The sequence below is a fragment of the Dermacentor andersoni genome, chromosome 10, assembly GCF_023375885.2.
Source record: "Dermacentor andersoni chromosome 10, qqDerAnde1_hic_scaffold, whole genome shotgun sequence".
Classification (NCBI taxonomy): Eukaryota; Metazoa; Arthropoda; class Arachnida; order Ixodida; family Ixodidae; genus Dermacentor; species Dermacentor andersoni.
The window spans coordinates 106246921-106384971 of record NC_092823.1 but is presented as its reverse complement, the minus strand read 5'-3'; the positions used below and the strand labels follow the sequence as shown (position 1 = coordinate 106384971).

At 47.1% G+C, this 138051-nt stretch overlaps 1 long non-coding RNA gene across 1 annotated transcript; it reads right to left on the bottom strand.

The window, feature by feature from the left end:
- Positions 1–31486: 31486 nt before the first annotated feature.
- LOC129387933 (uncharacterized) lies at positions 31487–137774 on the bottom strand. The gene is made up of 3 exons (XR_008615085.2): positions 137481–137774; positions 133124–133301; positions 31487–32104 (listed from the first exon to the last, which is right to left on the bottom strand). It is a non-coding gene; the product is annotated as an uncharacterized lncRNA (long non-coding RNA).
- Between the last annotated feature and the right edge of the window lie 277 nt (positions 137775–138051).

Below are 138051 nucleotides of genomic sequence, written 5' to 3'. Positions count from 1 at the left end.
CTTCACATAGTGGAATGGCTGCCGAACTTTTTGGGGTTTTTTCTTTCAGTACAGCCATTTACACCACGTTTTTGTAGCTTCCTGCAGTTCCAGCGTAACAGCTCCACCCTGTTGCGGCTTTGTAGAGTGTGCGTGATTTTACGACTCGCTTATGGCCCGGCCCGACTGCTCAAACGCGCACGCGTTTGCCGCCACGTTTGTGGTGGTTGCCTGCCTCATTGCTCAGGCGGTACTCATGCGAGATTTTCCTGAGCCATCGCTCTGAATTGCTGATTTTGCTTTCTTGGTTATTGTGTTTGTTGTAGTCCGCCTTGGTGTGGCCGTTTTGTTCCTGCCCGTACTTTCTCGGTACATGTCACTGTCCTCTGACCTTCAATGTTCTGCGCGGCTTTCTTTGAGTCGATGCACGGCATGGCTTTCTTTCGAATCTTGCCATTACTGTGATTAGCATACTTTCTTGCCTAATTTAGCCGTTTTGAGCCTCCCTCTCTTCTGTGTGTCGTGATTAATTTCTTTGCCCAATTAACCGGTTCTCTGCCTCTCTTTTGTATATTACTGTCATTAATTCATTTGCCTAATTAAGCAGTTCCGTGCCTCCCTCTTCGTTCTGTTATTGTGATTTGCAGGATTAGCGTCAGCATTCTTTAGCGTCGACATTCCAGGCGGGCCGATGCCACAGATAGGGCAGGCTATGGTGCAGTGTTGCTAATTTTCGAATATATTGGCACTAATTATTACCGTAAGATCAATTTGATCTGCTTAGCAACTAATTTTCCTTTCTGATGGGCGCCGGTGAAGCAGCATCCTAGACGCGTCGCGGCGCGTACTCCCAAATGAACTTGCTTAATTTCCCAAATGTGTGCCGTAAGTCGGCTTTGCCTCATTGTGCCCCTATCCGCAGCGGTGCACCCTTTACAGGCACATTGTGCCATACGTTTAAGGGGAAGCGAGTCCTTGGTACAAAATATCGATTTTTTTCTTTTGCGTTTTTTGATACTGCATCATTTTAGGTTAAATATGAGTATGCGCCATATTCTTTTGAATGAATGAATGAATGAATGTTTATTTCATCTTGAATACACTTTCAAGAAAGGTGCAGGGGCAAAAGGCGCACAGCGCCTGACAGGGGCCCCTGTACCCCCAATATAAGTTGTTATTATACATTATTTAGTGGTAGTTGATTGGCAGTGAGCGGACACACACAGCGTTACATATTTTAACACATTATGCACGAGTTTACACAAACTGAGAACAGAAATAACATAAATTTTTGGGTTACAGTTTGTTTACTAATATAGATAATAATATATAGTGCACAGCCAATAACGTAAAGGGTATACAGGTAAATTACCATAGTACACTAAAGTGCAGCATATAAACCATGAACATGTACGTATCCACGTAAAACAGAAAAACAGGAAAAAAAAGCGGGTTATAATATACTTATGTAGCAATAATCACTCTCTCAAACACTGTGTTAGTAAAAATTCCTTCACATGGTTTTTGAAGGCGTTTCTTGCCATACTGAAATCAATGTTATCTTCTAGCTTATTTAGGATTGTTAGTACTTGGTACCTGGTTGTTTGTTTACCATACTTCGTCCTTGTGTTTAGGGTCCGTTTTCTTTTTAGTCTCATATCGTAAGGACCTTCATTAATGTTTTCGCGTATATAGAGTGCATTTTTATATATATACTGCAGTAGTTTAAAATCGTAAACGTCGTTAGCTTTAAGCATTCGGTATTTAAAAAATAATGGTAATGTGCTTAGTTCATGACATGGTCCCTGATAGTTTTCGTAAATGCGCAATATTTTCTTTTGTAGAATAATGAGCCTGTTGTAGTTAGCTTTTGTTGTGGTACCCCATACCAATACGCCGTACGATAATCTGGAGTAGAACAGTGAAGTATATAGATTTTGTTTCAGCCAAATAGGTATTAAGTGTGCAATTTTATACAAGCATCCAACAGATCGGGAGAGTTCGGTAGCTAAATTATTAATGTGTACATTCCATGAAAGGTGCTCTTGGAACCAAACACCAAGAAACTTTTGCTCTTTAACCCTGGTTATCTGTTGCCCTTCAAAAGTTAAAACTATTTCTCTACTTAGTGGTTTGTTAAGTGCACGAAATATTATGTACTTTGTTTTTGTTGTGTTAAGCTGCAGGCTATTTTCCCGGAGCCAAGCCGCGAGGGATGCAAGGTAAGTGTTGGCCCGTCTTTCTAAATCTGTTAAATCTGTGGAATTAAAAAAGATATTAGTATCATCGGCATACATAATAAGTTCAGGAGAGTTGGGTATAGCTACAATGTCATTAATGTAAACAAGAAATAAAAACGGTCCTAATATTGACCCCTGTGGAACGCCTTGCGTTAACTTTAGCTGTGATGATGTGGCGTCTTTTATTTGCACGATCTGATAGCGGTCACTTAAGTAGTTTTTAACGAGCTCTAATACAACTCCCCGCACACCATATCTAGACAATTTGTGCAGTAAGATATCGTATTTTATTGAATCAAATGCTTTCTTTATGTCGAGAAATAGACCAAGTGTTAACTTTTTACTGTCAATGTTAGTAAGTATGCTATCTTTAATATAGCACAACGCCTCTTCGGTTGATCTATTTTTTTGAAATCCATATTGGCTACTAGACAAGATTTTGTGTTTGTCAAAAAAAGAAATTAGCCGTTGGTTAATCACACTTTCAAAGATTTTGGACAAAATGGGGAGCACCGATATCGGTCGGTAATTTGATAAATTATTTCTATCACCTCCTTTAAATATAGCTCTTACTCGTGCTATCTTAAGTTTATGTGGGAAAACACCGGTTGTTAGCATGAGATTAATAATGTGAGCAATTGTCCCCGAAACAAAGCGAGATATTTGTTTTAATTCTTTGGAGCCAATTTCGTCAATTCCAGGGGCGACGTTATTTTTCAGCAGCCTTATGGACGCTTCCACTTCGGTAGGAGATGTTGGTTGCATGAATATTGTTTGTTCTAACATGGGTATAGCTGTAATATTAGTCTCACAATCAGTGGCATTAGGCTCTTCATAACATCCTGCATTTATGAAGTGGGCATTCATTGAGTTAGCCAGATCCTGACCACAAGTAGTTCTACCATTTATAGTCATTTCCTTTATATCACCAAACTGTTTTTTTCTATTTGTTAATGCATTTACCATTTCCCACACCTTCTTAGGGTTGTCATAAATGTTCTCAAATTTTGCTGTGTAGTAATTATTTTTAGCTTTTCTTAAATCATTGTTCAGAGAATTTCGGACTTTTTTGTATCTACGAAACACTTCAGGATCTCGGCAGCCAAGGAATTCGTGGTATAATTTATTCTTATCCTTTATACGTTGGTATAGATTTTTGTTTATCCAAGGTTTTCTGTATTTTTTATTTTTACGCACCACGATTCTCTTGAATGGAAATGCTTTATCAAAACAGCTATAGACCATGTGAAAAAACATATCATATGCAATGTCGACATCGCTCTGCTCTAATATAACGCTCCAGTCCTGCTCTTGAACTAGGTTTACGAATGCCTCGCGTGAGCTATCACTGAAGTTTCGTAGAAATGATACCTGCTCATCAGCCTCATATTTATATCGAGTAGTTAGAAGAAAGAGTGGCAGATGGTCGCTAATGTCGGAAGAAAAAACACCCGGTTTTATATAATCTGCACTGAGGTTTGTTATACAGACATCCAATAACGTAGCACTGTGTGTTGTGATTCTAGTGGGTATATCTATATAATTTTGACAGGAATACGTTGACAACAAGGTCGTAAATTCTCTAGAGTACGGGTCTGAGGATTTCAGGTCAATATTTATGTCGCCCATAATGACAAATGTGCCCCTACTGAAAGCATTGTCACATAACAGTGTCTCAAAGAAATGAAGAAAATTTTCTTTTTTTCCTAACGGTGGCCTATAAACAACTACTGTTAGTATCTTGCCAACGAGTAAGGCTAAACATTCCACATCATCATTCATGACGGATAGGTGGGGCAGCTTCTCACGTCTAAGTGTGTCCTTAAAATATATAGCAAGGCCCCCTCCCTTCCTTACGCTACGGCACAAATGCTCAGAATGGTACCCAGGTAGACACGGTACTTCATTTCCGTGAATCCAAGTCTCTGTGAACATTATCACGTCAAATGATACAGTACAGGAGCCTAGAAAGTGGTTTATGTCATCAACTTTATTGCTGATGCTCCTGCTATTGATATGCAGAAAGCAAAAATTATTTTTGGAGAGAGAGAATTTAGAATTAAAAGCATCAATCGTGTAATAATTAATCTCCTCTTCTAGCACGGCCATGGCAAGAATGAGGGCCAAAAATGTTCAGATGACGCTACGCTCGAACGTAAGCCACTATGAATGCGCAGCCGTATCAGCAGATATCTTACTCAGATCTGCTTGTGTGGCGACACGGATTACAGGCGAGCCTTCATCCCTTCTTGCCAAAATTTTCCCGCCATTTGTCCAGACAAATTTCCAGTTTGCAGCTTTCTTTTTTTGGATTGCGGCTGAAAGCAGCGCCTTATTAGCTTGCGTGAGATTCTCGTTTACGTAAACAGGCGTCTTCGCCGTACTTCCAAGCACTGAACTGTCTATCCTTTGTTTTCTGCATTTAGACAAGAACGCGTTGCGTTTGCTCCGTCGCACAAAACGAGCAATAATGCTCTGTGCACCCTGCTGCGAGCCACGTACCCAGTGACACGTATCAAGATCGGCTTCTTCGACAATTTCACCCACGCTCTTCCCAATTTTTTTTATTGTGTTCACTGGATCTTCTCCCGACAGTGCTCCTTTTATTTCTACATTATTGAGGCGCTGGTATTGTTCCAGTTCTTCACACTTCTGAACGAGCCTTTCGTTTTCCGCTTTCAGTGCGCTATTTTGGTTTACAATGTCATGCATTTCCTTCCGGAGCTGTTTTATGTCATCTGCTATGCCTTTTACGTCACTGCAAATGTCCGTACAGAAGGATACGCTGTCCTTCAGTTCCCTCATATCTGATCTGTAGTCTCGTTTAAAAATGTCAAATGCTCTCACTAATTCCCGGAGGTCTTTTATATCCAATGCATCTTTTTCAGAATCGCCACCGGCGTCTTTTGCAACTCTCTTTGCCATCGCAAACACTCTTACAAAACACTTTTACAGACAGTTTTACAGACACTTTGCGCTAAGCTCGGCAGCAGTGCGCAGAAGGCAAATAACACCAAAAGATGTTTGTGAAACAAATGTCTCACCTGTAAGGCAAAGCAAGATCCCTTAACTTGCGCGTCTTTCGAGGCACCGCTGCCGAGCTTAGACAAGCAATCAATAACAGCAGAGGAGGCAGCAGCGGCAGTGGCTTTTGGCACAATCCAGTTTAACTTTGAGTAGTATTGCACTAACCTGCAACAGAAGCAGTTTCGCCGTTAGCGATGTAGACACGTTGCTGCCGCCGCTGCCAAGTAGCCGAACGGTCCAAGTGCTCGCGTTTTATCTTGTGCGGGCTTCCAGTTGGCGCCTGCGCAGATTGTCTCAGGGCTTACGGCAGCGCGCTGGCGGCAGATTGCGCAGACAGTAGCACGCCTGGCATTCGATGATCAAGCTCGGTGGTGATGGCTTCAAGAATGGCGTAGGATCCCAGCAGCAGAACTGTCCGATTTCCAGATTCCCGGTCGCAGGAGGCCTCAGGAAGGTGAAGTACGATCTGCAACAGAAGCAGTTTCGCCGTTAGCGATGTAGACACAAAATACTTATTCCATTTTATTAGTCGCGTCGACAGGAAAGTCCGCATGGCCCTTTAAGTCTTCATTTGGCTATGTAACTGTCATCAAAGTAACTTCTGTTAGAAGTTCTCGTTTTGATTTTGCAACTTTCTGCATGCAGGGCATCTTACATTCATCATTGAGGCCTCTGTAGCTCTCGTGCACTTTCGTTTGTTTATGGTGGAACGTGCTCTTAAGAAATAACTCGCGATATTGAAATAACAGCTATCGTCACTGGTTTTAATGCGATTAGCATTCTTTGCATACTTCAAGCAGTTTTTAGCCTGTCTGTCTGTCTGTCTGTCTGTCTGTCTGTCTGTCTGTCTGTCTGTCTGTCTGTCTGTCTGTCTGTCTGTCTGTCTGTCTGTCTGTCTGTCTGTCTGTCTGTCTGTCTGTCTGTCTGTCTGTCTGTCTGTCTGTCTGTCTGTCTGTCTGTCTGTCTGTCTGTCTGTCTGTCTGTCTGTCTGTCTGTCTGTCTGTCTGTCTGTCTGTCTGTCTGTCTGTCTGTCTGTCTGTCTGTCTGTCTGTCTGTCTGTCTGTGTCTCGTCTGCCAGCTTTTGCCGTTATGCATGTAATCATGGTCGCGATTGCCGTCATGGTATTTCCATCGCCGCCATTCAAGCTTTGTGATGTGACACGTCTTGCCGTCGTCGTCGCTCCTACGCCGACACGACGGCCCAAGTTGCTTAACATCATGGGACACTAGTTAGGCGCTTGTGGGCGTGCTGCAGTCGTGGCCGTTGCGTTGTCGTCATTAAAGCTTTCTCATGCGATTCTCATCAAGCCGTCGTCTTCACGCCATCGTCATCACACCGTCGTCGTCATGCAGTTGTCATACGTTCATTGGGACAACACCGTCATCCGTCGTTGTCCCGCTATCGTGATACACGTTTCACGGTCGAGTCATCGTCACGCCTTTCTCGTCACACGCTCGTCATCATCCCATTGTCCTCACACCACTGCAATGCCAGCGTCGACACCACGTCATTATGCAGCTGTCGTCGTGCATTCGTCGTCGTACCGTCGTCGTGATGCCGTTGTAGTCGTTCTGACGTCATTATAACTTCGACTTCCAAGTTGCATCATGCCATCGTCCTAACGCTATCGTCACACTATTGTCGTAAAACCATTGTCTTCACACTCGTTTAGCGTCATCACTTGTGTACTATCATTCTGTTGTCCTCATGTCGTCATCGTCGCAGCGCCTTTGTTGTTCAATATAGAAGGCAAGCCACACGCGACAAGTGCAGTGATTATGTTCTGCATAGCTAGAATTTTCCCCCCACAGCGGTTAGAAATCGAGAAATGGAAGTCTATGGGAACGACGAACGTATTGACTCGCTTTTCGAGACGAAAACAGTCACTGCCATAAAACTTAGGCGGTTATCGTAATTATTAGGCAGTTATCGTTATTCTTTCGCGTTGTCTTGATGCTGCATCTCTTTAGGTTTTTAGTTATTAGTTATTATTTAGTTATCTCGTTTTAGTAGTCGCGTCGACCGCAACGGGATGCCCCTTTCGTTAGCTCGATTTGGTTATGAAGCGGTCATCATGAACAACAAGCTTCAGCGTAACAAAAGTTGTCGTTTTGAACTTACGACTTTCAGGAAGCAGCGTATATTACATTCATTATAGGGAGGTCTCTGTAGCTCTGGTACGCTGCTCATTTGTTTCTGGAGGCACGTGCGCCTCATACAATTTCTCTCTATCGAGGTAAACGTTATTGTCACTATATCTAAAGGGGATTGCATTCTTTGCATACTTCAGACCATTTTGAGTCGATCCGTCTTATGAGTGCGGCCGTCCGCCAGTCCACGCCATAGTCCGTCTTTCCATCTGTTCATCACTGTGCCCGTATTTGTCTTTGTCTGTCCGTCTTTTCCGTCATTCTTCCTGTCTGTACGCATGTCCGTCCCCCCGTGTCTCTGTCCGTCTCTTTGTGCGTCTCTTTGTCCGCGTGTCTATCCTGTCTGACCGTCTATACGCCCGTGCGTATATTCCTGTCTAGTTTGTCCAACTTTCTGTCCGTCTCTCCGTATGTCCGCCTGTCAATCTTTCTGTCCATCTCTCCGTGTGTCCGCCTTTCCGTCTATCTGTCCTGTCCGGCTGTCAGTGTGTCTTGTCCGTCTGTATGTCACTCAGTCTGTTCTGTCGGCTTGTTTGTCTTTGTCTGTATGACTGTATGGCCCTCAGTTCGTGTCTGTCTCAGTCTATCTGTCCGTCTGTTCGTCCGCCCATCACTTTTTCTGTTTGTTTGCCTTGTCTGTCTGTATGTCTGACTGACTGTCTGTCGGTGTCCTTCGTCCGTCTGTCCATCTGTGTGTTTGTTTGTCTATGTTTATCTGTTCCTGGTCCGTCCGTTTGCCTGTCTTTGCCGTCCATCTGTTTGTCGGTGCTTCTGTCTGTCCACATGTATGTGCGTCTGTTCATGTCAGTCCGTTTGTCAGTCTAGTACAGCTGTATATCTGTTTGTCTTGTCCCTCTGTCTGTCTCCGTCCGTCTGTCCTTTGGTCCTATGAATGTGTTTTTTGTTTGTCCGTATGTGTCTGTCCTGTCCATCTGTGTGTTTGTTTGTCTATGTTTATCTGTTCCTGGTCCGTCCGTTTGTCTGTCTTTTCCGTCCATCTGTTTGTCGGTGCTTCTGTCTGTCCACATGTATGTGCGTCTGTTCATGTTAGTCCGTTTGTCAGTCTAGTACAGCTGTATATCTGTTTGTCTTGTCCCTCTGTCTGTCTCCGTCCGTCTGTCATTTGGTCCTATGAATGTGTTTTTTGTTTGTCTGTATGTGTGTCCTGTCCATCTTTGTCAATCTGTCTGTCTTTTCCGTCCGTCCGTTTGTATGTGTCTTTTCCATCCATCTGTCTGTACTTTTGTCTGTCCGTATGTATGTACGTCTATTTGGTCTGTCAGTCGTTTGTCTGTCTTGTCCGTCTGTATATCTGTCCTGTCCGTCCTTTGTCATTCTGACCTGTCCGTACACATGTCCGTCTGCCCGTCTGTTTGTATATCCGTCTGTATGTTCGTATGTCTGCTTTTCCGTCTATCTGTCCTGTTGATCTGTTAGTGTATCTTGTTCATATGTATGTCATTCAGTCTGTTCTGTCGGTCTGTTTTTTTCTCTATGGCTGCCTGGCCCTCAGTTCGTCTTCTGTCTTTGTCCATCTGTCCGTCTGTTCGTCCGCCCATCACTCTTTCTGTTTGTTTGTCTTGTCTGTCTGTATGTCTGACTGTCAGTGTCCTTCCGTCCGTCTGTCCATCTGTGTGACTGTGTTTATCCGTTTCCGGCCCGTCCGTTAGTCTTTTCTGACCATCTGTTTGTCGGTACTTCTGTCTGTCCACATGTATGTACGTCTATTCGGTCTGTCAGTCCCTTTGTTAGTCTTGTCCATCGGTTTATCTGTTTGTCTTGTCCCTCTGTGTGTCTCCGTCCGTCTGTCTGTATTTTCGTCCATGTGCTTGTGCGTCTATCTGTCGGTACATCTGTGAGTACGCATGTATGTATGTATGTATGTATGTATGTATGTATGTATGTATGTATGTATGTATGTATCAGTCCGTATGTCCTTATATCTGTCTGTTCTGTCCATGTCCGTGCATTCCCATGCAACTTACTCGGTTGTCCTTATACATCTCCCTGCACAGCTTCTCAAAATCGTCGTCTATGGCCTCGTGCTGTGAGAATATCCCACAGCAATTCTCTGTCTACGTTGTCGTAGGCTTCGTTAACATCCACAAATTCTGTCTATTAAGGTCTGGTCTTGGGCCATAAATTTTTTTTGCGCTTCATTAGTAGAAAAGTATCATAGTCGTGGTGTCTGCCTTGCCGGCCCCCATTCTGTAGTGCCCCCAATACATTTTTCCTCACCCACTTCGACAACTCCAATTTTGCGGCTTGCATTGCTATCCGTTTTGCCACTGACGTCATTATAACTGGTATTTAGGCGCTCAATTTATTTTAACCGCATTTGCCCTTATAGATAAGTTTTATCTTTCGCACCACCGAATCGGAATCTTGTTTTTAGCCTCTGTAGTCTACGGTACCAGTCAGCTGTACCTTGCTCTTTGGATCCAGCTCTTTAATTAGCTGTACTGGAATTTCATCTGGTTCTGCTGCCTTGTTCTTAAGGGCTTGTTAAATTAAAACGCTTGTTAAATTTCACTGCAAGTTCGCGTATGCTTCACCGCGCAACATTGAAGTACTGAGGCGAAGCTGACTTGAAAACCGGCATTATGCAACGCGTTGTGTTTCCCGAGGTTCAAAGCCCCTGAGAATTCCCGGTTTTCCCGGTTGGTAGATAACCTGAGCTGCATGATCGCGCGCTCGAATACGGTAGAAAACGATATTACTTTCAATGTCGGCGCGCGCGGCTCCACGACTCGCTCCCAGGTCTTGCCCTTTGACAACACTCGCTTGGAATTCTGGGTCAAAGTGCTGTTCCGGGAAGAGACCGTACCCCCCACCAGGAAAGAATCTTGCAATCTGTAACTTCAGTGTATTATATTCTGCAATGACATTCTACCGCACCGATTTTTCCAAGTGGGCTTCACCCCGGCTTTTACAGGCGGCCTCTTCCAATAACTCAAAAATTTTCTGCTCGGAGCCCAAATTTGTCTGCGTCAATTTATTGCAAAATTGAACTCAATTTGATGCAAACTGATGAAATATTTAGTGAAATGCAATCAAATTCAAGCATCATGTACATAACACGAAACGGTTTTTGAAGCCCAGTTTCGATATGACTATAATGATCTCACTGGAGTGATTAGTGATTCCTGTCACGAGACCCCATTCGCGCAGTGTATTTTTTTTCTCCAAGGACATGACGCATATCAAACGACTGGGGTCTGAAAGCCCTGCTTGGATATGAGCATTACAAGTTCACATGACGAAGTCATTAGTGAATGTGGTCATCTGACCACCTTCTGACATGTTGCCCTATTTTTGTGCCTTGGCTTGATGCATATCAAACGAAATGGTTTTCCTAGCCTACTTTCTCAAAACTAGTTTACGCCCTTTGGGCTGTATTTTGTTCGCAAACAGTTATCGTAATCTGTCTTGCCCGCATTTCCTTTCTTTAACGCTGTGAGCCCGGTACTTCCTTGTCACGAACGGCTTGCGCGTTATCAGCTTGACACAGCATTCTCGACAAGAAAGTAGCGAGCGCGGAGTTTTCAAGAGAGGAAACGCAAGCAAGGCAGATGACGATTGTTTAGGGACAAGGTAAGCCCACCAAAGGGTGGGGACTTTTTAGAGTGTAGTCTGGCTATCACTAAATGAGTTCATGTGGGATGATCACTAGTGATTATGGTCACGTGACCAAAGTTCTATAAAGTGCACTGCTCTACCTAAGGATGATGTATATCAAACGAAATGGTTTTTGAAGCCCTGCTCCGCTACCATGATGACGTCACAGGACCAAGTCACTAGTAAATAGTGAGGCACGATCATCGTAAAGAGCGCTGGAAACTTTATACAGGCATGACGTATATCAAATAACGCGGATGTGGAAGCTTTCTTCGAATATTAGGCGTGGCGTGTTAACAGCCTAGGCACAATCGATTCAGGTGACGTGACCACCTTCTGACAAGCTGTCCGATTTTGTAGCCTGGCTTCATGCATATCAAACGGAATGGTTTTTGTAGCTTTCTGGCTATCGCTAAATGAGTTCGCATGGGACGATCACTAGTGATTATGGTTAAGTCACCAAAGTTCAGTCGAGTGCACTGCTCTTCTCTACAGGGATGATGTATATCAAACGAAATGATTTTTGACGAAGCCCTGCTCCGCTACCACCATGATGCGGTTACATGACCGCAAGTCACTAGTACACGGTGACACACGACCTTCGTAAAGAGCGCTGGAAATTTTATATAGGCATGATGCATATCAAACGACGCGGATGTAGAAGCTTTCTTCGAATATTAGGCGTGGCGAGTTAACACAGCTTAGGCGCAGTCGATTCAGGTCATGTGACCACCTTCTGACAAGCCGCCCTATTTTGTAGCCTGGCTTCATGCATATCAAATGATATGGTTTTTATAGCTTTCCGGCTATCGATCAATGAGTTCGCATGGAACGATCACTAGTGATTATGGTCACGTGACCAAAGTTCAGTTGAGTGCACTGCTCTTCTACCCAGGGATGATGCATATCAAACGAAATGGTTTTTGAAGCCCTGCTCCACTACCACCATGAGGTCACATGACTAAGTCACTAGGACATAGTGACACACGACCATCGTAAAGAGCGCTGGAAACGTATATAGACATGACGCATATCAAACGACGTGGATGTAGAAGCTTTCTAAATATCAGCGTGTCGAGTTAACACGGCCTAGGCACAAATGATTCAGCACACGTGACCACCTTCTGGCAAGCTGCCCTATTTTGTAGCCTGGCTTCATGCATATCAAAGGAAATGGTTTTTTGTAGCTCACTCTGGCTATCACTACATTGCGGCTACGTCATGTCACTAGTGACTTTATCACGTGACCGTCTTAGAAAGCATTGCACTTGTTTGTATCCTGCATATGAAACGAAATTGTGTAGGGAGGCCGGTTCGGCTATCACTGTTATGACCTCACGTGAGGTAAAAACTAGTGACTATGATAAAGTTGTCACATTGCAACTGAGTGCACCATTCTTTTGCCCATGATGCGTCTCAAACGAAACTGCTTGTAAAGCCCTGGTGGGCTATTATTATATTGAGCTCACATGACGCAATCACTAGTGGTTAGTGTTATGTGACCATGGCAGCATGATGCACTCCTTTTCTTTTCAGTCTTGATACACATTAATCTGAATGGTTTTTAAAGCCCTGTTCAATTAGCCCTGCAATGAGCTCACATGCGGAAAGGTTGGCTACTGGAGCTATGCGCTAGCAGGTCTAAACGTAGTGCACTCTTCTATCCACGTATTAAAGATAGCAGACCAGATGGTCCTTAATTCTCTTGGGCTATCATTACATAAAGCTCACTTTGCAAATTCGCCAGCCTTTGTCTGCTCACTTTACGTGGTTTAACGTCTCAAACCCGACTCGGGATATGAGGGACACCGTAGAGGAGGCTTCCGGAATATATAGACCACGTGGGATCCTTTGACATGCACTGACATCGCACTGTAAACGGGCCTCTAGCAGAAATGCAACCGCTGCCGTCGGGATCGAACTCGCGTCTTTTCATGCCACCAGCCGAACACCGTAACCATTGAGCCACCGCGGCGGCGCAGGTTCGCTAGCGATTCCAGTAGCGCGACCATGTTCGATAGTAGTGCATCCTTTTAGTGACTCCGAAATCCGTGACTGCGCCACTGGCCGCAGTCATGGATTTCGCCGGGGTTTGTCCGAAGCCACAGCGGAGCACGGAGCTAGTGTTCCAGAAGGCTGGGTAGAAGGATGGGAGCCGCTTGGGGGAAAATGCGGTGGGCCGCGCCTTGCGCTGCCGTCGAATACCGGAGGAGAAGTGCTGGCCGTCTGCTTCACCGCATGGCTGCACTGAGCACGTTTCAGCCCTGCCGTTGAAAAAGAGGGGGCGATTTCAGCTCGTTGGAGTATTGGGGGCTAAGAAAGGCAGAAAGAGTATGCCTGAGGAAATGCAAAAGTACACAAAATACAACAAAACGGGGAGTGATCGCCTGTCGCATGCGGACATTGTACAAATTGCCGGGCGCGAAGGCGCAGCTTTAACTGGACATTCCGAGGAAGCATAGAGAATGAAAACCCATCGACCGCAAGACAACTAAGTGAGCCCTATATCTCCCGGTGGCTACGTACCCCCTAACGCCAAACTCGCACCTTCGGGGATTCTCGACTCCTACCAGGAGTTGCGGAGGGCCCACCTCGTGAACCAATACACGCGGCTCGTGCAGACGGCCCCCGGGCGCCGCCTGCTCAGCCGTTTATACATCCAACACAATTGTACTCCAGAGAAGGTGAAGCGCATCCCGAATCTGTGGCATCATATGCTCTAGGTCTCTCCGCTACCCCGTAACACCTGCACGCACGAAAGCAGAGAACCGCGGGCTTGAGCGCATGAAAGACAACATGGCTGCCGACCCGGTGTAGCAGACGTGGCAGGGCCGTCTCCGACGGGATTTTACACGGCCGCTATCGTTCACCTGGAAAAGCACGTTGATGGACTCTCCTTCCGAACCTAAATTCAGCGCGAGCTGTGGAAATAGTGATAGGGCTTGCTGCTGCGGACCCCAGTTTGAGAATAATCATCATGGACTCCCGTAAAGCATGTGATGATTGCCTGGCGGGGAAGATCGATCTTCCCCTTAGCCAGTCAAATTCTAAGACGGGCTGCCACTGATCCAACACCGAAACGTATCATTTGGGCTCCTGGCCCACCAGGGCTTACGAGGTGATGAGGCCGTTGACGCGGCTGCCCGAGCGCTTACCCACCGGGCTCCTCACACCGTATCGCCTGGCTCGGAGGCAAACCAACCGCTGCTGCGGTTCAGGGAAATCGTAACACAGTGGTAACAGCTTTTTCCGGGCTCTTACAAAGGGGCTGAGTAAGGCGTAAGAGCGAACATTAAGGTGCCTGCAGACGTGCACGCTTCTCTATCTTGCAATCATCAAACATTTCGATCCCAACACGGATAGGTAGTTAGGATAGATAGGTGGATAGTATAGGTGGATAGACTGCTAAAGGTGAAGTGGTCACAACTACATAGTTATACCCTGAGGGTTTTTCCTCAGTCTATATTTTTGGAGTGCCAATCTAGGGATAAAACGTTGACTTCGGTTGGCATCCATGCGGTACAGTGTGTGTTGTGGTCTCTAGAATATTGCCAATAGAGATTTTTAGTTATAGTCCCTAGAATATTGCCAATAGAGAGTTTTAGTAAAGGGGCCCCAAAGAGCTTTGCAGGTGTTGGCGTTGGGGCACGCAGGAGTGAAGAGGTTTAGAATAGGACTTTGCCGGCCCCGACACCGTTGAAAGTCAGGGAGCGGTCAAGATACAGAGACAGAGAAGCTTCTGGTACCAGGCCAGCGTAGTAAATACCAATGACAACGAGCACATGATGACCACAAGCAACAGTAGACGTTTACCGAAGTGTGTCATGTATTCCACGTCTGCAATAAATGCCAACTCTGAGCAGACGGCTGTTACAGACGGCCGCGTTATGCACCGACATCCGGCTCACATCATATAGATATTTAAAAAGTTTTTACACAATATGTATTCGTTCTTTTCTTCAAGGTGATAAATGGCTGCGGCATAGCTAGGCTAGGCCCGGTTATGCAAGCGAAAGCTTGTTATACTTAGTTATGCTGTTTGCTAAGCCGGGTTAGGCTCATATGGACAACCATATGTTTTGCATTGTTTGCATCGTTTATTCACGGTTTGGTTTTGATGACGGCAAATACTGTTCGATGGCTCGTGAAGTAGTTTGTCGCCGTTTGAATCTTGGCCACACTCTAAAAAAAGTCTACGACATTTGGGGCTTATTTTGTCCCACAACAATAATAGTCATCTGCTTTGCTTGCGTTTCCTCTCTTTAAAACTCGGCGCTACTACTTTCCTGTCGAGAATACTGTGTCAAGCTGATAACGCGCAAGCCGCTCGTGACTGGAAAGTACCGGGCTCGCAGCGTTAAAGAAAGGAAATGGGGACAAGACAGATGACAATTATTGTTTGGGCACAAAATACAACTCAGGGTGTAAACTTTTTCAAAGGGCAAGTCGAGCCCAACGACTCTCTTTGGAACACCAGGGCCGCTATCTTGTACATGTTCGAAAAGCCGACGTTCGATTTCGCCTCGCGCGACTGTTGTGTTTATGTCTGGATAAATAGCGCGCGTTAGTATCGGGCTCTTGTAGGATTTGGTTTGTAGTTGTCGCCACTGGACAGCTTGCGATCTAGTGAGTTGTGGATGGGATGGTGGATAAGTGCATCTTTGCATCTCGTAATGGTTGGTGATGTCGTTGAACCTGATCATTGTCTTCCCATTCCCATACTTCGGAGGGCCCTGTCGAGGGGTCTACATTCGTCGCACCTCGGAAAGTCAGTCCCCGAGCTACGTTGTGTACCGCCGTGTTAGGGTTGCCCTCTCCCTTTGAGTCGGGGGTGTGGGCTGGTATCCATAGGATTTGGACGCACCTGTCTTCCCTTGTTGGTTTGCCTTTTATTTTTTTTATTTTTTATTTACAGAATACTGCAGGCCAACTTGTGACCCAGGCAGGAGGGAATTCGTTCATACAGTAATGCAATTATATACGTTCAAAGAAAAGAAGTGCATGTGAAATATGAAATACATTGAATCACATGAGGTAAATTTAAGGATGAGTATGTTTAGCGCCTCAGCTGATATCCGGCCGTTCGCGAAGTTGCGTAGTGCCGTCTGGGAATCGCTGATTATACAGTGTGCGTTGGTTTGTGCTATGGCTAACGCTATAGCCTCTTCCTCCGCCGTTTCGATGCGTGTCGTGTTTATAGTCCAGCTTGTGCAGCATTGTCTGTCGTCGTTAAGTACTGCTGCGACAAAGCTGCGTTTGTGTTTGTAACGTGCAGCGTCTACAAAGACTGCATCCTTGTTCCTTCCGTAGTTCTTCGCCATGTTCTTTGCCCTGCTTTTTCTCCTGCCCTCGTGGTGCACTGTATGCATATTCTTGGGTAAGGGGGGTACCGTGACTTTGGCCCTTATTTCCTTGGTATGTCCCGTTTGTCTCCGTGTTGTGTGTGGTAGCGGATTCCTAATTTATCTAGGATCTGTCTGCCCGCCGTCGTCTTGAAGAGGCGTTCGTATTGCGCTATACGCTGCCCTTCTATTAGCCCCTCTAGCGTGCTGTGCAGTCCCAGCTCTAGGAGTTTCGCCGTGCTCGTGCTTAGCATGAGTCCAATCGCTTGTTTATATATCTTCCTAATCAGGCCGTCTCGCTTTTTCTCTTGTGCGGTGCCCCATCTGTGGTATGCCGGTACATAAGTGATCTGACTTATGACGAACGCCTGGATGATTCTCATGACGCTTGCTACTTTCATTCCCTCGTGCCTGTTGGTGATTCTCTTGATCAATCGCATCGTCTGAGAAACTTTGGCTTCGATTTTGCGAGTAGTTTCTCTGTTGGTGCCCTTGGCTTCTATGATCATTCCCAACGCCCTTATCTTCTCGACTTTGGGTATGGGTTGTCCATCTTGCATCATGAGTTGTACGTCTTTGTAGGTTTGGGAAGTCTCCCCTTTAGCGTTGGTCTGTACAGCAACAGCTCAGATTTTTCGGCCGAGCATGTTAGACCGGTGCTTCTAGGTATTTCTAGACTGCAGCCCTTGTTTGGCCTCCCACATGTGCGAGAGCCTGCTGTCGCTTTTAGCTGAGCCTCTTGTGGGATAACCTTCATTGATTTGGAGATGTCTTCCTTTAGGTTGGCTGTACACTGGTCAATGTCTGTAATGGTTTCTATGTTCCTCTCTTCCCTTATTTTCCTGAATTTCACCCAATCAACTAATTTGAGGTGATTACCGGTCCGTTTGTTGGGGCCTCCATTGAGCTGGATTTCGAATATGGTGTGGTCGCTGCCCAGGTCTTCCAGTGTATTTAGCCATATTATGGATTGTATATTCTTCGCGAAGGTTAGGTCTGCTGTGGAGTCGTCACAGACGCTGTTGTCTTGCCTTGTGGGCGCTGCTGGGTCCGTGACGAGGGTTAGACCTTCCCTTTTGGAGTCGAGTCATAGATTTTTGCCTTTGGTGTGCATGTACTTGTACCCCCACGTGGTGTGGGCGGCGTTAAAGTCTCCGCCTATTATCACCTTCCGGTCACCTGCTATGTTGAGCGTGCGTTTGAATAGTGTTAAGAATCTGTGCCTCTTGAATTTTGGACTGCTGTATACGTTTAGATTAAATATACTATTATTTGTCTTCCTTGATGGTATAATTTCAGTTAGTATGTTGTCTATGTCTGTGACTCGTGTATCATGTTGTACAACCGTATGGTCTCTTCTGACTAGGGCGGTAAGGGCCTTGGCTTCTCCTACGGCATTGCCTATGGATTCTGGCATTGCCCTGGCAGTCTGGCGAGACCATTCGTTTCTTGTAGAATTATTACGTCTGGCTTGTCTTTTGTTTTTAGGTACTGATACAGATTTGATTTTTTATTTCGGTAATTTCTGTAATTCCATTGCCATATATGGTATATCTGCTTTTTCTTTGCCTGGCCATGATTATGCTGGGATATTAGAGGCCGTCGGGTCTGGCATCGACGGCCTGAGCAATAAGGAAGACTTGGGAGTTGCCTGGACTGTTTCTATTTCCTTTGGATGGGCTACAGCGTCCATTCTTTCTTCTGACCTCGTTACTGTTGCGTTTATATTCTCAAGATGTTACTGTACGGGTCGTAGTTGTGCGACTATGCTGACCGTGGCCGCCTTAATTGATTCTTCCATCTGGCTCATGCGCTCTTCTATCTTTTTCTCAAGTCTGGGTTCAAATTCTTCTAGATGTTCCTTTCTTATCCTTGCGGTTTTAGTTTTCTTTGGTTTGGTCCCGTTGTTCTCAATAATCTCTGCGGTCTTGCGTTTAAGTTGTGGAGTATCGCTGTTTTCTTCCAAGTTCACATTCTCGCTCTCCATTGTGTTGAACTTTCGCTCTGTTTTCGTTTTTGAACTTGGTGTTTGTGAACTTCTTTTAATCTCTTATTCTCCTCACTCAATACTGCCATTTGTTGTTTCATTGCTGCAACGACTTGTTTTAGCTGTGTCAGCTCTTCCTCTAATTTATGATTAGCTACAGCCTCCGCCTCCGCGGGATTCCCCTTGACCCAGCTTGGCCCAGCTCACCGTTGGCGTTGTGCATCCAGAACTCAGGGGTTCCTTGGCCTTGGACCTGGATCTGCTCGACCTGGTTGTGGACCTCGACCTGCCTCTGCTCCTGCTACGCCCTTCTTTCGAAGGTTTTGAAGGGGGTTCCGGCCGATTCTTCAGGATGCTTAGGCCATGCGGCTCATTTTGCGTCGTGTAGTTTTCTTCTTTGTCTCTTTAAATTTTTTCCCAGCGACGTTTCTTCATCAGGGAGAGGGGATCTTGTATCTTGCCTTGCATTCTTGATCTGCTGTAGCGTGATCCATGTCGCATAGCTGACACTTAGCCTTGCATTCATGGTTTTCGGGAGGGTCCGCCAACCCGCATCTTCGGCAAATCTTGTCGTCGGGGTTAGGACACACGTCCGTTCTGTGTCCTGATCGTCCGCATTGGTAGCACATGTCCAGTTGTTTCTTGTATAGCGTGCACCGCAACAAAGCAGCACCATATCTCACGTAGTTTGGGACCTTGTATCCATCGAACAGTGCAATCACATTTGTTGTGTTGCCCATTCTCTTGGCGGCGATTGCCGCAGGATTTCTTGGAGTTATTACTTTTCTCACGATGTCTTGTGCGCTGTCTTTCAGTCCTATGTCGCGGATCGGTCCTTTGAATGTATTGTCCGGGGCCGCTTCGTAAGCGCTGGCTTCATATTCCTGGGTATTCGTCCCGATGCACACGATCTTCTTGTGCTCGTCGGTGTGCTCTTCTGTGGGAGTACTGATCACTGTTATGTTCTGTTTATAGTTGATGCATATCGTGTCTTGGTCTTGTGCCTCTTCGGTTAGGCTGGCCGCCTTGACGATGCTTCGGACAATGTGGGTGCTCGTGTAGTCGGAGACTCGAAAACCGCCCCTTGGCCTTACTATTATCTTGTAATCCTCCTTGGGTAGATACGGCATTCTGCTCGCCTTGGTGATCTGTCGTATACGCCGCTCTATGTGTTTCTTGCCGTCTCCCGTTGATGGGGTGGCACGTGTTGTAGCTGTGGTGTTGATTCCTTGCCTTTACGTCGTATAACTGGACGCCAGCCTGTGCTATCCTCGTAGTCTTCCTGCGTAACTTCTCCTTCGACCGGTACTTCCATCTTGCTAAAATTCCTGCCCGCTCTTCCAGTCTTTGTCAGCTTTAGTCTCTCCACTTGGTTGACGTTGTGCGCTTCCACGGGCGCTTCCCACGTGTTCGGAACTCCCATTTTGAGTAGTTTCGCTGTGGACGTGGAGGGGGACAAGCCCAAGGCAATTTCGTAGGATTTTCTGATGAGGACGTTTACTTTGCCTCGTTGACTGTTCTTCATGTCAACGTATGGGGTCCCGTAGGTGACGATGCTCGTGAGCAGCGCTTGTATTATTCTCGTGCAGTCTTCCTCCTTAAGTCCGTGCCTTTTGCTCGTCACTATTTCTATAAGGTGGGTTATTTGTTGCATTGTTATCTGAATTTTTCCGACTCTGCTCCCCCGGCCCCGTCCTCTTGAATCAGTAGTCCGAGGATGCGGAGCCTCGTTACCTGCGGAATCATGATGCCTCCCGCCTTTACTTCCGGGTCTGGTATATGCTGCGGTTGTCGGCCTCTTGTGCGCTTTCTTAGCACCGAGAGCTGACTTTTCTGGTGCGCACGTCAGTCCACATGTTTCCAGGTACCTCTCCGTTGTGTCAACCGCTTCTTGCAGAGCGTCTTGCTGTTTACCTGTCGACCCTCCCGTAGTCCAGATGGTGAGGTCGTCAGCATATATTGCGTGACCAATCCCTTCTATTTGTTTCAGTTGTTTGGGTAGCTAGCTCATCGCTAGATTGAATAGCATCGGCGAAATGACGGAGCCTTGTGGCGTTCCCTCTCGCGGTATGTCGAATTTCTCAGAGCGTAAGTTGCCTATCCCCACTGTGGCTGTCCGTTCCTTCAGGAAAGCTTTGATGTAATTATATATATTTTTACCGCAGTTATACATGTTGAGGTGTTGCAGTATGGCTTCGTGTGACACGTTGTCGAAAGCCCCTTTCACGTCAAGTGCGAGGATGGCTCTTTTGCTGTGCGTGTCCAGTTTGTCGATGACTTTTTCTTTGATCTGCAGTAACACCTCTTGTGTGGACAGGTGAGCTCTAAATCCGAACATGGTGTTTGGGACGTGTCCGTTGTCTTCGAGATGTTCGATCGTGCGGTTGTGCACCATGTGCTCATACAGTTTTGCAGCACACGAGGTGAGGGATATCGGTCGAAAGTTCTGCACGCTGATGGGCTTGTTGGGTTTAGGTATCATGGTTACCTCGGCGTGTTTCCTTTCCGGTGGTATTTTACCGTGTTCCAAGCACTCGATGATGTATTTTAAGAGTGCCTCTACAGAGGGCCCGTCAAGGTTCCGGAGTGTCTTGTTGGTTATTCTGTCGTATCCCGGCGCCGTGTTGCGGGTGAGCTTGCTCAAGGCCCTCTGGGTTTCTGCTTCTGTGAAGGGCCGATCCAGTTCTATATTTGGTTTGCCTCGATACTCGTCAAAGTGCGAATCTACAGTTCCGCTCTGTACCGAGGAACTTCTCCTTCACTTCTTTGATGATGTCTTACTCTTTCCCCGGGTGGTTGTGTATAAGTCTCTGCACTTTCTGTTTTGCGGCGTTCTTGTTCTCCTTCTTTGATAGGAGTGTCTTGAGTACCGCCCAAGTGCGCTTGCTGCTTAAGGTCCCTTGAAGCTTGTTACATGTTTCGCGCCAGTTCTGCTTTTCAAGTTGTTCAGAGTACTCTTGCGTTTCCTTGATTAGCTTAGAGATTCGAATTTTGAGTTTCCGGTTGCACTTGTTACGCTGCCAGCGTTTCGCGAGACCCCTCCGCGCCTCCCACAGGTGGAGTAAGTGGGTGTCGACCCTTGCTCAGCTTCTTCACCTCTCGCATTTGCTTGTCTAGATCCTTTAGGTGATCCTTTGGTGGGCTGTACACGTTCAACACAAAGAGGCTTTCCTGCTGTTTTTTCTAGGGTACGATTTCGACGAGGGTGTGTTCGATGCGGTCTTGGATGTCGTGTCGTTGAGCGTTGATGGCCTTAGGATTGCTGTCCTCGTTTTACCGTCAGTGGCGTGAGTGAGGTAACCACTGACTTCGAAGTCTCCAGCTTCGGTTTCTTGTAAGGCTATAATATGTGGGTCAAACTGCGCGCAGAATTGTACAAGGTTGCTTCTCTTACTTCGGATAGAATGACATTCCATTGCCAAATTTTAGCCGTGGGTGTTGCTTGTAGTCATCTTTCTCTTTAGTTAGCCTCGCAATCTTGTTCGCTTAGGGTCTGCATTATCTTGGCCTCTCTCGCAGGGTACTTAGCTTTCTTGCGAGCATTATCTCTTCTAGCATGTGGATGCGTTGACTGAAACTTCGGATTGTGTCATTTTGGTCTGTAGAGTCTGAATCTGGTTCTCTATTTCGCTCTTGAGAGACTGGAACCCAGTCTGTACCATCTGTGTTACCGTGGTTTGCATAACCTGCGCTACTGTGTTTCCACCATGGCGGTCACGTTGGCGTCGATGATGTCTTCAAGTGTCTTGAGGTCGTTCTGGGTTATCACCGCTTAGTTCGACAGTGTTGATGGCTCTGGTCGTGTTGGTGACGATGGTTGCGATTGCTGGGTCTGTTCTCTCCGTAGTTCTTTTACTCGAAACAGGTATTCGGCTGTTTTTCTGTGCTGGCTTCCTTCTCTTGTGTCTTCTTCTTTTTGCTGCTCTAGCTCTCGCTTCAATTCATCGCTCTGTCTTCGGAGAATCATTATCGTGTCTTCGTATCTCGAGTGTCTTGGGTTTGAACGCCATTATTTTCCCTCGACGTCTGATTGTGCCCTGTGACGACGTTGGCCCAGCTTACCTTGCGCTGGGTGTTGTCGTGTTCCACACCCGTTGCCGTTGTCCGGAAAACGCTCTGTTTTCTTTCCCTCGATCTCGATCCCGACTTGGATCTGGATATTTTTGTCTACTCGGTCTCATTCGGTGAATGTGGCAATGGTGACATAGTCATCATGTGCTCGTTGTCATTGGTAGTTACTACGCTGGCCTGGTACCAGAAGCTTCTCTGTATCTTGACCGCTCCCCCACTCTCAACGGTGTCGGGGCCGGCAAAGTGCTATTCCAAACTCTTCACTCCTGCGTCCCCAATGCTAACACCTGCAAAGCTCTTTGGGGCCCCTTTACTAAAACTCTATTGGCAATATTCTAGGGACCATAACCCAGAATGTACCGCATGGATGCCAACCGAAGTGAACATTTTATCCCTAGATTGGCCCTCCAAAAATATAGACTGAGGAGAAATCCCCAGGGTATAACTATGTAGTTGTGAACACTTCACCTTTAGCAGTCTATCCGTGTTAGGATCGAAATGTTTGATGATTGCAAGACAGAGTAGCGTGCATGTCTGCAGGCGCCTTAAGGTTCGCTCCTACGCCTTACTCAGCCCCTTTGTAGGAGCCAGGAAAAAGCGGTTGGTGCCACTGTGTTATGATTTCCCATAACCGCAGCAACAGTTGGTTTGCCACCGAGCCAGGCGATACGGGGTGAGGAGGAGCCCGGTGGGTAAGCGCTCGGGCAGCCGCGTCAACGGCATCATCACCTCGTAAGCCCTGGTGGGCCAGGAGCCCAAATGATAACGTTTCGGTGTTGGATCAGTGGCAGCCCGTCTTAGAATTTGACTGGCTAAGGGGAAGATCTTCCCCGCCAGGCAATCATCACATGCTTTATGGGAGTCCATGATGATGATTCTCAAACTGGGGTCCGCAACAGCAAGCCCTATCACTACTTCCACAGCTCGCGCTGAATTTAGGTTCGGAAGGACAGTCCATCAACGTGCTTTTCCAAGTGAACGACAGCGGCCGTGTGAAATCCCGTGGGTGACGGCCCTGCTACGTCTGCTACGCCGGGTCGGCAGCCATGTTGTCTTTCAGGGGCCCAAGCCCGCGGTTGTCTGCTCTCGTGCGTGTCGGTGTTACGGGATAGCGGAGAGACCTAGAGCACATGATGCCACAGATTCGGGATGCGCTTCACCTTCTCTGGAGTACAATCGTATTGGATGTGTAAACGGTTGAGCAGGCGGCGCCCGGGGGCCGTCTGCACGAGCCGCGTATATTGGTTCACGAGGTGGGCCTCCCGCAACTCCTGGTAGGAGTCGAGAACCCCCGAAGGCTCGAGTTTGACGTTAGAGGTACCGGAAGATATAGGGCTCGCTTAGTTGTCTTGCGGTTGATGGGTTTCCATTCTCTATGCTTCCTCAGGATGTCCAGTTAAAGCTGCGTCCTCGCGGCCGGCAATTTGTACAATGTCCGCATGTGACAGGCGATCACTCCCCGTTTTGTCGTATTTTGTGTACTTTTGCATTTCCCCAGGCACACTTTTTCTGCCTTTCTTAGCCCCCACTACTCCAACGAGCTGAAATCGCCCCCTCTTTTTCAACGGCAGGGCTGAAGCGTGCTCAGTGCAGCCATGCGGTGAAGCAGACGGCCAGCATTTCTCCTCCGGTATTCGACGGCAACGCAAGGTGTGGCCCACCGCATTTTCCCCCAAGCGGCGCCCATCGAAACGCGCCGCACTCTGGATACTACCCAGCCTTCTGGAACACTAGCGCCGTGCTCCGCTCCGGCTTCGGACAAACCCCGGCGAAATCCATGACTGCGGCCAGTGGCGCAGTCACGGATTTCGGAGTCACTAAAAGGATGCACTACTATCGAACATGGTCGCGCTACTGGAATCGCTTGCGAACCTGCGCCGCCGCGGTGGCTCAATGGCAACGGTGTTCGGCTGGTGGCATGAAAAGACGCGAGTTCGATCCCGATGGCAGCGGTTGCATTTCTGCTAGAGGCCCGTTTACAGTGCGATGTCAGTGCATGTCAAAGGATCCCACGTGGTCTATATATTCCGGAGCCCTCCTCTACGGTGTCCCTCATATCCTGAGTCGGGTTTGAGACGTTAAACCACGTAAAGTAAGCAGACAAAGGCTGGCGAATTTGCAAAGTGAGCTTTATGTAATGATAGCCCAAGATAATTAAGGACCACCTGGTCTGCTATCTTTAATACGTGGATAGAAGAGTGCACTACGTTTAGACATGCTATCGCATAACTCCAGTAGCCAACCTTTCCGCATGTGAGCTCATTGCAGGGCTAATTGAACAGGGCTTTAAAAACCATTCAGATTTATGTGTATCAAGACTGAAAAGACAAGGAGTGCATCATGCCGTCATGGTCACATAACACTAACCACATTCGATTGCGTCATGTGAGCTCAATATAGTAATAGCTGACCAGGGCTTTACAAGCAGTTTCGTTTGAGATGCATCATGGCCTGGGCAAAAGAATGGTGCACTCAGTTGCAATGTGACAACTTTATTATCATAGTCACTAGTTTTTACCTCATGTGAGGTCATAACAGTGATAGCTGAACCAGCCTCCCTACACAATTTCGTTTATATGCAGGATACAAACAAGTAAAATGCTTTCGAAGGCGGTCACGTGATAAGTCACTACTGACATGATGTAGCCGCATTGTAGTGATAGCCAGACTGAGCTACAAAAACCATTTCTTTATATGCATGAAGGCAGAGTACAGGGTAGCGTGTCCGAAGGTGGTCACGTGACGTGAAGCACTAGTGACTAGGCCGCGTGAACTCGTCACGCTGATATTTGGAGAGCTACGTCCGCGCCGTTTGATATGCGTCATGCCTATATGGAGAGTTTCCAGTGCTCTTTATGATGGTCGTGCATCACAATTCACTAGTGAGTTGGTCATGGGACCTGATCATGGTAGTAGCAGAGCACGGCTTCAAAAGCCATTTCGTTTGCTATGCATCATCCCCGAGTAGAAGAGCAGTGCACCCTACTGAACTTTGATCCCGTGCCCATAATCACTAGTGATCCCATGTGGACTCGTTTAGGGATAGCCACACTGAGCTTTAAAAATCATTTCGTTTGATATACATGAAGGCAGCGTACAAAATAGGACAGCAAGTCAGGTGTTCACGTGACCTGAATCACGTTCGCCTATGCCGTGAGAACTCGTCACGCTGATATTTGAGGACAGCTTCTAAGTCCGCGTCGTTAGATATGCGCCACGCCAATATAGTTTGCAGCGCTATTTATGATGGTCGTGCGTCACTATTCACTGGTTACCTGGTCATGTGACCTCATCATGGTGGTAGCAAAGCAGGGCTTCAAAAACCATTTCGTTTGATATGCGTCATGACGAGGTAGAAGAGCAGTGCACTCGACTGAACTTTGGTCACGTGACCATAATCACTAGTGATCATACCATGTGAACTCATTTAATGATAGGCAGACTGAGCCGCGAAAACCATTTCGTTTGACATGCATGAAGCCACGGTACAAAATAGGGCAGCCTGTCAGAAGGTGGTCATGTGACCAGAATCACTAGTGAATCTGTCATGTGAACTTGTGCTCCTAGCTAAGCAGGGCTTTCAGACCCGTCTGATATGCGTCATGTCTTCGGAGAAAAAAAGGTGCTCTGCGCGAATGTGCTCTCGTTACTGGAATCACTAGCGACTCCATGTCAGATATTGTAGTCATAGCGAAACTAGGCTTCAAAAACCATTTCGTGTTATGTGCATGACGCTCGAGTGTGATTGCGTTTCACTACATATTTAATCGGCTTGCATCCGTTCAATTTTGCAATAAATTGACGCAGACAAATTTTGGCCTCGGAGCACAAACTGTTTAAGCTACCGAAAGAAGCCGCCTGTAATAGCCGGGGTGAAACACACTTTGTCAAATCGGTGCGGTAGTGCGTCATCGCCGAATATAATGCACTGGAGTGACAGATTCGAAGCTTTTTTTTTCCTGATGGGGGGGGGGGGGGGTACGGTCGCTTCTCGGAACAGCACTTTTTCCCAGAATTCCTAGCGAGTGTTGTCAAAGGACAAGCCAGGGAGCGAGCTCCGGTTGGTGCTCGGACTTTGCAACTCACATTGAACGCTATTTGTAGATCCGTTATGTCAGCCTGTTCCCAAGTCGTGCAGTCGCGCGTGCAGACAACGAAATTGTAATTTTCTACCGTATTCCAGCGCGTGATCATGCAGCATGATCACGCGCTGGAATACGGTAGAAAATGACATACTTTCGTAAGGGTATCTACCAACCGGGAATTTTCAGGTGATTTGAATAGTCTGAAAATCCCTAGGGGAAACTCAGGGAATTTGTACTTCTATCAGGGAAGATTAGATGTAATATTTTTTTAACGTTAACGAAAGTCGCGCTAATGTTGGCTCCAGTAACAAGAGCAATCGCAACAAATCGTATTTGACGCCGTGTCGTCGGCTGGAAGAGTTTCCAGAGTACAGTCAACGACCAATGTTCCAGACGCCCGATTTTTCTGACATTCCCGATAATTCGCACGGCTTCGCGGCACCACAACGTACCCCATAGAGTCAGTGTATAAGAACTCGTGAAGTTTCGGACGCGAGAACCCTTCGCCGTCAGATTTTCCGGACTTGCCGTGACCGCCGGTCTGAAACGGCATTAAAGCCATTGCCATCGCCCCCATTTCGATTACCTTACCGCTTCGAACCGGCGCTCTCGCACACACATCTGTCAGCTGACCGCCGCAGCGCTAGGCCTAGCTGCTTCGACGTTCGCTATTAAGCTCCTTGCCGTTCCGTGCCTTTCATTGAAAGAATTCGCCACTGTCAGCAATGGCACTGACACCAGCCTTTGTGGTCCTCGTGATTTGCTTCGGAGCTCGGAATGCACGGCGCTTTGCATAATGCCGGCTTCCGGAAGTTATCGTCGCCTCAATACATAAATGTTACGTGGTGAAGCATACGCGAAAGTATTGCGGTGAAGCATAAGCGTGGGAAGGGGCAATTTTCATGGGACACGGCATGTATTCCTTAATTGTGAGAACTACATAGCGGGGCACACGCGCCACGACCACCTCTGCCTGTGCGTGCATCGAGGACGGTAACGGCGCCTACTGCTAAATCAAGGTAGACGAGAGCACGCGTCGAACATTCACCTCCGTTGGCTGATACAAACACGGAATGGCCTTTGCTGCCCTCTGGGCCCATGACCTGCCAGTGGGCCCTAGTGGTCCTCTGCGCCATGAAGCCAAGAATGATAGGGCCAATGAAACCGGTGACACTACGGGCAAGCATGGAGATGGACAGAATGAGAAAGAAAGCGTCCAGGAAAGGCCGAAGTCGATGCGGGTCATTCTCGTAGTCTCCAGAATCCGGCCGCTAAAAGTGCCGTGCAGGTGGTCGGCCATGCTGGAGCCGCTTACCGTAGCTCTTTACATACTGTAAAGCTTTTTTTTTTGCGCTTGTGCTGCTCACGTAGGGGAGGCCACACACCAGCTTTGTCTTAGCGCCTTTATCTTTAGGTTCGTTTGAATTGGAGACTATAGACTAGATACGGAACCCGATAGTGGCCTCATGGATAAGATTTCTGAATATTATTATCAAAATTTTGAACTTTCTTTCACTGTTGTGCATCCCTCTTTCTATGTCATCATCCCTCATAACACCTTTATGTCCCCGTTCCCCCTCCCCCTGTGTAGGGTTAGCAGGCTAGAGCGCGTTAGCTCAGGCCGACCTCTACTTCTTTCAAATAAATTATCTGGGTTATACACGCGTGCACCCGCCATCTCCTGTCGCAGTACGAGCACAGATATGCCTATGAAGCGTAGTGGCAGGCTTTCAGAGCTTTATTCGGGCCTCTCACAAGGTCTGGCCATTTTGAGCTGACAAGCGTCGTGCATACTATGCCAATAACGATCGTGTCTACGCCTGCTAAGTATTACATCGCTACGTGCTACGGGAAAAGCTAAAATTTCAAACCGAACGCCGTCGCGGGCGCCGCGCTCCCAGCCGTAGAGTCGACGGGTATCGCACGCCACGCACATCGCACTGCTGTGACGTTACTCGTGGTGACACGCGACTTCGATAATTATTCAAGGCAACATCTGTAATTTGTGCAGTCTGTTGCTTCAATAGACGAATTAAAAGTTTTTGAAAAATAATAAAATACAAACCGAATGTCCGCTTGTTCTTGTATTACTTCGCACCGCAGCAAGAGTTGTATTCCGCTTCATCTGCTTGTTCCCACGTCATGCAGTCGCGCGCGCTGACACTGCAACTGTGCCATTCACTACCGTGTTCCAGCGCGCGATCATTCTGCGATACGCTTGCGTCTGCCTCAGTATTCGCGTAGCACTGGCTTATGCCGCTGGTCAGGTGTCCTCGTGCACAGCGCCCAAAATCGTGAGCTGCGCGAAACGAGACAAACGTAACAGCTCGCACGCGACGCCGTCAGCGCAAGTGCCCCGCGCAGCAAACAAGCGAGGAAAAAAAAAAAGGCGGCGCCCGTGACATATGAGTCACGTGATCTTGGAACTCGGGCCCGTGACGTATGCGTCACGCGATCCTCGAGCTTCGGCATGGGAGAACGCAGGGAAGGAATTTCGCTTGTGGAGGCTAGACGCGGGGCGAGTGGAGAGACTCTTCTCTCTTGGCAGTGGCCCTCGCCTCCGGAACTCATGGGTGCGCGGCACTGAAACATTTCCATTTCGGCTAGGAATGAACCAATTGGAAAAATTCTTGCGCCAGAATGCTCCTTAGAGGGCACGTAAAAAGTTCCCGCGTACAACTGAAAATTACTATATGGCTTGGGGACGGGCTCGTTATGGGCAGTAAAAGACGTGCATTTCGGACGTTTTCGCGGCCCCTAGGGAATCCGAAAAATCGGACATTAACTGTACAAATAAAAGGATGCTTCAAATGGTCCGTGAGGCGAACGCGTGGCGGAAGGACGAGAACAGAAACTACTTGCACATTAGTGAATGAACCGGAAAGGAAACATGCCGCCGATTGTTTGAAGGAGCTCGAGCTCAAAAAACAGTGCACTGATGCCGAGACGCAGGTGTCCCTTATCCAAACCAAAACAAACGCTTTAAAGCAGTGAAACAACACTAAGGCGTTGCGCGCAAGCTGAGAGCATGTCAGCGCAGGTGAAGTTGACTTATCAACTTTTCAGCGATAATCTCACTTCTGACAAAGTTCAGGCCTCATACCATTGAGCTCGCCATCAGTTGATAGAAATAGCTCATATTCGAAAATATTTGCTTCTCTATGCATCTCCTCTTTATTCATATTTGAGAATGTCCGACTCGATTTGAAATGGTTTTTACCAATTTTTTAAAAGTTATTTTATTTGCTATGCATCTTATAAAAGAAACACTAGTCCTTACTATTCAAACTGGGTGAAGTCACTTTTTTATTTCTTTAACATGCTTACTAGAGAGTGGCAGCATCGGGTGACATGGTGTCAACCAGTCTTGACATAAAGTGAAGTTCTGTGTCACTCAGAGAATTTTGCAGAGGCACTCGAGGAAAACCTGGAAAACTAGGGGAATTTGGAAATGTCTGCGTGGTAGACACCCTGGGTTTTATCCTCAGAATCCCTTTAAAGTGAATATGCTTTGCTGCCTCACTGACTACAATTTGCAAAATGCAATGCTTGTAGTAAGGCAATTAGTTCAAATCCTAATGAGTAATTTGTTAACTAGTCCATTCTTTGATTTCTCATGCTAGTGATTCGGCCTCTTCCGAGTAGACCAGCTCAAGAATTGGGCGATGTGTCTCAGGATGTTTTAAAAAAAATTGTGTGAAGCTTTCGCAGGAACACTTGGTTCGCTACTGATTTATAAGCCACTCGACCTAAGTGAGACTTCGTCCCATCTGAAATTTAAATGGGACATAAAGTTCTATTGTGTTTCAAATCTACTAGTTTGGTGAAGTGATCTCGATGCCCCAAGGCAGGACAGAGTGGTAGTCAGTCACAGCTGTCTAGAGCTGCCTGTGCGCTTGCAGAAGTCTGCCGCAGGCACCCGGATGTAGATATCTTCTGGACAACTGAACTGCTGAGCTGCGTTCCTTGGTTTCTGGCGCGACTAATGAATCCAAGAATCGGCTGCATAATATTTGGTATGCCGCCTAGGAGAACAAAGAGCGCATTCGCGTTGCGTTCTCCTGCGCAGCGAGTTTCCTTTGACATTATGTTGTCCCCCAATCCACATAGAGGATACGCTTTGCTCGTAGCTGTTGGCATCGCGAAATATCGACCGCCAAGGCCTAAGCATGATCACATTGCAAGTGATGTCCTCGCACATGTACCTTCGACATAAATGAATAAGATAGTGAAGTAGTGCTTATAGGTTCTTGTTTCACTTGGGTTATTCGGGGTACACTACAGTGTGCTTGAGCTAAGCCGGCCCAAGCTTTCAATCAATCAGGCTAACAATGACCGTGTTTCACCGTCATTGTTCCTTGATATTAGAAGAGATCACTCTGCTGATTGAGGCAGAGCATATCGACGTACTTGGTGAGTTTTGCATTAGCAAGCCATCAATAGCATTGTCTCCCAAGGAGTTAGATTTCCTGCGTAAGCGGTGACAATTTGTTCTGGTCATGAATATGGTTCGATAGTGTGATTTTCATAGCGCATGTCTCGGTGCTTCCATGTGATCTATGAACTTCTGTGTACTTTGCTTGGCATTGATGGTATATAACTTATCAACAGTCTGGTTTTGAGAATAATCGTTGCTAGTGGCACTGTGTGTTGTCTTTTTTATGTGCCACCTAGTGTCCGTGTCATGTTTCGCTCTGCATGACAAGTATTCCTGTAACATGTGCACTGGGTGTCAGTTTCATATACACAAATACATTTGATACAGCAGGTGAAGAAAAGAAAAAAAAAAATATCAGACCAGGCGCGCCCTCGTTGCTTCATTTGTAGAAATCTCTGCATCAAGTTCTTCAAATGCCTCTATGTCATCGAACAGTTTTTGGGCCACATCCCTTGCGGAGCCACCTGTCAAAGGGCCACTCCATTGCTGCTGTGTAATGACATCAAGTTGGCACCTTTGGTGTTCAACCCTCATTAAAATTGTGTGCAACATGTTCAAAACTTTGTTCAATATCTACAAAGATTGAGGTAACAATAAAAATAGATTTATAAAAAATGTGAATCTGCAGTTTACCAACATATCCGAAGAAAAATGTATGTAATTGTTTGACGTAATGGCTCTGCGGAAACTTGCAAGGTGGAGAGAGTTAAGTAATAATCGGACATCCACCCGTTCGTAGCAATTGCTACAAGGAAACCCACAAGGGTTCCTTTGTAGCAATTGCTACGAACGGTTGGATGTCCGATTTCCCCTTTATTACGTAATCGTTGTATTCTGCTAGCACTACTCTATGGAGCTAGAACTTTGGTAACTAAGTGACTTGAAAAGAAGCCAACCATGCAATCAGCAATGAAACAAAATGTTTGTGGGACAATTCGGTTAGGTAAAAGGTAAACAAATGATATTCTAGCTTAGAATAAGGACAAGGGAAACTGGAGAGGTTCTCTCATGTATCTAATGGGTAGACCAAATAAATGGTGATCTATGAGAGTAACAGTAGGCGGTTGAGGGCAGACAGTGATGAGATAAAAAAATCCGCAGGCATAGGTCAGGCTTGGCAGGTGGAGCATCGAGTCAATTTGAGATGTGAGGTAGAGGCCATCCACCTGTAATAGACAAGGCAAGCTGACAACGAAAACTCAGATGATGCACACATTATTGTCTATTTGACATTAACAGCAAAAATACATGTGCACAAAAGTTAATTTTTCTCCAGGGTGTCGCACTGAACTGTCACATGTCTAGTTCAGGTGAAAAAACCAACAGCGGACTGCATTCATTAACCTGTGTATCATTCCATTTCAGAAATTTTTGGACAGCTTAGTGTCTGGCTTGGAACTACTAAAATGGCTGCCTAAAGACATGGAGCGCAGCCAGTTGGAAAAAAATGGCCTCCGACACAACAGTTAGCTGGTGGAACTAGCTGAGCACATCATTCTTGTTCAGTGTAACATCCATATCTTCTGCACGTCTGTTAGCAGTACAATGATGCTATCTAACCGCTGCCGTATTATGGCATACGTTTTGCATACGTAATTCGTGAGATCGGCATTGTTTGTCATTTCTCAACCTCGCTGCAACGATGTCGGGAACTCTACTCACAAAGATTTTCGCGCATGCCTGGATGATAGTTTTGTAACAAGTGATAATCATATTCACATATCTATGGGTTTGGGTTTCTTTTAGAGCATCGTGTTAACAGCAACTCTTATGAAAGGCGAAGCTGTGCAGCCTTTAGCTTTAGCCTCCAAATGTAATCGACTTAGACTCATTACTGCTTCTGCTGCTTTTTCTTATAGTTGTAAATTCACATCGTTCAAATGGACCTTACAAGTCTATAGAGTATAGTTGCATCTTGTGGGGTAAATTATTTATTGTGTGTTTGGCCACATACTCGATGAAACCAGAGCATATTCTGGGTTTTCTCATGCCCAAACTGCCATACGATAACGAGGCAGCGCATAGTGCGGTAGGCATGACCCTTTGGCATGTGCTGGACGAAACCAGAGCAGATTCCGGCTTTTCACGTGCCAGAACTACCGGTCGATAATCAGTCGCAGAGTCGTGGGACAGCTCTCATGTTTGCGAACGTGCTCGTTGGCTAGTGGTTCTCACGTACAATTAAAGCTTTCCCTAGCATGCAACATTGCATCAAATCTACAGCTGCCATGATTGCGCTCGGTTGTCCTTGCTAAGTATTGACATGGCTAGCTGAGGTGACTGAAACACCTGCACCCTCCTGTCATTAACCTGTGTGTCGTTATATTTCAGAAATTTCTCGGCTCAGCTTGGCTGCTGTATCGGAGCTACTAAAATGGCCACCAAAGAAAAGGGAGCGCACCAAGAAAAAAAAGTGTCTTCTGACACAACGGTTTGGCAGTGGAATTGCATGGGCATGTTATTCAGATCTGCATGTTTATTAGATATATAGTGGCGCTGTCTTACCACTGACGAATCGCAGAATACGTATTTATAGATATTTCGCGAGATCGGCATTATTCGGCATTTTTCCGTGCAACGATGTCGGGAGCTCTGCTCACGCAGATTTTCGCAGTTGCCTGGATGACAGTTTTGTGGTAAGTGGTAATTATATTCACATATCTTTGGGTTTGGGTTTCTTTTAGAGTGTACCGTGTTAACAGCTACTCTTATGAAAGGCGAAGCTGTGCAGCCTTTAGCTTTATGCTCCAAATGTAATCGACTTAAAGACTCATTACTGCGTCTGCTGCTTATAGTTGTAAATTCACATTGTTCAAATGGACCTTACAAGTCTGTAGAGTATAGTTGCATCTTGTGGGGTATATTAGTGTGTTTGGCCACGTACTCGATGAAACCAGAGCATATTCTGGGTTTTCTCGTGCCCAAACTGTCATACGATAACGAGGCAGCGCATAGTGCGTAGGCATGACCCTTTGGCATGTGCTGGACAAAACCAGAGCAGATTCTTGGCTTTTACATGCCGAAACCACAATTTGGTAATGAGGAACACCGTGCTAACCTTCATGCTCTGGCACGTGCTGGACAAAACCAGAACAGATTCTGGCTTTTCACATGCCAGAACTACCGGTCGATAATCAGTCGCAGAGTCGTGGGACAGCTGTCATGTTTGCGAACGTGCTCGTTTACTAGTGGTTCTAACGTACAATGAGAGCCTTCCCTAGCATGCAACATTGCATCAAATCAACGGCTGCCATGATTGCACTCGGTTGTCCTTGCTAAGTATTGACATGGCTAGCTGAGGTGACTGAAATACCTGCACCCTCCTGTCACTAACCTGTGTTTCATTCAATTTCAGAAATTTCTCGGCAGAGCTTGGCTGCTGGCTCCCACCTACTAAAACGACCGCCAAAGAAAAGGGAGTGCAGCAAGACGGAAAAGGTGGCTTCTGACACAACGGTTTGGCAGTGGAATTGCGTGGGCACGTCATTCAGATCTTCTTCACGTTTATTAGCAATATAGTGGCGCTGTCTAACCGCTGACGCACCGAAGCACACGTTTTTATAAATATTTCGTGAGGTCGGCATTATTCGGCATTTCTCCGTGCAACGATGTCGGGAACTCTGCTCGCGCAGATTTTCGCGCATGCCCGGGTGACGGTTCTGTGGTAAGTGGTAATTATATTCACATATCTTTAGGTTTGGGTTTCTTTTAGAGTGTACCTTGTTAACAGCTACTGTTATGAAAGGCGAAGCTGTGCAGCCTTTAGCTTTATGCTCCAAATGTAATCGACTTGAAGACTCATTACTGCGTCTGCTGCTTATAGCTGTAAATTCACATTGTTCAAATGGACCTTGCAAGTGTGTAGAGTATAGTTGCATCTTGTGGAGTAAATTATTGTGTGTTTGGCCACGTACTCGATCAAACAAGACCATATTCTGGGTTTTCTGACTTTTCTGGTGCGCACATCAGTCCACATGCTTCCATGCACCTCTCCGTTGTGTCAACCGCTTCTTGCAGAGCGTGTTGCTGTTTACCTGTCGACCCTCCCGTAGTCCAGATGGTGAGGTCGTCAGTATATTGCGTGACCAATCCCTTCTATTTGTTTCAAATGTTTGGGTAGCGAGCTCATCGCTACATTAAATAGCATCGGCGAAATGACGGAGCCTTGTGGCGTTCCCTTTCGCGGTATGTCGAATTTATCAGAGCGTAAGTTGCCTATCCCCACTGTGGCTGTCCCTTCCTTCAGGAAAGCTTTGATGTAATTATATATATTTTTACCGCAGTTATATATGCTGAGGTGTTGCAGTATGGCTTCGTGTGACACGTTGTCGAAAGCCCCTTTCATGTCAAGTGCGAGGATGGCTCTTTTGCTGTGCGTGTCCAGTTTGTCCATGACTTTTTCTTTGATCTGCAGTAACACCTCTTGCGTGGACAGGTGAGCTCTAAATCCGAACATGGTGTTTGGGACGTGTCCGTTGTCTTCGAGATGTTCGATCGTGCGGTTGTGCACCATGCGCTCATAGAGTTTTCCAGCACACGAGGTGAGGGATATCGGTCGAAGGTTCTGCACGCTGATGGGCTTGTTGGGTTTAGGTATCATGGTTACCTCGGCGTGTTTGCATTCCGGTGGTATTTTACCGTGTTCCAAGCACTCTATGATGTATTTGAAGAGTGCCTCTACAGAGGGTCCCGGGTTGGTCAGGGTTCCGGAGTGTCTTTTTGTTTATTCTGTCCTATCCCGGCGCCGTGTTGCGGGTGAGCTTGCTCAAGGCCCGCTGGGTTTCTGCTTCTGTGAAGGGCCGATTAAGTTCTATATTTGGTTTGCCTCGATACTCGTCAAAGTGCGAATCTTCAGTTATGTTCCGCTCTGTACCGAGGAACTTCTCCTTCACTTCTTTGATGATGTCTTACTCTTTCCCCGGGTGGTTGTGTATAAGTCTCTGCACTTTCTGTTTTGCGGCGTTCTTGTTCTCCTTCTTTGATAGGAGTGTCTTGAGTACCACCCAAGTGCGCTTGCTGCTTAAGGTCCCTTGAAGCTTGTGACATGTTTTGCGCCAGTTCTGCTTTTCAAGTTGTTCAGAGTACTCTTGCGTTTCCTTGATCAGCTTAGAGATTCGAATTTTGAGTTTCCGGTTGCATTTGTTACGCTGCCAGCGTCTTGCGAGTCCCCTGCGCGCCTCCCACAGGTGGAGTAAGTGGGGGTCGACCACGGGGGTGACTTGTGACAGCTGGATTGTTTTCGCATGCTTCTCGGCTCTTTCCACGACTCCTCTGATCCATATTTCTATGTCGTCTATCGTCGCTATAATGGCACTCTCGAAAGGCCTGCCAGTCGTGATCTTGGCTCTTTCAATCTTCATCGTCGCTTTGTGGTGCGGGATGATCGTTTGCACTATATAATGGTTGCTACCCAGATTCTCCTCCGTGCAGCTCCACTCATACTGCTCGAGTCTGTGTACGTATGTGAGATCGGGGCTGGTGTTTCTAGATGCACTGTTGCCGATGTGCCTGGGTGTGTACGGGTCGTTGAGTAGCGTGAGGAGGTGTTGTTGGGCTACGTTGTGTACACCTCCTTTTTTCGTTGAGGCTGCATATCCCCAGGCCGCATGGGGAGCCAACGACTATCAGTCCGTTACCCATGCTCAGCTTCTTCCCTTCTCGCATTAGCTTGTCTAGATCCTTTAGGTGGTCCTTTATCGGGCTGTACATGTTTAACACAAAGAGGCTTTGCTGCTGTTTTTTCTCGGGTACGATTTCGACGAGGGTGCGGTCTTTGCGGTGTTGGATGTCGTGTTGCTGAGCGTTAATGGCCTTCTTGGTCAGGGTTGCTGTCCTCGTCTTACCGCCGGTGACGTTAGTGAGGTAACCACTGACCTTGAAGTCTTCAGCTTCGGTTTCTTGTAAGGCCATAATGCCTGGTTTAAGCTGCGTGCAGAATTGTACAAGGTTGCTTCTCTTACTTCGGATAGAATGACAGTTCCATTGCCAAATTTTGAGCCGTGGGTGTTGCTTGCAGTCATCTTTCTCTTTAGATAGCCTCGCCATCTTGTTCGCTTAGGGTCTGGTCTGCATGATCCTGGATTCTCTCGCAGGGTACTTATGCTTCTTGTGAGTATCGTCTCTTCTAGCATGTGGATGCGTTGACTGAAACTTTCTCCCGATTGAGTCATTTTGTTCTGTAGGGCCTGAATCTGGTTGTCCATTTCGCTCTTGAGAGATTGGAACCCAGTCTGTATCATCTGGGTTATCGTGTTTTGCATAATCTGTGTTACCGTGAACATTGTAGTTTTTATCATGGCGGTCACGCTGGCGTTGATGCGGTCTTCAAGTGTCTTCAGGTCGTTCTGGGTTATCACTGCTTGGTTCAACAGTGTTGCTGGCTTTGGTTGTGTTGCTGAGGATGGTGGTGGTGGGGATGAAGGTCGCGGTAGTGGTGCTTGCGATTGCTGGCCCTTTTCTATCCGTAGTTGTTCTATTTCTCGCATGAGGTATTCGAGCTGTTTTTCAGTGCTAGCTTCCTTCTCTTGTGTCTTCATCTTTTGCTGTTCTAGCTCTCGCTTCAATTCATCGTTCTGTCTTCGTAGAATCATTATCGTGTCCTCGTACCTCGAGTGTATTGTGGTTTGAACGGCATTATTTTCCCTCGACGTTTGATTGTGCCCCGTGACGACGTTGGCCCAGCTTACCTTGCGCTGGGTGTTGTCGTGTTCCACGCCCGTTGCCGGTATCCGGGGGACGCTCTGTTCTCTTTCCCTCGATCTCGATCCCGACTTGGATCTGAATCTTTTTATCTGTTCGGTCTCATTCGGTGACTGTGGCGATGATGACATGGTCATCATGTGCTCGTTGTCGTTGGTAGTTACTACGCTGGCCTGGTACCAGAATCTTCTCTGTCTCGATCTTGACCGCTCCCCGACTCTCAACGGTGGCGGGACCGGTTTCAGCTACCTTCGACAGTCTCTACTCGCCGTTTCATGGGACATTCCGCAGAGCTTACATTTCGGCTCGCATTGGTGGTTGTTTGGATCAGCGTTGTGTTCTCCGCAGTTGTCACATAGTTCGTCGTTTGCATTAGGGCAGACGTCTGTGTGTGTCCTATATCCCCGCAAGATCTGCAGTACTGGACTGACTTTCTGTAGCGTCTCCAGCGCGTGAGCGTACGTCCAACTTTCACCTAGGCCGGCACATGCGGGCCCTCGGAAGGTGATCACTACCGACGTCGATCTTCCCAGCATTCTAGCGTAGAAGATTTTGCAATTGTTGGTCGTTGCTAGTAGATCTAGCTGCTCGTCGGTGGCGCCTTCCTCTATTCCGTGAACAACACCACGTACAGGGCCCGGAATTGGCTTCAGGTACGGTGTGACTTCGTATGTTGCGTGTCCTATTTCGATGCATCTTATTGCAGTCTTCTTCGGTACTTGCCAGAATTAAGTTTTGTTGCCAATGTGTCTATAGGATCACTTTGGCGTAGAGCTCCTGGGGTGTGACGCCGCATGCTTGGGCTAATCCTCTTGCTATCACTCCGCCTTTCCGGTTTGATACTTTCACACCAGCTTTAGGTCTGTACACAATCTTGTAATGGTTTTCTGGTAGCGGTCGAGTCATTGGCCAACGAGGACGTGGCTTGCTTGCGTTGGTTTGGCCCCATGGCTTTTGAGGAGCTTGTTGTCGTTTTCCATCATTTGTGTTCTGCCCCTTGCTGTGTTCGTATGAGAACTCCTTCTACGTATTCGGCGTTGCAACGGATTCTTTCTTCTGATGTCGCGCTTGTAGCATCACCCATGGTCCGGTCTTGCATAGTGTTCTTCCGCTCTTGCTGTCGAACGTCGGCTCCGTGTCGTTCATCTCTGCTTCATTATTTGTTGTTCCTGCTATGGAGCTCGTTCGGTCAACTTCCATAGCCCTTGGTTGCGGCTACGTTTGACGAGAGAAAAAACGTTAAAAAGTCGTTGTCGGGCGGCCCGGCGTGCACGTGGATCTCGAGGCGCGTGGCCCCGGGCAGCGGGATCGGCAATCGTGGGTAGGCTTAGCTGGGCACGGCCGTCGCCTTGCAAGTTTCAGGAATCGTACTTACCTGAAGAATAAACTCACGTCGGTGTGCGTGGTCTGTCTGAGTGGCGTTTCTTGAGGTGAGTCGAATGCTGTGGACAGTCAGGCGTTGCGAGGGGGCGTTCCGCAGTAATTCCGAGCTCAATCGGGAGCACATGTATAGCAAGTCTGCTCGGTTGGCCCTCTTCTTCTCCCAACCAGAGCAGATTCTGGGTTTTCTCGTGCCAGAACTACCGAACGATAATCAGCCGCAGTGTCGTGGGACAGCCCTGATGTTTGCGAACGTGCTCGTTTACTAGTGGTTCTCACGTACAATTAAAGCCTTCCCTAGCATGCAACATTGCATCAAATCAACGGCTGCCATGACTGCGCTCGGTTGTCCTTGCTAAGTATTAACATGGCTAGCTGAGGTGACTGAAACACCTGCACCCTCCTGTCACTAACCTGTGTTTCGTTCAATTTCAGAAATTTCTCGGCTGAGCTTGGCTGCTGGCTCCCACCTACTAAAATGACCGCCAAAGAAAAGGGAGTGCAGCAAGACGGAAAAGGTGGCTTCTGACACAACGGTTTGGCAGTGGAATTGCGTGGGCACGTTATTCAGATCTTCTGCACGTTTATTAGCAATATAGTGGCGCTGTCTAACTGCTGACGCACCGAAGCACACGTCTCTATCAATATTTCGCGAGGTCGGCGTTATTCAGGATTTCTCCGTGCAACGATCTCGGGAGCTCTGCTCGCGCAGATTTTCGCGCATCCCTGGATGACGGTTCTGTGGTAAGTGGTAATTCTATTCACATATCTTTGGGTTTGGGTTTCTTTTAGAGTGTACCGTGTTCACAGCTACCCTTATGAAAGGCGAAGCTGCGCAGCCTTTAGCTTTATGCTACAAAAGTAATCGACTTAAAGACTCATTACTGCGTCTGCTGCTTATAGTTGTAAATTCACATTGTTCAAATGGACCTTACAAGTCTGTAGGGTATAGTTGCACTTTGTGGTGTAAATTATTTCTTGTGTGTTTGGCCACGTATTCGATGAAACCAGAGCATATTCTGGGTTTTCTCGTGCCCAAACTGTCACACGATAACGAGGCAGCGCATAGTGCGGTAGGCATGACCCTTTGGCATGTGCTGGACGAACCCAGAGCAGATTCTGGGCTTTTACATGCCGAAAGCACAATTTGGTAATGAGGAACACCGTGCTAACCTTCATGTTCTGGCACGTGCTGGACAAAACCAGAACAGATTCTGGCTCTTCACGTGCCAGAACTACCGGTCGATAATCAGTCGCAGAGTCGTGGGACAACCCTCATGTTTGCGAACGCGCTCGTTTACTAGTGGTTCTCACGTACAATTAAAGCCTTCCCTAGCATGCAACATTGCATCAAATCAACGGCTGCCATGATTGCGCTCGGTTGTCCTTGCTAAGTATTAACACGGCTAGCTGAGGTGACTGAAACACCTGCACCCTCCTGTCACTAACCTGTGTCTCGTTCAATTTCAGAAATTTCTCGGCTGAGCTTGGCTGCTGGCTCCCACCTACTAAAACGACCGCCAAAGAAAAGGAAGTGCAGCAAGACGGAAAAGGTGGCTTCTGACACAACGGTTTGGCAGTGGAATTGCGTGGGCTCGTTATTCAGATCTTCTGCACGTTTATTAGCAATAGAGTGGCGCTGTCTAACCGCTGACGCGCCGAAGCATACGTTTTTATATACATTTCGCGAGGTCGGCACTATTTGGCATTTCTCCGTGCAACGATGTCGGGAGCTCTGCTCGCGCAGATTTTCGCGCATCCCTGGATGACGGTTCTGTGGTAAGTGGTAATTATATTCACATATCTTTTGGTTTGGGTTTCTTTTAGAGTGTACCGTGTTAACAGCTACCCTTATGAAAGGCGAAGCTGCGCAGCCTTTAGCTTTATGCTCCAAATGTAATCGACTTAAAGACTCATTACTGCGTCTGCTGCTTACAGTTGTAAATTCACATTGTTCAAATCGACCTTACAAGTCTGTAGAGTATAGTTGCACCTTTTGGTGTAAATTATTTCTTGTGTGTTTGGCCACGTACTCGATGAAACCAGAGCATATTCTGGGTTTTCTCGTGCCCAAACTGTCATACGATAACGAGGCAGCGCATCGTGCAGTAGGCATGACCCTTTGGCATGTGCTGGACGAACCCAGAGCAGATTCTGGGCTTTTACATGCCGAAACCACAATTTGGTAATGAGGAACACCGTGCTAACCTTCATGTTCTGGCACGTGCTGGACAAAACCAGAACGGATTCTGGCTTTTCACGTGCCAGAACTACCGGTCGATAATCAGTCGCAGAGTCGTGGGACAGCCCTCATGTTTGCGAACGTGCTCATTTACTAGTGGTTCTGACGTACAATTAAAGCCTTCCCTAGCATGCAACATTGCATCAAATCAACGGCTGCCATGATTGCGCTCGGTTGTCCATGCTAAGTATTGACATGGCTAGCTGAGGTGACTGAAACACCTGCACCCTCCTGTCACTAACGTGTGTTTCGTTCAATTTCAGAAATTTCTCGGCTGAGCTTGGCTGCTGGCTCCCACCTACTAAAATGACCGCCAAAGAAAAGGGAGTGCAGCAAGACGGGAAAGGTGGCTTCTGACGCAACGGTTTGGCAGTGGAATTGCGTGGGCACGTCATTCAGATCTTCTGCACATTTATTAGCAATAGAGTGGCGCTGTCTAACCGCTGACGCGCCGAAGCATACGTTTTTATATACATTTCGCGAGGTCGGCACTATTTGGCATTTCTCCGTGCAACGATGTCGGGAGCTCTGATCGCGCAGATTTTCGCGCATCCCTGGATGACGGTTCTGTGGTAAGTGGTAATTATATTCACATATCTTTGGGTTTGGGTTCCTTTTAGAGTTTACAGTGTTCACAGCTACCCTTATGAAAGACGAAGCTGCGCAGCCTTTAGCTTTATGCTACAACAGTAATCGACTTAAAGACTCATTACTGCGTCTGCTGCTTATAGTTGTAAATTCACATTGTTCAAATGGACCTTACAAGTCTGTAGAGTATAGTTGCACCTTGTGGTGTAAATTATTTCTTGTGTGTTTGGCCACGTACTCGATGAAACCAGAGCATATTCTGGGTTTTCTCGTGCCCAAACTGTGATACGATAACGAGGCAGCGCATAGTGCGGTAGGCATGACCCTTTGGCATGTGCTGCACGAACCCTGATCAGATTCTGGGCTTTTACATGCCGAAACCACAATTTGGTAATGAGGAACACCGTGCTAACCTTCATGTTCTGGCACGTGCTGGACACAACCAGAACAGATTCTGGCTTTTCAAGTGCCAGAACTACCGGTCGATAATCAGTCGCAGAGTCGTGGGACAGCCCTCATGTTTGCGAACGTGCTCATTTACTAGTGGTTCTCACGTACAATTAAAGCCTTCCCTAGCATGCAACCTTGCATCAAATCAACGGCTGCCATGATTACGCTCGGTTGTCCATGCTAAGTATTGACATGGCTAGCTGAGGTGACTGAAACACCTGCACCCTCCTGTCACTAACCTGTGTTTCGTTCAATTTCAGAAATTTCTCGGCTGAGCTTGGCTGCTGGCTCCCACCATCTAAAATGACCGCCAAAGAAAAGGGAGTGCAGCAAGACGGAAATGGTGGCTTCTGACACAACGGTTCGGCAGTGCAATTGCGTGGGCACGTCATTCAGATCTTCTGCACGTTTATTAGCAATATAGTGGCGCTGTCTAACCGCTGACGCACCGAAGCATACGTTTTTATATGCATTTCGCGAGGTCGGCGTTATTCGACATTTCTCCGTGCAACGATGTCGGGAGCTCTGCTCGCGCAGATTTTCGCGCATCCCTGGATGACGGTTCTGTGGTAAGTGGTAATTATATTCACATATCTTTTGGTTTGGGTTTCTTTTAGAGTGTACCGTGTTAACAGCTACCCTTATGAAAGGCGAAGCTGCGCAGCCTTTAGCTTTATGCTCCAAATGTAACCGACTTAAAGACTCATTACTGCGTCTGCTGCTTACAGTTGTAAATTCACATTGTTCAAATCGACCTTACAAGTCTGTAGAGTATAGTTGCACCTTGTGGTGTAAATTATTTCTTGTGTGTTTGGTCACGTACTCGATGAAACCAGAGCATATTCTGGGTTTTCTCGTGCCCAAACTGTCATACGATAACGAGGCAGCGCATAGTGCGGTAGGCATGACCCTTTGGCATGTGCTGGACGAACCCAGAGCAGATTCTGGGCTTTTACATGCCGAAACCACAATTTGGTAATGAGGAACACCGTGCTAACCTTCATGTTTTGGCACGTGCTGGACAAAACCAGAACAGATTCTGGCTTTTCACGTGCCAGAACTACCGGTCGATAATCAGTCGCAAAGTCGTGGGACAGCCCTCATGTTTGCGAACGTGCTCGTTTACTAGTGGTTCTCACGTACAATTAAAGCCTTTCCTAGCATGCAACATTGCATCAAATGAAAGGCTGCCATGATTGCGCTCGGTTGTCCTTGCTTAGTACTGACATAACTAGCTGAGGTGATGAAACACCTGCACCCTCCAGTCACTAACCTGTGTTTCGTTCAATTTCAGAAATTTCTCGGCTGAGCTTGGCTGCTGGCTCCCACCTACTAAAATGACCGCCAAAGAAAAGGGAGTGCAGCAAGACGGGAAAGGTGGCTTCTGACGCAACGGTTTGGCAGTGGAATTGCGTGGGCACGTCATTCAGATCTTCTGCACGTTTATTAGCAATAGAGTGGCGCTGTCTAACCGCTGACGCGCCGAAGCATACGTTTTTATATACATTTCGCGAGGTCGGCACTATTTGGCATTTCTCCGTGCAACGATGTCGGGAGCTCTGCTCGCGCAGATTTTCGAGCATCCCTGGATGACGGTTCTGTGGTAAGTGGTAATTATATTCACATATCTTTTGGTTTGGGTTTCTTTTAGAGTGTACCGTGTTAACAGCTACCCTTATGAAAGGCGAAGCTGCGCAGCCTTTAGCTTTATGCTCCAAATGTAATCGACTTAAAGACTCATTACTGCGTCTGCTGCTTACAGTTGTAAATTCACATTGTTCAAATCGACCTTACAAGTCTGTAGAGTATAGTTGCACCTTTTGGTGTAAATTATTTCTTGTCTGTTTGGCCACGTACTCGATGAAACCAGAGCATATTCTGGGTTTTCTCGTGCCCAAACTGTCATACGATAACGAGGCAGCGCATCGTGCAGTAGGCATGACCCTTTGGCATGTGCTGGACGAACCCAGAGCAGATTCTGGGCTTTTACATGCCGAAACCACAATTTGGTAATGAGGAACACCGTGCTAACCTTCATGTTCTGGCACGTGCTGGACAAAACCAGAACGGATTCTGGCTTTTCACGTGCCAGAACTACCGGTCGATAATCAGTCGCAGAGTCGTGGGACAGCCCTCATGTTTGCGAACGTGCTCATTTACTAGTGGTTCTGACGTACAATTAAAGCCTTCCCTAGCATGCAACATTGCATCAAATCAACGGCTGCCATGATTGCGCTCGGTTGTCCATGCTAAGTATTGACATGGCTAGCTGAGGTGACTGAAACACCTGCACCCTCCTGTCACTAACGTGTGTTTCGTTCAATTTCAGAAATTTCTCGGCTGAGCTTGGCTGCTGGCTCCCACCTACTAAAATGACCGCCAAAGAAAAGGGAGTGCAGCAAGACGGGAAAGGTGGCTTCTGACGCAACGGTTTGGCAGTGGAATTGCGTGGGCACGTCATTCAGATCTTCTGCACGTTTATTAGCAATATAGTGGCGCTGTCTAACCGCTGACGCACCGAAGCACGCGTCTTTATAAATATTTCGCGAGGTCGGCATTATTCGGCATTTCTCCGTGCAACGATGTCGGGAGCTCTGCTTGCGCAGATTTTCGCGCATCCCTGGATGACGGTTCTGTGGTAAGTGGTAATTATATTCACATATCTTTGGGTTTGTGTTCCTTTTAGAGTGTACCGTGTTCACAGCTACCCTTATGAAAAGCGAAGCTGCGCAGCCTTTAGCTTTATGCTACAAAAGTAATCGACTTAAAGACTCATTACTGCGTCTGCTGCTCATAGTTGTAAATTCACATTGTTCAAATGGACCTTACAAGTCTGTAGAGTATAGTTGCACCTTGTGGTGTAAATTATTTCTTGTGTGTTTGGTCACGTACTCGATGAAACCAGAGCATATTCTGGGTTTTCTCGTGCCCAAACTGTCATACGATAACGAGGCAGCGCATAGTGCGGTAGGCATGACCCTTTGGCATGTGCTGGACGAACCCAGAGCAGATTCTGGGCTTTTACATGCCGAAACCACAATTTGGTAATGAGGAACACCGTGCTAACCTTCATGTTCTGGCACGTGCTGGACAAAACCAGAACAGATTCTGGCTTTTCACGTGCCAGAACTACCGGTCGATAATCAGTCGCAAAGTCGTGGGACAGCCCTCATGTTTGCGAACGTGCTCGTTTACTAGTGGTTCTCACGTACAATTAAAGCCTTTCCTAGCATGCAACATTGCATCAAATGAAAGGCTGCCATGATTGCGCTCGGTTGTCCTTGCTTAGTACTGACATAACTAGCTGAGGTGATGAAACACCTGCACCCTCCAGTCACTAACCTGTGTTTCGTTCAATTTCAGAAATTTCTCGGCTGAGCTTGGCTGCTGGCTCCCACCTACTAAAATGACCGCCAAAGAAAAGGGAGTGCAGCAAGACGGAAAAGGTGGCTTCTGACACAACGGTTTGGCAGTGGAATTGTGTGGGCACGTCATTCAGATCTTCTGCACGTTTATTAGCAATATAGTTGCGCTGTCTAACCGCTGACGCACCGAAGCACACGTCTTTATAAATATTTCGCGAGGTCGTCGTTATTCGGCATTTCTCCGTGCAACGATGTCGGGAGCTCTGCTCGCGCAGATTTTCGTGCATCCCTGGATGACGGTTCTGTGGTAAGTGGCAATTATATTCACACACCTTTGGGTTTGGGTTTTTTTTAGAGTGTACCGTGTTAACAGCTACCCTTCTGAAGGGCGAAGCTGCGCAGCCTTTATCTTTGCGCTACAAAATTAATCGACTTAAAGACTCATTACTGCGTCTGCTGCCTATAGTTGTAAATTCACATTGTTCAAATGGACCTTACATGTCTGTAGAGTATAGTTGCACCTCGTGGTGTAAATTATTTCTTGTGTGTTTGGCCACGTACTCGATGAAACCAGAGCATATTCTGGGTTTTCTCGTGCCCAAACTGTCATACGATAACGAGGCAGCGCATAGTGCGGTAGGCATGACCCTTTGGCATGTGCTGGACGAACCCAGAGCAGATTCTGGGCTTTTACATGCCGAAACCACAATTTGGTAATGAGGAACACCGTGCTAACCTTCATGTTCTGGCACGTGCTGGACAAAACCAGAACGGATTCTGGCTTTTCACGTGCCAGAACTACCGGTCGATAATCAGTCGCAGAGTCGTGGGACAGCCCTCATGTTTGCGAACGTGCTCATTTACTAGTGGTTCTGACGTACAATTAAAGCCTTCCCTAGCATGCAACATTGCATCAAATCAACGGCTGCCATGATTGCGCTCGGTTGTCCATGCTAAGTATTGACATGGCTAGCTGAGGTGACTGAAACACCTGCACCCTCCTGTCACTAACGTGTGTTTCGTTCAATTTCAGAAATTTCTCGGCTGAGCTTGGCTGCTGGCTCCCACCTACTAAAATGACCGCCAAAGAAAAGGGAGTGCAGCAAGACGGGAAAGGTGGCTTCTGACGCAACGGTTTGGCAGTGGAATTGCGTGGGCACGTCATTCAGATCTTCTGCACGTTTATTAGCAATAGAGTGGCGCTGTCTAACCGCTGACGCGCCGAAGCATACGTTTTTATATACATTTCGCGAGGTCGGCACTATTTGGCATTTCTCCGTGCAACGATGTCGGGAGCTCTGCTCGCGCAGATTTTCGAGCATCCCTGGATGACGGTTCTGTGGTAAGTGGTAATTATATTCACATATCTTTTGGTTTGGGTTTCTTTTAGAGTGTACCGTGTTAACAGCTACCCTTATGAAAGGCGAAGCTGCGCAGCCTTTATCTTTGCGCTACAAAAGTAATCGACTTAAAGACTCATTACTGCGTCTGCTGCCTATAGTTGTAAATTCACATTGTTCAAATGGACCTTACATGTCTGTAGAGTATAGTTGCACCTCGTGGTGTAAATTATTTCTTGGGTGTTTGGCCACGTACTCGATGAAACCAGAGCATATTCTGGGTTTTCTCGTGCCCAAACTGTCATACGATAAAGAGGCAGCGCATAGTGCGGTAGGCATGACCCTTTGGCATGTGCTGGACGAACCCAGAGCAGATTCTGGGCTTTTACATGCCGAAACCACAATTTGGTAATGAGGAACACCGTGCTAACCTTCATGTTCTGGCACGTGCTGGACAAAACCAGAACGGATTCTGGCTTTTCACGTGCCAGAACTACCGGTCGATAATCAGTCGCAGAGTCGTGGGACAGCCCTCATGTTTGCGAACGTGCTCATTTACTAGTGGTTCTGACGTACAATTAAAGCCTTCCCTAGCATGCAACATTGCATCAAATCAACGGCTGCCATGATTGCGCTCGGTTGTCCATGCTAAGTATTGACATGGCTAGTTGAGGTGACTGAAACACCTGCACCCTCCTGTCACTAACGTGTGTTTCGTTCAATTTCAGAAATTTCTCGGCTGAGCTTGGCTGCTGGCTCCCACCTACTAAAATGACCGCCAAAGAAAATGGAGTGCAGCAAGACGGGAAAGGTGGCTTCTGACGCAACGGTTTGGCAGTGGAATTGCGTGGGCACGTCATTCAGATCTTCTGCACGTTTATTAGCAATATAGTGGCGCTGTCTAACCGCTGACGCACCGAAGCACGCGTCTTTATAAATATTTCGCGAGGTCGGCATTATTCGGCATTTCTCCGTGCAACGATGTCGGGAGCTCTGCTTGCGCAGATTTTCGCGCATCCCTGGATGACGGTTCTGTGGTAAGTGGTAATTATATTCACATATCTTTGGGTTTGTGTTCCTTTTAGAGTGTACCGTGTTCACAGCTACCCTTATGAAAAGCGAAGCTGCGCAGCCTTTAGCTTTATGCTACAAAAGTAATCGACTTAAAGACTCATTACTGCGTCTGCTGCTCATAGTTGTAAATTCACATTGTTCAAATGGACCTTACAAGTCTGTAGAGTATAGTTGCACCTTGTGGTGTAAATTATTTCTTGTGTGTTTAGTCACGTACTCGATGAAACCAGAGCATATTCTGGGTTTTCTCGTGCCCAAACTGTCATACGATAACGAGGCAGCGCATAGTGCGGTAGGCATGACCCTTTGGCATGTGCTGGACGAACCCAGAGCAGATTCTGGGCTTTTACATGCCGAAACCACAATTTGGTAATGAGGAACACCGTGCTAACCTTCATGTTCTGGCACGTGCTGGACAAAACCAGAACGGATTCTGGCTTTTCACGTGCCAGAACTACCGGTCGATAATCAGTCGCAGAGTCGTGGGACAGCCCTCATGTTTGCGAACGTGCTCATTTACTAGTGGTTCTGACGTACAATTAAAGCCTTCCCTAGCATGCAACATTGCATCAAATCAACGGCTGCCATGATTGCGCTCGGTTGTCCATGCTAAGTATTGACATGGCTAGCTGAGGTGACTGAAACACCTGCACCCTCCTGTCACTAACGTGTGTTTCGTTCAATTTCAGAAATTTCTCGGCTGAGCTTGGCTGCTGGCTCCCACCTACTAAAATGACCGCCAAAGAAAAGGGAGTGCAGCAAGACGGGAAAGGTGGCTTCTGACGCAACGGTTTGGCAGTGGAATTGCGTGGGCACGTCATTCAGATCTTCTGCACGTTTATTAGCAATAGAGTGGCGCTGTCTAACCGCTGACGCGCCGAAGCATACGTTTTTATATACATTTCGCGAGGTCGGCACTATTTGGCATTTCTCCGTGCAACGATGTCGGGAGCTCTGCTCGCGCAGATTTTCGAGCATCCCTGGATGACGGTTCTGTGGTAAGTGGTAATTATATTCACATATCTTTTGGTTTGGGTTTCTTTTAGAGTGTACCGTGTTAACAGCTACCCTTATGAAAGGCGAAGCTGCGCAGCCTTTAGCTTTATGCTCCAAATGTAATCGACTTAAAGACTCATTACTGCGTCTGCTGCTTACAGTTGTAAATTCACATTGTTCAAATCGACCTTACAAGTCTGTAGAGTATAGTTGCACCTTTTGGTGTAAATTATTTCTTGTGTGTTTGGCCACGTACTCGATGAAACCAGAGCATATTCTGGGTTTTCTCGTGCCCAAACTGTCATACGATAACGAGGCAGCGCATCGTGCAGTAGGCATGACCCTTTGGCATGTGCTGGACGAACCCAGAGCAGATTCTGGGCTTTTACATGCCGAAACCACAATTTGGTAATGAGGAACACCGTGCTAACCTTCATGTTCTGGCACGTGCTGGACAAAACCAGAACGGATTCTGGCTTTTCACGTGCCAGAACTACCGGTCGATAATCAGTCGCAGAGTCGTGGGACAGCCCTCATGTTTGCGAACGTGCTCATTTACTAGTGCTTCTGACGTACAATTAAAGCCTTTCCTAGCATGCAACATTGCATCAAATGAAAGGCTGCCATGATTGCGCTCGGTTGTCCTTGCTTAGTACTGACATAACTAGCTGAGGTGATGAAACACCTGCACCCTCCAGTCACTAACCTGTGTTTCGTTCAATTTCAGAAATTTCTCGGCTGAGCTTGGCTGCTGGCTCCCACCTACTAAAATGACCGCCAAAGAAAAGGGAGTGCAGCAAGACGGAAAAGGTGGCTTCTGACACAACGGTTTGGCAGTGGAATTGTGTGGGCACGTCATTCAGATCTTCTGCACGTTTATTAGCAATATAGTTGCGCTGTCTAACCGCTGACGCACCGAAGCACACGTCTTTATAAATATTTCGCGAGGTCGTCGTTATTCGGCATTTCTCCGTGCAACGATGTCGGGAGCTCTGCTCGCGCAGATTTTCGTGCATCCCTGGATGACGGTTCTGTGGTAAGTGGCAATTATATTCACACACCTTTGGGTTTGGGTTTTTTTTAGAGTGTACCGTGTTAACAGCTACCCTTCTGAAGGGCGAAGCTGCGCAGCCTTTATCTTTGCGCTACAAAAGTAATCGACTTAAAGACTCATTACTGCGTCTGCTGCCTATAGTTGTAAATTCACATTGTTCAAATGGACCTTACATGTCTGTAGAGTATAGTTGCACCTCGTGGTGTAAATTATTTCTTGTGTGTTTGGCCACGTACTCGATGAAACCAGAGCATATTCTGGGTTTTCTCGTGCCCAAACTGTCATACGATAACGAGGCAGCGCATAGTGCGGTAGGCATGACCCTTTGGCATGTGCTGGACGAACCCAGAGCAGATTCTGGGCTTTTACATGCCGAAACCACAATTTGGTAATGAGGAACACCGTGCTAACCTTCATGTTCTGGCACGTGCTGGACAAAACCAGAACGGATTCTGGCTTTTCACGTGCCAGAACTACCGGTCGATAATCAGTCGCAGAGTCGTGGGACAGCCCTCATGTTTGCGAACGTGCTCATTTACTAGTGGTTCTGACGTACAATTAAAGCCTTCCCTAGCATGCAACATTGCATCAAATCAACGGCTGCCATGATTGCGCTCGGTTGTCCATGCTAAGTATTGACATGGCTAGCTGAGGTGACTGAAACACCTGCACCCTCCTGTCACTAACGTGTGTTTCGTTCAATTTCAGAAATTTCTCGGCTGAGCTTGGCTGCTGGCTCCCACCTACTAAAATGACCGCCAAAGAAAAGGGAGTGCAGCAAGACGGGAAAGGTGGCTTCTGACGCAACGGTTTGGCAGTGGAATTGCGTGGGCACGTCATTCAGATCTTCTGCACGTTTATTAGCAATAGAGTGGCGCTGTCTAACCGCTGACGCGCCGAAGCATACGTTTTTATATACATTTCGCGAGGTCGGCACTATTTGGCATTTCTCCGTGCAACGATGTCGGGAGCTCTGCTCGCGCAGATTTTCGAGCATCCCTGGATGACGGTTCTGTGGTAAGTGGTAATTATATTCACATATCTTTTGGTTTGGGTTTCTTTTAGAGTGTACCGTGTTAACAGCTACCCTTATGAAAGGCGAAGCTGCGCAGCCTTTAGCTTTATGCTCCAAATGTAATCGACTTAAAGACTCATTACTGCGTCTGCTGCTTACAGTTGTAAATTCACATTGTTCAAATCGACCTTACAAGTCTGTAGAGTATAGTTGCACCTTTTGGTGTAAATTATTTCTTGTGTGTTTGGCCACGTACTCGATGAAACCAGAGCATATTCTGGGTTTTCTCGTGCCCAAACTGTCATACGATAACGAGGCAGCGCATCGTGCAGTAGGCATGACCCTTTGGCATGTGCTGGACGAACCCAGAGCAGATTCTGGGCTTTTACATGCCGAAACCACAATTTGGTAATGAGGAACACCGTGCTAACCTTCATGTTCTGGCACGTGCTGGACAAAACCAGAACGGATTCTGGCTTTTCACGTGCCAGAACTACCGGTCGATAATCAGTCGCAGAGTCGTGGGACAGCCCTCATGTTTGCGAACGTGCTCATTTACTAGTGGTTCTGACGTACAATTAAAGCCTTCCCTAGCATGCAACATTGCATCAAATCAACGGCTGCCATGATTGCGCTCGGTTGTCCATGCTAAGTATTGACATGGCTAGTTGAGGTGACTGAAACACCTGCACCCTCCTGTCACTAACGTGTGTTTCGTTCAATTTCAGAAATTTCTCGGCTGAGCTTGGCTGCTGGCTCCCACCTACTAAAATGACCGCCAAAGAAAATGGAGTGCAGCAAGACGGGAAAGGTGGCTTCTGACGCAACGGTTTGGCAGTGCAATTGCGTGGGCACGTCATTCAGATCTTCTGCACGTTTATTAGCAATATAGTGGCGCTGTCTAACCGCTGACGCACCGAAGCATACGTTTTTATATACATTTCGCGAGGTCGGCGTTATTCGACATTTCTCCGTGCAACGATGTCGGGAGCTCTGCTCGCGCAGATTTTCGCGCATCCCTGGATGACGGTTCTGTGGTAAGTGGTAATTATATTCACATATCTTTTGGTTTGGGTTTCTTTTAGAGTGTACCGTGTTAACAGCTACCCTTATGAAAGGCGAAGCTGCGCAGCCTTTAGCTTTATGCTCCAAATGTAATCGACTTAAAGACTCATTACTGCGTCTGCTGCTTACAGTTGTAAATTCACATTGTTCAAATCGACCTTACAAGTCTGTAGAGTATAGTTGCACCTTGTGGTGTAAATTATTTCTTGTGTGTTTGGCCACGTACTCGATGAAACCAGAGCATATTCTGGGTTTTCTCGTGCCCAAACTGTCATACGATAACGAGGCAGCGCATCGTGCAGTAGGCATGACCCTTTGGCATGTGCTGGACGAACCCAGAGCAGATTCTGGGCTTTTACATGCCGAAACCACAATTTGGTAATGAGGAACACCGTGCTAACCTTCATGTTCTGGCACGTGCTGGACAAAACCAGAACGGATTCTGGCTTTTCACGTGCCAGAACTACCGGTCGATAATCAGTCGCAGAGTCGTGGGACAGCCCTCATGTTTTCGAACGTGCTCATTTACTAGTGGTTCTGACGTACAATTAAAGCCTTCCCTAGCATGCAACATTGCATCAAATCAACGGCTGCCATGATTGCGCTCGGTTGTCCATGCTAAGTATTGACATGGCTAGTTGAGGTGACTGAAACACCTGCACCCTCCTGTCACTAACGTGTGTTTCGTTCAATTTCAGAAATTTCTCGGCTGAGCTTGGCTGCTGGCTCCCACCTACTAAAATGACCGCCAAAGAAAAGGGAGTGCAGCAAGACGGGAAAGGTGGCTTCTGACGCAACGGTTTGGCAGTGGAATTGCGTGGGCACGTCATTCAGATCTTCTGCACGTTTATTAGCAATATAGTGGCGCTGTCTAACCGCTGACGCACCGAAGCACGCGTCTTTATAAATATTTCGCGAGGTCGGCATTATTCGGCATTTCTCCGTGCAACGATGTCGGGAGCTCTGCTTGCGCAGATTTTCGCGCATCCCTGGATGACGGTTCTGTGGTAAGTGGTAATTATATTCACATATCTTTGGGTTTGTGTTCCTTTTAGAGTGTACCGTGTTCACAGCTACCCTTATGAAAAGCGAAGCTGCGCAGCCTTTAGCTTTATGCTACAAAAGTAATCGACTTAAAGACTCATTACTGCGTCTGCTGCTCATAGTTGTAAATTCACATTGTTCAAATGGACCTTACAAGTCTGTAGAGTATAGTTGCACCTTGTGGTGTAAATTATTTCTTGTGTGTTTAGTCACGTACTCGATGAAACCAGAGCATATTCTGGGTTTTCTCGTGCCCAAACTGTCATACGATAACGAGGCAGCGCATAGTGCGGTAGGCATGACCCTTTGGCATGTGCTGGACGAACCCAGAGCAGATTCTGGGCTTTTACATGCCGAAACCACAATTTGGTAATGAGGAACACCGTGCTAACCTTCATGTTTTGGCACGTGCTGGACAAAACCAGAACAGATTCTGGCTTTTCACGTGCCAGAACTACCGGTCGATAATCAGTCGCAAAGTCGTGGGACAGCCCTCATGTTTGCGAACGTGCTCGTTTACTAGTGGTTCTCACGTACAATTAAAGCCTTTCCTAGCATGCAACATTGCATCAAATGAAAGGCTGCCATGATTGCGCTCGGTTGTCCTTGCTTAGTACTGACATAACTAGCTGAGGTGATGAAACACCTGCACCCTCCAGTCACTAACCTGTGTTTCGTTCAATTTCAGAAATTTCTCGGCTGAGCTTGGCTGCTGGCTCCCACCTACTAAAATGACCGCCAAAGAAAAGGGAGTGCAGCAAGACGGAAAAGGTGGCTTCTGACACAACGGTTTGGCAGTGGAATTGTGTGTGCACGTCATTCAGATCTTCTGCACGTTTATTAGCAATATAGTTGCGCTGTCTAACCGCTGACGCACCGAAGCACACGTCTTTATAAATATTTCGCGAGGTCGTCGTTATTCGGCATTTCTCCGTGCAACGATGTCGGGAGCTCTGCTCGCGCAGATTTTCGTGCATCCCTGGATGACGGTTCTGTGGTAAGTGGTAATTATATTCACACACCTTTGGGTTTGGGTTTCTTTTAGAGTGTACCGTGTTAACAGCTACCCTTCTGAAGGGCGAAGCTGCGCAGCCTTTATCTTTGCGCTACAAAAGTAATCGACTTAAAGACTCATTACTGCGTCTGCTGCCTATAGTTGTAAATTCACATTGTTCAAATGGACCTTACATGTCTGTAGAGTATAGTTGCACCTCGTGGTGTAAATTATTTCTTGTGTGTTTGGCCACGTACTCGATGAAACCAGAGCATATTCTGGGTTTTCTCGTGCCCAAACTGTCATACGATAACGAGGCAGCGCATAGTGCGGTAGGCATGACCCTTTGGCATGTGCTGGACGAACCCAGAGCAGATTCTGGGCTTTTACATGCCGAAACCACAATTTGGTAATGAGGAACACCGTGCTAACCTTCATGTTCTGGCACGTGCTGGACAAAACCAGAACGGATTCTGGCTTTTCACGTGCCAGAACTACCGGTCGATAATCAGTCGCAGAGTCGTGGGACAGCCCTCATGTTTGCGAACGTGCTCATTTACTAGTGGTTCTGACGTACAATTAAAGCCTTCCCTAGCATGCAACATTGCATCAAATCAACGGCTGCCATGATTGCGCTCGGTTGTCCATGCTAAGTATTGACATGGCTAGCTGAGGTGACTGAAACACCTGCACCCTCCTGTCACTAACCTGTGTTTCGTTCAATTTCAGAAATTTCTCGGCTGAGCTTGGCTGCTGGCTCCCACCTACTAAAATGACCGCCAAAGAAAAGGGAGTGCAGCAAGACGGGAAAGGTGGCTTCTGACGCAACGGTTTGGCAGTGGAATTGCGTGGGCACGTCATTCAGATCTTCTGCACGTTTATTAGCAATAGAGTGGCGCTGTCTAACCGCTGACGCGCCGAAGCATACGTTTTTATATACATTTCGCGAGGTCGGCACTATTTGGCATTTCTCCGTGCAACGATGTCGGGAGCTCTGCTCGCGCAGATTTTCGAGCATCCCTGGATGACGGTTCTGTGGTAAGTGGTAATTATATTCACATATCTTTTGGTTTGGGTTTCTTTTAGAGTGTACCGTGTTAACAGCTACCCTTATGAAAGGCGAAGCTGCGCAGCCTTTAGCTTTATGCTCCAAATGTAATCGACTTAAAGACTCATTACTGCGTCTGCTGCTTACAGTTGTAAATTCACATTGTTCAAATCGACCTTACAAGTCTGTAGAGTATAGTTGCACCTTTTGGTGTAAATTATTTCTTGTGTGTTTGGCCACGTACTCGATGAAACCAGAGCATATTCTGGGTTTTCTCGTGCCCAAACTGTCATACGATAACGAGGCAGCGCATCGTGCAGTAGGCATGACCCTTTGGCATGTGCTGGACGAACCCAGAGCAGATTCTGGGCTTTTACATGCCGAAACCACAATTTGGTAATGAGGAACACCGTGCTAACCTTCATGTTCTGGCACGTGCTGGACAAAACCAGAACGGATTCTGGCTTTTCACGTGCCAGAACTACCGGTCGATAATCAGTCGCAGAGTCGTGGGACAGCCCTCATGTTTGCGAACGTGCTCATTTACTAGTGGTTCTGACGTACAATTAAAGCCTTCCCTAGCATGCAACATTGCATCAAATCAACGGCTGCCATGATTGCGCTCGGTTGTCCATGCTAAGTATTGACATGGCTAGTTGAGGTGACTGAAACACCTGCACCCTCCTGTCACTAACGTGTGTTTCGTTCAATTTCAGAAATTTCTCGGCTGAGCTTGGCTGCTGGCTCCCACCTACTAAAATGACCGCCAAAGAAAATGGAGTGCAGCAAGACGGGAAAGGTGGCTTCTGACGCAACGGTTTGGCAGTGGAATTGCGTGGGCACGTCATTCAGATCTTCTGCACGTTTATTAGCAATATAGTGGCGCTGTCTAACCGCTGACGCACCGAAGCACGCGTCTTTATAAATATTTCGCGAGGTCGGCATTATTCGGCATTTCTCCGTGCAACGATGTCGGGAGCTCTGCTTGCGCAGATTTTCGCGCATCCCTGGATGACGGTTCTGTGGTAAGTGGTAATTATATTCACATATCTTTGGGTTTGTGTTCCTTTTAGAGTGTACCGTGTTCACAGCTACCCTTATGAAAAGCGAAGCTGCGCAGCCTTTAGCTTTATGCTACAAAAGTAATCGACTTAAAGACTCATTACTGCGTCTGCTGCTCATAGTTGTAAATTCACATTGTTCAAATGGACCTTACAAGTCTGTAGAGTATAGTTGCACCTTGTGGTGTAAATTATTTCTTGTGTGTTTAGTCACGTACTCGATGAAACCAGAGCATATTCTGGGTTTTCTCGTGCCCAAACTGTCATACGATAACGAGGCAGCGCATAGTGCGGTAGGCATGACCCTTTGGCATGTGCTGGACGAACCCAGAGCAGATTCTGGGCTTTTACATGCCGAAACCACAATTTGGTAATGAGGAACACCGTGCTAACCTTCATGTTCTGGCACGTGCTGGACAAAACCAGAACGGATTCTGGCTTTTCACGTGCCAGAACTACCGGTCGATAATCAGTCGCAGAGTCGTGGGACAGCCCTCATGTTTGCGAACGTGCTCATTTACTAGTGGTTCTGACGTACAATTAAAGCCTTCCCTAGCATGCAACATTGCATCAAATCAACGGCTGCCATGATTGCGCTCGGTTGTCCATGCTAAGTATTGACATGGCTAGCTGAGGTGACTGAAACACCTGCACCCTCCTGTCACTAACGTGTGTTTCGTTCAATTTCAGAAATTTCTCGGCTGAGCTTGGCTGCTGGCTCCCACCTACTAAAATGACCGCCAAAGAAAAGGGAGTGCAGCAAGACGGGAAAGGTGGCTTCTGACGCAACGGTTTGGCAGTGGAATTGCGTGGGCACGTCATTCAGATCTTCTGCACGTTTATTAGCAATAGAGTGGCGCTGTCTAACCGCTGACGCGCCGAAGCATACGTTTTTATATACATTTCGCGAGGTCGGCACTATTTGGCATTTCTCCGTGCAACGATGTCGGGAGCTCTGCTCGCGCAGATTTTCGAGCATCCCTGGATGACGGTTCTGTGGTAAGTGGTAATTATATTCACATATCTTTTGGTTTGGGTTTCTTTTAGAGTGTACCGTGTTAACAGCTACCCTTATGAAAGGCGAAGCTGCGCAGCCTTTAGCTTTATGCTCCAAATGTAATCGACTTAAAGACTCATTACTGCGTCTGCTGCTTACAGTTGTAAATTCACATTGTTCAAATCGACCTTACAAGTCTGTAGAGTATAGTTGCACCTTTTGGTGTAAATTATTTCTTGTGTGTTTGGCCACGTACTCGATGAAACCAGAGCATATTCTGGGTTTTCTCGTGCCCAAACTGTCATACGATAACGAGGAAGCGCATCGTGCAGTAGGCATGACCCTTTGGCATGTGCTGGACGAACCCAGAGCAGATTCTGGGCTTTTACATGCCGAAACCACAATTTGGTAATGAGGAACACCGTGCTAACCTTCATGTTCTGGCACGTGCTGGACAAAACCAGAACGGATTCTGGCTTTTCACGTGCCAGAACTACCGGTCGATAATCAGTCGCAGAGTCGTGGGACAGCCCTCATGTTTGCGAACGTGCTCATTTACTAGTGCTTCTGACGTACAATTAAAGCCTTCCCTAGCATGCAACATTGCATCAAATCAACGGCTGCCATGATTGCGCTCGGTTGTCCATGCTAAGTATTGACATGGCTAGCTGAGGTGACTGAAACACCTGCACCCTCCTGTCACTAACGTGTGTTTCGTTCAATTTCAGAAATTTCTCGGCTGAGCTTGGCTGCTGGCTCCCACCTACTAAAATGACCGCCAAAGAAAAGGGAGTGCAGCAAGACGGGAAAGGTGGCTTCTGACGCAACGGTTTGGCAGTGGAATTGCGTGGGCACGTCATTCAGATCTTCTGCACGTTTATTAGCAATAGAGTGGCGCTGTCTAACCGCTGACGCGCCGAAGCATACGTTTTTATATACATTTCGCGAGGTCGGCACTATTTGGCATTTCTCCGTGCAACGATGTCGGGAGCTCTGCTCGCGCAGATTTTCGCGCATCCCTGGATGACGGTTCTGTGGTAAGTGGTAATTATATTCACATATCTTTGGGTTTGGGTTCCTTTTAGAGTTTACAGTGTTCACAGCTACCCTTATGAAAGACGAAGCTGCGCAGCCTTTAGCTTTATGCTACAACAGTAATCGACTTAAAGACTCATTACTGCGTCTGCTGCTTATAGTTGTAAATTCACATTGTTCAAATGGACCTTACAAGTCTGTAGAGTATAGTTGCACCTTGTGGTGTAAATTATTTCTTGTGTGTTTGGCCACGTACTCGATGAAACCAGAGCATATTCTGGGTTTTCTCGTGCCCAAACTGTGATACGATAACGAGGCAGCGCATAGTGCGGTAGGCATGACCCTTTGGCATGTGCTGGACGAACCCTGACCAGATTCTGGGCTTTTACATGCCGAAACCACAATTTGGTAATGAGGAACACCGTGCTAACCTTCATGTTCTGGCACGTGCTGGACACAACCAGAACAGATTCTGGCTTTTCAAGTGCCAGAACTACCGGTCGATAATCAGTCGCAGAGTCGTGGGACAGCCCTCATGTTTGCGAACGTGCTCATTTACTAGTGGTTCTCACGTACAATTAAAGCCTTCCCTAGCATGCAACCTTGCATCAAATCAACGGCTGCCATGATTACGCTCGGTTGTCCATGCTAAGTATTGACATGGCTAGCTGAGGTGACTGAAACACCTGCACCCTCCTGTCACTAACCTGTGTTTCGTTCAATTTCAGAAATTTCTCGGCTGAGCTTGGCTGCTGGCTCCCACCATCTAAAATGACCGCCAAAGAAAAGGGAGTGCAGCAAGACGGAAATGGTGGCTTCTGACACAACGGTTCGGCAGTGCAATTGCGTGGGCACGTCATTCAGATCTTCTGCACGTTTATTAGCAATATAGTGGCGCTGTCTAACCGCTGACGCACCGAAGCATACGTTTTTATATACATTTCGCGAGGTCGGCGTTATTCGACATTTCTCCGTGCAACGATGTCGGGAGCTCTGCTCGCGCAGATTTTCGCGCATCCCTGGATGACGGTTCTGTGGTAAGTGGTAATTATATTCACATATCTTTTGGTTTGGGTTTCTTTTAGAGTGTACCGTGTTAACAGCTACCCTTATGAAAGGCGAAGCTGCGCAGCCTTTAGCTTTATGCTCCAAATGTAATCGACTTAAAGACTCATTACTGCGTCTGCTGCTTACAGTTGTAAATTCACATTGTTCAAATCGACCTTACAAGTCTGTAGAGTATAGTTGCACCTTGTGGTGTAAATTATTTCTTGTGTGTTTGGCCACGTACTCGATGAAACCAGAGCATATTCTGGGTTTTCTCGTGCCCAAACTGTCATACGATAACGAGGCAGCGCATCGTGCAGTAGGCATGACCCTTTGGCATGTGCTGGACGAACCCAGAGCAGATTCTGGGCTTTTACATGCCGAAACCACAATTTGGTAATGAGGAACACCGTGCTAACCTTCATGTTCTGGCACGTGCTGGACAAAACCAGAACGGATTCTGGCTTTTCACGTGCCAGAACTACCGGTCGATAATCAGTCGCAGAGTCGTGGGACAGCCCTCATGTTTGCGAACGTGCTCATTTACTAGTGGTTCTGACGTACAATTAAAGCCTTCCCTAGCATGCAACATTGCATCAAATCAACGGCTGCCATGATTGCGCTCGGTTGTCCATGCTAAGTATTGACATGGCTAGCTGAGGTGACTGAAACACCTGCACCCTCCTGTCACTAACCTGTGTTTCGTTCAATTTCAGAAATTTCTCGGCTGAGCTTGGCTGCTGGCTCCCACCTACTAAAATGACCGCCAAAGAAAAGGGAGTGCAGCAAGACGGGAAAGGTGGCTTCTGACGCAACGGTTTGGCAGTGGAATTGCGTGGGCACGTCATTCAGATCTTCTGCACGTTTATTAGCAATAGAGTGGCGCTGTCTAACCGCTGACGCGCCGAAGCATACGTTTTTATATACATTTCGCGAGGTCGGCACTATTTGGCATTTCTCCGTGCAACGATGTCGGGAGCTCTGCTCGCGCAGATTTTCGCGCATCCCTGGATGACGGTTCTGTGGTAAGTGGTAATTATATTCACATATCTTTTGGTTTGGGTTTCTTTTAGAGTGTACCGTGTTAACAGCTACCCTTATGAAAGGCGAAGCTGCGCAGCCTTTAGCTTTATGCTCCAAATGTAATCGACTTAAAGACTCATTACTGCGTCTGCTGCTTACAGTTGTAAATTCACATTGTTCAAATCGACCTTACAAGTCTGTAGAGTATAGTTGCACCTTGTGGTGTAAATTATTTCTTGTGTGTTTGGCCACGTACTCGATGAAAGCAGAGCATATTCTGGATTTTCTCGTGCCCAAACTGTCATACGATAACGAGGCAGCGCATCGTGCAGTAGGCATGACCCTTTGGCATGTGCTGGACGAACCCAGAGCAGATTCTGGGCTTTTACATGCCGAAACCACAATTTGGTAATGAGGAACACCGTGCTAACCTTCATGTTTTGGCACGTGCTGGACAAAACCAGAACAGATTCTGGCTTTTCACGTGCCAGAACTACCGGTCGATAATCAGTCGCAAAGTCGTGGGACAGCCCTCATGTTTGCGAACGTGCTCGTTTACTAGTGGTTCTCACGTACAATTAAAGCCTTTCCTAGCATGCAACATTGCATCAAATGAAAGGCTGCCATGATTGCGCTCGGTTGTCCTTGCTTAGTACTGACATAACTAGCTGAGGTGATGAAACACCTGCACCCTCCAGTCACTAACCTGTGTTTCGTTCAATTTCAGAAATTTCTCGGCTGAGCTTGGCTGCTGGCTCCCACCTACTAAAATGACCGCCAAAGAAAAGGGAGTGCAGCAAGACGGAAAAGGTGGCTTCTGACACAACGGTTTGGCAGTGGAATTGTGTGTGCACGTCATTCAGATCTTCTGCACGTTTATTAGCAATATAGTTGCGCTGTCTAACCGCTGACGCACCGAAGCACACGTCTTTATAAATATTTCGCGAGGTCGTCGTTATTCGGCATTTCTCCGTGCAACGATGTCGGGAGCTCTGCTCGCGCAGATTTTCGTGCATCCCTGGATGACGGTTCTGTGGTAAGTGGTAATTATATTCACACACCTTTGGGTTTGGGTTTCTTTTAGAGTGTACCGTGTTAACAGCTACCCTTCTGAAGGGCGAAGCTGCGCAGCCTTTATCTTTGCGCTACAAAAGTAATCGACTTAAAGACTCATTACTGCGTCTGCTGCCTATAGTTGTAAATTCACATTGTTCAAATGGACCTTACATGTCTGTAGAGTATAGTTGCACCTCGTGGTGTAAATTATTTCTTGTGTGTTTGGCCACGTACTCGATGAAACCAGAGCATATTCTGGGTTTTCTCGTGCCCAAACTGTCATACGATAACGAGGCAGCGCATAGTGCGGTAGGCATGACCCTTTGGCATGTGCTGGACGAACCCAGAGCAGATTCTGGGCTTTTACATGCCAAAATCAATATTTTGGTAATGAGGAACACCGTGCTAACCTTCATGTTCTGGCACGTGCTGGACAAAACCAGAACGGATTCTGGCTTTTCACGTGCCAGAACTACCGGTCGATAATCAGTCGCAGAGTCGTGGGACAGCCCTCATGTTTGCGAACGTGCTCGTTTACTAGTGGTTCTCACGTGCAATTAAAGCCTTCCCTAGCATGCAACATTGCATCAAATCAAAGGCTGCCATGATTGCGCTGGGTTGTCCTTGCTTAGTATTGACATAACTAGCTGAGGTGACTGAAACACCTGCACCCTCCTGTCACTAACCTGTGTTTCGTTCAATTTCAGAAATTTCTCGGCTGAGCTTGGCTGCTGGCTCCCACCTACTAAAATGACCGCCAAAGAAAAGGGAGTGCAGCAAGGCGGAAAAGGTGGCTTCTGACAACGGTTTGGCAGTGGAATTGCGTGGGCACGTCATTCAGATCTTCTGCACGTTTATTAGCAATATAGTGGCGCTGTCTAACCGCTGACGCACCGAAGCACACGTCTTTATAAATATTTCGCGAGGTCGGCGTTATTCGGCATTTCTCCGTGCAACGATGTCGGGAGCTCTGCTCGCGCAGATTTTCGCGCATCCCTGGATGACGGTTCTGTGGTAAGTGGTAATTATATTCACATATCTTTGGGTTTGGGTTTCTTTTAGAGTGTACCGTGTTAACAGCTACCCTTATGAAAGGCGAAGCTGCACAGCCTTTAGCTTTATGCTACAAAAGTAATCGACTTAAAGACTCATTACTGCGTCTGCTGCTTATAGTTGTAAATTCACATTGTTCAAATGGACCTTACAAGTCTGTAGAGTATAGTTGCACCTTGTGGTGTAAATTATTTCTTGTGTGTTTGGCCACGTACTCGATGAAACCAGAGCATATTCTGGGTTTTCTCGTGCCCAAACTGTCATACGATAACGAGGCAGCGCATAGTGCGGTAGGCATGACCCTTTGGCATGTGCTGGACGAACCCAGAGCAGATTCTGGGCTTTTACATGCCGAAACGACAATTTGGTAATGAGGAACACCGTGCTAACCTTCATGTTTTGGCACGTGCTGGACAAAACCAGAACAGATTCTGGCTTTTCACGTGCCAGAACTACCGGTCGATAATCAGTCGCAGAGTCGTGGGACAGCCCTCATGTTTGCGAACGTGCTCGTTTACTAGTGGTTCTCACGTACAATTAAAGCCTTCCCTAGCATGCAACATTGCATCAAATCAAAGGCTGCCATGATTGCGCTCGGTTGTCCTTGCTAAGTATTGACATGGCTAGCTGAGGTGACTAAAACACCTGCACCCTCCTGTCACTAACGTGTGTTTCGTTCAATTTCAGAAATTTCTCGGCTGAGCTTGGCTGCTGGCTCCCACCTACTAAAATGACCGCCAAAGAAAAGGGAGTGCAGCAAGGCGGAAAAGGTGGCTTCTGACAACGGTTTGGCAGTGGAATTGCGTGGGCACGTCATTCAGATCTTCTGCACGTTTATTAGCAATATAGTGGCGCTGTCTAACCGCTGACGCACCGAAGCACACGTCTTTATAAATATTTCGCGAGGTCGGCGTTATTCGGCATTTCTCCGTGCAACGATGTCGGGAGCTCTGCTCGCGCAGATTTTCGCGCATCCCTGGATGACGGTTCTGTGGTAAGTGGTAATTATATTCACATATCTTTGGGTTTGGGTTTCTTTTAGAGTGTACCGTGTTAACAGCTACCCTTATGAAAGGCGAAGCTGCACAGCCTTTAGCTTTATGCTACAAAAGTAATCGACTTAAAGACTCATTACTGCGTCTGCTGCTTATAGTTGTAAATTCACATTGTTCAAATGGACCTTACAAGTGTGTAGAGTATAGTTGCACCTTGTGGTGTAAATTATTTCTTGTGTGTTTGGCCACGTACTCGATGAAACCAGAGCATATTCTGGGTTTTCTCGTGCCCAAACTGTCATACGATAACGAGGCAGCGCATAGTGCGGTAGGCATGACCCTTTGGCATGTGCTGGACGAACCCAGAGCAGATTCTGGGCTTTTACATGCCGAAACGACAATTTGGTAATGAGGAACACCGTGCTAACCTTCATGTTTTGGCACGTGCTGGACAAAACCAGAACAGATTCTGGCTTTTCACGTGCCAGAACTACCGGTCGATAATCAGTCGCAGAGTCGTGGGACAGCCCTCATGTTTGCGAACGTGCTCGTTTACTAGTGGTTCTCACGTACAATTAAAGCCTTCCCTAGCATGCAACATTGCATCAAATCAAAGGCTGCCATGATTGCGCTCGGTTCTCCTTGCTAAGTATTGACATGGCTAGCTGAGGTGACTAAAACACCTGCACCCTCCTGTCACTAACGTGTGTTTCGTTCAATTTCAGAAATTTCTCGGCTGAGCTTGGCTGCTGGCTCCCACCTACTAAAATGACCGCCAAAGAAAAGGGAGTGCAGCAAGACGGAAAAGGTGGCTTCTGACACAACGGTTTGGCAGTGGAATTGCGTGGGCACGTCATTCAGATCTTCTGCACGTTTATTAGCAATATAGTTGCGCTGTCTAACCGCTGACGCACCGAAGCACACGTCTTTATAAATATTTCGCGAGGTCGTCGTTATTCGGCATTTCTCCGTGCAACGATGTCGGGAGCTCTGCTCGCGCAGATTTTCGTGCATCCCTGGATGACCGTTCTGTGGTAAGTGGTAATTATATTCACACACCTTTGGGTTTGGGTTTCTTTTAGAGTGTACCGTGTTAACAGCTACCCTTATGAAGGGCGAAGCTGCGCAGCCTTTATCTTTGCGCTACAAAAGTAATCGACTTAAAGACTCATTACTGCGTCTGCTGCTTATAGTTGTAAATTCACATTGTTCAAATCGACCTAACAAGTCTGTAGAGTATAGTTGCACCTCGTGGTGTAAATTATTTCTTGTGTGTTTGGCCACGTACTCGATGAAACCAGAGCATATTCTGGGTTTTCTCGTGCCCAAACTGTCATACGATAACGAGGCAGCCCATAGTGCGGTAGGCATGACCCTTTGGCATGTGCTGGACGAACCCAGAGCACATTCTGGGCTTTTACATGCTGAAACCACAATTTGGTAATGAGGAACACCGTGCTAACCTTCATGTTTTGGCACGTGCTGGACAAAACCAGAACAGATTGTGGCTTTTCACGTGCCAGAACTACCGGTCGATAATCAGTCGCAGAGTCGTGGGACAGCCCTCATGTTTGCGAACGTGCTCGTTTACTAGTGGTTCTCACGTACAATTAAAGCCTTCCCTAGCATGCAACATTGCATCAAATCAAAGGCTGCCATGATTGCGCTCGGTTGTCCTTGCTAAGTATTGACATGGCTAGCTGAGGTGACTGAAACACCTGCACCCTCCTGTCACTAACGTGTGTTTCGTTCAATTTCAGAAATTTCTCGGCTGACCTTGGCTGCTGGCTCCCAGCTACTAAAATGACCGCCAAAGAAAAGGGAGTGCAGCATGACGGAAAAGGTGGCTTCTGACACAACGGTTTGGCAGTGGAATTGCGTGGGCACGTCATTCAGATCTTCTGCACGTTTATTAGCAATATAGTGGCGCTGTCTAACCGCTGACGCACCGAAGCACACGTCTTTATAAATATTTCGCGAGGTCGGCGTTATTCGGCATTTCTCCGTGCAACGATGTCGGGAGCTCTGCTCGCACAGATTTTCACGCATCCCTGGATGACGGTTCTGTGGTAAGTGGTAATTATATTCACATATCTTTGGGTTTGGGTTTCTTTTAGAGTGTACCGTGTTAACAGCTACCCTTATGAAAGGCGAAGCTGCGCAGCCTTTAGCTTTATGCTACAAAAGTAATCGACTTAAAGACTCATTACTGCGTCTGCTGCTTATAGTTGTAAATTCACATTGTTCAAATGGACCTTACAAGTCTGTAGAGTATAGTTGCACCTTGTGGTGTAAATTATTTCTTGTGTGTTTGGCCACGTACTCGATGAAACCAGAGCATATTCTGGGTTTTCTCGTGTCCAAACTGTCATACGATAACGAGGCAGCGCATAGTGCGGTAGGCATGACCCTTTGGCATGTGCTGGACGAACCCAGAGCAGATTCTGGGCTTTTACATGCCGAAACCACAATTTGGTAATGAGGAACACCGAGCTAACCTTCATGTTCTGGCACGTGCTGGACAAAACCAGAACGGATTTTGGCTTTTCACGTGCCAGAACTACCGGTCGATAATCAGTCGCAGAGTCGTGGGACAGCCCTCATGTTTGCGAACGTGCTCATTTACTAGTGGTTCTGACGTACAATTAAAGCCTTCCCTAGCATGCAACATTGCATCAAATCAACGGCTGCCATGATTGCGCTCGGTTGTCCATGCTAAGTATTGACATGGCTAGCTGAGGTGACTGAAACACCTGCACCCTCCTGTCACTAACGTGTGTTTCGTTCAATTTCAGAAATTTCTCGGCTGAGCTTGGCTGCTGGCTCCCACCTACTAAAATGACCGCCAAAGAAAAGGGAGTGCAGCAAGACGGGAAAGGTGGCTTCTGACGCAACGGTTTGGCAGTGGAATTGCGTGGGCACGTCATTCAGATCTTCTGCACGTTTATTAGCAATAGAGTGGCGCTGTCTAACCGCTGACGCGCCGAAGCATACGTTTTTATATACATTTCGCGATGTCGGCACTATTTGGCATTTCTCCGTGCAACGATGTCGGGAGCTCTGCTCGCGCAGATTTTCGCGCATCCCTGGATGACGGTTCTGTGGTAAGTGGTAATTATATTCACATATCTTTGGGTTTGGGTTCCTTTTAGAGTTTACAGTGTTCACAGCTACCCTTATGAAAGGCGAAGCTGCGCAGCCTTTAGCTTTATGCTACAACAGTAATCGACTTAAAGACTCATTACTGCGTCTGCTGCTTATAGTTGTAAATTCACATTGTTCAAATGGACCTTACAAGGCTGTAGAGTATAGTTGCACCTTGTGGTGTAAATTATTTCTTGTGTGTTTGGCCACGTACTCGATGAAACCAGAGCATATTCTGGGTTTTCTCGTGCCCAAACTGATACGATAACGAGGCAGCGCATAGTTCGGTAGGCATGACCCTTTGGCATGTGCTGGACGAACCCTGATCAGATTCTGGGCTTTTACATGCCGAAACCACAATTTGGTAATGAGGAACACCGTGCTAACCTTCATGTTCTGGCACGTACTGGACACAACCAGAACAGATTCTGGCTTTTCAAGTGCCAGAACTACCGGTCGATAATCAGTCGCAGAGTCGTGGGACAGCCCTCATGTTTGCGAACGTGCTCATTTACTAGTGGTTCTCACGTACAATTAAAGCCTTCCCTAGCATGCAACATTGCATCAAATTAACGGCTGCCATGATTACGCTCGGTTGTCCATGCTAAGTATTGACATGGCTAGCTGAGGTGACTGAAACACCTGCACCCTCCTGTCACTAACCTGTGTTTCGTTCAATTTCAGAAATTTCTCGGCTGAGCTTGGCTGCTGGCTCCCACCATCTAAAATGACCGCCAAAGAAAAGGGAGTGCAGCAAGACGGAAATGGTGGCTTCTGACACAACGGTTTGGCAGTGGAATTGCGTGGGCACGCCATTCAGATCTTCTGCACGTTTATTAGCAATATAGTGGCGGTGTCTAACCGCTGACGCACCGAAGCACACGTCTTTATAAATATTTCGCGAGGTCGGCGTTATTCGGCATTTCTCCGTGCAACGATGTCGGGAGCTCTGCTCGCGCAGATTTTCGCGCATCCCTGGATGACGGTTCTGTGGTAAGTGGTAATTATATTCACATATCTTTGGGTTTGGGTTTCTTTTAGAGTGTACCGTGTTAACAGCTACCCTTATGAAAGGCGAAGCTGCGCAGCCTTAAGCTTTATGCTACAAAAGTAATCGACTTAAAGACTCATTACTGCGTCTGCTGCTTATAGTTGTAAATTCACATTGTTCAAATGGACCTTACAAGTCTGTAGAGTATAGTTGCACCTTGTGGTGTAAATTATTTCTTGTGTGTTTGGCCACGTACTCGATGAAACCAGAGCATATTCTGGGTTTTCTCGTGCCCAAACTGTCATACGATAACGAGGCAGCGCATAGTGCGGTAGGCATGACCCTTTGGCATGTGCTGGACGAACCCAGAGCAGATTCTGGGCTTTTACATGCCGAAATCACAATTTGGTAATGAGGAACGCCGTGCTAACCTTCATGTTCTGGCACGTGCTGGACAAAACCAGAACAGATTCTGGCTTTTCACGTGCCAGAACTACCGGTCGATAATCAGTCGCAGAGTCGTGGGACAGCCCTCATGTTTGCGAACGTGCTCGTTTACTAGTGGTTCTCACGTACAATTAAAGCCTTCCCTAGCATGCAACATTGCATCAAATCAAAGGCTGCCATGATTGCGCTCGGTTGTCCTTGCTTAGTATTGACATAACTAGCTGAGGTGACTGAAACACCTGCACCCTCCTGTCACTAACCTGTGTTTCGTTCAATTTCAGAAATTTCTCGGCTGAGCTTGGCTGCTGGCTCCCACCTACTAAAATAACCGCCAAAGAAAAGGGAGTGCAGCAAGGCGGAAAAGGTGGCTTCTGACACAACGGTTTGGCAGTGGAATTGCGTGGGCACGTCATTCAGATCTTCTGCACGTTTATTAGCAATATAGTGGCGCTGTCTAACCGCTGACGCACCGAAGCACACGTCTTTATAAATATTTCGCGAGGTCGGCGTTATTCGGCATTTCTCCGTGCAACGATGTCGGGAGCTCTGCTCGCGCAGATTTTCGCGCATCCCTGGATGACGGTTCTGTGGTAAGTGGTAATTATATTCAGACACCTTTGGGTTTGGGTTTCTTTTAGAGTGTACCGTGTTAACAGCTACCCTTATGAAGGGCGAAGCTGCGCAGCCTTTATCTTTGCGCTACAAAAGTAATCGACTTAAAGACTCATTACTGCGTCTGCTGCCTATAGTTGTAAATTCACGTTGTTCAAATGGACCTTACATGTCTGTAGAGTATAGTTGCACCTCGTGGTGTAAATTATTTCTCGTGTGTTTGGCCACGTACTCGATGAAACCAGAGCATATTCTGGGTTTTCTCGTGCCCAAACTGTCATACGATAACGAGGCAGCGCATAGTGCGGTAGGCATGACCCTTTGGCATGTGCTGGAGGAACCCAGAGCAGATTCTGGGCTTTTACATGCCGAAACCACAATTTGGTAATGAGGAACACCGTGCTAACCTTCATGTTCTGGCACGTGCTGGACAAAACCAGAACGGATTCTGGCTTTTCACGTGCCAGAACTACCGGTCGATAATCAGTCGCAGAGTCGTGGGACAGCCCTCATGTTTGCGAACGTGCTCGTTTACTAGTGGTTCTCACGTACAATTAAAGCCTTCCCTAGCATGCAACATTGCATCAAATCAAAGGCTGCCATGATTGCGCTCGGTTGTCCTTGCTAAGTATTGACATGGCTAGCTGAGGTGACTGAAACACCTGCACCCTCCTGTCACTAACCTGTGTTTCGTTCAATTTCAGAAATTTCTCGGCTGAGCTTGGCTGCTGGCTCCCACCTACTAAAATGACCGCCAAAGAAAAGGGAGTGCAGCAAGACGGAAAAGGTGGCTTCTGACACAACGGTTTGGCAGTGGAATTGCGTGGGCACGTCATTCAGATCTTCTGCACGTTTATTAGCAATATAGTTGCGCTGTCTAACCGCTGACGCACCGAAGCACACGTCTTTATAAATATTTCGCGAGGTCGTCGTTATTCGGCATTTCTCCGTGCAACGATGTCGGGAGCTCTGCTCGCGCAGATTTTCGTGCATCCCTGGATGACGGTTCTGTGGTAAGTGGTAATTATATTCAGACACCTTTGGGTTTGGGTTTCTTTTAGAGTGTACCGTGTTAACAGCTACCCTTATGAAGGGCGAAGCTGCGCAGCCTTTATCTTTGCGCTACAAAAGTAATCGACTTAAAGACTCATTACTGCGTCTGCTGCCTATAGTTGTAAATTCACGTTGTTCAAATGGACCTTACATGTCTGTAGAGTATAGTTGCACCTCGTGGTGTAAATTATTTCTCGTGTGTTTGGCCACGTACTCGATGAAACCAGAGCATATTCTGGGTTTTCTCGTGCCCAAACTGTCATACGATAACGAGGCAGCGCATAGTGCGGTAGGCATGACCCTTTGGCATGTGCTGGAGGAACCCAGAGCAGATTCTGGGCTTTTACATGCCGAAACCACAATTTGGTAATGAGGAACACCGTGCTAACCTTCATGTTCTGGCACGTGCTGGACAAAACCAGAACGGATTCTGGCTTTTCACGTGCCAGAACTACCGGTCGATAATCAGTCGCAGAGTCGTGGGACAGCCCTCATGTTTGCGAACGTGCTCGTTTACTAGTGGTTCTCACGTACAATTAAAGCCTTCCCTAGCATGCAACATTGCATCAAATCAAAGGCTGCCATGATTGCGCTCGGTTGTCCTTGCTAAGTATTGACATGGCTAGCTGAGGTGACTGAAACACCTGCACCCTCCTGTCACTAACCTGTGTTTCGTTCAATTTCAGAAATTTCTCGGCTGAGCTTGGCTGCTGGCTCCCACCTACTAAAATGACCGCCAAAGAAAAGGGAGTGCAGCAAGACGGAAAAGGTGGCTTCTGACACAACGGTTTGGCAGTGGAATTGCGTGGGCACGTCATTCAGATCTTCTGCACGTTTATTAGCAATAGAGTGGCGCTGTCTAACCGCTGACGCGCCGAAGCATACGTTTTTATATACATTTCGCGATGTCGGCACTATTTGGCATTTCTCCGTGCAACGATGTCGGGAGCTCTGCTCGCGCAGATTTTCGCGCATCCCTGGATGACGGTTCTGTGGTAAGTGGTAATTATATTCACATATCTTTGGGTTTGGGTTCCTTTTAGAGTTTACAGTGTTCACAGCTACCCTTATGAAAGGCGAAGCTGCGCAGCCTTTAGCTTTATGCTACAACAGTAATCGACTTAAAGACTCATTACTGCGTCTGCTGCTTATAGTTGTAAATTCACATTGTTCAAATGGACCTTACAAGTCTGTAGAGTATAGTTGCACCTTGTGGTGTAAATTATTTCTTGTGTGTTTGGCCACGTACTCGATGAAACCAGAGCATATTCTGGGTTTTCTCGTGCCCAAACTGATACGATAACGAGGCAGCGCATAGTGCGGTAGGCATGACCCTTTGGCATGTGCTGGACGAACCCTGATCAGATTCTGGGCTTTTACATGCCGAAACCACAATTTGGTAATGAGGAACACCGTGCTAACCTTCATGTTCTGGCACGTACTGGACACAACCAGAACAGATTCTGGCTTTTCAAGTGCCAGAACTACCGGTCGATAATCAGTCGCAGAGTCGTGGGACAGCCCTCATGTTTGCGAACGTGCTCATTTACTAGTGGTTCTCACGTACAATTAAAGCCTTCCCTAGCATGCAACATTGCATCAAATCAACGGCTGCCATGATTACGCTCGGTTGTCCATGCTAAGTATTGACATGGCTAGCTGAGGTGACTGAAACACCTGCACCCTCCTGTCACTAACCTGTGTTTCGTTCAATTTCAGAAATTTCTCGGCTGAGCTTGGCTGCTGGCTCCCACCATCTAAAATGACCGCCAAAGAAAAGGGAGTGCAGCAAGACGGAAATGGTGGCTTCTGACACAACGGTTTGGCAGTGGAATTGCGTGGGCACGTCATTCAGATCTTCTGCACGTTTATTAGCAATATAGTGGCGCTGTCTAACCGCTGACGCACCGAAGCACACGTCTTTATAAATATTTCGCGAGGTCGGCGTTATTCGGCATTTCTCCGTGCAACGATGTCGGGAGCTCTGCTCGCGCAGATTTTCGCGCATCCCTGGATGACGGTTCTGTGGTAAGTGGTAATTATATTCACATATCTTTGGGTTTGGGTTTCTTTTAGAGTGTACCGTGTTAACAGCTACCCTTATGAAAGGCGAAGCTGCGCAGCCTTAAGCTTTATGCTACAAAAGTAATCGACTTAAAGACTCATTACTGCGTCTGCTGCTTATAGTTGTAAATTCACATTGTTCAAATGGACCTTACAAGTCTGTAGAGTATAGTTGCACCTTGTGGTGTAAATTATTTCTTGTGTGTTTGGCCACGTACTCGATGAAACCAGAGCATATTCTGGGTTTTCTCGTGCCCAAACTGTCATACGATAACGAGGCAGCGCATAGTGCGGTAGGCATGACCCTTTGGCATGTGCTGGACGAACCCAGAGCAGATTCTGGGCTTTTACATGCCGAAATCACAATTTGGTAATGAGGAACACCGTGCTAACCTTCATGTTCTGGCACGTGCTGGACAAAACCAGAACAGATTCTGGCTTTTCACGTGCCAGAACTACCGGTCGATAATCAGTCGCAGAGTCGTGGGACAGCCCTCATGTTTGCGAACGTGCTCGTTTACTAGTGGTTCTCACGTACAATTAAAGCCTTCCCTAGCATGCAACATTGCATCAAATCAAAGGCTGCCATGATTGCGCTCGGTTGTCCTTGCTTAGTATTGACATAACTAGCTGAGGTGACTGAAACACCTGCACCCTCCTGTCACTAACCTGTGTTTCGTTCAATTTCAGAAATTTCTCGGCTGAGCTTGGCTGCTGGCTCCCACCTACTAAAATGACCGCCAAAGAAAAGGGAGTGCAGCAAGGCGGAAAAGGTGGCTTCTGACACAACGGTTTGGCAGTGGAATTGCGTGGGCACGTCATTCAGATCTTCTGCACGTTTATTAGCAATATAGTGGCGCTGTCTAACCGCTGACGCACCGAAGCACACGTCTTTATAAATATTTCGCGAGGTCGGCGTTATTCGGCATTTCTCCGTGCAACGATGTCGGGAGCTCTGCTCGCGCAGATTTTCGCGCATCCCTGGATGACGGTTCTGTGGTAAGTGGTAATTATATCCACATATCTTTGGGTTTGGGTTTCTTTTAGAGTGTACCGTGTTAACAGCTACCCTTATGAAAGGCGAAGCTGCGCAGCCTTTATCTTTGCGCTACAAAAGTAATCGACTTAAAGACTCATTACTGCGTCTGCTGCCTATAGTTGTAAATTCACATTGTTCAAATGGACCTTACATGTCTGTAGAGTATAGTTGCACCTCGTGGTGTTAATTATTTCTTGTGTGTTTGGCCACGTACTCGATGAAACCAGAGCATATTCTGGGTTTTCCCGTGCCCAAACTGTCATACGATAACGAGGCAGCGCATAGTGCGGTAGGCATGACCCTTTGGCATGTGCTGGACGAACCCAGAGCAGATTCTGGGCATTTACATGCCGAAATCACAATTTGGTAATGAGGAACACGGTGCTAACCTTCATGTTCTGGCACGTGCTGGACAAAACCAGAACAGATTCTGGCTTTTCACGTGCCAGAACTACCGGTCGATAATCAGTCGCAGAGTCGTGGGACAGCCCTCATGTTTGCGAACGTGCTCGTTTACTAGTGGTTCTCACGTACAATTAAAGCCTTCCCTAGCATGCAACATTGCATCAAATCAAAGGCTGCCATGATTGCGCTCGGTTGTCCTTGCTTAGTATTGACATAACTAGCTGAGGTGACTGAAACACCTGCACCCTCCTGTCACTAACCTGTGTTTCGTTCAATTTCAGAAATTTCTCGGCTGAGCTTGGCTGCTGGCTCCCACCTACTAAAATGACCGCCAAAGAAAGGGAGTGCAGCAAGGCGGAAAAGGTGGCTTCTGACACAACGGTTTGGCAGTGGAATTGCGTGGGCACGTCATTCAGATCTTCTGCACGTTTATTAGCAATATAGTGGCGCTGTCTAACCGCCGACGCACCGAAGCACACGTCTTTATAAATATTTCGCGAGGTCGGCGTTATTCGGCATTTCTCCGTGCAACGATGTCGGGAGCTCTGCTCGCGCAGATTTTCGCGCATCCCTGGATGACGGTTCTGTGGTAAGTGGTAATTATATTCACATATCTTTAAATTTGGGTTTCTTTTAGAGTGTACCGTGTTAACAGCTACCCTTATGAAAGGCGAAGCTGCGCAGCCTTTAGCTTTATGCTACAAAAGTAATCGACTTAAAGACTCATTACTGCGTCTGCTGCCTATAGTTGTAAATTCACATTGTTCAAATCGACCTTACAAGTCTGTAGAGTATAGTTGCACCTTGTGGTGTAAGTTATTTCTTGTGTGTTTGGCCACGTACTCGATGAAACCAGAGCATATTCTGGGTTTTCTCGTGCCCAAACTGTCATACGATAACGAGGCAGCGCATCGTGCAGTAGGCATGACCCTTTGGCATGTGCTGGACGAACCCAGAGCAGATTCTGGGCTTTTACATGCCGAAATCACAATTTGGTAATGAGGAACACCGTGCTAACCTTCATGTTCTGGCACGTGCTGGACAAAACCAGAACAGATTCTGGCTTTTCACGTGCCAGAACTACCGGTCGATAATCAGTCGCAGAGTCGTGGGACAGCCCTCATGTTTGCGAACGTGCTCGTTTACTAGTGGTTCTCACGTACAATTAAAGCCTTCCCTAGCATGCAACATTGCATCAAATCAAAGGCTGCCATGATTACGCTCGGTTGTCCATGCTAAGTATTGACATGGCTAGCTGAGGTGACTGAAACACCTGCACCCTCCTGTCACTAACCTGTGTTTCGTTCAATTTCAGAAATTTCTCGGCTGAGCTTGGCTGCTGGCTCCCACCATCTAAAATGACCGCCAAAGAAAAGGGAGTGCAGCAAGACGGAAATGGTGGCTTCTGACACAACGGTTCGGCAGTGCAATTGCGTGGGCACGTCATTCAGATCTTCTGCACGTTTATTAGCAATAGAGTGGCGCTGTCTAACCGCTGACGCGCCGAAGCATACGTTTTTATATACATTTCGCGATGTCGGCACTATTTGGCATTTCTCCGTGCAACGATGTCGGGAGCTCTGCTCGCGCAGATTTTCGCGCATCCCTGGATGACGGTTCTGTGGTAAGTGGTAATTATATTCACATATCTTTGGGTTTGGGTTCCTTTTAGAGTTTACAGTGTTCACAGCTACCCTTATGAAAGGCGAAGCTGCGCAGCCTTTAGCTTTATGCTACAACAGTAATCGACTTAAAGACTCATTACTGCGTCTGCTGCTTATAGTTGTAAATTCACATTGTTCAAATGGACCTTACAAGTCTGTAGAGTATAGTTGCACCTTGTGGTGTAAATTATTTCTTGTGTGTTTGGCCACGTACTCGATGAAACCAGAGCATATTCTGGGTTTTCTCGTGCCCAAACTGATACGATAACGAGGCAGCGCATAGTGCGGTAGGCATGACCCTTTGGCATGTGCTGGACGAACCCTGATCAGATTCTGGGCTTTTACATGCCGAAACCACAATTTGGTAATGAGGAACACCGTGCTAACCTTCATGTTCTGGCACGTACTGGACACAACCAGAACAGATTCTGGCTTTTCAAGTGCCAGAACTACCGGTCGATAATCAGTCGCAGAGTCGTGGGACAGCCCTCATGTTTGCGAACGTGCTCATTTACTAGTGGTTCTCACGTACAATTAAAGCCTTCCCTAGCATGCAACATTGCATCAAATCAACGGCTGCCATGATTACGCTCGGTTGTCCATGCTAAGTATTGACATGGCTAGCTGAGGTGACTGAAACACCTGCACCCTCCTGTCACTAACCTGTGTTTCGTTCAATTTCAGAAATTTCTCGGCTGAGCTTGGCTGCTGGCTCCCACCATCTAAAATGACCGCCAAAGAAAAGGGAGTGCAGCAAGACGGAAATGGTGGCTTCTGACACAACGGTTTGGCAGTGGAATTGCGTGGGCACGCCATTCAGATCTTCTGCACGTTTATTAGCAATATAGTGGCGGTGTCTAACCGCTGACGCACCGAAGCACACGTCTTTATAAATATTTCGCGAGGTCGGCGTTATTCGGCATTTCTCCGTGCAACGATGTCGGGAGCTCTGCTCGCGCAGATTTTCGCGCATCCCTGGATGACGGTTCTGTGGTAAGTGGTAATTATATTCACATATCTTTGGGTTTGGGTTTCTTTTAGAGTGTACCGTGTTAACAGCTACCCTTATGAAAGGCGAAGCTGCGCAGCCTTAAGCTTTATGCTACAAAAGTAATCGACTTAAAGACTCATTACTGCGTCTGCTGCTTATAGTTGTAAATTCACATTGTTCAAATGGACCTTACAAGTCTGTAGAGTATAGTTGCACCTTGTGGTGTAAATTATTTCTTGTGTGTTTGGCCACGTACTCGATGAAACCAGAGCATATTCTGGGTTTTCTCGTGCCCAAACTGTCATACGATAACGAGGCAGCGCATAGTGCGGTAGGCATGACCCTTTGGCATGTGCTGGACGAACCCAGAGCAGATTCTGGGCTTTTACATGCCGAAATCACAATTTGGTAATGAGGAACACCGTGCTAACCTTCATGTTCTGGCACGTGCTGGACAAAACCAGAACAGATTCTGGCTTTTCACGTGCCAGAACTACCGGTCGATAATCAGTCGCAGAGTCGTGGGACAGCCCTCATGTTTGCGAACGTGCTCGTTTACTAGTGGTTCTCACGTACAATTAAAGCCTTCCCTAGCATGCAACATTGCATCAAATCAAAGGCTGCCATGATTGCGCTCGGTTGTCCTTGCTTAGTATTGACATAACTAGCTGAGGTGACTGAAACACCTGCACCCTCCTGTCACTAACCTGTGTTTCGTTCAATTTCAGAAATTTCTCGGCTGAGCTTGGCTGCTGGCTCCCACCTACTAAAATAACCGCCAAAGAAAAGGGAGTGCAGCAAGGCGGAAAAGGTGGCTTCTGACACAACGGTTTGGCAGTGGAATTGCGTGGGCACGTCATTCAGATCTTCTGCACGTTTATTAGCAATATAGTGGCGCTGTCTAACCGCTGACGCACCGAAGCACACGTCTTTATAAATATTTCGCGAGGTCGGCGTTATTCGGCATTTCTCCGTGCAACGATGTCGGGAGCTCTGCTCGCGCAGATTTTCGCGCATCCCTGGATGACGGTTCTGTGGTAAGTGGTAATTATATTCACATATCTTTGGGTTTGGGTTTCTTTTAGAGTGTACCGTGTTAACAGCTACCCTTATGAAAGGCGAAGCTGCGCAGCCTTTAGCTTTATGCTACAAAAGTAATCGACTTAAAGACTCATTACTGCGTCTGCTGCTTATAGTTGTAAATTGACATTGTTCAAATGGACCTTACAAGTCTGTAGAGTATAGTTGCACCTTGTGGTGTAAATTATTTCTTGTGTGTTTGGCCACGTACTCGATGAAACCAGAGCATATTCTGGGTTTTCTCGTGTCCAAACTGTCATACGATAACGAGGCAGCGCATAGTGCGGTAGGCATGACCCTTTGGCATGTGCTGGACGAACCCAGAGCAGATTCTGGGCTTTTACATGCCGAAACCACAATTTGGTAATGAGGAACACCGTGCTAACCTTCATGTTCTGGCACGTGCTGGACAAAACCAGAACGGATTCTGGCTTTTCACGTGCCAGAACTACCGGTCGATAATCAGTCGCAGAGTCGTGGGACAGCCCTCATGTTTGCGAACGTGCTCATTTACTAGTGGTTCTGACGTACAATTAAAGCCTTCCCTAGCATGCAACATTGCATCAAATCAACGGCTGCCATGATTGCGCTCGGTTGTCCATGCTAAGTATTGACATGGCTAGCTGAGGTGACTGAAACACCTGCACCCTCCTGTCACTAACGTGTGTTTCGTTCAATTTCAGAAATTTCTCGGCTGAGCTTGGCTGCTGGCTCCCACCTACTAAAATGACCGCCAAAGAAAAGGGAGTGCAGCAAGACGGGAAAGGTGGCTTCTGACGCAACGGTTTGGCAGTGGAATTGCGTGGGCACGTCATTCAGATCTTCTGCACGTTTATTAGCAATAGAGTGGCGCTGTCTAACCGCTGACGCGCCGAAGCATACGTTTTTATATACATTTCGCGATGTCGGCACTATTTGGCATTTCTCCGTGCAACGATGTCGGGAGCTCTGCTCGCGCAGATTTTCGCGCATCCCTGGATGACGGTTCTGTGGTAAGTGGTAATTATATTCACATATCTTTGGGTTTGGGTTCCTTTTAGAGTTTACAGTGTTCACAGCTACCCTTATGAAAGGCGAAGCTGCGCAGCCTTTAGCTTTATGCTACAACAGTAATCGACTTAAAGACTCATTACTGCGTCTGCTGCTTATAGTTGTAAATTCACATTGTTCAAATGGACCTTACAAGTCTGTAGAGTATAGTTGCACCTTGTGGTGTAAATTATTTCTTGTGTGTTTGGCCACGTACTCGATGAAACCAGAGCATATTCTGGGTTTTCTCGTGCCCAAACTGTCATACGATAACGAGGCAGCGCATAGTGCGGTAGGCATGACCCTTTGGCATGTGCTGGACGAACCCAGAGCAGATTCTGGGCTTTTACATGCCGAAATCACAATTTGGTAATGAGGAACACCGTGCTAACCTTCATGTTCTGGCACGTGCTGGACAAAACCAGAACAGATTCTGGCTTTTCACGTGCCAGAACTACCGGTCGATAATCAGTCGCAGAGTCGTGGGACAGCCCTCATGTTTGCGAACGTGCTCGTTTACTAGTGGTTCTCACGTACAATTAAAGCCTTCCCTAGCATGCAACATTGCATCAAATCAAAGGCTGCCATGATTGCGCTTGGTTGTCCTTGCTTAGTATTGACATAACTAGCTGAGGTGACTGAAACACCTGCACCCTCCTGTCACTAACCTGTGTTTCGTTCAATTTCAGAAATTTCTCGGCTGAGCTTGGCTGCTGGCTCCCACCTACTAAAATGACCGCCAAAGAAAAGGGAGTGCAGCAAGGCGGAAAAGGTGGCTTCTGACACAACGGTTTGGCAGTGGAATTGCGTGGGCACGTCATTCAGATCTTCTGCACGTTTATTAGCAATATAGTGGCGCTGTCTAACCGCTGACGCACCGAAGCACACGTCTTTATAAATATTTCGCGAGGTCGGCGTTATTCGGCATTTCTCCGTGCAACGATGTCGGGAGCTCTGCTCGCGCAGATTTTCGCGCATCCCTGGATGACGGTTCTGTGGTAAGTGGTAATTATATTCACATATCTTTGGGTTTGGGTTTCTTTTAGAGTGTACCGTGTTAACAGCTACCCTTATGAAAGGCGAAGCTGCGCAGCCTTAAGCTTTATGCTACAAAAGTAATCGACTTAAAGACTCATTACTGCGTCTGCTGCTTATAGTTGTAAATTCACATTGTTCAAATGGACCTTACAAGTCTGTAGAGTATAGTTGCACCTTGTGGTGTAAATTATTTCTTGTGTGTTTGGCCACGTACTCGATGAAACCAGAGCATATTCTGGGTTTTCTCGTGCCCAAACTGTCATACGATAACGAGGCAGCGCATAGTGCGGTAGGCATGACCCTTTGGCATGTGCTGGACGAACCCAGAGCAGATTCTGGGCTTTTACATGCCGAAATCACAATTTGGTAATGAGGAACACCGTGCTAACCTTCATGTTCTGGCACGTGCTGGACAAAACCAGAACAGATTCTGGCTTTTCACGTGCCAGAACTACCGGTCGATAATCAGTCGCAGAGTCGTGGGACAGCCCTCATGTTTGCGAACGTGCTCGTTTACTAGTGGTTCTCACGTACAATTAAAGCCTTCCCTAGCATGCAACATTGCATCAAATCAAAGGCTGCCATGATTGCGCTCGGTTGTCCTTGCTTAGTATTGACATAACTAGCTGAGGTGACTGAAACACCTGCACCCTCCTGTCACTAACCTGTGTTTCGTTCAATTTCAGAAATTTCTCGGCTGAGCTTGGCTGCTGGCTCCCACCTACTAAAATAACCGCCAAAGAAAAGGGAGTGCAGCAAGGCGGAAAAGGTGGCTTCTGACACAACGGTTTGGCAGTGGAATTGCGTGGGCACGTCATTCAGATCTTCTGCACGTTTATTAGCAATATAGTGGCGCTGTCTAACCGCTGACGCACCGAAGCACACGTCTTTATAAATATTTCGCGAGGTCGGCGTTATTCGGCATTTCTCCGTGCAACGATGTCGGGAGCTCTGCTCGCGCAGATTTTCGCGCATCCCTGGATGACGGTTCTGTGGTAAGTGGTAATTATATTCACATATCTTTGGGTTTGGGTTTCTTTTAGAGTGTACCGTGTTAACAGCTACCCTTATGAAAGGCGAAGCTGCGCAGCCTTTAGCTTTATGCTACAAAAGTAATCGACTTAAAGACTCATTACTGCGTCTGCTGCTTATAGTTGTAAATTGACATTGTTCAAATGGACCTTACAAGTCTGTAGAGTATAGTTGCACCTTGTGGTGTAAATTATTTCTTGTGTGTTTGGCCACGTACTCAATGAAACCAGAGCATATTCTGGGTTTTCTCGTGTCCAAACTGTCATACGATAACGAGGCAGCGCATAGTGCGGTAGGCATGACCCTTTGGCATGTGCTGGACGAACCCAGAGCAGATTCTGGGCTTTTACATGCCGAAACCACAATTTGGTAATGAGGAACACCGTGCTAACCTTCATGTTCTGGCACGTGCTGGACAAAACCAGAACGGATTCTGGCTTTTCACGTGCCAGAACTACCGGTCGATAATCAGTCGCAGAGTCGTGGGACAGCCCTCATGTTTGCGAACGTGCTCATTTACTAGTGGTTCTGACGTACAATTAAAGCCTTCCCTAGCATGCAACATTGCATCAAATCAACGGCTGCCATGATTGCGCTCGGTTGTCCATGCTAAGTATTGACATGGCTAGCTGAGGTGACTGAAACACCTGCACCCTCCTGTCACTAACGTGTGTTTCGTTCAATTTCAGAAATTTCTCGGCTGAGCTTGGCTGCTGGCTCCCACCTACTAAAATGACCGCCAAAGAAAAGGGAGTGCAGCAAGACGGGAAAGGTGGCTTCTGACGCAACGGTTTGGCAGTGGAATTGCGTGGGCACGTCATTCAGATCTTCTGCACGTTTATTAGCAATAGAGTGGCGCTGTCTAACCGCTGACGCGCCGAAGCATACGTTTTTATATACATTTCGTGATGTCGGCACTATTTGGCATTTCTCCGTGCAACGATGTCGGGAGCTCTGCTCGCGCAGATTTTCGCGCATCCCTGGATGACGGTTCTGTGGTAAGTGGTAATTATATTCACATATCTTTGGGTTTGGGTTCCTTTTAGAGTTTACAGTGTTCACAGCTACCCTTATGAAAGGCGAAGCTGCGCAGCCTTTAGCTTTATGCTACAACAGTAATCGACTTAAAGACTCATTACTGCGTCTGCTGCTTATAGTTGTAAATTCACATTGTTCAAATGGACCTTACAAGTCTGTAGAGTATAGTTGCACCTTGTGGTGTAAATTATTTCTTGTGTGTTTGGCCACGTACTCGATGAAACCAGAGCATATTCTGGGTTTTCTCGTGCCCAAACTGTCATACGATAACGAGGCAGCGCATAGTGCGGTAGGCATGACCCTTTGGCATGTGCTGGACGAACCCAGAGCAGATTCTGGGCTTTTACATGCCGAAATCACAATTTGGTAATGAGGAACACCGTGCTAACCTTCATGTTCTGGCACGTGCTGGACAAAACCAGAACAGATTCTGGCTTTTCACGTGCCAGAACTACCGGTCGATAATCAGTCGCAGAGTCGTGGGACAGCCCTCATGTTTGCGAACGTGCTCGTTTACTAGTGGTTCTCACGTACAATTAAAGCCTTCCCTAGCATGCAACATTGCATCAAATCAAAGGCTGCCATGATTGCGCTCGGTTGTCCTTGCTTAGTATTGACATAACTAGCTGAGGTGACTGAAACACCTGCACCCTCCTGTCACTAACCTGTGTTTCGTTCAATTTCAGAAATTTCTCGGCTGAGCTTGGCTGCTGGCTCCCACCTACTAAAATGACCGCCAAAGAAAAGGGAGTGCAGCAAGGCGGAAAAGGTGGCTTCTGACACAACGGTTTGGCAGTGGAATTGCGTGGGCACGTCATTCAGATCTTCTGCACGTTTATTAGCAATATAGTGGCGCTGTCTAACCGCTGACGCACCGAAGCACACGTCTTTATAAATATTTCGCGAGGTCGGCGTTATTCGGCATTTCTCCGTGCAACGATGTCGGGAGCTCTGCTCGCGCAGATTTTCGCGCATCCCTGGATGACGGTTCTGTGGTAAGTGGTAATTATATCCACATATCTTTGGGTTTGGGTTTCTTTTAGAGTGTACCGTGTTAACAGCTACCCTTATGAAAGGCGAAGCTGCGCAGCCTTTATCTTTGCGCTACAAAAGTAATCGACTTAAAGACTCATTACTGCGTCTGCTGCCTATAGTTGTAAATTCACATTGTTCAAATGGACCTTACATGTCTGTAGAGTATAGTTGCACCTCGTGGTGTTAATTATTTCTTGTGTGTTTGGCCACGTACTCGATGAAACCAGAGCATATTCTGGGTTTTCCCGTGCCCAAACTGTCATACGATAACGAGGCAGTGCATAGTGCGGTAGGCATGACCCTTTGGCATGTGCTGGACGAACCCAGAGCAGATTCTGGGCATTTACATGCCGAAATCACAATTTGGTAATGAGGAACACGGTGCTAACCTTCATGTTCTGGCACGTGCTGGACAAAACCAGAACAGATTCTGGCTTTTCACGTGCCAGAACTACCGGTCGATAATCAGTCGCAGAGTCGTGGGACAGCCCTCATGTTTGCGAACGTGCTCGTTTACTAGTGGTTCTCACGTACAATTAAAGCCTTCCCTAGCATGCAACATTGCATCAAATCAAAGGCTGCCATGATTGCGCTCGGTTGTCCTTGCTTAGTATTGACATAACTAGCTGAGGTGACTGAAACACCTGCACCCTCCTGTCACTAACCTGTGTTTCGTTCAATTTCAGAAATTTCTCGGCTGAGCTTGGCTGCTGGCTCCCACCTACTAAAATGACCGCCAAAGAAAAGGGAGTGCAGCAAGGCGGAAAAGGTGGCTTCTGACACAACGGTTTGGCAGTGGAATTGCGTGGGCACGTCATTCAGATCTTCTGCACGTTTATTAGCAATATAGTGGCGCTGTCTAACCGCTGACGCGCCGAAGCATACGTTTTTATATACATTTCGCGATGTCGGCACTATTTGGCATTTCTCCGTGCAACGATGTCGGGAGCTCTGCTCGCGCAGATTTTCGCGCATCCCTGGATGACGGTTCTGTGGTAAGTGGTAATTATATTCACATATCTTTGGGTTTGGGTTCCTTTTAGAGTTTACAGTGTTCACAGCTACCCTTATGAAAGGCGAAGCTGCGCAGCCTTTAGCTTTATGCTACAACAGTAATCGACTTAAAGACTCATTACTGCGTCTGCTGCTTATACAGTGCAGTCCACTTATAACGATATCGAGAAAGACGAAAAATATGATCGTTATAACCGATGATCGCTATATCTGGACTGCAGTTATCAAAAAAAAAAAAAAATATAAACGCGTTTGCGCTCTTTACCTTTGCAGCTCTGAACTCGAATTCGCTACTTGCTCTAAAGAATAGATGATGTATACAGTAGGCCGTGAAAAACAAACTTTATTTCTAGCGCCAATGACCGTGTCAAGGATTAGGCGCGCCGAAATAGTCCGAAATCTGCACTTGCTTTTGCGGCAGCTTCAGCTTCACAACCGCGGTGTGCATGGATTCCAGCTGCTGCGCGAACACTGGCGGCAATCCTTTAGCATGCATAAAATCAATTAAGGAGTCGATCGACGACAGTGCACTTTGCGTGGACATCGTGGTCGGGGTCAAGGAGCCACTGTCGATCTCGTTGTCACTGTCGCTGATGCCGTCGCCACCGTCGCACAACTTTGCGTCTGTCGAGACAGCACATCTTCGGCGATCGCATCGTCGGTGACCTCATCGCAGAACGAGGCAGCACTGTCTGCAGTCAAAAACTCCTCCTTCGACACACCACCTGTGTCACCAGTAGGAACGAGCTCCCAGAGCTCGGTTATGTCAGCGACTTCCACCGGGTCGGTCTCAGCGGGTTGGGGATGTTCGTCCTTACGCACAAAGCCCGCCTTCTTGAAGCAATTGGTGATGAACCACTGGTAAAGCACCTCTTCAACATCGGCGTACAAAGGGTATCTAACCCCTTTTCCGCTGATCGGATGCGCTGATCGGAATGGCCGCTGATAGCTCCTGCCTTCACAATCGCGGTGCTCCCGGTTTTCAAGATGGTTGATATCGTTAACTGGACGAGCTCATACTTCACGAGGGCGCTCACCTTGAAGCCGCATCGAGAGTCCTGCAAAATATCCATCTTCGTGTCAAGCGACACAGCTTTGCGCTTTGTCAGCGCCATCTTCGAACTGGGTTGAACCGTTGGTTGCACGCTGCTTCGGTGGCGTCAGCCTGCTATGGCGAGAGAGACGCGGGACGGGCGCCACCGCGCCGCTTTGCTTGTCGCTTCTTTTTTTCTCTCTCTCTCTTTCGGAGCGACTGTGGCCGACGCGCATGAAGCAGCTAGCGCCATCTTGTGGCGCGCTGCGCCAACGTTGGCTGCGCCTACTCGTGCGCGGGCGGGGCGAGACGCGCTGCGCGGTAATGGCGGCAGATACGAACTTGCGGAGGTAAACATCGCCGCGTCTCGACATCGTTCGTTTCAGGGAACTAAGCAACGCAAACGTTACGATTATTTGGCACGGAAAACGCCGTCCAGACTGCAAAATTTTTATCGTTATATCCGATATGCGGTGAATAACCTATCGTTATAAATGGTTTTTTTCCCCATAGACCTAATGCATAAAATGACACTCTCATGTCGACCCATCGTTATAACCGATATATCGTTATATGTGGTATCGTTATAAGTGGACTGCACTGTAGTTGTAAATTCACATTGTTCAAATGGACCTTACAAGTCTGTAGAGTATAGTTGCACCTTGTGGTGTAAATTATTTCTTGTGTGTTTGGCCACGTACTCGATGAAACCAGAGCATATTCTGGGTTTTCTCGTGCCCAAACTGATACGATAACGAGGCAGCGCATAGTGCGGTAGGCATGACCCTTTGGCATGTGCTGGACGAACCCTGATCAGATTCTGGGCTTTTACATGCCGAAACCACAATTTGGTAATGAGGAACACCGTGCTAACCTTCATGTTCTGGCACGTACTGGACACAACCAGAACAGATTCTGGCTTTTCAAGTGCCAGAACTACCGGTCGATAATCAGTCGCAGAGTCGTGGGACAGCCCTCATGTTTGCGAACGTGCTCATTTACTAGTGGTTCTCACGTACAATTAAAGCCTTCCCTAGCATGCAACATTGCATCAAATCAACGGCTGCCATGATTACGCTCGGTTGTCCATGCTAAGTATTGACATGGCTAGCTGAGGTGACTGAAACACCTGCACCCTCCTGTCACTAACCTGTGTTTCGTTCAATTTCAGAAATTTCTCGGCTGAGCTTGGCTGCTGGCTCCCACCATCTAAAATGACCGCCAAAGAAAAGGGAGTGCAGCAAGACGGAAATGGTGGCTTCTGACACAACGGTTTGGCAGTGGAATTGCGTGGGCACGTCATTCAGATCTTCTGCACGTTTATTAGCAATATAGTGGCGCTGTCTAACCGCTGACGCACCGAAGCACACGTCTTTATAAATATTTCGCGAGGTCGGCGTTATTCGGCATTTCTCCGTGCAACGATGTCGGGAGCTCTGCTCGCGCAGATTTTCGCGCATCCCTGGATGACGGTTCTGTGGTAAGTGGTAATTATATTCACATATCTTTGGGTTTGGGTTTCTTTTAGAGTGTACCGTGTTAACAGCTACCCTTATGAAAGGCGAAGCTGCGCAGCCTTAAGCTTTATGCTACAAAAGTAATCGACTTAAAGACTCATTACTGCGTCTGCTGCTTATAGTTGTAAATTCACATTGTTCAAATGGACCTTACAAGTCTGTAGAGTATAGTTGCACCTTGTGGTGTAAATTATTTCTTGTGTGTTTGGCCACGTACTCGATGAAACCAGAGCATATTCTGGGTTTTCTCGTGCCCAAACTGTCATACGATAACGAGGCAGCGCATAGTGCGGTAGGCATGACCCTTTGGCATGTGCTGGACGAACCCAGAGCAGATTCTGGGCTTTTACATGCCGAAATCACAATTTGGTAATGAGGAACACCGTGCTAACCTTCATGTTCTGGCACGTGCTGGACAAAACCAGAACAGATTCTGGCTTTTCACGTGCCAGAACTACCGGTCGATAATCAGTCGCAGAGTCGTGGGACAGCCCTCATGTTTGCGAACGTGCTCGTTTACTAGTGGTTCTCACGTACAATTAAAGCCTTCCCTAGCATGCAACATTGCATCAAATCAAAGGCTGCCATGATTGCGCTCGGTTGTCCTTGCTTAGTATTGACATAACTAGCTGAGGTGACTGAAACACCTGCACCCTCCTGTCACTAACCTGTGTTTCGTTCAATTTCAGAAATTTCTCGGCTGAGCTTGGCTGCTGGCTCCCACCTACTAAAATGACCGCCAAAGAAAAGGGAGTGCAGCAAGGCGGAAAAGGTGGCTTCTGACAAACGGTTTGGCAGTGGAATTGCGTGGGCACGTCATTCAGATCTTCTGCACGTTTATTAGCAATATAGTGGCGCTGTCTAACCGCTGACGCACCGAAGCACACGTCTTTATAAATATTTCGCGAGGTCGGCGTTATTCGGCATTTCTCCGTGCAACGATGTCGGGAGCTCTGCTCGCGCAGATTTTCGCGCATCCCTGGATGACGGTTCTGTGGTAAGTGGTAATTATATTCACATATCTTTGGGTTTGGGTTTCTTTTAGAGTGTACCGTGTTAACAGCTACCCTTATGAAAGGCGAAGCTGCGCAGCCTTTATCTTTGCGCTACAAAAGTAATCGACTTAAAGACTCATTACTGCGTCTGCTGCCTATAGTTGTAAATTCACATTGTTCAAATGGACCTTACATGTCTGTAGAGTATAGTTGCACCTCGTGGTGTTAATTATTTCTTGTGTGTTTGGCCACGTACTCGATGAAACCAGAGCATATTCTGGGTTTTCCCGTGCCCAAACTGTCATACGATAACGAGGCAGCGCATAGTGCGGTAGGCATGACCCTTTGGCATGTGCTGGACGAACCCAGAGCAGATTCTGGGCATTTACATGCCGAAATCACAATTTGGTAATGAGGAACACGGTGCTAACCTTCATGTTCTGGCACGTGCTGGACAAAACCAGAACAGATTCTGGCTTTTCACGTGCCAGAACTACCGGTCGATAATCAGTCGCAGAGTCGTGGGACAGCCCTCATGTTTGCGAACGTGCTCGTTTACTAGTGGTTCTCACGTACAATTAAAGCCTTCCCTAGCATGCAACATTGCATCAAATCAAAGGCTGCCATGATTGCGCTCGGTTGTCCTTGCTTAGTATTGACATAACTAGCTGAGGTGACTGAAACACCTGCACCCTCCTGTCACTAACCTGTGTTTCGTTCAATTTCAGAAATTTCTCGGCTGAGCTTGGCTGCTGGCTCCCACCTACTAAAATGACCGCCAAAGAAAAGGGAGTGCAGCAAGGCGGAAAAGGTGGCTTCTGACACAACGGTTTGGCAGTGGAATTGCGTGGGCACGTCATTCAGATCTTCTGCACGTTTATTAGCAATATAGTGGCGCTGTCTAACCGCTGACGCACCGAAGCACACGTCTTTATAAATATTTCGCGAGGTCGGCGTTATTCGGCATTTCTCCGTGCAACGATGTCGGGAGCTCTGCTCGCGCAGATTTTCGCGCATCCCTGGATGACGGTTCTGTGGTAAGTGGTAATTATATTCACATATCTTTAAATTTGGGTTTCTTTTAGAGTGTACCGTGTTAACAGCTACCCTTATGAAAGGCGAAGCTGCGCAGCCTTTAGCTTTATGCTACAAAAGTAATCGACTTAAAGACTCATTACTGCGTCTGCTGCCTATAGTTGTAAATTCACATTGTTCAAATCGACCTTACAAGTCTGTAGAGTATAGTTGCACCTTGTGGTGTAAATTATTTCTTGTGTGTTTGGCCACGTACTCGATGAAACCAGAGCATATTCTGGGTTTTCTCGTGCCCAAACTGTCATACGATAACGAGGCAGCGCATCGTGCAGTAGGCATGACCCTTTCGCATGTGCTGGACGAACCCAGAGCAGATTCTGGGCTTTTACATGCCGAAATCACAATTTGGTAATGAGGAACACCGTGCTAACCTTCATGTTCTGGCACGTGCTGGACAAAACCAGAACAGATTCTGGCTTTTCACGTGCCAGAACTACCGGTCGATAATCAGTCGCAGAGTCGTGGGACAGCCCTCATGTTTGCGAACGTGCTCGTTTACTAGTGGTTCTCACGTACAATTAAAGCCTTCCCTAGCATGCAACATTGCATCAAATCAAAGGCTGCCATGATTGCGCTCGGTTGTCCTTGCTTAGTATTGACATTACTAGCTGAGGTGACTGAAACACCTGCACCCTCCTGTCACTAACCTGTGTTTCGTTCAATTTCAGAAATTTCTCGGCTGAGCTTGGCTGCTGGCTCCCACCTACTAAAATGACCGCCAAAGAAAAGGGAGTGCAGCAAGGCGGAAAAGGTGGCTTCTGACAGAACGGTTTGGCAGTGGAATTGCGTGGGCACGTCATTCAGATCTTCTGCACGTTTATTAGCAATATAGTGGCGCTGTCTAACCGCTGACGCACCGAAGCACGCGTCTTTATAAATATTTCGCGAGGTCGGCGTTATTCGGCATTTCTCCGTGCAACGATGTCGGGAGCTCACTCGCGCAGATTTTCGCGCATCCCTGGATGACGGTTCTGTGGTAAGTGGTAATTATATTCACATATCTTTGGGTTTGGGTTTCTTTTAGAGTGTACCGTGTTAACAGCTACGCCTTATGAAAGGTGAAGCTGCGCAGCCTTTAGCTTTATGCTACAAAAGTAATCGACTTAAAGACTCATTACTGCGTCTGCTGCTTATAGTTGTAAATTCACATTGTTCAAATGGACCTTACAAGTCTGTAGAGTATAGTTTCACCTCGTGGTGTAAATTATTTCTTGTGTGTTTGGCCACGTACTCGATGAAACGAGAGCATATTCTGGGTTTTCTCGTGCCCAAACTGTCATACGATAACGAGGCAGCGCATAGTGCGGTAGGCATGACCCTTTGGCATGTGCTGGACGAACCCAGACCAGATTCTGGGCTTTTACATGCCGAAACCACAATTTGGTAATGCGGAACACCGTGCTAACCTTCATGTTTTGGCACGTGCTGGACAAAACCAGAACAGATTCTGGCTTTTCACGTGCCAGAACTACCGGTCGATAATCAGTCGCAGAGTCGTGGGACAGCCCTCATGTTTGCGAACGTGCTCGTTTACTAGTGGTTCTCACGTACAATTAAAGCCTTCCCTAGCATGCAACATTGCATCAAATCAAAGGCTGCCATGATTGCGCTCGGTTGTCCTTGCTAAGTATTGACATGGCTAGCTGAGGTGACTGAAACACCTGCACCCTCCTGTCACTAACGTGTGTTTCGTTCAATTTCAGAAATTTCTCGGCTGAGCTTGGCTGCTGGCTCCCACCTACTAAAATGACCGCCAAAGAAAAGGGAGTGCAGCAAGGCGGAAAAGGTGGCTTCTGACACAACGGTTTGGCAGTGGAATTGCGTGGGCACGTCATTCAGATCTTCTGCACGTTTATTAGCAATATAGTTGCGCTGTCTAACCGCTGACGCACCGAAGCACACGTCTTTATAAATATTTCGCGAGGTCGTCGTTATTCGGCATTTCCCCGTGCAACGATGTCGGGAGCTCTGCTCGCGCAGATTTTCGTGCATCCCTGGATGACGGTTCTGTGGTAAGTGGTAATTATATTCACACACCTTTGGGTTTGGGTTTCTTTTAGAGTGTACCGTGTTAACAGCTACCCTTATGAAGGGCGAAGCTGCGCAGCCTTTATCTTTGCGCTACAAAAGTAATCGACTTAAAGACTCATTACTGCGTCTGCTGCCTATAGTTGTAAATTCACGTTGTTCAAATGGACCTTACATGTCTGTAGAGTATAGTTGCACCTCGTGGTGTAAATTATTTCTCGTGTGTTTGGCCACGTACTCGATGAAACCAGAGCATATTCTGGGTTTTCTCGTGCCCAAACTGTCATACGATAACGAGGCAGCGCATAGTGCGGTAGGCATGACCCTTTGGCATGTGCTGGAGGAACCCAGAGCAGATTCTGGGCTTTTACATGCCGAAACCACAATTTGGTAATGAGGAACACCGTGCTAACCTTCATGTTCTGGCACGTGCTGGACAAAACCAGAACAGATTCTGGCTTTTCACGTGCCAGAACTACCGGTCGATAATCAGTCGCAGAGTCGTGGGACAGCCCTCATGTTTGCGAACGTGCTCGTTTACTAGTGGTTCTCACGTACAATTAAAGCCTTCCCTAGCATGCAACATTGCATCAAATCAAAGGCTGCCATGATTGCGCTCGGTTGTCCTTGCTAAGTATTGACATGGCTAGCTGAGGTGACTGAAACACCTGCACCCTCCTGTCACTAACCTGTGTTTCGTTCAATTTCAGAAATTTCTCGGCTGAGCTTGGCTGCTGGCTCCCACCTACTAAAATGACCGCCAAAGAAAAGGGAGTGCAGCAAGGCGGAAAAGGTGGCTTCTGACACAACGGTTTGGCAGTGGAATTGCGTGGGCACGTCATTCAGATCTTCTGCACGTTTATTAGCAATATAGTTGCGCTGTCTAACCGCTGACGCACCGAAGCACACGTCTTTATAAATATTTCGCGAGGTCGGCGTTATTCGGCATTTCTCCGTGCAACGATGTCGGGAGCTCTGCTCGCGCAGATTTTCGCGCATCCCTGGATGACGGTTCTGTGGTAAGTGGTAATTATATTCACATATCTTTGGGTTTGGGTTTCTTTTAGAGTATACCGTGTTAACAGCTACCCTTATGAAAGGCGAAGCTGCGCAGCCTTTAGCTTTATGCTACAAAAGTAATCGACTTAAAGACTCATTACTGCGTCTGCTGCTTATAGTTGTAAATTGACATTGTTCAAATGGACCTTACAAGTCTGTAGAGTATAGTTGCACCTTGTGGTGTAAATTATTTCTTGTGTGTTTGGCCACGTACTCGATGAAACCAGAGCATATTCTGGGTTTTCTCGTGTCCAAACTGTCATACGATAACGAGGCAGCGCATAGTGCGGTAGGCATGACCCTTTGGCATGTGCTGGACGAACCCAGAGCAGATTCTGGGCTTTTACATGCCGAAACCACAATTTGGTAATGAGGAACACCGTGCTAACCTTCATGTTCTGGCACGTGCTGGACAAAACCAGAACGGATTCTGGCTTTTCACGTGCCAGAACTACCGGTCGATAATCAGTCGCAGAGTCGTGGGACAGCCCTCATGTTTGCGAACGTGCTCATTTACTAGTGGTTCTGACGTACAATTAAAGCCTTCCCTAGCATGCAACATTGCATCAAATCAACGGCTGCCATGATTGCGCTCGGTTGTCCATGCTAAGTATTGACATGGCTAGCTGAGGTGACTGAAACACCTGCACCCTCCTGTCACTAACGTGTGTTTCGTTCAATTTCAGAAATTTCTCGGCTGAGCTTGGCTGCTGGCTCCCACCTACTAAAATGACCGCCAAAGAAAAGGGAGTGCAGCAAGACGGGAAAGGTGGCTTCTGACGCAACGGTTTGGCAGTGGAATTGCGTGGGCACGTCATTCAGATCTTCTGCACGTTTATTAGCAATAGAGTGGCGCTGTCTAACCGCTGACGCGCCGAAGCATACGTTTTTATATACATTTCGCGATGTCGGCACTATTTGGCATTTCTCCGTGCAACGATGTCGGGAGCTCTGCTCGCGCAGATTTTCGCGCATCCCTGGATGACGGTTCTGTGGTAAGTGGTAATTATATTCACATATCTTTGGGTTTGGGTTCCTTTTAGAGTTTACAGTGTTCACAGCTACCCTTATGAAAGGCGAAGCTGCGCAGCCTTTAGCTTTATGCTACAACAGTAATCGACTTAAAGACTCATTACTGCGTCTGCTGCTTATAGTTGTAAATTCACATTGTTCAAATGGACCTTACAAGTCTGTAGAGTATAGTTGCACCTTGTGGTGTAAATTATTTCTTGTGTGTTTGGCCACGTACTCGATGAAACCAGAGCATATTCTGGGTTTTCTCGTGCCCAAACTGATACGATAACGAGGCAGCGCATAGTGCGGTAGGCATGACCCTTTGGCATGTGCTGGACGAACCCTGATCAGATTCTGGGCTTTTACATGCCGAAACCACAATTTGGTAATGAGGAACACCGTGCTAACCTTCATGTTCTGGCACGTACTGGACACAACCAGAACAGATTCTGGCTTTTCAAGTGCCAGAACTACCGGTCGATAATCAGTCGCAGAGTCGTGGGACAGCCCTCATGTTTGCGAACGTGCTCATTTACTAGTGGTTCTCACGTACAATTAAAGCCTTGCCTAGCATGCAACATTGCATCAAATCAACGGCTGCCATGATTACGCTCGGTTGTCCATGCTAAGTATTGACATGGCTAGCTGAGGTGACTGAAACACCTGCACCCTCCTGTCACTAACCTGTGTTTCGTTCAATTTCAGAAATTTCTCGGCTGAGCTTGGCTGCTGGCTCCCACCATCTAAAATGACCGCCAAAGAAAAGGGAGTGCAGCAAGACGGAAATGGTGGCTTCTGACACAACGGTTTGGCAGTGGAATTGCGTGGGCACGTCATTCAGATCTTCTGCACGTTTATTAGCAATATAGTGGCGCTGTCTAACCGCTGACGCACCGAAGCACACGTCTTTATAAATATTTCGCGAGGTCGGCGTTATTCGGCATTTCTCCGTGCAACGATGTCGGGAGCTCTGCTCGCGCAGATTTTCGCGCATCCCTGGATGACGGTTCTGTGGTAAGTGGTAATTATATTCACATATCTTTGGGTTTGGGTTTCTTTTAGAGTGTACCGTGTTAACAGCTACCCTTATGAAAGGCGAAGCTGCGCAGCCTTAAGCTTTATGCTACAAAAGTAATCGACTTAAAGACTCATTACTGCGTCTGCTGCTTATAGTTGTAAATTCACATTGTTCAAATGGACCTTACAAGTCTGTAGAGTATAGTTGCACCTTGTGGTGTAAATTATTTCTTGTGTGTTTGGCCACGTACTCGATGAAACCAGAGCATATTCTGGGTTTTCTCGTGCCCAAACTGTCATACGATAACGAGGCAGCGCATAGTGCGGTAGGCATGACCCTTTGGCATGTGCTGGACGAACCCAGAGCAGATTCTGGGCTTTTACATGCCGAAATCACAATTTGGTAATGAGGAACACCGTGCTAACCTTCATGTTCTGGCACGTGCTGGACAAAACCAGAACAGATTCTGGCTTTTCACGTGCCAGAACTACCGGTCGATAATCAGTCGCAGAGTCGTGGGACAGCCCTCATGTTTGCGAACGTGCTCGTTTACTAGTGGTTCTCACGTACAATTAAAGCCTTCCCTAGCATGCAACATTGCATCAAATCAAAGGCTGCCATGATTGCGCTCGGTTGTCCTTGCTTAGTATTGACATAACTAGCTGAGGTGACTGAAACACCTGCACCCTCCTGTCACTAACCTGTGTTTCGTTCAATTTCAGAAATTTCTCGGCTGAGCTTGGCTGCTGGCTCCCACCTACTAAAATGACCGCCAAAGAAAAGGGAGTGCAGCAAGGCGGAAAAGGTGGCTTCTGACACAACGGTTTGGCAGTGGAATTGCGTGGGCACGTCATTCAGATCTTCTGCACGTTTATTAGCAATATAGTGGCGCTGTCTAACCGCTGACGCACCGAAGCACACGTCTTTATAAATATTTCGCGAGGTCGGCGTTATTCGGCATTTCTCCGTGCAACGATGTCGGGAGCTCTGCTCGCGCAGATTTTCGCGCATCCCTGGATGACGGTTCTGTGGTAAGTGGTAATTATATCCACATATCTTTGGGTTTGGGTTTCTTTTAGAGTGTACCGTGTTAACAGCTACCCTTATGAAAGGCGAAGCTGCGCAGCCTTTATCTTTGCGCTACAAAAGTAATCGACTTAAAGACTCATTACTGCGTCTGCTGCCTATAGTTGTAAATTCACATTGTTCAAATGGACCTTACATGTCTGTAGAGTATAGTTGCACCTCGTGGTGTTAATTATTTCTTGTGTGTTTGGCCACGTACTCGATGAAACCAGAGCATATTCTGGGTTTTCCCGTGCCCAAACTGTCATACGATAACGAGGCAGCGCATAGTGCGGTAGGCATGACCCTTTGGCATGTGCTGGACGAACCCAGAGCAGATTCTGGGCATTTACATGCCGAAATCACAATTTGGTAATGAGGAACACGGTGCTAACCTTCATGTTCTGGCACGTGCTGGACAAAACCAGAACAGATTCTGGCTTTTCACGTGCCAGAACTACCGGTCGATAATCAGTCGCAGAGTCGTGGGACAGCCCTCATGTTTGCGAACGTGCTCGTTTACTAGTGGTTCTCACGTACAATTAAAGCCTTCCCTAGCATGCAACATTGCATCAAATCAAAGGCTGCCATGATTGCGCTCGGTTGTCCTTGCTTAGTATTGACATAACTAGCTGAGGTGACTGAAACACCTGCACCCTCCTGTCACTAACCTGTGTTTCGTTGAATTTCAGAAATTTCTCGGCTGAGCTTGGCTGCTGGCTCCCACCTACTAAAATGACCGCCAAAGAAAAGGGAGTGCAGCAAGGCGGAAAAGGTGGCTTCTGACACAACGGTTTGGCAGTGGAATTGCGTGGGCACGTCATTCAGATCTTCTGCACGTTTATTAGCAATATAGTGGCGCTGTCTAACCGCTGACGCACCGAAGCACACGTCTTTATAAATATTTCGCGAGGTCGGCGTTATTCGGCATTTCTCCGTGCAACGATGTCGGGAGCTCTGCTCGCGCAGATTTTCGCGCATCCCTGGATGACGGTTCTGTGGTAAGTGGTAATTATATTCACATATCTTTAAATTTGGGTTTCTTTTAGAGTGTACCGTGTTAACAGCTACCCTTATGAAAGGCGAAGCTGCGCAGCCTTTAGCTTTATGCTACAAAAGTAATCGACTTAAAGACTCATTACTGCGTCTGCTGCCTATAGTTGTAAATTCACATTGTTCAAATCGACCTTACAAGTCTGTAGAGTATAGTTGCACCTTGTGGCGTAAATTATTTCTTGTGTGTTTGGCCACGTACTCGATGAAACCAGAGCATATTCTGGGTTTTCTCGTGCCCAAACTGTCATACGATAACGAGGCAGCGCATCGTGCAGTAGGCATGACCCTTTGGCATGTGCTGGACGAACCCAGAGCAGATTCTGGGCTTTTACATGCCGAAATCACAATTTGGTAATGAGGAACACCGTGCTAACCTTCATGTTCTGGCACGTGCTGGACAAAACCAGAACAGATTCTGGCTTTTCACGTGCCAGAACTACCGGTCGATAATCAGTCGCAGAGTCGTGGGACAGCCCTCATGTTTGCGAACGTGCTCGTTTACTAGTGGTTCTCACGTACAATTAAAGCCTTCCCTAGCATGCAACATTGCATCAAATCAAAGGCTGCCATGATTGCGCTCGGTTTTCCTTGCTTAGTATTGACATTACTAGCTGAGGTGACTGAAACACCTGCACCCTCCTGTCACTAACCTGTGTTTCGTTCAATTTCAGAAATTTCTCGGCTGAGCTTGGCTGCTGGCTCCCACCTACTAAAATGACCGCCAAAGAAAAGGGAGTGCAGCAAGACGGGAAAGGTGGCTTCTGACGCAACGGTTTGGCAGTGGAATTGCGTGGGCACGTCATTCAGATCTTCTGCACGTTTATTAGCAATAGAGTGGCGCTGTCTAACCGCTGACGCGCCGAAGCATACGTTTTTATATACATTTCGCGATGTCGGCACTATTTGGCATTTCTCCGTGCAACGATGTCGGGAGCTCTGCTCGCGCAGATTTTCGCGCATCCCTGGATGACGGTTCTGTGGTAAGTGGTAATTATATTCACATATCTTTGGGTTTGGGTTCCTTTTAGAGTTTACAGTGTTCACAGCTACCCTTATGAAAGGCGAAGCTGCGCAGCCTTTAGCTTTATGCTACAACAGTAATCGACTTAAAGACTCATTACTGCGTCTGCTGCTTATAGTTGTAAATTCACATTGTTCAAATGGACCTTACAAGTCTGTAGAGTATAGTTGCACCTTGTGGTGTAAATTATTTCTTGTGTGTTTGGCCACGTACTCGATGAAACCAGAGCATATTCTGGGTTTTCTCGTGCCCAAACTGATACGATAACGAGGCAGCGCATAGTGCGGTAGGCATGACCCTTTGGCATGTGCTGGACGAACCCTGATCAGATTCTGGGCTTTTACATGCCGAAACCACAATTTGGTAATGAGGAACACCGTGCTAACCTTCATGTTCTGGCACGTACTGGACACAACCAGAACAGATTCCGGCTTTTCAAGTGCCAGAACTACCGGTCGATAATCAGTCGCAGAGTCGTGGGACAGCCCTCATGTTTGCGAACGTGCTCATTTACTAGTGGTTCTCACGTACAATTAAAGCCTTCCCTAGCATGCAACATTGCATCAAATCAACGGCTGCCATGATTACGCTCGGTTGTCCATGCTAAGTATTGACATGGCTAGCTGAGGTGACTGAAACACCTGCACCCTCCTGTCACTAACCTGTGTTTCGTTCAATTTCAGAAATTTCTCGGCTGAGCTTGGCTGCTGGCTCCCACCATCTAAAATGACCGCCAAAGAAAAGGGAGTGCAGCAAGACGGAAATGGTGGCTTCTGACACAACGGTTTGGCAGTGGAATTGCGTGGGCACGCCATTCAGATCTTCAGCACGTTTATTAGCAATATAGTGGCGGTGTCTAACCGCTGACGCACCGAAGCACACGTCTTTATAAATATTTCGCGAGGTCGGCGTTATTCGGCATTTCTCCGTGCAACGATGTCGGGAGCTCTGCTCGCGCAGATTTTCGCGCATCCCTGGATGACGGTTCTGTGGTAAGTGGTAATTATATTCACATATCTTTGGGTTTGGGTTTCTTTTAGAGTGTACCGTGTTAACAGCTACCCTTATGAAAGGCGAAGCTGCGCAGCCTTAAGCTTTATGCTACAAAAGTAATCGACTTAAAGACTCATTACTGCGTCTGCTGCTTATAGTTGTAAATTCACATTGTTCAAATGGACCTTACAAGTCTGTAGAGTATAGTTGCACCTTGTGGTGTAAATTATTTCTTGTGTGTTTGGCCACGTACTCGATGAAACCAGAGCATATTCTGGGTTTTCTCGTGCCCAAACTGTCATACGATAACGAGGCAGCGCATAGTGCGGTAGGCATGACCCTTTGGCATGTGCTGGACGAACCCAGAGCAGATTCTGGGCTTTTACATGCCGAAATCACAATTTGGTAATGAGGAACACCGTGCTAACCTTCATGTTCTGGCACGTGCTGGACAAAACCAGAACAGATTCTGGCTTTTCACGTGCCAGAACTACCGGTCGATAATCAGTCGCAGAGTCGTGGGACAGCCCTCATGTTTGCGAACGTGCTCGTTTACTAGTGGTTCTCACGTACAATTAAAGCCTTCCCTAGCATGCAACATTGCATCAAATCAAAGGCTGCCATGATTGCGCTCGGTTGTCCTTGCTTAGTATTGACATAACTAGCTAAGGTGACTGAAACACCTGCACCCTCCTGTCACTAACCTGTGTTTCGTTCAATTTCAGAAATTTCTCGGCTGAGCTTGGCTGCTGGCTCCCACCTACTAAAATAACCGCCAAAGAAAAGGGAGTGCAGCAAGGCGGAAAAGGTGGCTTCTGACACAACGGTTTGGCAGTGGAATTGCGTGGGCACGTCATTCAGATCTTCTGCACGTTTATTAGCAATATAGTGGCGCTGTCTAACCGCTGACGCACCGAAGCACACGTCTTTATAAATATTTCGCGAGGTCGGCGTTATTCGGCATTTCTCCGTGCAACGATGTCGGGAGCTCTGCTCGCGCAGATTTTCGCGCATCCCTGGATGACGGTTCTGTGGTAAGTGGTAATTATATTCACATATCTTTGGGTTTGGGTTTCTTTTAGAGTGTACCGTGTTAACAGCTACCCTTATGAAAGGCGAAGCTGCGCAGCCTTTAGCTTTATGCTACAAAAGTAATCGACTTAAAGACTCATTACTGCGTCTGCTGCTTATAGTTGTAAATTCACATTGTTCAAATGGACCTTACAAGTCTGTAGAGTATAGTTGCACCTTGTGGTGTAAATTATTTCTTGTGTGTTTGGCCACGTACTCAATGAAACCAGAGCATATTCTGGGTTTTCTCGTGTCCAAACTGTCATACGATAACGAGGCAGCGCATAGTGCGGTAGGCATGACCCTTTGGCATGTGCTGGACGAACCCAGAGCAGATTCTGGGCTTTTACATGCCGAAACCACAATTTGGTAATGAGGAACACCGTGCTAACCTTCATGTTCTGGCACGTGCTGGACAAAACCAGAACGGATTCTGGCTTTTCACGTGCCAGAACTACCGGTCGATAATCAGTCGCAGAGTCGTGGGACAGTCCTCATGTTTGCGAACGTGCTCATTTACTAGTGGTTCTGACGTACAATTAAAGCCTTCCCTAGCATGCAACATTGCATCAAATCAACGGCTGCCATGATTGCGCTCGGTTGTCCATGCTAAGTATTGACATGGCTAGCTGAGGTGACTGAAACACCTGCACCCTCCGTTCACTAACGTGTGTTTCGTTCAATTTCAGAAATTTCTCGGCTGAGCTTGGCTGCTGGCTCCCACCTACTAAAATGACCGCCAAAGAAAAGGGAGTGCAGCAAGACGGGAAAGGTGGCTTCTGACGCAACGGTTTGGCAGTGGAATTGCGTGGGCACGTCATTCAGATCTTCTGCACGTTTATTAGCAATAGAGTGGCGCTGTCTAACCGCTGACGCGCCGAAGCACACGTTTTTATATACATTTCGCGATGTCGGCACTATTTGGCATTTCTCCGTGCAACGATGTCGGGAGCTCTGCTCGCGCAGATTTTCGCGCATCCCTGGATGACGGTTCTGTGGTAAGTGGTAATTATATTCACATATCTTTGGGTTTGGGTTCCTTTTAGAGTTTACAGTGTTCACAGCTACCCTTATGAAAGGCGAAGCTGCGCAGCCTTTAGCTTTATGCTACAACAGTAATCGACTTAAAGACTCATTACTGCGTCTGCTGCTTATAGTTGTAAATTCACATTGTTCAAATGGACCTTACAAGTCTGTAGAGTATAGTTGCACCTTGTGGTGTAAATTATTTCTTGTGTGTTTGGCCACGTACTCGATGAAACCAGAGCATATTCTGGGTTTTCTCGTGCCCAAACTGATACGATAACGAGGCAGCGCATAGTGCGGTAGGCATGACCCTTTGGCATGTGCTGGACGAACCCAGAGCAGATTCTGGGCTTTTACATGCCGAAATCACAATTTGGTAATGAGGAACACCGTGCTAACCTTCATGTTCTGGCACGTGCTGGACAAAACCAGAACAGATTCTGGCTTTTCACGTGCCAGAACTACCGGTCGATAATCAGTCGCAGAGTCGTGGGACAGCCCTCATGTTTGCGAACGTGCTCGTTTACTAGTGGTTCTCACGTACAATTAAAGCCTTCCCTAGCATGCAACATTGCATCAAATCAAAGGCTGCCACGATTGCGCTCGGTTGTCCTTGCTTAGTATTGACATAACTAGCTGAGGTGACTGAAACACCTGCACCCTCCTGTCACTAACCTGTGTTTCGTTCAATTTCAGAAATTTCTCGGCTGAGCTTGGCTGCTGGCTCCCACCTACTAAAATGACCGCCAAAGAAAAGGGAGTGCAGCAAGGCGGAAAAGGTGGCTTCTGACACAACGGTTTGGCAGTGGAATTGCGTGGGCACGTCATTCAGATCTTCTGCACGTTTATTAGCAATATAGTGGCGCTGTCTAACCGCTGACGCACCGAAGCACACGTCTTTATAAATATTTCGCGAGGTCGGCGTTATTCGGCATTTCTCCGTGCAACGATGTCGGGAGCTCTGCTCGCGCAGATTTTCGCGCATCCCTGGATGACGGTTCTGTGGTAAGTGGTAATTATATTCACATATCTTTGGGTTTGGGTTTCTTTTAGAGTGTACCGTGTTAACAGCTACCCTTATGAAAGGCGAAGCTGCGCAGCCTTTATCTTTGCGCTACAAAAGTAATCGACTTAAAGACTCATTACTGCGTCTGCTGCCTATAGTTGTAAATTCACATTGTTCAAATGGACCTTACATGTCTGTAGAGTATAGTTGCACCTCGTGGTGTTAATTATTTCTTGTGTGTTTGGCCACGTACTCGATGAAACCAGAGCATATTCTGGGTTTTCCCGTGCCCAAACTGTCATACGATAACGAGGCAGCGCATAGTGCGGTAGGCATGACCCTTTGGCATGTGCTGGACAAACCCAGAGCAGATTCTGGGCATTTACATGCCGAAATCACAATTTGGTAATGAGGAACACGGTGCTAACCTTCATGTTCTGGCACGTGCTGGACAAAACCAGAACAGATTCTGGCTTTTCACGTGCCAGAACTACCGGTCGATAATCAGTCGCAGAGTCGTGGGACAGCCCTCATGTTTGCGAACGTGCTCGTTTACTAGTGGTTCTCACGTACAATTAAAGCCTTCCCTAGCATGCAACATTGCATCAAATCAAAGGCTGCCATGATTGCGCTCGGTTGTCCTTGCTTAGTATTGACATAACTAGCTGAGGTGACTGAAACACCTGCACCCTCCTGTCACTAACCTGTGTTTCGTTCAATTTCAGAAATTTCTCGGCTGAGCTTGGCTGCTGGCTCCCACCTACTAAAATGACCGCCAAAGAAAAGGGAGTGCAGCAAGGCGGAAAAGGTGGCTTCTGACACAACGGTTTGGCAGTGGAATTGCGTGGGCACGTCATTCAGATCTTCTGCACGTTTATTAGCAATATAGTGGCGCTGTCTAACCGCTGACGCACCGAAGCACACGTCTTTATAAATATTTCGCGAGGTCGGCGTTATTCGGCATTTCTCCGTGCAACGATGTCGGGAGCTCTGCTCGCGCAGATTTTCGCGCATCCCTGGATGACGGTTCTGTGGTAAGTGGTAATTATATTCACATATCTTTAAATTTGGGTTTCTTTTAGAGTGTACCGTGTTAACAGCTACCCTTATGAAAGGCGAAGCTGCGCAGCCTTTAGCTTTATGCTACAAAAGTAATCGACTTAAAGACTCATTACTGCGTCTGCTGCCTATAGTTGTAAATTCACATTGTTCAAATCGACCTTACAAGTCTGTAGAGTATAGTTGCACCTTGTGGTGTAAATTATTTCTTGTGTGTTTGGCCACGTACTCGATGAAACCAGAGCATATTCTGGGTTTTCTCGTGCCCAAACTGTCATACGATAACGAGGCAGCGCATCGTGCGGTAGGCATGACCCTTTGGCATGTGCTGGACGAACCCAGAGCAGATTCTGGGCTTTTACATGCCGAAATCACAATTTGGTAATGAGGAACACCGTGCTAACCTTCATGTTCTGGCATGTGCTGGACAAAACCAGAACAGATTCTGGCTTTTCACGTGCCAGAACTACCGGTCGATAATCAGTCGCAGAGTCGTGGGACAGCCCTCATGTTTGCGAACGTGCTCGTTTACTAGTGGTTCTCACGTACAATTAAAGCCTTCCCTAGCATGCAACATTGCATCAAATCAAAGGCTGCCATGATTGCGCTCGGTTGTCCTTGCTTAGTATTGACATTACTAGCTGAGGTGACTGAAACACCTGCACCCTCCTGTCACTAACCTGTGTTTCGTTCAATTTCAGAAATTTCTCGGCTGAGCTTGGCTGCTGGCTCCCACCTACTAAAATGACCGCCAAAGAAAAGGGAGTGCAGCAAGGCGGAAAAGGTGGCTTCTGACACAACGGTTTGGCAGTGGAATTGCGTGGGCACGTCATTCAGATCTTCTGCACGTTTATTAGCAATATAGTTGCGCTGTCTAACCGCTGACGCACCGAAGCACACGTCTTTATAAATATTTCGCGAGGTCGTCGTTATTCGGCATTTCTCCGTGCAACGATGTCGGGAGCTCTGCTCGCGCAGATTTTCGTGCATCCCTGGATGACGGTTCTGTGGTAAGTGGTAATTATATTCACACACCTTTGGGTTTGGGTTTCTTTTAGAGTGTACCGTGTTAACAGCTACCCTTATGAAGGGCGAAGCTGCGCAGCCTTTATCTTTGCGCTACAAAAGTAATCGACTTAAAGACTCATTACTGCGTCTGCTGCCTATAGTTGTAAATTCACGTTGTTCAAATGGACCTTACATGTCTGTAGAGTATAGTTGCACCTCGTGGTGTAAATTATTTCTCGTGTGTTTGGCCACGTACTCGATGAAACCAGAGCATATTCTGGGTTTTCTCGTGCCCAAACTGTCATACGATAACGAGGCAGCGCATAGTGCGGTAGGCATGACCCTTTGGCATGTGCTGGAGGAACCCAGAGCAGATTCTGGGCTTTTACATGCCGAAACCACAATTTGGTAATGAGGAACACCGTGCTAACCTTCATGTTCTGGCACGTGCTGGACAAAACCAGAACAGATTCTGGCTTTTCACGTGCCAGAACTACCGGTCGATAATCAGTCGCAGAGTCGTGGGACAGCCCTCATGTTTGCGAACGTGCTCGTTTACTAGTGGTTCTCACGTACAATTAAAGCCTTCCCTAGCATGCAACATTGCATCAAATCAAAGGCTGCCATGATTGCGCTCGGTTGTCCTTGCTAAGTATTGACATGGCTAGCTGAGGTGACTGAAACACCTGCACCCTCCTGTCACTAACGTGTGTTTCGTTCAATTTCAGAAATTTCTTGGCTGAGCTTGGCTGCTGGCTCCCACCTACTAAAATGACCGCCAAAGAAAAGGGAGTGCAGCAAGGCGGAAAAGGTGGCTTCTGACACAACGGTTTGGCAGTGGAATTGCGTGGGCACGTCATTCAGATCTTCTGCACGTTTATTAGCAATATAGTTGCGCTGTCTAACCGCTGACGCACCGAAGCACACGTCTTTATAAATATTTCGCGAGGTCGTCGTTATTCGGCATTTCTCCGTGCAACGATGTCGGGAGCTCTGCTCGCGCAGATTTTCGTGCATCCCTGGATGACGGTTCTGTGGTAAGTGGTAATTATATTCACACACCTTTGGGTTTGGGTTTCTTTTAGAGTGTACCGTGTTAACAGCTACCCTTATGAAGGGCGAAGCTGCGCAGCCTTTATCTTTGCGCTACAAAAGTAATCGACTTAAAGACTCATTACTGCGTCTGCTGCCTATAGTTGTAAATTCACGTTGTTCAAATGGACCTTACATGTCTGTAGAGTATAGTTGCACCTCGTGGTGTAAATTATTTCTCGTGTGTTTGGCCACGTACTCGATGAAACCAGAGCATATTCTGGGTTTTCTCGTGCCCAAACTGTCATACGATAACGAGGCAGCGCATAGTGCGGTAGGCATGACCCTTTGGCATGTGCTGGAGGAACCCAGAGCAGATTCTGGGCTTTTACATGCCGAAACCACAATTTGGTAATGAGGAACACCGTGCTAACCTTCATGTTCTGGCACGTGCTGGACAAAACCAGAACAGATTCTGGCTTTTCACGTGCCAGAACTACCGGTCGATAATCAGTCGCAGAGTCGTGGGACAGCCCTCATGTTTGCGAACGTGCTCGTTTACTAGTGGTTCTCACGTACAATTAAAGCCTTCCCTAGCATGCAACATTGCATCAAATCAAAGGCTGCCATGATTGCGCTCGGTTGTCCTTGCTTAGTATTGACATAACTAGCTGAGGTGACTGAAACACCTGCACCCTCCTGTCACTAACCTGTGTTTCGTTCAATTTCAGAAATTTCTCGGCTGAGCTTGGCTGCTGGCTCCCACCTACTAAAATGACCGCCAAAGAAAAGGGAGTGCAGCAAGGCGGAAAAGGTGGCTTCTGACACAACGGTTTGGCAGTGGAATTGCGTGGGCACGTCATTCAGATCTTCTGCACGTTTATTAGCAATATAGTTGCGCTGTCTAACCGCTGACGCACCGAAGCACACGTCTTTATAAATATTTCGCGAGGTCGTCGTTATTCGGCATTTCTCCGTGCAACGATGTCGGGAGCTCTGCTCGCGCAGATTTTCGTGCATCCCTGGATGACGGTTCTGTGGTAAGTGGTAATTATATTCACATATCTTTAAATTTGGGTTTCTTTTAGAGTGTACCGTGTTAACAGCTACCCTTATGAAAGGCGAAGCTGCGCAGCCTTTAGCTTTATGCTACAAAAGTAATCGACTTAAAGACTCATTACTGCGTCTGCTGCCTATAGTTGTAAATTCACATTGTTCAAATCGACCTTACAAGTCTGTAGAGTATAGTTGCACCTTGTGGTGTAAATTATTTCTTGTGTGTTTGGCCACGTACTCGATGAAACCAGAGCATATTCTGGGTTTTCTCGTTCCCAAACTGTCATACGATAACGAGGCAGCGCATAGTGCGGTAGGCATGACCCTTTGGCATGTGCTGGAGGAACCCAGAGCAGATTCTGGGCTTTTACATGCCGAAACCACAATTTGGTAATGAGGAACACCGTGCTAACCTTCATGTTCTGGCACGTGCTGGACAAAACCAGAACAGATTCTGGCTTTTCACGTGCCAGAACTACCGGTCGATAATCAGTCGCAGAGTCGTGGGACAGCCCTCATGTTTGCGAACGTGCTCGTTTACTAGTGGTTCTCACGTACAATTAAAGCCTTCCCTAGCATGCAACATTGCATCAAATCAAAGGCTGCCATGATTGCGCTCGGTTGTCCTTGCTAAGTATTGACATGGCTAGCTGAGGTGACTGAAACACCTGCACCCTCCTGTCACTAACGTGTGTTTCGTTCAATTTCAGAAATTTCTCGGCTGAGCTTGGCTGCTGGCTCCCACCTACTAAAATGACCGCCAAAGAAAAGGGAGTGCAGCAAGGCGGAAAAGGTGGCTTCTGACACAACGGTTTGGCAGTGGAATTGCGTGGGCACGTCATTCAGATCTTCTGCACGTTTATTAGCAATATAGTTGCGCTGTCTAACCGCTGACGCACCGAAGCACACGTCTTTATAAATATTTCGCGAGGTCGTCGTTATTCGGCATTTCTCCGTGCAACGATGTCGGGAGCTCTGCTCGCGCAGATTTTCGTGCATCCCTGGATGACGGTTCTGTGGTAAGTGGTAATTATATTCAGACACCTTTGGGTTTGGGTTTCTTTTAGAGTGTACCGTGTTAACAGCTACCCTTATGAAGGGCGAAGCTGCGCAGCCTTTATCTTTGCGCTACAAAAGTAATCGACTTAAAGACTCATTACTGCGTCTGCTGCCTATAGTTGTAAATTCACGTTGTTCAAATGGACCTTACATGTCTGTAGAGTATAGTTGCACCTCGTGGTGTAAATTATTTCTCGTGTGTTTGGCCACGTACTCGATGAAACCAGAGCATATTCTGGGTTTTCTCGTGCCCAAACTGTCATACGATAACGAGGCAGCGCATAGTGCGGTAGGCATGACCCTTTGGCATGTGCTGGAGGAACCCAGAGCAGATTCTGGGCTTTTACATGCCGAAACCACAATTTGGTAATGAGGAACACCGTGCTAACCTTCATGTTCTGGCACGTGCTGGACAAAACCAGAACGGATTCTGGCTTTTCACGTGCCAGAACTACCGGTCGATAATCAGTCGCAGAGTCGTGGGACAGCCCTCATGTTTGCGAACGTGCTCGTTTACTAGTGGTTCTCACGTACAATTAAAGCCTTCCCTAGCATGCAACATTGCATCAAATCAAAGGCTGCCATGATTGCGCTCGGTTGTCCTTGCTAAGTATTGACATGGCTAGCTGAGGTGACTGAAACACCTGCACCCTCCTGTCACTAACCTGTGTTTCGTTCAATTTCAGAAATTTCTCGGCTGAGCTTGGCTGCTGGCTCCCACCTACTAAAATGACCGCCAAAGAAAAGGGAGTGCAGCAAGACGGAAAAGGTGGCTTCTGACACAACGGTTTGGCAGTGGAATTGCGTGGGCACGTCATTCAGATCTTCTGCACGTTTATTAGCAATATAGTTGCGCTGTCTAACCGCTGACGCACCGAAGCACACGTCTTTATAAATATTTCGCGAGGTCGTCGTTATTCGGCATTTCTCCGTGCAACGATGTCGGGAGCTCTGCTCGCGCAGATTTTCGTGCATCCCTGGATGACGGTTCGGTGGTAAGTGGTAATTATATTCACACACCTTTGGGTTTGGGTTTCTTTTAGAGTGTACCGTGTTAACAGCTACCCTTATGAAAGGCGAAGCTGCGCAGCCTTTAGCTTTATGCTACAAAAGTAATCGACTTAAAGACTCATTACTGCGTCTGCTGCTTATAGTTGTAAATTCACATTGTTCAAATGGACCTTACAAGTCTGTAGAGTATAGTTGCACCTTGTGGTGTAAATTATTTCTTGTGTGTTTGGCCACGTACTCGATGAAACCAGAGCATATTCTGGGTTTTCTCGTGCCCAAACTCATACGATAACGAGGCAGCGCATAGTGCGGTAGGCATGACCCTTTGGCATGTGCTGGATGAACCCAGAGCAGATTCTGGGCTTTTACATGCCGAAACCACAATTTGGTAATGAGGAACACCGTGCTAACCTTCATGTTTTGGCACGTGCTGGACAAAACCAGAACAGATTCTGGCTTTTCACGTGCCAGAACTACCGGTCGATAATCAGTCGCAGAGTCGTGGGACAGCCCTCATGTTTGCGAACGTGCTCGTTTACTAGTGGTTCTCACGTACAATTAAAGCCTTCCCTAGCATGCAACATTGCATCAAATCAAAGGCTGCCATGATTGCGCTCGGTTGTCCTTGCTTAGTATTGACATTACTAGCTGAGGTGACTGAAACACCTGCACCCTCCTGTCACTAACCTGTGTTTCGTTCAATTTCAGAAATTTCTCGGCTGAGCTTGGCTGCTGGCTCCCACCTACTAAAATGACCGCCAAAGAAAAGGGAGTGCAGCAAGGCGGAAAAGGTGGCTTCTGACACAACGGTTTGGCAGTGGAATTGCGTGGGCACGTCATTCAGATCTTCTGCACGTTTATTAGCAATATAGTGGCGCTGTCTAACCGCTGACGCACCGAAGCACACGTCTTTATAAATATTTCGCGAGGTCGGCGTTATTCGGCATTTCTCCGTGCAACGATGTCGGGAGCTCTGCTCGCGCAGATTTTCGCGCATCCCTGGATGACGGTTCTGTGGTAAGTGGTAATTATATTCACATATCTTTGGGTTTGGGTTTCTTTTAGAGTGTACCGTGTTAACAGCTACGCCTTATGAAAGGCGAAGCTGCGCAGCCTTTAGCTTTATGCTACAAAAGTAATCGACTTAAAGACTCATTACTGCGTCTGCTGCTTATAGTTGTAAATTCACATTGTTCAAATGGACCTTACAAGTCTGTAGAGTATAGTTTCACCTAGTGGTGTAAATTATTTCTTGTGTGTTTGGCCACGTACTCGATGAAACGAGAGCATATTCTGGGTTTTCTCGTGCCCAAACTGTCATACGATAACGAGGCAGCGCATAGTGCGGTAGGCATGACCCTTTGGCATGTGCTGGACGAACCCAGAGCAGATTCTGGGCTTTTACATGCCGAAACCACAATTTGGTAATGCGGAACACCGTGCTAACCTTCATGTTTTGGCACGTGCTGGACAAAACCAGAACAGATTCTGGCTTTTCACGTGCCAGAACTACCGGTCGATAATCAGTCGCAGAGTCGTGGGACAGCCCTCATGTTTGCGAACGTGCTCGTTTACTAGAGGTTCTCACGTACAATTAAAGCCTTCCCTAGCATGCAACATTGCATCAAATCAAAGGCTGCCATGATTGCGCTCGGTTGTCCTTGCTAAGTATTGACATGGCTAGCTGAGGTGACTGAAACACCTGCACCCTCCTGTCACTAACGTGTGTTTCGTTCAATTTCAGAAATTTCTCGGCTGAGCTTGGCTGCTGGCTCCCACCTACTAAAATGACCGCCAAAGAAAAGGGAGTGCAGCAAGGCGGAAAAGGTGGCTTCTGACACAACGGTTTGGCAGTGGAATTGCGTGGGCACGTCATTCAGATCTTCTGCACGTTTATTAGCAATATAGTTGCGCTGTCTAACCGCTGACGCACCGAAGCACACGTCTTTATAAATATTTCGCGAGGTCGTCGTTATTCGGCATTTCTCCGTGCAACGATGTCGGGAGCTCTGCTCGCGCAGATTTTCGTGCATCCCTGGATGACGGTTCTGTGGTAAGTGGTAATTATATTCACACACCTTTGGGTTTGGGTTTCTTTTAGAGTGTACCGTGTTAACAGCTACCCTTATGAAGGGCGAAGCTGCGCAGCCTTTATCTTTGCGCTACAAAAGTAATCGACTTAAAGACTCATTACTGCGTCTGCTGCCTATAGTTGTAAATTCACGTTGTTCAAATGGACCTTACATGTCTGTAGAGTATAGTTGCACCTCGTGGTGTAAATTATTTCTCGTGTGTTTGGCCACGTACTCGATGAAACCAGAGCATATTCTGGGTTTTCTCGTGCCCAAACTGTCATACGATAACGAGGCAGCGCATAGTGCGGTAGGCATGACCCTTTGGCATGTGCTGGAGGAACCCAGAGCAGATTCTGGGCTTTTACATGCCGAAACCACAATTTGGTAATGAGGAACACCGTGCTAACCTTCATGTTCTGGCACGTGCTGGACAAAACCAGAACAGATTCTGGCTTTTCACGTGCCAGAACTACCGGTCGATAATCAGTCGCAGAGTCGTGGGACAGCCCTCATGTTTGCGAACGTGCTCGTTTACTAGTGGTTCTCACGTACAATTAAAGCCTTCCCTAGCATGCAACATTGCATCAAATCAAAGGCTGCCATGATTGCGCTCGGTTGTCCTTGCTTAGTATTGACATAACTAGCTGAGGTGACTGAAACACCTGCACCCTCCTGTCACTAACCTGTGTTTCGTTCAATTTCAGAAATTTCTCGGCTGAGCTTGGCTGCTGGCTCCCACCTACTAAAATGACCGCCAAAGAAAAGGGAGTGCAGCAAGGCGGAAAAGGTGGCTTCTGACACAACGGTTTGGCAGTGGAATTGCGTGGGCACGTCATTCAGATCTTCTGCACGTTTATTAGCAATATAGTTGCGCTGTCTAACCGCTGACGCACCGAAGCACACGTCTTTATAAATATTTCGCGAGGTCGTCGTTATTCGGCATTTCTCCGTGCAACGATGTCGGGAGCTCTGCTCGCGCAGATTTTCGTGCATCCCTGGATGACGGTTCTGTGGTAAGTGGTAATTATATTCAGACACCTTTGGGTTTGGGTTTCTTTTAGAGTGTACCGTGTTAACAGCTACCCTTATGAAGGGCGAAGCTGCGCAGCCTTTATCCTTGCGCTACAAAAGTAATCGACTTAAAGACTCATTACTGCGTCTGCTGCCTATAGTTGTAAATTCACATTGTTCAAATGGACCTTACATGTCTGTAGAGTATAGTTGCACCTCGTGGTGTAAATTATTTCTCGTGTGTTTGGCCACGTACTCGATGAAACCAGAGCATATTCTGGGTTTTCTCGTGCCCAAACTGTCATACGATAACGAGGCAGCGCATAGTGCGGTAGGCATGACCCTTTGGCATGTGCTGGAGGAACCCAGAGCAGATTCTGGGCTTTTACATGCCGAAACCACAATTTGGTAATGAGGAACACCGTGCTAACCTTCATGTTCTGGCACGTGCTGGACAAAACCAGAACGGATTCTGGCTTTTCACGTGCCAGAACTACCGGTCGATAATCAGTCGCAGAGTCGTGGGACAGCCCTCATGTTTGCGAACGTGCTCGTTTACTAGTGGTTCTCACGTACAATTAAAGCCTTCCCTAGCATGCAACATTGCATCAAATCAAAGGCTGCCATGATTGCGCTCGGTTGTCCTTGCTAAGTATTGACATGGCTAGCTGAGGTGACTGAAACACCTGCACCCTCCTGTCACTAACCTGTGTTTCGTTCAATTTCAGAAATTTCTCGGCTGAGCTTGGCTGCTGGCTCCCACCTACTAAAATGACCGCCAAAGAAAAGGGAGTGCAGCAAGACGGAAAAGGTGGCTTCTGACACAACGGTTTGGCAGTGGAATTGCGTGGGCACGTCATTCAGATCTTCTGCACGTTTATTAGCAATATAGTTGCGCTGTCTAACCGCTGACGCACCGAAGCACACGTCTTTATAAATATTTCGCGAGGTCGTCGTTATTCGGCATTTCTCCGTGCAACGATGTCGGGAGCTCTGCTCGCGCAGATTTTCGTGCATTTCTGGATGACGGTTCGGTGGTAAGTGGTAATTATATTCACACACCTTTGGGTTTGGGTTTCTTTTAGAGTGTACCGTGTTAACAGCTACCCTTATGAAAGGCGAAGCTGCGCAGCCTTTAGCTTTATGCTACAAAAGTAATCGACTTAAAGACTCATTACTGCGTCTGCTGCTTATAGTTGTAAATTCACATTGTTCAAATCGACCTTACAAGTCTGTAGAGTATAGTTGCACCTTGTGGTGTAAATTATTTCTTGTGTGTTTGGCCACGTACTCGATGAAACCAGAGCATATTCTGGGTTTTCTCGTTCCCAAACTGTCATACGATAACGAGGCAGCGCATAGTGCGGTAGGCATGACCCTTTGGCATGTGCTGGAGGAACCCAGAGCAGATTCTGGGCTTTTACATGCCGAAACCACAATTTGGTAATGAGGAACACCGTGCTAACCTTCATGTTCTGGCACGTGCTGGACAAAACCAGAACAGATTCTGGCTTTTCACGTGCCAGAACTACCGGTCGATAATCAGTCGCAGAGTCGTGGGACAGCCCTCATGTTTGCGAACGTGCTCGTTTACTAGTGGTTCTCACGTACAATTAAAGCCTTCCCTAGCATGCAACATTGCATCAAATCAAAGGCTGCCATGATTGCGCTCGGTTGTCCTTGCTAAGTATTGACATGGCTAGCTGAGGTGACTGAAACACCTGCACCCTCCTGTCACTAACGTGTGTTTCGTTCAATTTCAGAAATTTCTCGGCTGAGCTTGGCTGCTGGCTCCCACCTACTAAAATGACCGCCAAAGAAAAGGGAGTGCAGCAAGGCGGAAAAGGTGGCTTCTGACACAACGGTTTGGCAGTGGAATTGCGTGGGCACGTCATTCAGATCTTCTGCACGTTTATTAGCAATATAGTTGCGCTGTCTAACCGCTGACGCACCGAAGCACACGTCTTTATAAATATTTCGCGAGGTCGTCGTTATTCGGCATTTCTCCGTGCAACGATGTCGGGAGCTCTGCTCGCGCAGATTTTCGTGCATCCCTGGATGACGGTTCTGTGGTAAGTGGTAATTATATTCACACACCTTTGGGTTTGGGTTTCTTTTAGAGTGTACCGTGTTAACAGCTACCCTTATGAAGGGCGAAGCTGCGCAGCCTTTATCTTTGCGCTACAAAAGTAATCGACTTAAAGACTCATTACTGCGTCTGCTGCCTATAGTTGTAAATTCACGTTGTTCAAATGGACCTTACATGTCTGTAGAGTATAGTTGCACCTCGTGGTGTAAATTATTTCTCGTGTGTTTGGCCACGTACTCGATGAAACCAGAGCATATTCTGGGTTTTCTCGTGCCCAAACTGTCATACGATAACGAGGCAGCGCATAGTGCGGTAGGCATGACCCTTTGGCATGTGCTGGAGGAACCCAGAGCAGATTCTGGGCTTTTACATGCCGAAACCACAATTTGGTAATGAGGAACACCGTGCTAACCTTCATGTTCTGGCACGTGCTGGACAAAACCAGAACGGATTCTGGCTTTTCACGTGCCAGAACTACCGGTCGATAATCAGTCGCAGAGTCGTGGGACAGCCCTCATGTTTGCGAACGTGCTCGTTTACTAGTGGTTCTCACGTACAATTAAAGCCTTCCTTAGCATGCAACATTGCATCAAATCAAAGGCTGCCATGATTGCGCTCGGTTGTCCTTGCTAAGTATTGACATGGCTAGCTGAGGTGACTGAAACACCTGCACCCTCCTGTCACTAACCTGTGTTTCGTTCAATTTCAGAAATTTCTCGGCTGAGCTTGGCTGCTGGCTCCCACCTACTAAAATGACCGCCAAAGAAAAGGGAGTGCAGCAAGACGGAAAAGGTGGCTTCTGACACAACGGTTTGGCAGTGGAATTGCGTGGGCACGTCATTCAGATCTTCTGCACGTTTATTAGCAATATAGTTGCGCTGTCTAACCGCTGACGCACCGAAGCACACGTCTTTATAAATATTTCGCGAGGTCGTCGTTATTCGGCATTTCTCCGTGCAACGATGTCGGGAGCTCTGCTCGCGCAGATTTTCGTGCATCCCTGGATGACGGTTCGGTGGTAAGTGGTAATTATATTCACACACCTTTGGGTTTGGGTTTCTTTTAGAGTGTACCGTGTTAACAGCTACCCTTATGAAAGGCGAAGCTGCGCAGCCTTTAGCTTTATGCTACAAAAGTAATCGACTTAAAGACTCATTACTGCGTCTGCTGCTTATAGTTGTAAATTCACATTGTTCAAATGGACCTTACAAGTCTGTAGAGTATAGTTGCACCTTGTGGTGTAAATTATTTCTTGTGTGTTTGGCCACGTACTCGATGAAACCAGAGCATATTCTGGGTTTTCTCGTGCCCAAACTCATACGATAACGAGGCAGCGCATAGTGCGGTAGGCATGACCCTTTGGCATGTGCTGGATGAACCCAGAGCAGATTCTGGGCTTTTACATGCCGAAACCACAATTTGGTAATGAGGAACACCGTGCTAACCTTCATGTTTTGGCACGTGCTGGACAAAACCAGAACGGATTCTGGCTTTTCACGTGCCAGAACTACCGGTCGATAATCAGTCGCAGAGTCGTGGGACAGCCCTCATGTTTGCGAACGTGCTCGTTTACTAGTGGTTCTCACGTACAATTAAAGCCTTCCCTAGCATGCAACATTGCATCAAATCAAAGGCTGCCATGATTGCGCTCGGTTGTCCTTGCTTAGTATTGACATTACTAGCTGAGGTGACTGAAACACCTGCACCCTCCTGTCACTAACCTGTGTTTCGTTCAATTTCAGAAATTTCTCGGCTGAGCTTGGCTGCTGGCTCCCACCTACTAAAATGACCGCCAAAGAAAAGGGAGTGCAGCAAGGCGGAAAAGGTGGCTTCTGACACAACGGTTTGGCAGTGGAATTGCGTGGGCACGTCATTCAGATCTTCTGCACGTTTATTAGCAATATAGTGGCGCTGTCTAACCGCTGACGCACCGAAGCACACGTCTTTATAAATATTTCGCGAGGTCGGCGTTATTCGGCATTTCTCCGTGCAATGATGTCGGGAGCTCTGCTCGCGCAGATTTTCGCGCATCCCTGGATGACGGTTCTGTGGTAAGTGGTAATTATATTCACATATCTTTGGGTTTGGGTTTCTTTTAGAGTGTACCGTGTTAACAGCTACGCCTTATGAAAGGCGAAGCTGCGCAGCCTTTAGCTTTATGCTACAAAAGTAATCGACTTAAAGACTCATTACTGCGTCTGCTGCTTATAGTTGTAAATTCACATTGTTCAAATGGACCTTACAAGTCTGTAGAGTATAGTTTCACCTCGTGGTGTAAATTATTTCTTGTGTGTTTGGCCACGTACTCGATGAAACGAGAGCATATTCTGGGTTTTCTCGTGCCCAAACTGTCATACGATAACGAGGCAGCGCATAGTGCGGTAGGCATGACCCTTTGGCATGTGCTGGACGAACCCAGAGCAGATTCTGGGCTTTTACATGCCGAAACCACAATTTGGTAATGCGGAACACCGTGCTAACCTTCATGTTTTGGCACGTGCTGGACAAAACCAGAACAGATTCTGGCTTTTCACGTGCCAGAACTACCGGTCGATAATCAGTCGCAGAGTCATGGGACAGCCCTCATGTTTGCGAACGTGCTCGTTTACTAGAGGTTCTCACGTACAATTAAAGCCTTCCCTAGCATGCAACATTGCATCAAATCAAAGGCTGCCATGATTGCGCTCGGTTGTCCTTGCTAAGTATTGACATGGCTAGCTGAGGTGACTGAAACACCTGCACCCTCCTGTCACTAACGTGTGTTTCGTTCAATTTCAGAAATTTCTCGGCTGAGCTTGGCTGCTGGCTCCCACCTACTAAAATGACCGCCAAAGAAAAGGGAGTGCAGCAAGGCGGAAAAGGTGGCTTCTGACACAACGGTTTGGCAGTGGAATTGCGTGGGCACGTCATTCAGATCTTCTGCACGTTTATTAGCAATATAGTTGCGCTGTCTAACCGCTGACGCACCGAAGCACACGTCTTTATAAATATTTCGCGAGGTCGTCGTTATTCGGCATTTCTCCGTGCAACGATGTCGGGAGCTCTGCTCGCGCAGATTTTCGTGCATCCCTGGATGACGGTTCTGTGGTAAGTGGTAATTATATTCACACACCTTTGGGTTTGGGTTTCTTTTAGAGTGTACCGTGTTAACAGCTACCCTTATGAAGGGCGAAGCTGCGCAGCCTTTATCTTTGCGCTACAAAAGTAATCGACTTAAAGACTCATTACTGCGTCTGCTGCCTATAGTTGTAAATTCACGTTGTTCAAATGGACCTTACATGTCTGTAGAGTATAGTTGCACCTCGTGGTGTAAATTATTTCTCGTGTGTTTGGCCACGTACTCGATGAAACCAGAGCATATTCTGGGTTTTCTCGTGCCCAAACTGTCATACGATAACGAGGCAGCGCATAGTGCGGTAGGCATGACCCTTTGGCATGTGCTGGAGGAACCCAGAGCAGATTCTGGGCTTTTACATGCCGAAACCACAATTTGGTAATGAGGAACACCGTGCTAACCTTCATGTTCTGGCACGTGCTGGACAAAACCAGAACAGATTCTGGCTTTTCACGTGCCAGAACTACCGGTCGATAATCAGTCGCAGAGTCGTGGGACAGCCCTCATGTTTGCGAACGTGCTCGTTTACTAGTGGTTCTCACGTACAATTAAAGCCTTCCCTAGCATGCAACATTGCATCAAATCAAAGGCTGCCATGATTGCGCTCGGTTGTCCTTGCTTAGTATTGACATAACTAGCTGAGGTGACTGAAACACCTGCACCCTCCTGTCACTAACCTGTGTTTCGTTCAATTTCAGAAATTTCTCGGCTGAGCTTGGCTGCTGGCTCCCACCTACTAAAATGACCGCCAAAGAAAAGGGAGTGCAGCAAGGCGGAAAAGGTGGCTTCTGACACAACGGTTTGGCAGTGGAATTGCGTGGGCACGTCATTCAGATCTTCTGCACGTTTATTAGCAATATAGTTGCGCTGTCTAACCGCTGACGCACCGAAGCACACGTCTTTATAAATATTTCGCGAGGTCGTCGTTATTCGGCATTTCTCCGTGCAACGATGTCGGGAGCTCTGCTCGCGCAGATTTTCGTGCATCCCTGGATGACGGTTCTGTGGTAAGTGGTAATTATATTCAGACACCTTTGGGTTTGGGTTTCTTTTAGAGTGTACCGTGTTAACAGCTACCCTTATGAAGGGCGAAGCTGCGCAGCCTTTATCCTTGCGCTACAAAAGTAATCGACTTAAAGACTCATTACTGCGTCTGCTGCCTATAGTTGTAAATTCACATTGTTCAAATGGACCTTACATGTCTGTAGAGTATAGTTGCACCTCGTGGTGTAAATTATTTCTCGTGTGTTTGGCCACGTACTCGATGAAACGAGAGCATATTCTGGGTTTTCTCGTGCCCAAACTGTCATACGATAACGAGGCAGCGCATAGTGCGGTAGGCATGACCCTTTGGCATGTGCTGGACGAACCCAGAGCAGATTCTGGGCTTTTACATGCCGAAACCACAATTTGGTAATGCGGAACACCGTGCTAACCTTCATGTTTTGGCACGTGCTGGACAAAACCAGAACGGATTCTGGCTTTTCACGTGCCAGAACTACCGGTCGATAATCAGTCGCAGAGTCGTGGGACAGCCCTCATGTTTGCGAACGTGCTCGTTTACTAGAGGTTCTCACGTACAATTAAAGCCTTCCCTAGCATGCAACATTGCATCAAATCAAAGGCTGCCATGATTGCGCTCGGTTGTCCTTGCTAAGTATTGACATGGCTAGCTGAGGTGACTGAAACACCTGCACCCTCCTGTCACTAACGTGTGTTTCGTTCAATTTCAGAAATTTCTCGGCTGAGCTTGGCTGCTGGCTCCCACCTACTAAAATGACCGCCAAAGAAAAGGGAGTGCAGCAAGGCGGAAAAGGTGGCTTCTGACACAACGGTTTGGCAGTGGAATTGCGTGGGCACGTCATTCAGATCTTCTGCACGTTTATTAGCAATATAGTTGCGCTGTCTAACCGCTGACGCACCGAAGCACACGTCTTTATAAATATTTCGCGAGGTCGTCGTTATTCGGCATTTCTCCGTGCAACGATGTCGGGAGCTCTGCTCGCGCAGATTTTCGTGCATCCCTGGATGACGGTTCTGTGGTAAGTGGTAATTATATTCACACACCTTTGGGTTTGGGTTTCTTTTAGAGTGTACCGTGTTAACAGCTACCCTTATGAAGGGCGAAGCTGCGCAGCCTTTATCTTTGCGCTACAAAAGTAATCGACTTAAAGACTCATTACTGCGTCTGCTGCCTATAGTTGTAAATTCACGTTGTTCAAATGGACCTTACATGTCTGTAGAGTATAGTTGCACCTCGTGGTGTAAATTATTTCTCGTGTGTTTGGCCACGTACTCGATGAAACCAGAGCATATTCTGGGTTTTCTCGTGCCCAAACTGTCATACGATAACGAGGCAGCGCATAGTGCGGTAGGCATGACCCTTTGGCATGTGCTGGAGGAACCCAGAGCAGATTCTGGGCTTTTACATGCCGAAACCACAATTTGGTAATGAGGAACACCGTGCTAACCTTCATGTTCTGGCACGTGCTGGACAAAACCAGAACAGATTCTGGCTTTTCACGTGCCAGAACTACCGGTCGATAATCAGTCGCAGAGTCGTGGGACAGCCCTCATGTTTGCGAACGTGCTCGTTTACTAGTGGTTCTCACGTACAATTAAAGCCTTCCCTAGCATGCAACATTGCATCAAATCAAAGGCTGCCATGATTGCGCTCGGTTGTCCTTGCTAAGTATTGACATGGCTAGCTGAGGTGACTGAAACACCTGCACCCTCCTGTCACTAACGTGTGTTTCGTTCAATTTCAGAAATTTCTCGGCTGAGCTTGGCTGCTGGCTCCCACCTACTAAAATGACCGCCAAAGAAAAGGGAGTGCAGCAAGGCGGAAAAGGTGGCTTCTGACACAACGGTTTGGCAGTGGAATTGCGTGGGCACGTCATTCAGATCTTCTGCACGTTTATTAGCAATATAGTTGCGCTGTCTAACCGCTGACGCACCGAAGCACACGTCTTTATAAATATTTCGCGAGGTCGTCGTTATTCGGCATTTCTCCGTGCAACGATGTCGGGAGCTCTGCTCGCGCAGATTTTCGTGCATCCCTGGATGACGGTTCTGTGGTAAGTGGTAATTATATTCACACACCTTTGGGTTTGGGTTTCTTTTAGAGTGTACCGTGTTAACAGCTACCCTTATGAAGGGCGAAGCTGCGCAGCCTTTATCTTTGCGCTACAAAAGTAATCAACTTAAAGACTCATTACTGCGTCTGCTGCCTATAGTTGTAAATTCACGTTGTTCAAATGGACCTTACATGTCTGTAGAGTATAGTTGCACCTCGTGGTGTAAATTATTTCTCGTGTGTTTGGCCACGTACTCGATGAAACCAGAGCATATTCTGGGTTTTCTCGTGCCCAAACTGTCATACGATAACGAGGCAGCGCATAGTGCGGTAGGCATGACCCTTTGGCATGTGCTGGAGGAACCCAGAGCAGATTCTGGGCTTTTACATGCCGAAACCACAATTTGGTAATGAGGAACACCGTGCTAACCTTCATGTTCTGGCACGTGCTGGACAAAACCAGAACAGATTCTGGCTTTTCACGTGCCAGAACTACCGGTCGATAATCAGTCGCAGAGTCGTGGGACAGCCCTCATGTTTGCGAACGTGCTCGTTTACTAGTGGTTCTCACGTACAATTAAAGCCTTCCCTAGCATGCAACATTGCATCAAATCAAAGGCTGCCATGATTGCGCTCGGTTGTCCTTGCTTAGTATTGACATAACTAGCTGAGGTGACTGAAACACCTGCACCCTCCTGTCACTAACCTGTGTTTCGTTCAATTTCAGAAATTTCTCGGCTGAGCTTGGCTGCTGGCTCCCACCTACTAAAATGACCGCCAAAGAAAAGGGAGTGCAGCAAGGCGGAAAAGGTGGCTTCTGACACAACGGTTTGGCAGTGGAATTGCGTGGGCACGTCATTCAGATCTTCTGCACGTTTATTAGCAATATAGTTGCGCTGTCTAACCGCTGACGCACCGAAGCACACGTCTTTATAAATATTTCGCGAGGTCGTCGTTATTCGGCATTTCTCCGTGCAACGATGTCGGGAGCTCTGCTCGCGCAGATTTTCGTGCATCCCTGGATGACGGTTCTGTGGTAAGTGGTAATTATATTCAGACACCTTTGGGTTTGGGTTTCTTTTAGAGTGTACCGTGTTAACAGCTACCCTTATGAAGGGCGAAGCTGCGCAGCCTTTATCCTTGCGCTACAAAAGTAATCGACTTAAAGACTCATTACTGCGTCTGCTGCCTATAGTTGTAAATTCACATTGTTCAAATGGACCTTACATGTCTGTAGAGTATAGTTGCACCTCGTGGTGTAAATTATTTCTCGTGTGTTTGGCCACGTACTCGATGAAACCAGAGCATATTCTGGGTTTTCTCGTGCCCAAACTGTCATACGATAACGAGGCAGCGCATAGTGCGGTAGGCATGACCCTTTGGCATGTGCTGGAGGAACCCAGAGCAGATTCTGGGCTTTTACATGCCGAAACCACAATTTGGTAATGAGGAACACCGTGCTAACCTTCATGTTCTGGCACGTGCTGGACAAAACCAGAACGGATTCTGGCTTTTCACGTGCCAGAACTACCGGTCGATAATCAGTCGCAGAGTCGTGGGACAGCCCTCATGTTTGCGAACGTGCTCGTTTACTAGTGGTTCTCACGTACAATTAAAGCCTTCCCTAGCATGCAACATTGCATCAAATCAAAGGCTGCCATGATTGCGCTCGGTTGTCCTTGCTAAGTATTGACATGGCTAGCTGAGGTGACTGAAACACCTGCACCCTCCTGTCACTAACCTGTGTTTCGTTCAATTTCAGAAATTTCTCGGCTGAGCTTGGCTGCTGGCTCCCACCTACTAAAATGACCGCCAAAGAAAAGGGAGTGCAGCAAGACGGAAAAGGTGGCTTCTGACACAACGGTTTGGCAGTGGAATTGCGTGGGCACGTCATTCAGATCTTCTGCACGTTTATTAGCAATATAGTTGCGCTGTCTAACCGCTGACGCACCGAAGCACACGTCTTTATAAATATTTCGCGAGGTCGTCGTTATTCGGCATTTCTCCGTGCAACGATGTCGGGAGCTCTGCTCGCGCAGATTTTCGTGCATTTCTGGATGACGGTTCGGTGGTAAGTGGTAATTATATTCACACACCTTTGGGTTTGGGTTTCTTTTAGAGTGTACCGTGTTAACAGCTACCCTTATGAAAGGCGAAGCTGCGCAGCCTTTAGCTTTATGCTACAAAAGTAATCGACTTAAAGACTCATTACTGCGTCTGCTGCTTATAGTTGTAAATTCACATTGTTCAAATGGACCTTACAAGTCTGTAGAGTATAGTTGCACCTTGTGGTGTAAATTATTTCTTGTGTGTTTGGCCACGTACTCGATGAAACCAGAGCATATTCTGGGTTTTCTCGTGCCCAAACTCATACGATAACGAGGCAGCGCATAGTGCGGTAGGCATGACCCTTTGGCATGTGCTGGATGAACCCAGAGCAGATTCTGGGCTTTTACATGCCGAAACCACAATTTGGTAATGAGGAACACCGTGCTAACCTTCATGTTTTGGCACGTGCTGGACAAAACCAGAACAGATTCTGGCTTTTCACGTGCCAGAACTACCGGTCGATAATCAGTCGCAGAGTCGTGGGACAGCCCTCATGTTTGCGAACGTGCTCGTTTACTAGTGGTTCTCACGTACAATTAAAGCCTTCCCTAGCATGCAACATTGCATCAAATCAAAGGCTGCCATGATTGCGCTCGGTTGTCCTTGCTTAGTATTGACATTACTAGCTGAGGTGACTGAAACACCTGCACCCTCCTGTCACTAACCTGTGTTTCGTTCAATTTCAGAAATTTCTCGGCTGAGCTTGGCTGCTGGCTCCCACCTACTAAAATGACCGCCAAAGAAAAGGGAGTGCAGCAAGGCGGAAAAGGTGGCTTCTGACACAACGGTTTGGCAGTGGAATTGCGTGGGCACGTCATTCAGATCTTCTGCACGTTTATTAGCAATATAGTGGCGCTGTCTAACCGCTGACGCACCGAAGCACACGTCTTTATAAATATTTCGCGAGGTCGGCGTTATTCGGCATTTCTCCGTGCAACGATGTCGGGAGCTCTGCTCGCGCAGATTTTCGCGCATCCCTGGATGACGGTTCTGTGGTAAGTGGTAATTATATTCACATATCTTTGGGTTTGGGTTTCTTTTAGAGTGTACCGTGTTAACAGCTACGCCTTATGAAAGGCGAAGCTGCGCAGCCTTTAGCTTTATGCTACAAAAGTAATCGACTTAAAGACTCATTACTGCGTCTGCTGCTTATAGTTGTAAATTCACATTGTTCAAATGGACCTTACAAGTCTGTAGAGTATAGTTTCACCTCGTGGTGTAAATTATTTCTTGTGTGTTTGGCCACGTACTCGATGAAACGAGAGCATATTCTGGGTTTTCTCGTGCCCAAACTGTCATACGATAACGAGGCAGCGCATAGTGCGGTAGGCATGACCCTTTGGCATGTGCTGGACGAACCCAGAGCAGATTCTGGGCTTTTACATGCCGAAACCACAATTTGGTAATGCGGAACACCGTGCTAACCTTCATGTTTTGGCACGTGCTGGACAAAACCAGAACAGATTCTGGCTTTTCACGTGCCAGAACTACCGGTCGATAATCAGTCGCAGAGTCGTGGGACAGCCCTCATGTTTGCGAACGTGCTCGTTTACTAGTGGTTCTCACGTACAATTAAAGCCTTCCCTAGCATGCAACATTGCATCAAATCAAAGGCTGCCATGATTGCGCTCGGTTGTCCTTGCTAAGTATTGACATGGCTAGCTGAGGTGACTGAAACACCTGCACCCTCCTGTCACTAACGTGTGTTTCGTTCAATTTCAGAAATTTCTCGGCTGAGCTTGGCTGCTGGCTCCCACCTACTAAAATGACCGCCAAAGAAAAGGGAGTGCAGCAAGGCGGAAAAGGTGGCTTCTGACACAACGGTTTGGCAGTGGAATTGCGTGGGCACGTCATTCAGATCTTCTGCACGTTTATTAGCAATATAGTTGCGCTGTCTAACCGCTGACGCACCGAAGCACACGTCTTTATAAATATTTCGCGAGGTCGTCGTTATTCGGCATTTCTCCGTGCAACGATGTCGGGAGCTCTGCTCGCGCAGATTTTCGTGCATCCCTGGATGACGGTTCTGTGGTAAGTGGTAATTATATTCACACACCTTTGGGTTTGGGTTTCTTTTAGAGTGTACCGTGTTAACAGCTACCCTTATGAAGGGCGAAGCTGCGCAGCCTTTATCTTTGCGCTACAAAAGTAATCGACTTAAAGACTCATTACTGCGTCTGCTGCCTATAGTTGTAAATTCACGTTGTTCAAATGGACCTTACATGTCTGTAGAGTATAGTTGCACCTCGTGGTGTAAATTATTTCTCGTGTGTTTGGCCACGTACTCGATGAAACCAGAGCATATTCTGGGTTTTCTCGTGCCCAAACTGTCATACGATAACGAGGCAGCGCATAGTGCGGTAGGCATGACCCTTTGGCATGTGCTGGAGGAACCCAGAGCAGATTCTGGGCTTTTACATGCCGAAACCACAATTTGGTAATGAGGAACACCGTGCTAACCTTCATGTTCTGGCACGTGCTGGACAAAACCAGAACAGATTCTGGCTTTTCACGTGCCAGAACTACCGGTCGATAATCAGTCGCAGAGTCGTGGGACAGCCCTCATGTTTGCGAACGTGCTCGTTTACTAGTGGTTCTCACGTACAATTAAAGCCTTCCCTAGCATGCAACATTGCATCAAATCAAAGGCTGCCATGATTGCGCTCGGTTGTCCTTGCTTAGTATTGACATAACTAGCTGAGGTGACTGAAACACCTGCACCCTCCTGTCACTAACCTGTGTTTCGTTCAATTTCAGAAATTTCTCGGCTGAGCTTGGCTGCTGGCTCCCACCTACTAAAATGACCGCCAAAGAAAAGGGAGTGCAGCAAGGCGGAAAAGGTGGCTTCTGACACAACGGTTTGGCAGTGGAATTGCGTGGGCACGTCATTCAGATCTTCTGCACGTTTATTAGCAATATAGTTGCGCTGTCTAACCGCTGACGCACCGAAGCACACGTCTTTATAAATATTTCGCGAGGTCGTCGTTATTCGGCATTTCTCCGTGCAACGATGTCGGGAGCTCTGCTCGCGCAGATTTTCGTGCATCCCTGGATGACGGTTCTGTGGTAAGTGGTAATTATATTCACACACCTTTGGGTTTGGGTTTCTTTTAGAGTGTACCGTGTTAACAGCTACCCTTATGAAGGGCGAAGCTGCGCAGCCTTTATCCTTGCGCTACAAAAGTAATCGACTTAAAGACTCATTACTGCGTCTGCTGCCTATAGTTGTAAATTCACATTGTTCAAATGGACCTTACATGTCTGTAGAGTATAGTTGCACCTCGTGGTGTAAATTATTTCTCGTGTGTTTGGCCACGTACTCGATGAAACCAGAGCATATTCTGGGTTTTCTCGTGCCCAAACTGTCATACGATAACGAGGCAGCGCATAGTGCGGTAGGCATGACCCTTTGGCATGTGCTGGAGGAACCCAGAGCAGATTCTGGGCTTTTACATGCCGAAACCACAATTTGGTAATGAGGAACACCGTGCTAACCTTCATGTTCTGGCACGTGCTGGACAAAACCAGAACGGATTCTGGCTTTTCACGTGCCAGAACTACCGGTCGATAATCAGTCGCAGAGTCGTGGGACAGCCCTCATGTTTGCGAACGTGCTCGTTTACTAGTGGTTCTCACGTACAATTAAAGCCTTCCCTAGCATGCAACATTGCATCAAATCAAAGGCTGCCATGATTGCGCTCGGTTGTCCTTGCTAAGTATTGACATGGCTAGCTGAGGTGACTGAAACACCTGCACCCTCCTGTCACTAACCTGTGTTTCGTTCAATTTCAGAAATTTCTCGGCTGAGCTTGGCTGCTGGCTCCCACCTACTAAAATGACCGCCAAAGAAAAGGGAGTGCAGCAAGACGGAAAAGGTGGCTTCTGACACAACGGTTTGGCAGTGGAATTGCGTGGGCACGTCATTCAGATCTTCTGCACGTTTATTAGCAATATAGTTGCGCTGTCTAACCGCTGACGCACCGAAGCACACGTCTTTATAAATATTTCGCGAGGTCGTCGTTATTCGGCATTTCTCCGTGCAACGATGTCGGGAGCTCTGCTCGCGCAGATTTTCGTGCATCCCTGGATGACGGTTCGGTGGTAAGTGGTAATTATATTCACACACCTTTGGGTTTGGGTTTCTTTTAGAGTGTACCGTGTTAACAGCTACCCTTATGAAAGGCGAAGCTGCGCAGCCTTTAGCTTTATGCTACAAAAGTAATCGACACAAAGACTCATTACTGCGTCTGCTGCTTATAGTTGTAAATTCACATTGTTCAAATGGACCTTACAAGTCTGTAGAGTATAGTTGCACCTTGTGGTGTAAATTATTTCTTGTGTGTTTGGCCACGTACTCGATGAAACCAGAGCATATTCTGGGTTTTCTCGTGCCCAAACTGTCATACGATAACGAGGCAGCGCATCGTGCAGTAGGCATGACCCTTTGGCATGTGCTGGACGAACCCAGAGCAGATTCTGGGCTTTTACATGCCGAAACCACAATTTGGTAATGAGGAACACCGTGCTAACCTTCATGTTCTGGCACGTGCTGGACAAAACCAGAACGGATTCTGGCTTTTCACGTGCCACAACTACCGGTCGATAATCAGTCGCAGAGTTGTGGGACAGCCCTCATGTTTGCGAACGTGCTCGTTTACTAGTGGTTCTCACGTACAATTAAAGCCTTCCCTAGCATGCAACATTGCATCACATCAAAGGCTGCCATGATTGCGCTCGGTTGTCCTTGCTAAGTATTGACATGGCTAGCTGAGGTGACTGAAACACCTGCACCCTCCTGTCACTAACGTGTGTTTCGTTCAATTTCAGAAATTTCTCGGCTGAGCTTGGCTGCTGGCTCCCACCTACTAAAATGACCGCCAAAGAAAAGGGAGTGCAGCAAGACGGAAAAGGTGGCTTCTGACACAACGGTTTGGCAGTGGAATTGCGTGGGCACGTCATTCAGATCTTCTGCACGTTTATTAGCAATATAGTTGCGCTGTCTAACCGCTGACGCACCGAAGCACACGTCTTTATAAATATTTCGCGAGGTCGTCGTTATTCGGCATTTCTCCGTGCAACGATGTCGGGAGCTCTGCTCGCGCAGATTTTCGTGCTCCTGGATGACGGTTCTGTGGTAAGTGGTAATTATATTCACACACCTTTGGGTTTGGGTTTCTTTTAGAGTGTACCGTGTTAACAGCTACCCTTATGAAGGGCGAAGCTGCGCAGCCTTTATCTTTGCGCTACAAAAGTAATCGACTTAAAGACTCATTACTGCGTCTGCTGCCTATAGTTGTAAATTCACATTGTTCAAATCGACCTTACAAGTCTGTAGAGTATAGTTGCACCTTGTGGTGTAAATTATTTCTTGTGTGTTTGGCCACGTACTCGATGAAACCAGAGCATATTCTGGGTTTTCTCGTGCCCAAACTGTCATACGATAACGAGGCAGCGCATCGTGCAGTAGGCATGACCCTTTGGCATGTGCTGGACGAACCCAGAGCAGATTCTGGGCTTTTACATGCCGAAACCACAATTTGGTAATGAGGAACACCGTGCTAACCTTCATGTTCTGGCACGTGCTGGACAAAACCAGAACGGATTCTGGCTTTTCACGTGCCAGAACTACCGGTCGATAATCAGTCGCAGAGTCGTGGGACAGCCCTCATGTTTGCGAACGTGCTCATTTACTAGTGGTTCTGACGTACAATTAAAGCCTTCCCTAGCATGCAACATTGCATCAAATCAACGGCTGCCATGATTGCGCTCGGTTGTCCATGCTAAGTATTGACATGGCTAGCTGAGGTGACTGAAACACCTGCACCCTCCTGTCACTAACCTGTGTTTCGTTCAATTTCAGAAATTTCTCGGCTGAGCTTGGCTGCTGGCTCCCACCTACTAAAATGACCGCCAAAGAAAAGGGAGTGCAGCAAGACGGAAAAGGTGGCTTCTGACACAACGGTTTGGCAGTGGAATTGCGTGGGCACGTCATTCAGATCTTCTGCACGTTTATTAGCAATATAGTGGCGCTGTCTAACCGCTGACGCACCGAAGCACACGTCTTTATAAATATTTCGCGAGGTCGGCGTTATTCGGCATTTCTCCGTGCAACGATGTCGGGAGCTCTGCTCGCGCAGATTTTCGCGCATCCCTGGATGACGGTTCTGTGGTAAGTGGTAATTATATTCACACATCTTTAGGTTTTGGTTTCTTTTAGAGTGTGCCGTGTTAACAGCTACCCTTATGAAGGGCGAAGCTGCGCAGCCTTTAGCTTTATGCTACAAAAGTAATCGACTTAAAGACTCATTACTGCGTCTGCTGCTTATAGTTGTAAATTCACATTGTTCAAATGGACCTTACAAGTCTGTAGAGTATAGTTTCACCTCGTGGTGTAAATTATTTCTTGTGTGTTTGGCCACGTACTCGATGAAACCAGAGCATATTCTGGGTTTTCTCGTGCCCAAACTGTCATACGATAACGAGGCAGCGCATAGTGCGGTAGGCATGACCCTTTGGCATGTGCTGGACGAACCCAGAGCAGATTCTGGGCTTTTACATGCCGAAATCACAATTTGGTAATGAGGAACACCGTGCTAACCTTCATGTTCTGGCACGTGCTGGACAAAACCAGAACAGATTCTGGCTTTTCACGTGCCAGAACTACCGGTCGATAATCAGTCGCAGAGTCGTGGGACAGCCCTCATGTTTGCGAACGTGCTCGTTTACTAGTGGTTCTCACGTACAATTAAAGCCTTCCCTAGCATGCAACATTGCATCAAATCAAAGGCTGCCATGATTGCGCTCGGTTGTCCTTGCTAAGTATTGACATGGCTAGCTGAGGTGACTGAAACACCTGCACCCTCCTGTCACTAACCTGTGTTTCGTTCAATTTCAGAAATTTCTCGGCTGAGCTTGGCTGCTGGCTCCCACCTACTAAAATGACCGCCAAAGAAAAGGGAGTGCAGCAAGACGGAAAAGGTGGCTTCTGACACAACGGTTTGGCAGTGGAATTGCGTGGGCACGTCATTCAGATCTTCTGCACGTTTATTAGCAATATAGTGGCGCTGTCTAACCGCTGACGCACCGAAGCACACGTCTTTATAAATATTTCGCGAGGTCGGCGTTATTCGGCATTTCTCCGTGCAACGATGTCGGGAGCTCTGCTCGCGCAGATTTTCGCGCATCCCTGGATGGCGGTTCTGTGGTAAGTGGTAATTATATTCACACATCTTTAGGTTTTGGTTTCTTTTAGAGTGTGCCGTGTTAACAGCTACCCTTATGAAGGGCGAAGCTGCGCAGCCTTTAGCTTTATGCTACAAAAGTAATCGACTTAAAGACTCATTACTGCGTCTGCTGCTTATAGTTGTAAATTCACATTGTTCAAATGGACCTTACAAGTCTGTAGAGTATAGTTGCACCTTGTGGTGTAAATTATTTCTTGTGTGTTTGGCCACGTACTCGATGAAGCCAGAGCATATTCTGGGTTTTCTGGCTTTTCTGGTGCGCACATCAGTCCACATGCTTCCATGCACCTCTCCGTTGTGTCAACCGCTTCTTGCAGAGCGTCTTGCTCTTTACCTGTCGACCCTCCCGTAGTCCAGATGGTGAGGTCGTCAGCATATATTGCGTGACCAATCCCTTCTATTTGTTTCAGTTGTTTGGGTAGCGAGCTCATCGCTACATTGAATAGCATCGGCGAAATGACGGAGCCTTGTGGCGTTCCCTTTCGCGGTATGTCGAATTTATCAGAGCGTAAGTTGCCTATCCCCACTGTGGCTGTCCCTTCCTTCAGGAAAGCTTTGATGTAATTATATATATTTACACTGCAGTTATATATGTTGAGGTGTTGCAGTATGGCTTCGTGTGACACGTTGTCGTAAGCCCCTTTCACGTCAAGTGCTAGGATGGCTCTTTTGCTGTGCGTGTCCAGTTTGTCGATTACTTTTTCTTTGATCTGCAGTAACACCTCTTGCGTGGACAGGTGAGCTCTAAATCCGAACATGGTGTTTGGGACGTGTCCGTTGTCTTCGAGACGTTCGATCGTGCGGTTGTGCACCATGTGCTCATAGAGTTTTCCAGCACACGAGGTGAGGGATATCGGTCGAAGGTTCTGCACGCTGATGGGCTTGTTGGGTTTAGGTATCATGGTTACCTCCGCGTGTTTCCATTCCGGTGGTATTTTACCGTGTTCCAAGCACTCGATGATGTATTTTAAGAGTGCCTCTACAGAGGCTCCGTCAAGGTTCCGGAGTGTCTTGTTGTTTATTCTGTCGTACCCCGGCGCCGTGTTGCGGGTGAGCTTGCTCAAGGCCATCTGGGTTTCTGCTTCTATGAAGGGCCGGTCCAGGTCTATATTTGGTTTGCCTCGATACTCGTCTAAGTGCGAATCTACAGTTATGTTCCGCTCTGTACCGAGGAACTTCTCCACTTCTTTGATTATGTCTTACTCTTTCCCCGGGTGGTTGCGTATAAGTCTCTGCACTTTGTTTTGCGGCGTTCTTGTTCTCCTTCTTTGATAGGAGTGTCTTGAGTACCGCCCAAGTGCGCTTGCTGCTTAAGGTCCCTTGAAGCATGTTACATGGTTCGCGCCAGTTCTGCTTTTCAAGTAGTTCAGAGTACTCCTGCGTTTCCTTGATCAGCTTAGAGATTCGAATATTGAGTTTCCGGTTGCATTTGTTACGCTGCCAGAGTTTTGCGAGTCCCCTGCGCGCCTCCCACAGGTGGAGTAAGTGGGGGTCGACCACGGGGGTGACTTGCGACAGCTGGATTGTCTTCGTATGCTTCTCGGCTCTTTCCACGACTCCTCTGATCCATATTTCTATGTCGTCTATCGTCGCATTAATGGCACTCTCGTCTTTGCGAAAGGCCTGCCAGTCCGTGATCTTGGCTCTTCCAATCTTCATCGTCGCTTTGTGGTGCGGGATGATCGTTTGCACTATGTAATGGTCGCTACCCAGAATCTCGTCTGTGCAGCTCCACTCATACTGCTTGAGTCCGTGTACATATGTCAGGTCGGGGCTGGTGTTTCTAGATACACTGTTGCCGATGTGCCTAGGTGTGTGCGGGTCGTTGAGTAGCGTGAGGAGTTGTTGTTGGGCGACGTTGTGTACATCTCCTTTTTTCGTTGAGGCTGCATATCCCCAGGCCACATGGGGAGCCAACGACTATCAGTCCGTTACCCATGCTAAGCTTCTTCCCTTCTCGCATTAGCTTGTCTAGATCTTTTAGGTGGCCCTTTGGCGGGCTGTACATGTTTAACACAAAGAGGCTTTGCTGCTGTTTTTTCTCGGGTAAGATTTCGACGACTGTGTGTTCTTTGCGGTGTTGGATGTCGTGTTGCTGAGCGTTGATGGCCTTCTTGGTCAGGATTTCTGTCCTCATCTTACCGTCGGTGACGTTAGTGAGGTAACCACTGACCTTGAAGTCTTCAGCTTCGGTTTCTTGTAAGGCCATAATGTCTGGGTTAAGCTGCGTGCAGAATTGTACAAGGTTGCTTCTCTTACTTCGGATAGAATGACAGTTCCATTGCCAAATTTTGAGCCCTGGGTGTTGCTTGCAGTCATCTTTCTCTTTAGTTAGCCTCGCCATCTTGTTCGCTTAGGGTCTGCATGATCTTGGCTTCTCTCGCAGGGTACTTAGGCTCCTTGTGAGTATCGTCTCTTCTACCATGTGGATGTGTTGACTGAAACTTTCTCCCGATTGAGTCATTTTGTTCTGTAGGGCCTGAATCTGGTTGTCCATTTCGCTCTTGAGAGATTGGAACCCAGTCTGTATCATCTGGGTTACCGTGTTTTGCATAATCTCTGTTACCGTGGACATCGTGGTTTCTATCATGGCAAACACGCTGGCGTTGATGCGGTCTTCAAGTGTCTTCAGGTCGTTCTGGGTTATCACCGCCTGGTTTGACATTGTTGCTGGCTTTGGTTGTGTTGCTGAGGATGGTGGTGGTGGGGATGAAGGTCGCGGTAGTGGTGCTTGCGATTGCTGGCCCTTTTCTCTCCGTAGTTCTATTTCTCGCATGAGGTATTCGAGCTGTTTTTCAGTGCTAGCTTCATTCTCTTGTGTCTTCTTCTTTTTCTGTTCTAGCTCTCACTTCAATTCATCGTTCTGTGTTCGTAGAATCATTATCGTGTCCTCGTACCTCGAGTGTATTGTGGTTTGAACGCCACTATTTTCCCTCGACGTTTCATTGTGCCGCGTGATGACGTTGGCCAAGCTTACCTTGCGCTGGGTGTTGTCGTGTTCCACGCCCGTTGCCGGTATCCGGGGGACACAGTTCTCTTTCCCTCGATCTCGATCCTGACTTGGATCTGAATCTTTTTATCGGTTCGGTCTCATTCGGTGACTGTGGCGATGGTGACATGGTCATCATGTGCTCGTTGTCATTGGTAGTTACTACACTGGCCTGGTACCAGAATCTTCTCTGTCTCGATCTTGACCGCTCCCCGACTCTCAACGGTGGCGGGACCGGTTTCAGCCTCCTTCGACAGTCTCTACTCGCCGTTTCATTGGGTATTCCGCAGAGCTTACATTGCGGCTCGCATTGGTGGTTGTTTGGATCAGCGTTGTGTTCTCCGCAGTTGTCACATAGTTCGTCGTTTGGATTAGGGCAGACGTCTTGTCTGTGTCCTATCTCCCCGCAAGATCTGCAGTACTGGACTGACTTTCTGTAGCGTGTTCAGCGGGTGAGCGTACATCCAACTTGAACGGCACATGCGGGCCCTCGGAAGGTGATCACTGCCGACGTCGATCTTCCCAGCATTCTAGCGAAGAAGATTTTGCAATTGTTGGTCGTTGCTAGTAGATCTACTAGCTGCTCGTCGGTGGTGCCTTCCTCTATTCCGTGAACAACGCCACGTACAGGGCCCGGAATTGGCTTCAGGTACGGTGTGACTTCGTATGTTGCGTGTCCTATTTCGATGCATCTTATTTCCGCTAGTTCAAGTGCGCAGTCTTCTTCGGTACATGCCAGAATTAAGTTATGTTGCCACTGTGTCTGTATGATCACTTAGGCGTAGAGCTCCTGGGCTGTGACTCCGCATGCTTGGGCTAATCCTCTTGCTATCACTCCGCCTTTCCAGTTTGATACTTTCACACCAGCTTTAGGTCTGTACACAATCTTGTAATGGTTTTCTGGTAGCGGTTGAGTTGTTGGCCAACGAGGACGTGGCTTGCTTGCGTTGGTTTGGCCCCATGGCTTTTGAGGAGCTTGTTGTGGTTTTCCATCATTCGTGTTCTGCCCCTTAATGTGTTCGTATGAGAACTCCTTCTGCGTAGCTTGCTCAAGGCCCTCTGGGTTTCTGCTTCTGTGAAGGGCCGATCCAGTTCTATATTTGGTGTGCCTCGATACTCGAGCCAAGGGTTCGCTAACTCAAGCTGGGGAAGGATGGCGCAACACCGAGGGTGCATGGCCTGTGATGTGGCAGGCCTCAACGATATTCCACGGAACGAATGAAAATTCCAGGTTATCTTCACCTAGACGTAATCTGTGCAGGTCACTTTTTTAGAGATCTGGTCGTCAGAATTAAAGCAAAAATGCAGCGAGGCTAGAATATTGGGACTAATCAGGATGCTTAGAGAAAGTCGCGAACATTCCAAGTGCAGTTACTCTGGAAGTTGGGTAGAACACGGTTCAGGCAAGCCCGTGATCTCGCTTGCCACATATCTTATACCCTAGGGTTAACGGTGCCATTCAATGTGTCCCGAAAATGACGACTTGGCACCTGTTCTGAAAACCTATGAAGTCTGCACGTTGCAGCATAAACTTGTACATTTGAAGGTCATGCTGCAGAATGTGTTGCTGTGCAGAAACTGCAACTGTGTTTACATGAACAAAGTGAAATTTCAGAAAGTGCTTGTAGCAGCATTTGTATGATATGACAATAAATACTTGTGAAGCGCTTGCTGAGCAAGTGGCTGCTTCTTACCATGACACTGGCCTTCTTGAGCAAGGCTTTCATTATTGCCAAGAAGGAATCTGGATTTCATGGCAGTATTACGGGGCCTTGCCATCCAGACTGCAGAATAGGCCGATTCGCAGCAGTGACATCCTTCGAAGTGTGTGCATATTGTTTGTGCATGACAAATGCCATCTTGTGCACCTGACTAGTGTGCTGCAACTGCTTTGCGAGATCACGCCTCGCTGGATCACTAGGTTCAGCAGGTTGAAAAACAACACGTTATGGGCAAGACAACAGCAGCCATGCTTAGGAAACGAAAGCAGGGTTCACTAACCAAGCTTTGCTTAAAAAATGCCAGGACAGTATATTATCCTTTCAATTGCAGCTAGCCTTTCAATGCAAGGAGGATCTAATGTATGGGTCTGTGGTTTCTAAAGTCTCTGGTAAACGGGGAAGCCAAAAAGTGCCCACAAAGAGAGCTGTCCTGCGACGTTACGTACACACAAGCACAACTTGACCAGCGTGTACATATCTGCCCACCCTTTCTCCATCTTTCATAATCCACAACACTATTGATATTCAATACTGCAATGCGCATGGGTCCAAAAGGTATGCTTAAAATTCGTGCTATGTTAAAGGGACCTCTCACTGAGCTGAGGAATTTCAAATCTGCCAGTGCAGTGTAGGTCACAAAGATAATCATGTCTCCCAAGTATTATTACACCATAAAACTCTGTGAACCCTTGTTTTCAGAGTAAAACTTTTCCCACGACTGATCTGCTATCATGCAGCTAGAGCCAACAGTGTAAGAACAGAAAACAGCAGCACAAAGTGTGTCAAATATCACATGACATGCAGCAGGCGTGGCTATGTTTGGAAACGTGCCACACAATAATCGAGTGTGACAATAGGATTGAGCCGGAACGTCATGACATAACAGTGATGTCGGCTTCGATATGAAAAGCAGGGAAATACAGTTTGTGAGCACTGCTCAAGCCACTAAGAGGGCTCCACTGTAGAGAGGGTAAGTCACCATTTTGCAGTGCAATTGGAGAACATTTGATGTGCACCTGTCTCGGCAAGTACGGAACCACACTAATGTAACAGAATTTCCTGCACAGTCTTTCAGATGTTTAAGCACTGCTAGTTCGCTCTATAATCGCGTTTTTCCATTTACTGTGTTAAATTGGAGCTCTTGGCTGCATTGCAGTGGGATGAGCAAGGTGGTTTACATTACTGTGCCATGTTCCTTCCAGTTGAGCTAAGGACATAAGAAGGGAACAGTGGTTACCGTATGTATGCAGCTGGAGAACTCAAGGCATAACTTGTGCATGGCGCTGGAGCGGGCCCTCCCGTGAGGGCCTCGTGCCACAGTGCGAGGCAGGCTGCAGGTCAACACCCGCGCCGGCACTGCTGGGGCAACCTTGGGGCTCCGCAGAGCATAGGGCTGCAACGTGAACGGCTTGACGCTGCGAGAACACAGTGAATGCGTGTTAAGGATGCAGGTGTAAACACATTTCATGCTTAGTTTGGTGTGCACACTGGTTGATTATTGATTCAAACGGACTAATAAATGTTGCTTAAGGTACAATTTCAAAGCAAACAGCGAACGTGAGGCCATGTAGCAGTTGTGCAGGCGGCAAAGTTGTCTTTTTCTATGAAAGTTCAAATATGTGTGCAACATTGCACATATATTGCGGTGAAGGGAAGTAATGAAAATTGATTTCAGCTGCAACTTTGTTATGGACTTTATTGCAAATGACTGGTAACAGCTCCCACTCATTTGCACAGAAGCCTTGTTTGTAAACCAAGTGTTGGCAATCCTACCTAGTTATTCTTCGTATGCAGATGGAATAGCATCGCTGCAATTCAGCTTTTTGGTGCTGCTGTGAAATTGATTCTTAATAATGAAAGCTCTGCCCAAGAAGGTGAATGTCGTGGTTGGAAGCTGCCACGTCCACAAGAATGTATCATTTTTCGTTTTTGCATCACACACATGCCGAGGCAAGCAATTTCCAAAATTGCATCTTTTGTTGATGTCAACATAGTTGGGGTATGCCTATACCACACCAAAAACCATTCTACAATGTGTCTTTCACAAGTACCAGTTGATGCTGCAACATGTAGGCAGGAACGTATAAATGCTATGTTGACTTCATAGGTCTTCATAACGTGCCAAGGCATCATTGTCGGGACATAATGAATCGCAGCCTTCCCTTGATAAAATCCCTCGACATCTTTCGTAATGAAATACGTCCTGCCGACTTTTCCCATATATTGTTGCTACCTGATGCAGATGTTGCGTAGAACGCAGTAATGATTGTGTTAATCCGCATATATCAAAACTGCTTTCCTTTAAAATTCTGTCGCAAACGAAAATCGAAGAAACCATGGATTACGAATGCCTTATTGAAATAAAATAGAAAAAGGATCGAAACTATATGCGCAATTCATTAAATCCAAGGATCCCGTGAAATTGTCTCAATATAAGAAATTTCGCAATAACTTAAACAAAGAGCTACGTCAAGCCAAGTACGAATACTTCAGCTATTCGTTAGGTAAACTACTTGGACGTCACTACAACAGTGGTCCAAACTGCATTATGCGCAATGGGGCTGTGCTGACGGCAGAATCTGTCAACTTCCTTTAACGATTTCTATTGATGTCACAAATCCTGTATGCTCTCCCATTAATTCAACAAACACGTCAATTCACCAAGCACCAGGAAAAATGAAGTAATTTCTGTATTCAGAAACCTTAAAAACTGTAGGGTATTAGATAAAAGTTTTCAAATAAAACCTCTAAAGTATGTAATTCATTTCCTAGCCCCAATCTTAACATACATATTCAACCTCTGTCTCAGTAGTGGAGTACAGTTGCCGACCATTTATTCGGACCTCACAGGGATTGCGGAAATGTCCAAACAGGTGTCCGAAAAAGCAGATTAAGAAGAAAAATAGTGAAATCCTTTATTTCCACGCACTTATTCGGGCTCGGCAGTAGGCTTGAAAAAATCGTGAATGCGCTGTTGCACGCTGTTCCGTTTACGCGCAATCAGATAACCCTGAATCTCGGAGAGGGTCGTACGGTCACTATAGGCGGCTGAAAGCACAGTCACTGCTTGTACACGCTCCGCATGCGACGGTAGCGTAGCACATGGTGCGTCATCGTCCGACGGTGCAGCAGAAACCTGAAGAATCATCTCGCCGTCGTCGAGTTCTGTGCACGTCGGTACAGCAGTGTCAGCACCTGTCAAATGAGACGGTGTCCGGAGTCTCAATGCAACCACTTCGCAGGTGTCAGCAGAATATTTTCTGTGTCAGTAGGGAGCACATCGGAAGGCGAGAAATCTTAGGCCTCCTGGCACCCGCTTGCCAGCATTCCCCAGCGCAGTCTGCGCGGGCACTGTCGGCGCCATTAGAGACTTGACGAGATGTTTCCGTATGCCGCGTTGGATCACCGAAACCTCGACGCAGCACACAAAGCAAACACCACCATGCCGACACCAGTAACACAAACGAAAAAAATGTGGCCTGCTCACAGCGTCATGCGTGAAGAAACAAATCAGCTGCTGGATTGTCTTGACATGGCTTACTAAGCTGAAACCGGAACTGCTGCAGAGCCACTCTATCGAACCAGGCAGAAATGATGATGATGAGCAGGGATTTCTAGTTGCGCTGCTTTGTGGAGCACCAAGGAAGCTCTGTTCAAAACAAAAATGGCGTTCAGCAAGTCGAACCATGCACCGGTCAGAATCGGTGCATGGTGCTCTCGACCGAGTTGGCTCAAGGAGTGTTCGAAAAATCACACGAGACGTTGCAAGGTGTCCGAACTTTCGGCAGTTATACATTATGGTTTATGGGGAGAATGGCAGTGCCGCGAAGCTGACCGAATAATCGGGCATGTCCGAATTTTTGGAGTCCAAAAAATGAGTCGGCGACTGTATTTCCTAAGCACATCCAGATTGCAAAAGTTGTCGTGATACACAAAGGAGGCGATACCTCTGAATTGTCAAATTATGGGCCAATTTCTATTCTACCAGGAATTTCTACACACACAGAAAATTATTCACACGAGAATAACTAATTTTTTAGATAAGCGTTCCGTTTTGTCGAATGATCAGTTCGGGTTCAGACCAAAAAGATCCACTGAGTTGGCACTACTCAAGCAAAAGGAACTCATCATAAATGCATTTGAAAACAAGCTCCTTGTCCTCGGAATTTATATCAACTTTTCCAAAGCCTTTGATTTAATCAATCATGACTTGTTAGTAAAAAAACTAAACCACTGTGGTATAAGAGGGATTCCTAATTCTTTGATACGGTCATACCTCCAACATCGTAAACAAATTGTAGCACACAATGATGCTTTGTCTGATGGCCAATACATAAACTCGGGCGTGCCGCAAGGCAGCATCTTAGGCTCTCTGTTGTTTTTAGTTTACTTAAACGATATATTTTACACTAAGCTACCGGTGAACCTTACTGCCTACGCTGATGACCTTACGGCGCTCATTACGGGTAGTAGAGAAAATGACATCCTCTACAGGTAATTAGTTTTTGTAACACATGTGTCAGTGATCGCAGGAAAATTACCTAAAGGTGAACACAAGCAAAACTAAAGCCATGGTATTTTGACCGAAAAACAAACTTGTAAAAGATATGCGGAGGTTTGGGAGCAACTATATTGAAATCGTGCATAGTATCAAATGTCTGGGAGTAACCTTCTTGGAATTGCCTAATTGGGATGCCCAAATTAATAACATACGATCAAAAATGAGCAAAGTGAATGGAGTGCTATGTCGTCAACGGTGTGTGCTATAAACAAGAATTAAACTATTAATCTACAACGCTTTCTTAGTTACAGTACTTAACTATTGCCACACTGTCTGGGGCACAAGTACGAAGCATAATTTATAGATTATTGCTAATCAGAAACGTGCGATAAGATTGATTGCTAACATACCATGGTATGCCCGCACAGAAAGCTATTATTCGAAGTTTAACATCATTCAAGTGCCTAATCTTTATGCCTTCAGATTAATTCTTATGTACAAGAATGCTATTAGAACAAACGCAGATATGTTGACACTATTCAACCTTCAAAGCCATGTACAATGTACGCCGTTGCACTGCATGGTCTACACCGTCTTGTCGGACGGTGTACCGATTTTAATCAGGCGCCTGTAAACTTCCCTGTTACCTTAACACACTTGGAAGAGAATAACATCTCACTAGAAGAAATATCGAAAAATTAGTTAGTGTTTTGCTGCTCCTGCACCAATGTATGATGTTACATTCTGTTTTTTGTATGTCGCGCTATTGTTTCTTACACCACACAGTGTTAACAAATTCACTAAGGCTGTTCTCAATTTTGAACATATATTTTCTTACTGATCCGTGCTGTATTTTTGCCCTTTTACGTCCGCAAATTCAGAATGTATTCCAATGTTTCCAGTATTTCCTTGCGTTTGTCATGACTAAGATGTTTCCTCGTCATACTGTAATGTGGGGCGTAATGTAGTTTGATCAAGCCGCTGCATGCAGCTTTTACCCTTACGTCCACTCTCATTCTGTGGAAAGAGAGAAATAAAGATTATTATTATTATTAACCCAAAGAGACACGGCTAGGTGAGGTTACTGGCCTACCTGAACGGTCTGCTTTAAGCATCCCGATTAGAGCAATCTTCCTGGGCTCGCTGTGAGATTTTTCTCCAATTCCGATGACCAGATCTCCAACAGTGGCCTGCACAGAATACGTCCGAGAGAATAAACTGAAATTTTCATTCATTGCATGGAATATAGTGTCCTGCCATATCGCACGCCATGCACCCTCGAGCTAATGCCACCCTTCTGTATGTCCCTTGAGTAAGCGAGGCCTTGGCACACAATCTGAAAACCTATGATGTCAATGTAGCCCGTTTCGGCCCACTAGTTGCACCATGAACTAGGCAGATGTGAAGACAGGATATGAAAGAGAATTGATCGTTAGAAAAAAGACTTCTCATTTCCAGTACACTTCCGGAGCATGTGGCAGCCTGAATATGCCATTCACTTCCATCAGGCTTCCATCATTGCCAAGGTTTAAAGGCAGTATCGTACTCCCTTGCTATCAGACTAGAGAAAATGCTGGATGGCAACTATCGGATTCCTCCACCTGCGTAGGCGCAATACCGCCGTTTCGAGCCATTTTGTGTTGTGAACAAGGCCGGAAGCACAA